We start from the raw sequence: 135,559 nt of genomic DNA, 5'->3' as shown, positions 1-135,559 counted from the left end.
GCAGAGACTGGGATATTTTTAATAAATGGGATAAAAAAATCGGTACATTTACGAAAGAAAAAAAATATCGGTTCGAAGTTCACTGGGTCAGCTAACATACTGAAGTCATTTTAAGTTACCACCGGATTAAATTTCAAACTAAATTAATAAATTTAAAAATAATTAATAAAAATAAAATATTTTTACTAAAATTTATATAAAAAAATGTAAAACAATCTGATAATTTTGAAATTATTGGCAAATTTATTATCTTCGTTATTTATTTGCTTACATTAAATACAAAAAATAAATGTACCTTGTACTTACAGCCAGTAATAGAAGTACTGAGAACCTCATCTTTGAATAACCTCTTCGTAAACTGTTTTGATAGAAACTGACTGACTATTTGAGGAAAAATTCATTACTTCGTTCGTTTTTATATCAAAAATTTAAAACAATGTAAATATGAATGTTATGCAAACTTTAATGTTTTAGGATTCCGTAGTAAGTGCTATTAAGCTACGTCTGCTTAATCAAGTTTATCTTCTGTAACAACCTGCTTGGTAAATGGATACTGCAGCTTATGGAAGCCTGCAAGACTCGTGCGTTGCCTACCCTGTCCTCGACTCTGTCCACGAGCTCTCTACCTTGCACAGGAACATGACACTACTTGAAAGCAGTTAATTTAATGAATGATTAATGAATTAGTTGTTATTTAACTGTGATCTTCTGTAAGCTTGAGGTAATGCTCCTTTTTTTGGTATCGCAGGGGAACTCATTTACGGGTGATATCCAGGACGCCCGGGTAGGCAGTCCTAGACCGTATGTCGGCTTCAGCACTTAGGGGTGAAATACCGACCCCGATGACACCGTGTCAAGCAGAACCGGGTTCCCACCTCGGCCCGACACGGGCACAGGGGCATTACTGGAGGCGCATTAAGTAGCGCCTCCTACGCATCTCCGTTCGGCGCCTGTGGAGGGAGGCCTCGTCGAGCATCGCGGTGATGACGCTCGGCAGTTACAAGCCTCCAGACCCCCATCTAACACCAGCCAGGCTATCTCCTTGGCTCGGCATATGGCCTACTGCAAGATCTTCCTTTTTTCAACGTAGATCCTGCGCAGCCTGTCGTCTCTGTCCACGTCCTGGGGGCGTCTCCGCCTGCTCCGAGTATATTGCCTCCTGGCCCCGTTGCAGGCAACCCGGTGACCGGCTATCTCAGCCGACCACCAGTAGAGCGCCCGTCACAGGGGTGGACGCTTCGTGAGTGGCATGGCCCCTCTGCAGACAGCAGTGAATGCGTCGCAGAGCCGGTTAGCCGCCTCATTCACCCCGAAATCCGATAGCGACGGGAGACTCCAGCGACTTCCTCTACCAGTTCTCGGATAGCTTGGAGAGTGCCCAGCGCGGAAACTGGCTACGCCCCCTAGACGACGTTGACGATGACGACGACGCCGGGCGGACGGGAGCTGGAGACACCTCGAACCTTATGTATCGATGGTCCGAGAGAGTCTCCACCTCCGTCTCCACCTTCCACCTCTCCACTCTGCGTGCGATGGCCGGCGTGGCGAACGTGACGTCAACCACACAACCCCCGACCAACGCACGCACGTCTGGACTGCCCCTACATTGAGTAGGGACAGTCCGGCAGCAAGCATCCACTCCTCCACCTTCCTCGCGTAAGGTTCGTAACCGGGTACTCCCAAGCCGTGGACTTGGCGTTGAGGTCGCCGGCTACGAACACATGAAGGGGAGCTAGCTGCCCCAAGATCGGCCCCAGAACGTCGAGAAACCTTTCCATGGCCGCGAGGTCACGGTTCGGGGAGAAATAGACTCCGGCGAAAGCCACCCCTACCCGAACCGCTGCCACATACCCATGGCCCCTCGCCTTGACAACGAGGGGGGGTCCTGCTCCAGGCCTTACCAAGATCGCCACAAAGCCTTCGGTGTCTCCCGCCCATTGTGGGCAAAGAGGCACGGCATATGGCTCGGCGACGATCCCATCGTCAACACACCACTCTGCCGTGGACTGCAGGAAAATAAATAAATAATCACTACATAGTATAAAACAAAATCGCTTTCTCTATCCCTATGTCCCTATGTCACTATGTATGCTTAAATCTTTAAAATTACGCAACGGATTTTGATGCGGTTTTTTTTCATAGATAGAGTGATTGAAGAGAAAGGTTTATATGTATAATCATATCCATTAAATAGTCGAGAAATACTGTTATTTTTGAGGTTTCTAATGTGATGTCGTAAATAATTACATTTTTTCTGCATACATTGCAAACGCAGCCTGAACCCTACGAGATTTATCAAAATAATGTACTAAGTATTGTACACATTGAAAAGGTCTACAGAAAACTCCGCTATGGTATATGTCTATCTCTTATGAATATTTCACAATAACATTTTTTTGTCATTTACTTTTTACGACAAATGGCTAATTTTCAAAGCGATTTTAACCAATACAGCATTAGTCTTTATCTAATTAAATACCCTAAATACAATGTTGATTTAATATAGATCTATATGGCTCTTTGCAGCATATGATTTAAATGAATATTTTCGAAGATATTACAGATTTAAAAATTGCGGGACGTAGCGTTTGCGGCGGGTCCGTCCGGCCGGGCCGGCGGGAGCGTGCCTACAAATAGCGCGTCGGAGGACGCGGCTGTCCCTGTAGCACTTTGAATTTAGCAGCGATCGGACGCGTTTATTTTATGCATTCAGTAATGAATAAATCAAAACTACTGGATCGATTTTAATCATTTTTTCAGTGAATGACATAGGCTATATATTTTATACCCGTGCGAAGCCGGAGCGGTTGTTGGTTGGGTCAGCTTGTCTTAGCTTATCTATAAAATTCTTATGTCAAAATATTAGTTACAATACTCCTTCGAAACGGATGAACCGAATTTTATGACATTTTGTGTGCATATCGGGTAGGTCTGAGAATGGGCCTACATTTATTTTTAATACCCCTAAGTTATAAGGGGCGGGCGATATAATAAAATATAATATGGCAAAACAATGTTTGCGGGGTCAGCTAATTTTTATATCAAACTAGCTGTACCCTGCGCGCGTTACTACGCTTTTTTTTGGTCGTACCAACTCAGAAACCCTTGTGGCAACAAACGTTTAGCGAATATCGTTGCCTATAGATGCCTGACTGACCCTAACCCAATCCCCACCAGAAGCCCTGGTCACCTTACTCACACAGGAACACAACACTCATTGAGAGCAGTATTATTTATCTGTGACCTTTTGTAAGGTCGAGGTACTTCCCCAACCGGGCTGCTCCAGATTTTGAGCAGGATATTTACTGTCCCTACCTCAGTTAGTTCAACATGAAGAAAGAGGCCTATACAACAACAGCGAAATATTTTAGGCTAAATCAACAAAATAAGTCTAGCTGACTGGGAACTAAGCAAGTTAAAAGAAAAAAAAAAGAAAAAACGAGTGTGCTTTAGACCACACGACTAAAGTAAAACTTCTGCACAGTAGGCCTGCACTATGTCTTAGATATACGAGACGTAGCTGGCTATGAGAAAAAGAGAGAAAGAAAATGTGTACTCGCGCCTCTGTCTCTTGTTCCGTTCGCTTCGCTCGATCACAATTTTCGTAACGCTCTCGTTACTCATTCACCAGCTTACTTCCCAAATCCAAGCGTGCGTAAAGAATTTTTACTTCAAAAGGTCGTATCTGCTACTTTCATTAAGGCGAGTACACCGCACCACTTAATGTACCTTTGGTCGGGAGGACAAGTGTTGTTTCCTGATCACCAGCTATCTACGAACGGCGTACCAAATTTCATTACAAACTATAGAGTGTAGTAATATTTATTTATTTTTATTTATTTATCTATACTGTGAAGTACAATAGGCAGATTTATGGCAATTTACCCATTTCTTCTAGACAACCTAAGTAAAGGAAGGTTAAATTTATTATTAGCTCGGAACAGGGTAGGTAGTTACACAAAAGTTATGTTTAACAATCAAGTCATACCGAGACCGGTATCGGTCGATGGTACCCTTCTCGAAATTGTTCAGGATTATATTTACCTAGGCCATACTATCCAACTAGGCCGCAACAACTTCGAGGAGGAGGTTGACAGGAGGTTTCGGTAGGGCTGAGCGGCGTTTGGCAGGCTTCGTCGAGTCTTCATTTCGAAGATTCCGCAATGCTTGAAGACAAAAGTCTTCGAGCATTGCGTCTTATCTGTGTTAACACACGGAGCCGCGACGTGGACACTGCCGAAGGGACTGGTCCACAAATTGAAAGTCGAGCAACGTTCAATGGAACGGGCTATGCTTGGGGTTTCTCTCATAGATAGGGTTAGGAATGAGACTATCCGTGAGAGAACGAAAGTAACTGACATAGCCCACAGAATTAGCAAGTTCAAGTGGCAGTGGGCTGGTCATCTGTGTCACAGAACCGATGGCCGTTGGAGTAGACGGGTCCTGGAGTGGAGACCGCGTCTTCGCAAACGCAGTTTGGGACGTCCTCCGGCCCGTTGGACCGACGATCTACGTAAGATTGCCGGTGTAGGCTGGATGAGGATTGCGGAAAACCGGGATGTCTGGCGCGAAATTGGGGAGGCCTATGTCCAGCAGTGGACTGACATAGGCTGAAGTGATGAGGGTAGGTAGTGCTGTTATAAAATAAATTATTACTACCACTCATACTTGTACAAAATACATCTATACAAATAAATAAAATTGGAGTGTCTGTTTGTAATATTAAAATAACCTCTTTTTACTAAATGCATATGATGTATACACGATAGATATGCCAAAATAACATTTTTATAATTTTTTGTCTGTCTGCCTGTTTGTTCCAGCTAATCTCTGAAACAGCTGAACCGCTTTTGATGGCACTTTCACTGGCAGATAGCTGATTTGATAAGAAGTAACTTAGGCTACTTTTATTTTAGAAATTTATATATTTTATAAGTCTGTGAACTGAACAATAATTTTTTTTTAATTCCACGCGGACGAAGTCACGGGCACAGCTAGTTTGTAATAATATTAGGGGTGTTTTTATTTTTACGTATTCAAGGTGATAAAGAAGTATAAACAGCCATTGAAACTATTTGCACAAAGTCTAACATCTTTCAGTGGAAATGTACTAACAATTGAACAAATAAAAGTCAGGTCATATGCAGTCGTCTGGCAACCTTGTAAAATACAAGGTAGTTAAATAAAAAATTCGTTAGCTTTCTTTGTGGTCTTAGCGTAATGTTTGCATCTTTTCTTTATATTTAGGTCAATATTTGTGAAAATTATTAAATGGAGTATTTTTTCTTAACCGAATGAAAAAAGAAATTCTCAATTCGACTGTATTTTTTTATTTGTAGGTATTTTGATGATACTTTTTTTTTTATTCGATAGCTGGTGCATTTGTTGTGGTCCTATTTAAATTTGATACAGATCTGACGAGAAGTTTTTGATTTATTTAAAAATATTGACCACTTAATTTTTTTTTTAAATTTGTAACGTGACGATTCGAATGTGCTTTTTGAATTCTATTTGAATAAAGTTATTTTTGATTTAGCGGACTAAATTTTTTAATTGTTTTATTTTAAAATATTTACAATTCACAACTTAAGAACTAAATATTTACAGATAGTTACGCTACAAATCATATCCGCGTGGAATGGTACCAAGAATGCTGGCAGCATTTCCCCGTTGAATCGCTATGCCGATTCTCTGGGCAAAAAATGGGGTGGAAGATTTGAATTTTGGAACGAAGTTCCTTACAGCAGGCTTGACATTTGGCTGGGCGACCAAACTGAAAAAATGTGATACTAAAACTGTAAGAAAAATATATAACGGAAGTGACGTAATATCAGTCACTCGACTGTTATGACGTTTGTAAAACTAAAATGTTACTAGTAAACTTTTTTTAAAAAAATTTGTGTAATTTTATACTGTCAACAAAAATAAATAAAGACATGTTTTTTATTTCACTTAATAGTTTGAATTATAATAATAATTATCATTATTTTGTTTGATTTATTTTATTTTACGGTATTTGTTATTTTCTAAAATACTAAATTTCCTAAATACTTTTATGTACTTAATTAAAAACCAATCAACAAAATTAAAAAAAAAATCAAGAACTAGAAAATATATATAAAATTCAACATCCAATTTTTTTCAAATCGTGTTGCTTCTATACTATCCGAAGGAACTTCGTTCCTACCTGGTGTCCCATGGTACCACATAATTTTAGTCTAAGCTTTGTTTTTTAATTTTTTGACTTTGATTTTGATTAGGTACGTATATTAATTTTGAAATGGTACGTACAGGAAGTGCTAAGCACACAGACCTATAAACTACCTACGTGCATTATCATAAACCTATTTACAGGGACGGTAACGATGAAAAAAGTCGTATATATATATATATACTTAGCTAGTAGAATAAAATGCTCTGTGCCTCCTGTGATGAAATGATGTATAAGTCGAATTATTATCTATACAAAAATTGGAGTGTCTGTTTGTAATATTAAAATAACCGCTTTTTACTAAATCCATGTATACACGGTACATATACCGAAATGACATTTTTTACAATTTTTTGTCTGTCTGTTTGTTCCGGCTAATCTCTGAAATGGCTACACTGATTTTTACGGGACTTTCACTGGCAGATAGCTGATGTTAAGGAGTAATTCAGGTTACTTTTATTTTAGAAATATTTTTATTTTGTAACTCGGCGAGTTTAACGATATTTTTTTTAATTCCACGCGGACGAAGTCGCGGGCACAGCTAGTAATACATATAACCGTTTGGTGGTCTTAACAAGGATTTTAACAGAAAAAAAATTTCAAATATTTTTGCCAATTTACGATATGATATCTACTAAAATTACAGATCTTTTTTACAAAGTGATATAACTGTGTTGAAGAAATCGTAAATACAGATACTTTTCAAGTTGTACCCGTTTGTCGACGCGCCGGCGAAACAGCCACAGCACTGGTGTTGGCTGTCGCGCCTGTGGTGGCTGGCGGTATCTGTATTGGCATTGGTATTTGTTTGTGCAGTCCTTGTGGATATCCCCACCGTACCTCGGAGAGCACGTTAAACTGTCGGACCCGGTTGTTATCATGTACACCTGATAGCAAACGTCCTTACTCATATTAGGGATGTATCCGTCAACCCGCATTGGAGCAGAGCGGTGGACTAAGCTCTAATCTTTTTCTTACATGGGGAAAGAGACTTATGCCCAGCAATGGGATATTACAGACTGAAGCGTCATTAATCAATCATTTGAAGTAGTGTATTTAATTGGACATTTAATTTTCAGTACATGTTTCGTGAATACTGATGTATCTAGAGTTAAATCCCTTTGAGCCTATAACTGAAATTTTGGTCAGTTATGTGAATAAGCGAACAAAAAAAAAGTCTGAAGGGTCAATCTCTATCTTTAGTTTAAGGAACTTTGTTCTAGGATTCCAGAGCTTAAAACAAAGACAAGTTGTGGGTATAAAGTAATTTAAACTGTACAAGTATCATTTATTACAAAATTAAAGCAATTTATAATTGTGGAAAAGGTCAAATGTTTTTTTTTTTTCGGGAAATTACTTGTAAAATTAAATATTCACCAATAAATTAAAATGTTTATTGAAAGAGAGTGTTTAGTCCACAAAAGGAGAGACTCCAGAAACTTTGAACTTAGCCCACTTAGTATCCGACTAGAAAAGAGGAGACGCGGGTTCGAACCCCGCTGGAGCGGTCAGTTTTTGATATGATATTCAAAAATGTTTAGAATTCCTAATGTGTGGGTAACACAAAAATAAAATCGTACATATTAAAAATAGCATGGTGTCGTCTCCTGTCAAAGATTTTCATTGTAATATGAAACTTTGAATAGTTACGGGTCTCTGTAAAGAACTCACTGTAGACGGCGCCACGGTTCGCTTAAACCGAAAATAAAAATCATCATATCAAAGATTTCGCTCTAGCGGGTACATCGTTTCATAGTTCAATTGACTAGAGCGCTGACACGGTCAGTCGGAGAAGCGGGTTCGAACCCCGCTGGAGCGGTCAATTTCTGATATGATATTCAAAAATGTTTAGAATTCCTAATGTGTGGGTAACACAAAAATAAAATCGTACATAATAAAAATAGCATGGTGTCGTCTCCTGTCAAAGATTTTCATTGTTATATGAAACTTTGAATAGTTACGGGTCAGCCCGACTGGGGTAGTACCTCGACCTTATAGAAGATCACAGCTAAATGATACTGTTTTCAAGCAGTGTTGTGTTCCTTTTGGTGAGTAAGTTAACCAGAGCGTTTGCGATGCTTTTGATGTTCCAGTCTATAAGCTACGGTAATCGCTTACCATCATATGAGCCGTTCATTTGTTTGCCGACAAAAAAAAACTTATTTCACGAACAAGAATTTACTGAAATCTTGTCTCCTGTAAAATAATGATTTTCGACTTGTGTCACTTGTCACAGAAGCCACAGAATAAATAAAAACGTCTCCTGCGCTTTGCTGCTTCGCTTCAAGGTCACAATGCCATACAGTAACTCGAAAATAATTAAAGCATTTTAAACTCTAATATTAAAAACTATAACGACTATTTCTTATAAATAGTATTTGTCATTCAATTAAAAGTTTAATAAAATATTAAAAAGGTAAAATAAAAGATGTGTAAATACTGAACGTGTCATTGTTTGTGCAGCTTTCGCGATGTATTTTTTTTGTTTCAGATATATAAACAGTAATTAGGAATTCAATTTCATTTGCAGAGGAACAACGCGAAGAAGCGATCCAAAAAAAAAAACCCACCATGAAGTTCTTTATGATTGCATCGTTGACTCTATTGGTAAGAAGTTTTTATATTTTCTTTTTTTTATGTTTATGCCATTTCCTGCCTCGTAGGACCACTATATGGAACCAGCCACTATCTACGGTGGTATTTGCGAACCGATACGACTTAGGGACCGTCAAAAAAAGAGCATACTCTTATTCGTAAGGCTGGCAACGCGCCCGCTAATCCTCTGATGTAGCGGGTACCTATGGATGTTGGATGGATTGATGGTACGGACTTACCACCAGGTGACCCAAGTGTCCGTTTGCCCCCTTCTATAAAAAAAATCCTTTTTTATACCACTAGGAAGGCGAACAATGATTCGCTTGGTGGTAAGCGCAACCACAGGGACATAAAATTACTTGGTAGCAGTATCGTTTGGCTGTGATCTTCTGACAAGTTAAGGTACTTCTCCAGCTGTCAATTTTTAAGCAAGGTACTTCCTACTGTGCTGTTTCTGGGAGTCGACAGGACATACTGCACATATTGGTAAAAATAGTCTGATCAAGTTATCAGTTGTAGACAAGCAATCAAATATATTCATTCTACACCGCGAGGGAGTTGTTTTATGAGAAAAGTCGCAGCAGATATAAATATTGCTTAAAATCTGGAACAGCTTGATTGGTAGAGAACTTCAACCTTTCCAAATATCACATCTAAATAATACTTCTCTCAATTAGTATCGTGTTCCTTTAGTGCATAAGGTAACAAGAGCTCCTGGGAATGTGCTGTGTCTGCTATATAATCATTTATTGTCATTGATTGTTTCTATTTTTTTTGGGATCTGTGGATAAACTTGTAGCTGCTGCCATAGCGCCATCTTTCTTTTTCGCTTCTCGGTTACGTGAGACTCGTCCTCTAACGTACTGTGAAGTGTCGACGGCTGGATGTAGGGTCAGCAACGCGCATTCATATGCTTTTGGTGTTGCGGCGGTCGATAACTACTATAACCGCTAACCATCAGGCGCTAACCAACAGTACAATTGTTTGCTTAGTAGTATAAAATTAAATCCAGACAGTTGAACTAAATAGGTACATATTTGTTGACGAACTGTACGTCTTATATATTTATTAATGTCAAAGTTTTTAACTTCTTTTAGTTGTCTTTCTAGCAAGGAGAATAATGCGTTTTACTTGACGCTTTTTTCGTCGACCTACGTTGTATTATACCACATAACTTTTTACTGGATGTACCGATTTTGATAATTCTTTTTTGTTGAAAATTAGATATCCCTAGTTTGGTACCATGATAAAGAAATCGGGATTTGATGATGGAATCCTAGAGAAATCGAGGAAAACTCTCAAAAATCTGCAATAACTTTTTACTGGGTGTACCGATTTTGATAACTTTTAATTTAATCGAAAGCTGATATTTATCATGTGGTCACACTTTAATTTTATCGAGATCTGATAACTACTTTTTGAGTAATCTTTAATAACGCGCAGTTTACTTGACTATTTTTTCGTCCATCTACGTTGTATTACTTGTCGATGTAATTAAAGTCGGTTTTTTTTCGCTTGCAAGAAAATACCATTATTGTTAATTAATTAATTACTAAAATTATTTATACAACGGCTTTAATTTGGAAACAACGTCAACATGATTAGCGGTCGGTAAATATTTGCTCAATTTCAAATCAACTCACGTATTAATACTTTTTTTTTTAAATTTTTTAAAGTGCTAATTATGTTATACTAATAAACGAGCAATTCTTGTATATATATATATATATAATCTGAATCTCGGAAACGGCTCCAACGATTTTCATGAAATTTAGTATACAGGGGATTACGGGGGAGATAAATAAATCTAGCTAGGATTCATTTTTAGAAAATGTCGTTTTATCCCTGTTTTTAGGCAATGAAAAAATGGCTACAATATCGTTAGAATAAGAAGGTAAATTTCACATCTGTCAATAAAGTTGTAATAGCTCAGGGGAAATCGGCCGATCGCGCTCGGCCGAAAAGATCATGGTTCGAATCCTCACGTATTCCAGATCGATTATCGATTTTTTTTTCTTTTTTTTTTCTAAAAAAAAATAAAATTATTCATATTTTATCAATATGTAATTCGTATTTAAATATGATTTTCAAAAAACACGATTTACTAAAAATACCGAGCTAAGCTCGGTCACCCAGGTCCTTATACTTATATAGTGCAAATTATTCGCACGGGTATAGCGAATGTATGATATCATAATAAATCTGTAGTTCACATATTACATGTATAATTGGTCTAATAAAGTGTATTCAAGTAGTATATTATTGGTATCACCATCAACATTATAAACAAGGACAAGTTGTAAGAAAAATTTTAGAATTCAGAAACGAATCCCAAGTTTTCATTTATTCATTTTTATTATTTTCGCAGGTCGTAATGGCTGTTGACTCCACGGGTAAGTTATCTTTAATTTGTACCATATAACTTAAAATACTATAGAATGTTTTATGGTTTTAATTTGAAGTTAGATTGTTTTATCAGAATGAGCTGTAGCTAGAGAAGGGTAACTTAACCTTAGAGAATATCGCAGCCCAATACCACTTCTCTTAAGTGGTTCTCTTAAGTTGTATTGCTATGGTGAGTAAGGTAGCCAGAGCTTCTGGAAATACCAGGTGTAAGGTAGGCAACGCGCTTACGATGCTTCTGGTGTGCACGCGTCTATAAGCTACGGTAATCACTTATTATGGGGTGGACCGTACGCTTGTTTGATATAAAAATACCCTTTTTTAATTGCATTTCATCACTTCAGCCTATCACAGTCCACTGTTGGACATAGAAATTCACAAGTTCGCGCCAAAAATGGCGTAAACTCATGTGTGTTGCCCATAGTTACCACGCTGGGCAGGCGGGTTGGTGACCGCAGGGCTGGCTTTGTCGCACCGAAGCCGCTGCTGCCTGTCTTTGGCCTGTGTGTTTCAAAACCAGCATGTACATGGTTATCCCGCCATCTTAAGGCTTTTTAAGTTCCAAGGTGGTAGTAGAACTGTGTTACCCTTAGTCACCTCTTACGACACCCACGGGAAGAGAGGGGGTGGCTATATTCTTCACTGCCGGAACCACACAGCAATATTATGCATTACTTTACAGTAAAAGATCAAATCTTTGTTATTATGCATTCTATGAATCATCTCTCAGATTTTATTTTTAACTATTTTGTGTATTAATTAATAACAAATTTTGCTTACAGATTACGAATCTGAAGAATCCAAGGGACTTGGCGGAGGTCTGGGCTTATCTGTGGCTGAGAGTGATTCTGAAACATTTGGGCATAGTCGTGCTAAAAAAACTGGAGGCGGTGGTTCTGGCGCCGGGGCTGGTAGTGGCTCTGGGGGTGCTGGAGGCGGTGGTGCTGGCGCGGGGGCTGGCAGTGGTTCTGGAGGTGCTGGAGGCGGTGGTGCTGGAGCAGGTGCTGGCAGTGGTTCTGGGGGTGCTGGAGGCGGTGGTGCTGGCGCGGGGGCTGGCAGTGGTTCTGGGGCTGCTGGAGGCGGTGGTTCTGGCGCCGGAGCTGGTAGTGGCTCTGGGGGTGCTGGAGGCGGTGGTGCTGGCGCGGGGGCTGGCAGTGGTTCTGGGGGTGCTGGGGGCGGTGGTGCTGGCGCGGGGGCTGGCAGTGGTTCTGGGGGTGCTAGAGGCGATGGTGCTGGAGCAGGCCCTTGCAGTGGCTCTTGTTAACTGTTTAATTAAATCTTTGATTTATTAATAAACATTTCCATTTACTTATCTTGACTTTTATTTCGTTTTTGCATTTAAACAAGAAAAAAAGTAAATAAATTTGCGAATTACCTATGAATTCAAAAACGTGCTTTTTATGGCATTCTTCTTCTTTTTCCTCGTTCCCTCAATGATGAGGATCGCGACCACGAATCATATGTCTCTATTGAAGGCGATCGTATGCAGTACGTGTTGCACGGTTTTATGGCATAGTCAGGAACAATGTAGCTTTCTTTTATTAGGTGGAAACCCACTAAAATTTCTGGAAGGTAATTTCCAAGTCAGACTGCCCTAGATTTTTAACAAAATTCTTACTGCTGTGCTCTACGATTGCTTTTAGATAAGGAAGTTAAACGTTTTAGGTACCTCTATTTTTGTATGTTCGCTGCATTTTCATCAATTAACTAAACTTTAAAGATAGTCTAGCTTAAGAAATTCCAGGAATGGTTCTAATTCTACCGAATCAGGATATGACCATTTATGACAAATTATAGAAAAATTATGCAATTGTTTGATAATCTCTTTATTTAAAACTATATTACACAGAAATACCATGGTGCCGTGCGTAGGTAAAATATAAATTTAAAAAAAAAACCTTCGAAAATTAAGTTAAAAGTTTTGGATTTGTTTGAATTAAATATACGATATTATAACAATAATACAGGTTTAATAAAATAGGTTTAATGATAGGTATCTAATATATAAAATTCTCGTGTCACAGTTTTCGTTGCCATACTCCTCCGAAACGGCTTGACCGATTTTGATGAAATTTTTTGTGCTTATCCGGTATCTATGAGAATCGGCCAAAATCTATTTTTCATCCCCCTAAATGTTAGGGGTAGTCCACCCCTAAATTTTTTTTTTTATTTTTTAGACAAAATTTTTAATTTCTATTTTTTTATGATACAACATTAAAAAATACATACAACCCAAAATTTTCAACCCTCTACCATCAACCCCTATTTTTAAATAGCGTTTAGCAGCAAGACAACGTTTGCCGGGTCAGCTAGTATTTTATAAATATTATCATTGAAGAAATGTATCTAATGACCATGTTACAAAAGTAGTAAAACGGTTACTGCTTTACCTAGTAGCTAACCTAATCTGCACGGCATTGTAGATTCATGGTAATTATCTGATGATAAGGTGAGGATATTCGGCAGAACTCCTCAATAGCTGTTAATAGGTCAAAAGTAATGCAGTATACATAGTTGCCGGTAGCTGTTCCTGTGTAAATATCTCTTCGAAATACTTCACAAGGTGTTTAATATATACGTGTATATGATAACAACCGGTACAGCCAGCTCAACGTGCTGTCCGAGGCACTTGTATAAACTATAAAGACAATTAACAAAAAAAAAACCGACTTCAAAAAGGAAACTAAAAAGTGAAAAATAAATTTACTTATTACAAAGTAATTCGTATTTTGATTTAGTTAATCAGAAATGATTAAATAAATATTTTATAATTTTGAAGTCGGTGCCAAGTAAAACAATAACTACTCTAGTATCTACTCATAAGTTGTATTCAGTTTTCTTTCATAATTTGTTTCATTGACTATTAGGTTGAATACTATTATTATTCTGTTATTGTTTTGACATATCTAATAATATTTTTTGTACTTGTTTGTTGTGTGTGTGTGTGTTGTTTGTGTTTGTTATTGTAGCCGGGTTGTTGTAGTATTTACTTGGCACCAACTTCAAAATTATAAAATATTTATTTAATCATTTCTGATTAACTAAATCAAAATACGAATTACTTTGTACTAAGTAAATTTATTTTTCACTTTTTAGTTTCCTTTTTGAAGTCGGTTTTTTTTTGTTAAAAATTATTTTATATTACAATTTTTAGTGATGGGTAGACCTAACAAGGACGCTTTTTCTCTTATGTCGGGGGTTCGGAAACATATACAATACACAAGCACAAACACCCAGATCATGATAAACATCTATATGGCCAATACAAATGTCTGTCGTGCGCGGGGATTGAACCCACTAACGCCAGCGCAACAGCCGGTGCTGTGACCGCTGCGCTAACGCGTGGACATACTATGAGTAAAGTTCGCTATCAGGTGTACGTAATAACAACCGGGACTGACAGCCTAGCGTGTTCTCTGAGGCTAGGTTGGGAGAACCACAAGGATTAACAACTAGACCGAAAATAAATATTTGTATAAACATAAATATCCACTCCGAGCGGGAATAGAACCCGCGACCGTCGGTGTGTAGGCGCCGCCGACACGGCACATGCACCATTATATCAAAGCGGTCGTCAAACAGCAAAAGGTAACTGCTGTAAATTGTTGAGAAATTCCCTCGAGTGTTTATGGGCTCCATCATCAAACCTGGTCCTGTGACACAGATGATTACACAGCAGGTAATTGCTGTAAATCGTTGAAAAGTTCCCTCGATTATCTTTCGTCTCCATCATCAGACTGTAATGGCACTTGTAACTCATATAGGTGCAAAGTTCTCATCAATAGCAACGAATTAAGTTCAAACACCAGGTAATCGCTATAAGTCGTTGAAGAGTCCCCTCGACTATCTTTCGTCTCCATCTACAGAGTGAAATGGCACTTATAACTCATACATATGCAAAGTTCTCATCAACAGAAACGAATTAAGTTCAAACAGCAGGTAATTGCTATAAATCGTTAAAGAGTTCCCTCGACTATCTTTTGTCTCCATCATCAAACTGTAATGGCACTTATAACTCATACAGGTGCAAAGTTCTCATCAATAGAAACGAATTAAGTTCAAAAACCAGGTAATTGCTATAAATTGTTGAAGAGTTCCCTCGACTAGCTTTCTTCTCCATCATCAGATCAACTCCAGACCTTTATTAAATAGTAGTGCTTTATAGCACTTAATGAAAACATGATTAAATTTACTAGTCACCCTTACGATTTTTGAAAGTTTCCCTCGATTTCTCTGGGATCCCATCATCAGATCCTGGTTTCCTTACCATGGTACCAAACTAGGGATATCTCCTTTCTAACAAAAAAAGAATTATCAAAATCGGTTCATAAACGAAGAAGTTATCTCTGAACATACATAAAATATATATATATATATATATATATATATATATATATATATATATACTAGCTGACCCGGCGAACTTCGTATCGCCTAACAGTGACTTTTAAGTATTATCACAAATCTTTTGTATGGCAGTATAGAAAAGTGTTGTTTTTAGACTTTTTCAAGAGATTTAAATTTTTTTTTTTTTTTTAGAATTATTCTCTCCGTAAGAACCATCCTCGTACTTCAAGGAATATTTAAAAAAAAATAATTAGCGAAATCGGTCCAACCGTTCTCGAGTTTTGCGCTTAGCAACACATGTTCGACTCATTTTTATATTATAGATATACGGTCGAATTGAGTAACCTCCTCCTTTTTTTGAAGTCGGTTAAAAAGGACATGGGTTCATAAGCCTGTGGATGTATATCACTTGTAAAAAAAAAAAATTGTATAAGGTGTTTAATATATACGTGTATATGATAACAACCGGTACAGTCAGCTCAACGTGCTATCCGAGGCACGTGTATAAACTATAAAGACAAAAATCGTACTGCCAGTGTTTAGGTGCCGCAGATGCAGCACACGTACCATCACACCAGAGCGGTCGTTACTAATCTTAGTAATTGTAATTTGTCAAGCGGTTTATTCATAAATATTTACCAAAATAAGATTTTTTTTTTGTAATTCTTATTTGTATGTCTTTGTTCATGAATTATAACTTTTTTTTCTATTTTAAATAAAAATAAAAATCGTGTGATCAATTCTGTAGGGACGTTATTTGTTGCTGCAATAAACTGGCAGGCGTTACAAAAATATTACAATATAACGGTAAAATGATAATGATTCAGTGATTTTATTGGTTTGTAATTAAAATTAAAGATGTGAAGACGGTATTTAAATTTCAACGATTTTATTTTCCCTTTATAGAATTACATAATTGTGTATAAATTTTAAAACTACACACAAATCTTGATTCCGACATAAGTATATATTATACTAGCTTCTGCAGGCTACCTAACACTAAAAGAATTTTTCAAATCGGACCAGTAGTTTCTGAGATTAGCGCATTCAAACAAACAAATAAACAAACAAACTCTTCAGCTTTATAATATTAGTATAGATTTTTCGTCATATTATATTTTAATTGTTTTTTTTTACAAAAATTTAAATTGTTATTTTTAGAATGCTATCTTGTTTGCGTATACATTTGTATGTGAATAAAAAATAGTGAATTACGCAGAAAAGAAAAAATAAAAAACAGTGTAATGTGGTTAGCGGTTATTTAACCCTAGAAAGATAATCATATTATAACTATAGTAAAAGATAATCAGACATATGTTAGTTAGTTACGGTGTTTTATTAATCCTATGTAATTTTTATCATGCGTTATTGGTTTAAATGATTGTTTATATAATAATAAATGAAATGAAACGATAATGTAGGAAAATTAAAGTTTAATTGAAAAATTACAAACAAAAATCGTAAACTTCTTTACAAATCAACAAAAAATTTGGTTAATTTCTAAAGGAACATTTAAAATCTCTTTCAGTCTTTATGTTCGCATCTTTGGCACTTTTTCGCTTACACTAACTTACAAAATACCTATTACAAAAATAAGTTTTTAATTTTTTTATAAAACACACTCACGGTACACGTCATTTTTATGTTCTCCACACACGGGTTTTTCGCTCTTTGCGCATGATAATTTTGACATTCTGCGGAGTTTTGATGGACAGTAGGAACAATATCCCTTTTTTTTCAGGCAGCTCTTCTTGCTGAATCAGACCACTGTTCGCATTCGCATTTGGCAACTTTTTCAAAGTTAGCGTCTCCTTTTTTCCATCCATGGTGACGTGAGATCTGTGCTTAGTTTTTTCATATTTTTTTACAGTGTTCGAACAATAAATTAAATAGAAATTTACAAATATTGCAAATGCCATAAAGTACAGCCTTTGGCCACCTGTTCGTCTTTCTGGAGCATGACATTGTCGAACATATTTGGTCGAATTTGTCGACACCTCCCTTTGTCTGGTTATAAAATATACGGCAACCTGAAGGGGAGCCGGGTCGATAGCAGACTCTGAATGATCTTCAGCAAAGCAGTTGAGTATATTATCTACAGATTCGTCGATTAATTCGTCTTCAGTTATTGATTGGTAATCTCAGATTATACATACTCTTTTGATGTCAACTCTGATCTGTTTGGTTTTAAATGTATTATATTTAAATTACTTTAAATTTGGAATGTTATTTTTATTTGTTTAGATTGAATTGTGTCATATTTTATGATTCTGTGAAAATCGCTTTAAGAAGTTACATGTTTAGTTATCTGACTTTTGTATTTTTATATAAATTTTATAATGGTTACGTTTAATAAAAAAAATAAAAAAATTCAAAATGTTTAAGTTAAAATAAATAGTTTACTAATCAGTCTTCTTTTGGTTTCAAAGTGTCCTTTTGGTTTCAAAGTGATCCCATTAGCCTCATCTACCATTCAAGAGGTTATGGGCCTATAAATATTTATATTTTTGGTGTTTTTCCAATTTTTTGAGCAAAAGTGACAGCTGCGAAGAAATTTACAAAGATGGACAAGCCCATCAAACCATCGTTGTCAAAAGATTCTAATTACCATAGCTGGAAACAAAAGAATACTTTGAAAATAATTGCTCCGGGTTTTGAAAATATTTTAAAAAACAAAAAACTTGTGATTGCAATAAAAATAAAACTTTAAATTTTTTCTGCTCTTTTTGTAAGAGACCTGGCCATACTACGGATAGATGTTTTAAAAGAAATAATAGAAGCAGTAATAATCATAAACCAAATAATGTGAGTATAGACGCTGTTTTAGATTCTGGTGCTACATCACATATGTTTAAAGATAGTTCACTTTTATACAATTTGAAATCTTTAAATACACCTATAGCTTGCGCTGATAATATGATGATTAATGCAGAAGCAACTGGTAGTTGTATTACTGACACCTGTACTTTAGAAGGAGTGCTACATGTGCCTAAGATTGCTAAAAATATTATTTCGGTTAGCAGCTTAACAGACAGAGATTTTAAAATAATTTTCTATACAAATGTAGCAGTAGTAAAGAAAGAAGAGTGAAAAGTACTAGTAGCGCATAGAAACAATAACTTCTAAATGCAATTTTTCCAACTGCCTCGGCGTTGCTGGTTGAAAGTGAAAGTATTTGGCATAGACGGTTAGCTCATTTGAGCAATGTTAGAGAAACAGCAAATTGTAGGTTTAAACCTGTCTAGTTCCGACTTCGTATCAAAGTCCTGCGAAGTTTGTCATCAAGCTAAATTATGTAGGCTTCCTTTCAAAACTGTACGGCATTTAGCTAATAGACCACTAGAAATTATTCATACTGATATTTGTGGTCCAATTGACTGTCAGACATGGGATGGTAGGAAATATTTCGTTACGTTTCTCGATGATTTTACTCACTCCGCAAGGGTCTATCTATTACGAAATAAATCAGAAACAATAGGTTGCATTTTAAACTTTACTCGTTGGGCTGAAAGACATTTTAATCAAAAAATTGAATAACTACGGTGTGATAACGGAGGTGAATACTGCAGTATATTGGGTATTTTCCCTACTTTTAACCCCAGAGTTTTTTCGGGGCTCAACCGATTTTATTGGACACATTATTTTGTAATGTGCACGTGATGCGCTTTCATTTGAGACCCCACTAGATTATATTTGCAGACATTCGGTTATTCTTCCCCACTTTCAGCCCCCACAACTTTTAAACGACTCAACTGATTTATCGCTATCATATATTATATTCGCTATTATTATTATATATTATATATATCTCGCCCGTAACTCACCTAACATACAAAAAAAACTAAATTGAAATCGCTTCATCCGTTCGCGAGCTACGGAGCCACAGACAGACAGACAGACGGACATACAGACACGTGAAATTTATAACAACCCCCTTTTTGCGTCGCGGGTTAGTTAAAAAAAACATTTTTGAATAAAAAAAATACATTTTACAAAATAAATTTATTTAAATAAATACCAAAACATCTATAATTTACTTAATACAAAGCAATAAATAATGGATATTAAGCAATTTAATGAAAGGACAAAATTAATAAAAAATAGTTTATTTTTTATACTTATAAATTTGAAATAAGAATTTATATTTAGTTTCCATGTTTGTTACGTAATGGCACCATAAATCTTTTGCAAGTTAAACATCTTAATAAGTCTTTCACAATCATTTCGCAAGGGCAATGTTATGTGTATCGCTATCACTATTGTAAGATAATTTCGTGCAGAACTCGAATTTAGTTTGTTATTGAATAGATTTTGATGGTACAGCAGCTAAACATCGAAATAGCAATAACTTATTTAGTGAGGTTACTTTTTGTCCAGTTTGCAGTCATCAGATTTTTTGACAACGGGTTTTTTGTCGTCACATTTTTCTGGCTTGACGTCTTTTAGCTTGTCTGGTGTAGGCTGGTGCCCAGGCTTACAATTGTCAGGATTGGGGTGTTTAGTTTTGTAGTGTTCAAGTTTGCAATCCTCGGGCTTAGGGTTCACAGGTTTTGTGCCACAATCATCTTTTTTTTCAAATTCTTTTTAAAGAAATTTGGGTCTGCAACAGAATTACAAATTTTTATTGTGAGATTATTTAGCAAAATATGATTTGTTTTTATAATCTTTATATTCGTTGATTTTCAACAACTTTGAACCCCTACCCTTCGCTGGGGATATGCGCGATATCTACTAAGGTTAGACTACCCCTCTCTGTTATACCCAAAAATCACGTGTATTGGTTGGTATGAACTGTATTTAAAACTTCACGATGTTTTTCACAATTAAATTAAAAAATAATAATCGCAATAAAAACGTTTAAACAAACATAAAGGTGGCAGAGCGATTGAAAAGCGAATACACGTGAATGCAATAAGTAATTCATGTGGTCCTTTGTTAATTTCAATCAACTTAGTACCGGATCAACTACGATTATTTGACCTTCTTAAAAAAATATACTTACTTGCGTGAGCTAGTGAGGACATCACGACAATACCCTGAAACATAAATATTTATTAAAGTTATTTACTCATTTTTAACCGACTTGGAAAAAAGGAGAAGGTTCTCAATTCGACTGTATTTTTTTAATGTATGTTACCTCAAAACTTTTAACTGGGTGGACCGATTTCGATTAGTTTTTTTTAATCGAAAGGTGGTGCGTGTCATGTGATCCTATTTAAATTTGTTCGAGATCTGTAATCTGACAAGTACTTTTTGAGCTATATCTAACAATGCGTCGAGCACAGCGAGTCTAAGTATATATTAACGCGAGAAGCATTTTCTTTAAGTAGAGGGGGCAAACGGACATTTGGCTCACCTGGTGGTAAGTAAAAACAAAATCCACAGAGCTACATCAGAGGATTAGCAGGTGCGTTGCCGGCCTTTCAGATAGGATTATGCTCTTTTTTTGAAGGTCCCTATGGTTCCATAAAGTGGTCGTGCGTGGCAGGAAATAGCGCAAAAATCGAGCTGTCGTAGAGCTCCGGACATCGCGGTGATGTGGGTATAATAACATGGTGAGGCATAATCTTTGGACTCCTTTTTACCAAAATTGCGCGGATGGAGGAGTATGAAATTTCGCACATTTATAGTTAATAAATATAGGAGAAAGGAAGGCTAATATTTAAATTATGCCTATAAAATACATTAATTCGATAAAAAAAACATTATACACACTACCATGAATTTGACACACGCAAGCATATATACTCTTTTGTTTATAGTTAAAGTCTGTGGTTAAATTATGGTCGAAATTTCGGCCACTGAGCTACCACTAGTAAAAATAAATCCTCCAAATATATGTACGCGCATAACTTGCGAAGGACTGCAGAGACTGGGATATTTTTAATAAATGGGATAAAAAAATCGGTACATTTACGAAAGAAAAAAAATATCGGTTCGAAGTTCTCTGGGTCAGCTAACATACTGAAGTCATTTTAAGTTACCACCGGATTAAATTTCAAACTAAATTAATAAATTTAAAAATAATTAATAAAAATAAAATATTTTTACTAAAATTTATATAAAAAAATGTAAAACAATCTGATAATTTTGAAATTATTGGCAAATTTATTATCTTCGTTATTTATTTGCTTACATTAAATACAAAAAATAAATGTACCTTGTACTTACAGCCAGTAATAGAAGTACTGAGAACCTCATCTTTGAATAACCTCTTCGTAAACTGTTTTGATAGAAACTGACTGACTGTTTGAGGAAAAATTCATTACTTCGTTCGTTTTTATATCAAAAATTTAAAACAATGTACGAGTAAATATGAATGTTATGCAAACTTTAATGTTTTAGGATTCCGTAGTAAGTGCTATTAAGCTACGTCTGCTTAATCAAGTTTATCTTCTGTAACAACCTGCGTGGTAAATGGATACTGCAGCTTATGGAAGCCTGCAAGACTCGTGCGTTGCCTACCCTGTCCTCGACTCTGTCCACGAGCTCTCTACCTTGCACAGGAACATGACACTACTTGAAAGCAGTTAATTTAATGAATGATTAATGAATTAGTTGTTATTTAACTGTGATCTTCTGTAAGCTTGAGGTAATGCTCCTTTTTTTGGTATCGCAGGGGAACTCATTTACGGGTGATATCCAGGACGCCCGGGTAGGCGGTTCTAGGCCGTATGTCGGCTTCAGCACTTGGGGGTGAAATACCGACCCCGATGACACTGTGTCAAGCAGAACCGGGTTCCCACCTCGGCCCGACTCGGGCACAGGGGCATTACTGGAGGCGCATTAAGTAGCGCCTCCTACGCATCTCCGTTCGGCGCCTGTGGAGGGAGGCCTCGTCGAGCATCGCGGTGATGACGCTCGGCAGTTACAAGCCTCCAGACCCCCAACTAACACCAGCCAGGCTATCTCCTTGGCTCGGCATATGGCCTACTGCAAGATCTTCCTTTTTTCAACGTAGATCCTGCGCAGCCTGTCGTCTCTGTCCACGTCCTGGGGGCGTCTCCGCCTGCTCCGAGTATATTGCCTCCTGGCCCCGTTGCAGGCAACCCGGTGACCGGCTATCTCAGCCGACCACCAGTAGAGCGCCCGTCACAGGGGTGGACGCTTCGTGAGTGGCATGGCCCCTCTGCAGACAGCAGTGAATGCGTCGCAGAGCCGGTTAGCCGCCTCATTCACCTCAAAATCCGACAGCGACGGGAGACTCCAGCGACTTCCTCTGCCAGTTCTCGGATAGCTTGGAGAGTGCCCAGCGCGGAAACTGGCTACGTCCCCTAGACGACGTTGACGACGACGACGACGCCGGGCGGACGGGAGCTGGAGACACCTCGAACCTTATGTATCGATGGTCCGAGAGAGTCTCCACCTCCGTCTCCACCTTCCACCTCTCCACTCTGCGTGCGATGGCCGGCGTGGCGAACGTGACGTCAACCACACAACCCCCGACCAACGCACGCACGTCTGGACTGCCCCTACATTGAGTAGGGACAGTCCGACAGCAAGCATCCACTCCTCCACCTTCCTCGCGTTTAGGTTCGTAACCGGGTACTCCCAAGCCGTGGACTTGGCGTTGAGGTCGCCGGCTACGAACACATGAAGGGGAGCTAGCTGCCCCAAGATCGGCCCCAGAACGTCGAGTAACCTTTCCATGGCCGGGAGGTCACGTTTCGGGGAGAAATAGACTCCGGCGAAAGCCACCCCTACCCGAACCGCTGCCACATACCCATGGCCCCTCGCCTTGACGACGAGGGGGGGGTCCTGCTCCAGGCCTTACCAAGATCGCCACAAAGCCCTCGGTGTCTCCCGCCCATTGTGGGCAAAGAGGCACGGCATATGGCTCGGCGACGATCCCGTCGTCAACACACCACTCTGCCGTGGACTGCAGGAAAATAAATAAATAATCACTACATAGTGTAAAACAAAGTCGCTTTCTGTATCCCTATGTCCCTACGTCACTATGTATGCTTAAATCTTTAAAACTACGCAACGGATTTTGATGCGGTTTTTTTTCATAGATAGAGTGACTGAAGAGAAAGGTTTATATGTATAATCATATCCATTAAATAGTCGAGAAATACTGTTATTTTTGAGGTTTCTAATGTGATGTCGTAAATAATTACATTTTTTCTGCATACATTGCAAACGCAGCCTGAACCCTACGAGATTTATCAAAATAATGTACTAAGTATTGTACACATTGAAAAGGTCTACAGAAAACTCCGCTATGGTATATGTCTATCTCTTATGAATATTTCACAATAACATTTTTTTGTCATTTACTTTTTACGACAAATGGCTAATTTTCAAAGCGATTTTAACCAATACAGCATTAATCTTTATCTAATTAAATACCCTAAATGCAATGTTGATTTAATATAGATTTATATATTTCAAAACATGATCATCAGATTCATATTTGGTTTAAGAAAGTACGATCATATCTCAGATTATCGAGCACAGCTTAACTGGCTTAAAATAAGAGAACGCCGCAACTTACATCTTCTATCTTTTCTCTACTCTATCCTTTTCCATCCCACTACTCCCCCATACCTAAAAAAATGTTTTACTTTTCTTGGCTCGGACGTGCCCAGTACGTTAGGCCTTCGTTCTCAGGGTGACAACAGACTTAAACATCCTATATCGCACAGTCTATGTTACAGCAAATCTTTTTGTGTTAAGGCCGTAAAACTGTGGAATGCCCTCCCGCGAGACATTCGCCAAGCAGAGTCGATTGATATTTTTAAACGACGTGTTAAAAAACATTTTCTATCTACATATCGTTAATAACATTTGTTTATATGATATTTATATATTACTATTTGTAAATAATTATTGTTACTGTATATTTTATGTATCTAATTTTTTTTTTTTATGCATATTACTATTTAGATATATGTATGCCTCAATGTAATTATGTATGTGTATTTTATATGTATGTATGTATGTATGTATGTATTTATGTGTGTATATATGTGTTTCATACATTATATACTAAAATATTTACTTATTTATATGTTTTTTTTTTTTTCTTTTTTAATAATTATGTAAGTTTATCATATCGTAGTTTTTATCTATTTATAATTGATCCTTACTCCTTAATTTGCACACCTTAACCGCTGCTACTGTATCGTGTCCTGTACCCAAAGGTTATCTGGAAGAAATCGCTATTTAGCGATAAGATCGCCTTTGTACATCTTCTATTGTATCTTTCTTTATATGTGTGTCTGTATTTCGGTGTACATTAAGAATAAATAAATAAAATAAAAAATAAATTATATGGCTCTTTGCAGCATATGATTTAAATGAATATTTTCGAAGATATTACAGATTTAAAAATTGCGGGACGTAGCGTTTGCGGCGGGTCCGTCCGGCCGGGCCGGCGGGAGCGTGCCTACAAATAGCGCGTCGGAGGACGCGGCTGTCCCTGTAGCACTTTGAATTTAGCAGCGATCGGACGCGTTTATTTTATGCATTCAGTAATGAATAAATCAAAACTACTGGATCGATTTTAATCATTTTTTCAGTGAATGACATAGGCTATATATTTTATACCCGTGCGAAGCCGGAGCGGTTGTTGGTTGGGTCAGCTTGTCTTAGCTTATCTATAAAATTCTTATGTCAAAATATTAGTTACAATACTCCTTCGAAACGGATGAACCGAATTTTATGACATTTTGTGTGCATATCGGGTAGGTCTGAGAATGGGCCTACATTTATTTTTAATACCCCTAAGTTATAATGGGCGGGCGATATAATAAAATATAATATGGCAAAACAATGTTTGCGGGGTCAGCTAATTTTTATATCAAACTAGCTGTACCCTGCGCGCGTTACTACGCTTTTTTTTGGTCGTACCAACTCAGAAACCCTTGTGGCAACAAACGTTTAGCGAATATCGTTGCCTATAGATGCCTGATTGACCCTAACCCAATCCCCACCAGAAGCCCTGGTCACCTTACTCACACAGGAACACAACACTCATTGAGAGCAGTATTATTTATCTGTGACCTTTTGTAAGGTCGAGGTACTTCCCCAACCGGGCTGCTCCAGATTTTGAGCAGGATATTTACTGTCCCTACCTCAGTTAGTTCAACATGAAGAAAGAGGCCTATACAACAACAGCGAAATATTTTAGGCTAAATCAACAAAATAAGTCTAGCTGACTGGGAACTAAGCAAGTTAAAAGAAAAAAAAAAGATAAAACGAGTGTGCTTTAGACCACACGACTAAAGTAAAACTTCTGCACAGTAGGCCTGCACTATGTCTTAGATATACGAGACGTAGCTGGCTATGAGAAAAAGAGGGAAAGAAAATGTGTACTCGCGCCTCTGTCTCTTGTTCCGTTCGCTTCGCTCGATCACAATTTTCGTAACGCTCTCGTTACTCATTCACCAGCTTACTTCCCAAGTCCAAGCGTGCGTAAAGAATTTTTACTTCAAAAGGTCGTATCTGCTACTTTCATTAAGGCGAGTACACCGCACCACTTAATGTACCTAATTAATTTGGTCGGGAGGACAAGTGTTGTTTCCTGATCACCAGCTATCTACGAACGGCGTACCAAATTTCATTACAAACTATAGAGTGTAGTAATATTTATTTATTTTTATTTATTTATCTATACTGTGAAGTACAATAGGCAGATTTATGGCAATTTAGCCATTTCTTCTAGACAACCTAAGTAAAGGAAGGTTAAAATTATTATTAGCTCGGAAAAGGGTAGGTAGTTAGACAAAAATTATGTTTAACAATCAAGTCATACCGAGACCGGTGTCGGTCGATGGTATTACGTACGGTATTATATTTACCTAGGCCATACTATCCAACTAGGCCGCAACAACTTCAAGGTGGGAGGCTGACAGGAGGTTCCAGTAGGGCTGAGCGGCGTTTGGCAGGCTTCCTCGAGTATTCACTTCGAAGATTCCGCAATGCTTGAAGATAAAAGTCTTCGAGCATTGCGTCTTATCTATGTTAACATACGGAGCCGCGACGTGGACACTGACGAAGGGCCAGTCTTCACAAATTGAAAGTCGAGCAACGTGCAATGTAACGGGCTTTGCTTGGGGTTTCTCTCATAGATAGGGTTAGGAATGAGACTATCCGTGAGAGAACGAAAGTAACTGACATAGCCCACAGAATTAGCAAGTTCAAGTGGCAGTGGGCTGGTCATCTGTGTCACAGAACCGATGGCCGTTGGAGTAGACGGGTCCTGGAGTGGAGACCGCGTCTTCGCAAACGCAGTTTGGGACGTCCTCCGGCCCGTTGGACCGACGATCTACGTAAGATTGCCGGTATAGGCTGGATGAGGATTGCGGAAAACCGGGATGTCTGGCGCGAAATTAGGGAGGCCTATGTCCAGCAGTGGACTGACATAGGCTGAAGTGATGAGGGTAGGTAGTGCTGTTATAAAATAAATTATTACTACTACTCATACTTGTACAAAATACATCTATACAAATAAATAAAATTGGAGTGTCTGTTTGTAATATTAAAATAACCTCTTTTTACTAAATGCATATGATGTATACACGATAGATATGCCAAAATAACATTTTTATAATTTTTTGTCTGTCTGCCTGTTTGTTCCAGCTAATCTCTGAAACAGCTGAACCGCTTTTGATGGCACTTTCGCTGGCAGATAGCTGATTTGATAAGAAGTAACTTAGGCTACTTTTATTTTAGAAATTTATATATTTTATAACTCTGTGAACTGAACAATAATTTTTTTTTTTAATTTCACGCGGACGAAGTCACGGGCACAGCTAGTTTGTAATAATATTAGGGGTGTTTTTATTTTTACGTATTCAAGGTGATAAAGAAGTATAAACAGCCATTGAAACTATTTGCACAAAGTCTAACATCTTTCAGTGGAAATGTACTAACAATTGAACAAATAAAAGTCAGATCATATGAAGTCGTCTGGCAACCTTGTAAAATACAAGGTAGTTAAATAAAAAATTCGTTAGCTTTCTTTGTGGTCTTAGCGTAATGTTTGCAACTTTTCTTTATATTTAGGTCAATATTTGTGAAAATTATTAAGTGGAGTATTTTTTCTTAACCGAATGAAAAAAGAAATTCTCAATTCGACTGTATTTTTTTATTTGTAGGTATTTTGATGATACTTTTTTTTTATTCGATAGCTGGTGCATTTCCTGTGGTTCTATTTAAATTTGATACAGATCTAACGAGAAGTTTTCGATTTATTTAAAAATATTGACCACTTAATTTTTTTTTTTTAATTTGTAACATGACGATTCGAAGGTGCTTTTTGAATTCTATTTGAATAAAGTTATTTTTGATTTAGCGGACTAAATTTTTTAATTGTTTTATTTTAAAATATTTACAATTCACAACTTAAGAACTAAATATTTACAGGTAGTTACGCTACAAATCATATCCGCGTGGAATGGTACCAAGAATGCTGGCAGCATTTCCCCGTTGAATCGCTATGCCGATTCTCTGGGCAAAAAATGGGGTGGAAGATTTGAATTTTGGAACGAAGTTCCTTACAGCAGGCTTGACATTTGGCTGGGCGACCAAACTGAAAAAATGTGATACTAAAACCGTAAGAAAAATATATAACGGAAGTGACGTAATATCAGTCACTCGACTGTTATGACGTTTGTAAAACTAAAATGTTACTAGTAAACTTTTTTTAAAAAATTTTGTGTAATTTTATACTGTCAACAAAAATAAATAAAGACATGTTTTTTATTTCACTTAATAGTTTGAATTATAATAATAATTATCATTATTTTGTTTGATTTATTTTATTTTACGGTATTTGTTATTTTCTAAAATACTAAATTTCCTAAATACTTTTATGTACTTAATTAAAAACCAATCAACAAAATTAAAAAAAAATCAAGAACTAGAAAATATATATAAAATTCAACATCCATTTTTTTTCAAATCGTGTTGCTTCTATACTATCCGAAGGAACTTCGTTCCTACCTGGTGTCCCATGGTACCACATAATTTTAGTCTAAGCTTTGTTTTTTAATTTTTTGACATTGATTTTGATTAGATACGTATATTAATTTTTAAATGGTACGTACAGGAAGTTCTAAGCACACAGACCTATAAACTACCTACGTGTATTATCATAAACCTATTTACAGGGACGGTAACGATGAAAAAAGTCGTATATATATATATATATATATATATATATATATATATATATACTAGCTGTGCCCGCGGCTTCGCCCGCGTTGAAATTAGTGTGTCACAAAGTTTTCCCGGCAAACTTCCAGTGAAACTCTCGTCAAAATCGGCTTAGCCGTTCCGTAAACCTTCTTCTTGCCAATGGTGGATCCCTCTCTCCAATGGTGAAACCGCATGAAAATCTGTTCAGTAGGTTTTGAGCGAATCGATCACATACACTTTTGGGGACTTTGTTTTATAATACACTAACTGTTGCCCGCGACTACGTCCGCGTGGTTATGAAGATATACATTACTATTAACATGTTTAACGCAAATTATTTTTTTATTTTACTCACTTGAAATGCTTCTCAAACTAACTAATATAAACTAACCCCAAAAAGGGGTTGATTTCTAAAGATATATTATTTGGACACTTTTTCACCATCTATCTATAGAGCTTACATTTTAAATTTCAAGTCTCTTACGTCAAAAACATGGGACTCTCATACAAACTTCCAACCCCCATTTTACCCCCTTAGGGGTTGAGTTTCGTAAAATCCGTTCTTAGCGGATGTCTACTTCCTATAAGGAGCCTACCTGCCAAATTTCAAGTTTGTAGGTGTTATAGTTTCGGAGATTTCGTGATGAATGACCTTTCGCGTTTATATATATTATAGATATATATACTTAGCTAATAGAATAAAATGCTCTGTGCCTCCTGTGATGAAATGATGTATAAGTCGAATTATCTGTACAAAAATTGGAGTGTCTGTTTGTAATATTAAAATAACCGTTTTTTACTAAATGCATAGGGATGTATACACGGTACATATACCGAAATGACATTTTTTACAATTTTCGTCTATCTGTCTGTTTGTTCCTGCTAATCTCTGAAATGGCTACACTGATTTTTACGGGACTTTCACTGGCAGATAGCTGGTGTAATATTTATTTTAGAAATATTTTTATTTTGTAACTCTGCGAGTTGAACGATATTTTTTTTTAATTCCACGCGGACGAAGTCGCGGGCACAGCTAGTAATACATATAACCGTTTGGTGGTTTTAACAAGGGTTTTAACAGAAAAAAATAACAAATATTTTTTTCCAATTTACGATATGATATCTACTAAGCTTACAGATTTTTTTACAAAGTGATATAACAAAAAAATTCTACTCGCGTAGTAATGAGGTAGGGCACAGCAGGAAATTTCCTGCTCAAAATACGGAGCAGCCCGACTGGGATAGTACCTCGACCTTACAGAAGATCACAGCAAAATAATACTGTTTTCAAGCAGTGTTGTGTTCCTGTTGGTGAGTAAGTTGACCAGAGCGTTTGCGATGCTTTTGGTGTTCCAGTCTATAAGCTACGGTAATCGCTTACCATCGGATGAGCGGTTCATTTGTTTTACACACACTCAAATTGTTACAGACACTCAAATTTATTGAAATCTTGTCTCCTGTAAAAGGATGATTTTCGACTTGTGTCACTTGTCACAGAAGCCAAAGATTAAATAAAAACGTTTCCGGCGTTTTGCTGCTTCGCTTCAAGGTCATAATGCCATACAGTAATTCGAAAATAATTAAAGCATTTTAAACTCTAATATTAAAAACTATAACGACTATTTCTTATAAATAGTATTTGTCATTCAATTAAAAGTTTAATAAAATATTAAAAAGGTAAAATAAAAGATGTGTAAATACTGAACGTGTCATTGTTTGTGCAGCTTTCGCGATGTATTTTTTTTGTTTCAGATATATAAACAGTAATTAGGAATTCAATTTCATTTGCAGAGGAACAACACGAGGAAGCGATCCAAAAAAAACCCACCATGAAGTTCTTTATGATTGCATCGTTGACTCTATTGGTAAGAAGTTTTTATATTTTCTTTTTTTTATGTTTATGCCATTTCCTGCCTCGTATGACCACTATATGGAACCAGCCGCTATCTACGGTGGTATTTGCGAACCGATACGACTTAGGGACCGTCAAAAAAAGAGCATACTCTTATTCGTAAGGCTGGCAACGCGCCCGCTAATCCTCTGATGTAGCGGGTACCTATGGATGTTGGATGGATTGATGGTACGGACTTACCACCAGGTGACCCAAGTGTCCGTTTGCCCCCTTCTATAAAAAAAATCCTTTTTTATACCACTAGGAAGGCGAACAATGATTCGCTTGGTGGTAAGCGCAACCACAGGGACATAAAATTACTTGGTAGCAGTATCGTTTGCTGTGATCTTCTGACAAGTTAAGGTACTTCTACAGCTGTCAATTTTTAAGCAAAGTACTTCCTACTGTGCTGTTTCGGGAGTCGACAGGACATACTGCACATATTGGTGAAAATAGTCTGATCAAGTTATCAGTTGTAGACAAGCAATCAAAAATATTTATTCTACACCGCGAGGGAGTTGTTTTATGAGAAAAGTCGCAGCAGATATAAATATTGCTTAAAATCTGGAAGAGCTTGACTGGTAGACTACTTCAACCTTTCCAAATATCACATCTAAATAATACTTCTCTCAATTAGTATCGTGTTCCTTTAGTGAATAAGGTAACAAGAGCTCCTGGGAATGTGCTGTGTCCGCTATATAATCATTTATTGTCATTGATTGTCTCTATTTATTTTGGGATCTGTGGATAAACTTGTGGCTGCTGCCATAGCGCCATCTTTCTTTTTCGCTCCTCGGTTACGTGAGACTCGTCCTCTAACGTACTGTGAAGTGTCGACGGCTGGATGTAGGGTCAGCAACGCGCATTCATATACTTTTGGTGTTGCGGCGGTCGATAACTACTATAACCGCTAACCATCAGGCAAACAGTACAATTGTTTGCTTAGTAGTATAAAATTAAATCCAGACAGTTGAACTAAATAGGTACATATTTGTTGACGAACTGTACGTCTTATATATTTATTAATGTCAAAGTTTTTAACTTCTTTTAGTTGTCTTTCTAGCAAGGAGAATAATGCGTTTTACTTGACGCTTTTTTCGTCGACCTACGTTGTATTATACCACATAACTTTTTACTGGATGTACCGATTTTGATAATTCTTTTTTGTTGAAAATTAGATATCCCTAGTTTGGTACCATGATAAAGAAATCGGGATTTGATGATGGAATCCTAGAGAAATCGAGGAAAACTCTCAAAAATCTGCAATAACTTTTTACTGGGTGTACCGATTTTGATAACTTTTAATTTAATCGAAAGCTGATATTTATCATGTGGTCACACTTTAATTTTATCGAGATCTGATAACTACTTTTTGAGTAATCTTTAATAACGCGCAGTTTACTTGACTATTTTTTCGTCCATCTACGTTGTATTACTTGTCGATGTAATTGAAGTCGGTTTTTTTTCGCTTGCAAGAAAATACAATTATTGTTAATTAATTAATTACTAAAATTATTTATACAACGGCTTTAATTTGGAAACAACGTCAACATGATTAGCGGTCGGTAAATATTTGCTCAATTTCAAATCAACTCACGTATTAATACTTTTTTTTTTTAATTTTTTAAAGTGCTAATTATTATACTTATATAGTGCAAATTATTCGCACGGGTATAGCGAATGTATGATATCATAATAAATCTGTAGTTCACATATTACATGTATAATTGGTCTAATAAAGTATATTCAAGTAGTATATTATTGGTATCACCATCAACATTATAAACAAGGACAAGTTGTAAGAAAAATTTTAGAATTCAGAAACGAATCCCAAGTTTTCATTTATTCATTTTTATTATTTTCGCAGGTCGTAATGGCTGTTGACTCCACGGGTAAGTTATCTTTAATTTGTACCATATAATTTAAAATACTATAGAATGTTTTATGGTTTTAATTTGAAGTTAGATTGTTTTATCAGAATGAGCTGTAGCTAGAGAAGGGTAACTTAACCTTAGAGAATATCGCAGCCCAATACCACTTCTCTTAAGTGGTTCTCTTAAGTTGTATTGCTATGATGAGTAAGGTAGCCAGAGCTTCTGGAAATACCAGGTGTAAGGTAGGCAACGCGCTTACGATGCTTCTGGTGTGCACGCGTCTATAAGCTACGGTAATCACTTATTATGGGGTGGACCGTACGCTTGTTTGATATAAAAATACCCTTTTTTAATTGCATTTCATCACTTCAGCCTATCACAGTCCACTGTTGGACATAGAAATTCACAAGTTCGCGCCAAAAATGGCGTAAACTCATGTGTGTTGCCCATAGTTACCACGCTGGGCAGGCGGGTTGGTGACCGCAGGGCTGGCTTTGTCGCACCGAAGCCGCTGCTGCCTGTCTTTGGCCTGTGTGTTTCAAAACCAGCATGTACATGGTTATCCCGCCATCTTAAGGCTTTTTAAGTTCCAAGGTGGTAGTAGAACTGTGTTACCCTTAGTCACCTCTTACGACACCCACGGGAAGAGAGGGGGTGGCTATATTCTTCACTGCCGGAACCACACAGCAATATTATGCATTACTTTACAGTAAAAGATCAAATCTTTGTTATTATGCATTCTATGAATCATCTCTCAGATTTTATTTTTAACTATTTTGTGTATTAATTAATAACAAATTTTGCTTACAGATTACGAATCTGAAGAATCCAAGGGACTTGGCGGAGGTCTGGGCTTATCTGTGGCTGAGAGTGATTCTGAAACATTTGGGCATAGTCGTGCTAAAAAAACTGGAGGCGGTGGTTCTGGCGCCGGGGCTGGTAGTGGCTCTGGGGGTGCTGGAGGCGGTGGTGCTGGCGCGGGGGCTGGCAGTGGTTCTGGAGGTGCTGGAGGCGGTGGTGCTGGAGCAGGTGCTGGCAGTGGTTCTGGGGGTGCTGGAGGCGGTGGTGCTGGCGCAGGGGCTGGCAGTGGTTCTGGGGCTGCTGGAGGCGGTGGTTCTGGCGCCGGAGCTGGTAGTGGCTCTGGGGGTGCTGGAGGCGGTGGTGCTGGCGCGGGGGCTGGCAGTGGTTCTGGGGGTGCTGGAGGCAGTGGTGCTGGCGCGGGGGCTGGCAGTGGTTCTGGGGGTGCTAGAGGCGATGGTGCTGGAGCAGGCCCTTGCAGTGGCTCTTGTTAACTGTTTAATTAAATCTTTGATTTATTAATAAACATTTCCATTTACTTATCTTGACTTTTATTTCGTTTTTGCATTTAAACAAGAAAAAAAGTAAATAAATTTGCGAATTACCTATGAATTCAAAAACGTGCTTTTTATGGCATTCTTCTTCTTTTTCCTCGTTCCCTCAATGATGAGGATCGCGACCACGAATCATATGTCTCTATTGAAGGCGATCGTAAGCAACATGTGTTGCACGGTTTTATGGCATAGTCAGGAACAATGTAGCTTTCTTTTATTAGGTGGAAACCCACTAAAATTTCTGGAAGGTAATTTCCAAGTCAGACTGCCCTAGATTTTTAACAAAATTCTTACTGCTGTGCTCTACGATTGCTTTTAGATAAGGAAGTTAAACGTTTTAGGTACCTCTATTTTTGTATGTTCGCTGCATTTTCATCAATTAACTAAACTTTAAAGATAGTCTAGCTTAAGAAATTCCAGGAATGGTTCTAATTCTACCGAATCAGGATATGACCATTTATGACAAATTATAGAAAAATTATGCAATTGTTTGATAATCTCTTTATTTAAAACTATATTACACAGAAATACCATGGTGCCGTGCGTAGGTAAAATATAAATTTAAAAAAAAAACCTTCGAAAATTAAGTTAAAAGTTTTGGATTTGTTTGAATTAAATATACGATATTATAACAATAATACAGGTTTAATAAAATAGGTTTAATGATAGGTATCTAATATATAAAATTCTCGTGTCACAGTTTTCGTTGCCATACTCCTCCGAAACGGCTTGACCGATTTTGATGAAATTTTTTGTGCTTATCCGGTATCTATGAGAATCGGCCAAAATCTATTTTTCATCCCCCTAAATGTTAGGGGTAGTCCACCCCTAAATTTTTTTTTTTATTTTTTAGACAAAATTTTTAATTTCTATTTTTTTATGATACAACATTAAAAAATACATACAACCCAAAATTTTCAACCCTCTACCATCAACCCCTATTTTTAAATAGCGTTTAGCAGCAAGACAACGTTTGCCGGGTCAGCTAGTATTTTATAAATATTATCATTGAAGAAATGTATCTAATGACCATGTTACAAAAGTAGTAAAACGGTTACTGCTTTACCTAGTACCTAACCTAATCTGCACGGCAGTGTAGATTCATGGTAATTATCTGATGATAAGGTGAGGATATTCGGCAGAACTCCTCAATAGCTGATAATAGGTCAAAAGTAATACAGTATACATAGTTGCCGGTAGCTATTGTATAAGGTGTAGCTTAGCTTAGCTAGATATAAGTATTTTGATTTAGTTAATCAGAAATGATTAAATAAATATTTTATAATTTTGAAATCGGTGCCAAGTAAAACACTATTAGATTGAATACTGTTATTATTCTATTATTGTTTTGACATATCTAATAATATTTTTTGTACTTGTTTGTTGTGTGTGTGTTGTTTGTATTTGTTATTGTTGCCAGGTTGTTGTAGTATTTACTTGGCACCAACTTCAAAATTATAAAATATTTATTTAATCATTTCTGATTAACTAAATCAAAATACGAATTACTTTGTACTAAGTAAATTTATTTTTCACTTTTTAGTTTCCTTTTTGAAGTCGGTTTTTTTTTTGTTAAAAATTATTTTATTTTACAATTTTTAGTGATGGGTAGACCTAACAAGGACGCTTTTTCTCTTATGTCGGGGGTTCGGAAACATATACAATACACAAGCACAAACACCCAGATCATGACAAACATCTATATGGCCAATACAAATGTCTGTCGTGCGCGGGGATTGAACCCACTAACGCCAGCGCAACAGCCGGTGCTGTGACCGCTGCGCTAACGCGTCGACATACTATGAGTAAAGTTCGCTATCAGGTGTACGTAATAACAACCGGGACTGACAGCCTAGCGTGTTCTCTGAGGCTAGGTTGGGAGAACAACAAGGATTAACAACTAGACCGAAAATAAATATTTGTATAAACATAAATATCCACTCCGAGCGGGAATAGAACCCGCGACCGTCGGTGTGTAGGCGCCGCCGACACGGCACATGCACCATTATATCAAAGCGGTCGTCAAACAGCAAAAGGTAACTGCTGTAAATTGTTGAGAAATTCCCTCGAGTGTTTATGGGCTCCATCATCAAACCTGGTCCTGTGACACAGATGATTACACAGCAGGTAATTGCTATAAATCGTTGAAAAGTTCCCTCGATTATCTTTCGTCTCCATCATCAGACTGTAATGGCACTTGTAACTCATATAGGTGCAAAGTTCTCATCAATAGCAACGAATTAAGTTCAAACACCAGGTAATCGCTATAAGTCGTTGAAGAGTCCCCTCGACTATCTTTCGTCTCCATCTACAGAGTGAAATGGCACTTATAACTCATACATATGCAAAGTTCTCATCAACAGAAACGAATTAAGTTCAAACAGCAGGTAATTGCTATAAATCGTTAAAGAGTTCCCTCGACTATCTTTTGTCTCCATCATCAAACTGTAATGGCACTTATAACTCATACAGGTGCAAAGTTCTCATCAATAGAAACGAATTAAGTTCAAAAACCAGGTAATTGCTATAAATTGTTGAAGAGTTCCCTCGACTAGCTTTCTTCTCCATCATCAGATCGACTCCAGACCTTTATTAAATAGTAGTGCTTTATAGCACTTAATGAAAACATGATTAAATTTACTAGTCACCCTTACGATTTTTGAAAGTTTCCCTCGATTTCTCTGGGATCCCATCATCAGATCCTGGTTTCCTTACCATGGTACCAAACTAGGGATATCTCCTTTCTAACAAAAAAAGAATTATCAAAATCGGTTCATAAACGAAGAAGTTATCTCTGAACATACATAAAAAAAAATATATATATATATATATATATATATATATATATATATATACTAGCTGACCCGGCGAACTTCGTATCGCCTAACAGTGACTTTTAAGTATTATCACAAATCTTTTGTATGGCAGTATAGAAAAGTGTTGTTTTTAGACTTTTTCAGGAGATTTAAATTTTTTTTTTTTTTTTAGAATTATTCTCTCCGTAAGAACCATCCTCGTACTTCAAGGAATATTTAAAAAAAAATAATTAGCGAAATCGGTCCAACCGTTCTCGAGTTTTGCGCTTAGCAACACATGTTCGACTCATTTTTATATTATAGATATACGGTCGAATTGAGTAACCTCCTCCTTTTTTTGAAGTCGGTTAAAAAGGACATGGGTTCATAAGCCTGTGGATGTATATCACTTGTAAAAAAAAAAATTGTATAAGGTGTTTAATATATACGTGTATATGATAACAACCGGTACAGTCAGCTCAACGTGCTATCCGAGGCACGTGTATAAACTATAAAGACAAAAATCGTACTGCCAGTGTTTAGGTGCCGCAGATGCAGCACACGTACCATCACACCAGAGCGGTCGTTACTAATCTTAGTAATTGTAATTTGTCAAGCGGTTTATTCATAAATATTTACCAAAATAAGATTTTTTTTTTGTAATTCTTATTTGTATGTCTTTGTTCATGAATTATAACTTTTTTTTTCTATTTTAAATAAAAATAAAAATCGTGTGATCAATTCTGTAGGGACGTTATTTGTTGCTGCAATAAACTGGCAGGCGTTACAAAAATATTACAATATAACGGTAAAATGATAATGATTCAGTGATTTTATTGGTTTGTAATTAAAATTAAAGATGTGAAGACGGTATTTAAATTTCAACGATTTTATTTTCCCTTTATAGAATTACATAATTGTGTATAAATTTTAAAACTACACACAAATCTTGATTCCGACATAAGTATATATTATACTAGCTTCTGCAGGCTACCTAACACTAAAAGAATTTTTCAAATCGGACCAGTAGTTTCTGAGATTAGCGCATTCAAACAAACAAATAAACAAACAAACTCTTCAGCTTTATAATATTAGTATAGATTTTTCGTCATATTATATTTTAATTGTTTTTTTTTACAAAAATTTAAATTGTTATTTTTAGAATGCTATCTTGTTTGCGTATACATTTGTATGTGAATAAAAAATAGTGAATTACGCAGAAAAGAAAAAATAAAAAACAGTGTAATGTGGTTAGCGGTTATTTAACCCTAGAAAGATAATCATATTATAACTATAGTAAAAGATAATCAGACATATGTTAGTTAGTTACGGTGTTTTATTAATCCTATGTAATTTTTATCATGCGTTATTGGTTTAAATGATTGTTTATATAATAATAAATGAAATGAAACGATAATGTAGGAAAATTAAAGTTTAATTGAAAAATTACAAACAAAAATCGTAAACTTCTTTACAAATCAACAAAAAATTTGGTTAATTTCTAAAGGAACATTTAAAATCTCTTTCAGTCTTTATGTTCGCATCTTTGGCACTTTTTCGCTTACACTAACTTACAAAATACCTATTACAAAAATAAGTTTTTAATTTTTTTATAAAACACACTCACGGTACACGTCATTTTTATGTTCTCCACACACGGGTTTTTCGCTCTTTGCGCATGATAATTTTGACATTCTGCGGAGTTTTGATGGACAGTAGGAACAATATCCCTTTTTTTTCAGGCAGCTCTTCTTGCTGAATCAGACCACTGTTCGCATTCGCATTTGGCAACTTTTTCAAAGTTAGCGTCTCCTTTTTTCCATCCATGGTGACGTGAGATCTGTGCTTAGTTTTTTCATATTTTTTTACAGTGTTCGAACAATAAATTAAATAGAAATTTACAAATATTGCAAATGCCATAAAGTACAGCCTTTGGCCACCTGTTCGTCTTTCTGGAGCATGACATTGTCGAACATATTTGGTCGAATTTGTCGACACCTCCCTTTGTCTGGTTATAAAATATACGGCAACCTGAAGGGGAGCCGGGTCGATAGCAGACTCTGAATGATCTTCAGCAAAGCAGTTGAGTATATTATCTACAGATTCGTCGATTAATTCGTCTTCAGTTATTGATTGGTAATCTCAGATTATACATACTCTTTTGATGTCAACTCTGATCTGTTTGGTTTTAAATGTATTATATTTAAATTACTTTAAATTTGGAATGTTATTTTTATTTGTTTAGATTGAATTGTGTCATATTTTATGATTCTGTGAAAATCGCTTTAAGAAGTTACATGTTTAGTTATCTGACTTTTGTATTTTTATATAAATTTTATAATGGTTACGTTTAATAAAAAAAATAAAAAAATTCAAAATGTTTAAGTTAAAATAAATAGTTTACTAATCAGTCTTCTTTTGGTTTCAAAGTGTCCTTTTGGTTTCAAAGTGATCCCATTAGCCTCATCTACCATTCAAGAGGTTATGGGCCTATAAATATTTATATTTTTGGTGTTTTTCCAATTTTTTGAGCAAAAGTGACAGCTGCGAAGAAATTTACAAAGATGGACAAGCCCATCAAACCATCGTTGTCAAAAGATTCTAATTACCATAGCTGGAAACAAAAGAATACTTTGAAAATAATTGCTCCGGGTTTTGAAAATATTTTAAAAAACAAAAAACTTGTGATTGCAATAAAAATAAAACTTTAAATTTTTTCTGCTCTTTTTGTAAGAGACCTGGCCATACTACGGATAGATGTTTTAAAAGAAATAATAGAAGCAGTAATAATCATAAACCAAATAATGTGAGTATAGACGCTGTTTTAGATTCTGGTGCTACATCACATATGTTTAAAGATAGTTCACTTTTATACAATTTGAAATCTTTAAATACACCTATAGCTTGCGCTGATAATATGATGATTAATGCAGAAGCAACTGGTAGTTGTATTACTGACACCTGTACTTTAGAAGGAGTGCTACATGTGCCTAAGATTGCTAAAAATATTATTTCGGTTAGCAGCTTAACAGACAGAGATTTTAAAATAATTTTCTATACAAATGTAGCAGTAGTAAAGAAAGAAGAGTGAAAAGTACTAGTAGCGCATAGAAACAATAACTTCTAAATGCAATTTTTCCAACTGCCTCGGCGTTGCTGGTTGAAAGTGAAAGTATTTGGCATAGACGGTTAGCTCATTTGAGCAATGTTAGAGAAACAGCAAATTGTAGGTTTAAACCTGTCTAGTTCCGACTTCGTATCAAAGTCCTGCGAAGTTTGTCATCAAGCTAAATTATGTAGGCTTCCTTTCAAAACTGTACGGCATTTAGCTAATAGACCACTAGAAATTATTCATACTGATATTTGTGGTCCAATTGACTGTCAGACATGGGATGGTAGGAAATATTTCGTTACGTTTCTCGATGATTTTACTCACTCCGCAAGGGTCTATCTATTACGAAATAAATCAGAAACAATAGGTTGCATTTTAAACTTTACTCGTTGGGCTGAAAGACATTTTAATCAAAAAATTGAATAACTACGGTGTGATAACGGAGGTGAATACTGCAGTATATTGGGTATTTTCCCTACTTTTAACCCCAGAGTTTTTTCGGGGCTCAACCGATTTTATTGGACACATTATTTTGTAATGTGCACGTGATGCGCTTTCATTTGAGACCCCACTAGATTATATTTGCAGACATTCGGTTATTCTTCCCCACTTTCAGCCCCCACAACTTTTAAACGACTCAACTGATTTATCGCTATCATATATTATATTCGCTATTATTATTATATATTATATATATCTCGCCCGTAACTCACCTAACATACAAAAAAAACTAAATTGAAATCGCTTCATCCGTTCGCGAGCTACGGAGCCACAGACAGACAGACAGACGGACATACAGACACGTGAAATTTATAACAACCCCCTTTTTGCGTCGCGGGTTAGTTAAAAAAAACATTTTTGAATAAAAAAAATACATTTTACAAAATAAATTTATTTAAATAAATACCAAAACATCTATAATTTACTTAATACAAAGCAATAAATAATGGATATTAAGCAATTTAATGAAAGGACAAAATTAATAAAAAATAGTTTATTTTTTATACTTATAAATTTGAAATAAGAATTTATATTTAGTTTCCATGTTTGTTACGTAATGGCACCATAAATCTTTTGCAAGTTAAACATCTTAATAAGTCTTTCACAATCATTTCGCAAGGGCAATGTTATGTGTATCGCTATCACTATTGTAAGATAATTTCGTGCAGAACTCGAATTTAGTTTGTTATTGAATAGATTTTGATGGTACAGCAGCTAAACATCGAAATAGCAATAACTTATTTAGTGAGGTTACTTTTTGTCCAGTTTGCAGTCATCAGATTTTTTGACAACGGGTTTTTTGTCGTCACATTTTTCTGGCTTGACGTCTTTTAGCTTGTCTGGTGTAGGCTGGTGCCCAGGCTTACAATTGTCAGGATTGGGGTGTTTAGTTTTGTAGTGTTCAAGTTTGCAATCCTCGGGCTTAGGGTTCACAGGTTTTGTGCCACAATCATCTTTTTTTTCAAATTCTTTTTAAAGAAATTTGGGTCTGCAACAGAATTACAAATTTTTATTGTGAGATTATTTAGCAAAATATGATTTGTTTTTATAATCTTTATATTCGTTGATTTTCAACAACTTTGAACCCCTACCCTTCGCTGGGGATATGCGCGATATCTACTAAGGTTAGACTACCCCTCTCTGTTATACCCAAAAATCACGTGTATTGGTTGGTATGAACTGTATTTAAAACTTCACGATGTTTTTCACAATTAAATTAAAAAATAATAATCGCAATAAAAACGTTTAAACAAACATAAAGGTGGCAGAGCGATTGAAAAGCGAATACACGTGAATGCAATAAGTAATTCATGTGGTCCTTTGTTAATTTCAATCAACTTAGTACCGGATCAACTACGATTATTTGACCTTCTTAAAAAAATATACTTACTTGCGTGAGCTAGTGAGGACATCACGACAATACCCTGAAACATAAATATTTATTAAAGTTATTTACTCATTTTTAACCGACTTGGAAAAAAGGAGAAGGTTCTCAATTCGACTGTATTTTTTTAATGTATGTTACCTCAAAACTTTTAACTGGGTGGACCGATTTCGATTAGTTTTTTTTAATCGAAAGGTGGTGCGTGTCATGTGATCCTATTTAAATTTGTTCGAGATCTGTAATCTGACAAGTACTTTTTGAGCTATATCTAACAATGCGTCGAGCACAGCGAGTCTAAGTATATATTAACGCGAGAAGCATTTTCTTTAAGTAGAGGGGGCAAACGGACATTTGGCTCACCTGGTGGTAAGTAAAAACAAAATCCACAGAGCTACATCAGAGGATTAGCAGGTGCGTTGCCGGCCTTTCAGATAGGATTATGCTCTTTTTTTGAAGGTCCCTATGGTTCCATAAAGTGGTCGTGCGTGGCAGGAAATAGCGCAAAAATCGAGCTGTCGTAGAGCTCCGGACATCGCGGTGATGTGGGTATAATAACATGGTGAGGCATAATCTTTGGACTCCTTTTTACCAAAATTGCGCGGATGGAGGAGTATGAAATTTCGCACATTTATAGTTAATAAATATAGGAGAAAGGAAGGCTAATATTTAAATTATGCCTATAAAATACATTAATTCGATAAAAAAAACATTATACACACTACCATGAATTTGACACACGCAAGCATATATACTCTTTTGTTTATAGTTAAAGTCTGTGGTTAAATTATGGTCGAAATTTCGGCCACTGAGCTACCACTAGTAAAAATAAATCCTCCAAATATATGTACGCGCATAACTTGCGAAGGACTGCAGAGACTGGGATATTTTTAATAAATGGGATAAAAAAATCGGTACATTTACGAAAGAAAAAAAATATCGGTTCGAAGTTCTCTGGGTCAGCTAACATACTGAAGTCATTTTAAGTTACCACCGGATTAAATTTCAAACTAAATTAATAAATTTAAAAATAATTAATAAAAATAAAATATTTTTACTAAAATTTATATAAAAAAATGTAAAACAATCTGATAATTTTGAAATTATTGGCAAATTTATTATCTTCGTTATTTATTTGCTTACATTAAATACAAAAAATAAATGTACCTTGTACTTACAGCCAGTAATAGAAGTACTGAGAACCTCATCTTTGAATAACCTCTTCGTAAACTGTTTTGATAGAAACTGACTGACTGTTTGAGGAAAAATTCATTACTTCGTTCGTTTTTATATCAAAAATTTAAAACAATGTACGAGTAAATATGAATGTTATGCAAACTTTAATGTTTTAGGATTCCGTAGTAAGTGCTATTAAGCTACGTCTGCTTAATCAAGTTTATCTTCTGTAACAACCTGCGTGGTAAATGGATACTGCAGCTTATGGAAGCCTGCAAGACTCGTGCGTTGCCTACCCTGTCCTCGACTCTGTCCACGAGCTCTCTACCTTGCACAGGAACATGACACTACTTGAAAGCAGTTAATTTAATGAATGATTAATGAATTAGTTGTTATTTAACTGTGATCTTCTGTAAGCTTGAGGTAATGCTCCTTTTTTTGGTATCGCAGGGGAACTCATTTACGGGTGATATCCAGGACGCCCGGGTAGGCGGTTCTAGGCCGTATGTCGGCTTCAGCACTTGGGGGTGAAATACCGACCCCGATGACACTGTGTCAAGCAGAACCGGGTTCCCACCTCGGCCCGACTCGGGCACAGGGGCATTACTGGAGGCGCATTAAGTAGCGCCTCCTACGCATCTCCGTTCGGCGCCTGTGGAGGGAGGCCTCGTCGAGCATCGCGGTGATGACGCTCGGCAGTTACAAGCCTCCAGACCCCCAACTAACACCAGCCAGGCTATCTCCTTGGCTCGGCATATGGCCTACTGCAAGATCTTCCTTTTTTCAACGTAGATCCTGCGCAGCCTGTCGTCTCTGTCCACGTCCTGGGGGCGTCTCCGCCTGCTCCGAGTATATTGCCTCCTGGCCCCGTTGCAGGCAACCCGGTGACCGGCTATCTCAGCCGACCACCAGTAGAGCGCCCGTCACAGGGGTGGACGCTTCGTGAGTGGCATGGCCCCTCTGCAGACAGCAGTGAATGCGTCGCAGAGCCGGTTAGCCGCCTCATTCACCTCAAAATCCGACAGCGACGGGAGACTCCAGCGACTTCCTCTGCCAGTTCTCGGATAGCTTGGAGAGTGCCCAGCGCGGAAACTGGCTACGTCCCCTAGACGACGTTGACGACGACGACGACGCCGGGCGGACGGGAGCTGGAGACACCTCGAACCTTATGTATCGATGGTCCGAGAGAGTCTCCACCTCCGTCTCCACCTTCCACCTCTCCACTCTGCGTGCGATGGCCGGCGTGGCGAACGTGACGTCAACCACACAACCCCCGACCAACGCACGCACGTCTGGACTGCCCCTACATTGAGTAGGGACAGTCCGACAGCAAGCATCCACTCCTCCACCTTCCTCGCGTTTAGGTTCGTAACCGGGTACTCCCAAGCCGTGGACTTGGCGTTGAGGTCGCCGGCTACGAACACATGAAGGGGAGCTAGCTGCCCCAAGATCGGCCCCAGAACGTCGAGTAACCTTTCCATGGCCGGGAGGTCACGTTTCGGGGAGAAATAGACTCCGGCGAAAGCCACCCCTACCCGAACCGCTGCCACATACCCATGGCCCCTCGCCTTGACGACGAGGGGGGGGTCCTGCTCCAGGCCTTACCAAGATCGCCACAAAGCCCTCGGTGTCTCCCGCCCATTGTGGGCAAAGAGGCACGGCATATGGCTCGGCGACGATCCCGTCGTCAACACACCACTCTGCCGTGGACTGCAGGAAAATAAATAAATAATCACTACATAGTGTAAAACAAAGTCGCTTTCTGTATCCCTATGTCCCTACGTCACTATGTATGCTTAAATCTTTAAAACTACGCAACGGATTTTGATGCGGTTTTTTTTCATAGATAGAGTGACTGAAGAGAAAGGTTTATATGTATAATCATATCCATTAAATAGTCGAGAAATACTGTTATTTTTGAGGTTTCTAATGTGATGTCGTAAATAATTACATTTTTTCTGCATACATTGCAAACGCAGCCTGAACCCTACGAGATTTATCAAAATAATGTACTAAGTATTGTACACATTGAAAAGGTCTACAGAAAACTCCGCTATGGTATATGTCTATCTCTTATGAATATTTCACAATAACATTTTTTTGTCATTTACTTTTTACGACAAATGGCTAATTTTCAAAGCGATTTTAACCAATACAGCATTAATCTTTATCTAATTAAATACCCTAAATGCAATGTTGATTTAATATAGATTTATATATTTCAAAACATGATCATCAGATTCATATTTGGTTTAAGAAAGTACGATCATATCTCAGATTATCGAGCACAGCTTAACTGGCTTAAAATAAGAGAACGCCGCAACTTACATCTTCTATCTTTTCTCTACTCTATCCTTTTCCATCCCACTACTCCCCCATACCTAAAAAAATGTTTTACTTTTCTTGGCTCGGACGTGCCCAGTACGTTAGGCCTTCGTTCTCAGGGTGACAACAGACTTAAACATCCTATATCGCACAGTCTATGTTACAGCAAATCTTTTTGTGTTAAGGCCGTAAAACTGTGGAATGCCCTCCCGCGAGACATTCGCCAAGCAGAGTCGATTGATATTTTTAAACGACGTGTTAAAAAACATTTTCTATCTACATATCGTTAATAACATTTGTTTATATGATATTTATATATTACTATTTGTAAATAATTATTGTTACTGTATATTTTATGTATCTAATTTTTTTTTTTTATGCATATTACTATTTAGATATATGTATGCCTCAATGTAATTATGTATGTGTATTTTATATGTATGTATGTATGTATGTATGTATTTATGTGTGTATATATGTGTTTCATACATTATATACTAAAATATTTACTTATTTATATGTTTTTTTTTTTTTCTTTTTTAATAATTATGTAAGTTTATCATATCGTAGTTTTTATCTATTTATAATTGATCCTTACTCCTTAATTTGCACACCTTAACCGCTGCTACTGTATCGTGTCCTGTACCCAAAGGTTATCTGGAAGAAATCGCTATTTAGCGATAAGATCGCCTTTGTACATCTTCTATTGTATCTTTCTTTATATGTGTGTCTGTATTTCGGTGTACATTAAGAATAAATAAATAAAATAAAAAATAAATTATATGGCTCTTTGCAGCATATGATTTAAATGAATATTTTCGAAGATATTACAGATTTAAAAATTGCGGGACGTAGCGTTTGCGGCGGGTCCGTCCGGCCGGGCCGGCGGGAGCGTGCCTACAAATAGCGCGTCGGAGGACGCGGCTGTCCCTGTAGCACTTTGAATTTAGCAGCGATCGGACGCGTTTATTTTATGCATTCAGTAATGAATAAATCAAAACTACTGGATCGATTTTAATCATTTTTTCAGTGAATGACATAGGCTATATATTTTATACCCGTGCGAAGCCGGAGCGGTTGTTGGTTGGGTCAGCTTGTCTTAGCTTATCTATAAAATTCTTATGTCAAAATATTAGTTACAATACTCCTTCGAAACGGATGAACCGAATTTTATGACATTTTGTGTGCATATCGGGTAGGTCTGAGAATGGGCCTACATTTATTTTTAATACCCCTAAGTTATAATGGGCGGGCGATATAATAAAATATAATATGGCAAAACAATGTTTGCGGGGTCAGCTAATTTTTATATCAAACTAGCTGTACCCTGCGCGCGTTACTACGCTTTTTTTTGGTCGTACCAACTCAGAAACCCTTGTGGCAACAAACGTTTAGCGAATATCGTTGCCTATAGATGCCTGATTGACCCTAACCCAATCCCCACCAGAAGCCCTGGTCACCTTACTCACACAGGAACACAACACTCATTGAGAGCAGTATTATTTATCTGTGACCTTTTGTAAGGTCGAGGTACTTCCCCAACCGGGCTGCTCCAGATTTTGAGCAGGATATTTACTGTCCCTACCTCAGTTAGTTCAACATGAAGAAAGAGGCCTATACAACAACAGCGAAATATTTTAGGCTAAATCAACAAAATAAGTCTAGCTGACTGGGAACTAAGCAAGTTAAAAGAAAAAAAAAAGATAAAACGAGTGTGCTTTAGACCACACGACTAAAGTAAAACTTCTGCACAGTAGGCCTGCACTATGTCTTAGATATACGAGACGTAGCTGGCTATGAGAAAAAGAGGGAAAGAAAATGTGTACTCGCGCCTCTGTCTCTTGTTCCGTTCGCTTCGCTCGATCACAATTTTCGTAACGCTCTCGTTACTCATTCACCAGCTTACTTCCCAAGTCCAAGCGTGCGTAAAGAATTTTTACTTCAAAAGGTCGTATCTGCTACTTTCATTAAGGCGAGTACACCGCACCACTTAATGTACCTAATTAATTTGGTCGGGAGGACAAGTGTTGTTTCCTGATCACCAGCTATCTACGAACGGCGTACCAAATTTCATTACAAACTATAGAGTGTAGTAATATTTATTTATTTTTATTTATTTATCTATACTGTGAAGTACAATAGGCAGATTTATGGCAATTTAGCCATTTCTTCTAGACAACCTAAGTAAAGGAAGGTTAAAATTATTATTAGCTCGGAAAAGGGTAGGTAGTTAGACAAAAATTATGTTTAACAATCAAGTCATACCGAGACCGGTGTCGGTCGATGGTATTACGTACGGTATTATATTTACCTAGGCCATACTATCCAACTAGGCCGCAACAACTTCAAGGTGGGAGGCTGACAGGAGGTTCCAGTAGGGCTGAGCGGCGTTTGGCAGGCTTCCTCGAGTATTCACTTCGAAGATTCCGCAATGCTTGAAGATAAAAGTCTTCGAGCATTGCGTCTTATCTATGTTAACATACGGAGCCGCGACGTGGACACTGACGAAGGGCCAGTCTTCACAAATTGAAAGTCGAGCAACGTGCAATGTAACGGGCTTTGCTTGGGGTTTCTCTCATAGATAGGGTTAGGAATGAGACTATCCGTGAGAGAACGAAAGTAACTGACATAGCCCACAGAATTAGCAAGTTCAAGTGGCAGTGGGCTGGTCATCTGTGTCACAGAACCGATGGCCGTTGGAGTAGACGGGTCCTGGAGTGGAGACCGCGTCTTCGCAAACGCAGTTTGGGACGTCCTCCGGCCCGTTGGACCGACGATCTACGTAAGATTGCCGGTATAGGCTGGATGAGGATTGCGGAAAACCGGGATGTCTGGCGCGAAATTAGGGAGGCCTATGTCCAGCAGTGGACTGACATAGGCTGAAGTGATGAGGGTAGGTAGTGCTGTTATAAAATAAATTATTACTACTACTCATACTTGTACAAAATACATCTATACAAATAAATAAAATTGGAGTGTCTGTTTGTAATATTAAAATAACCTCTTTTTACTAAATGCATATGATGTATACACGATAGATATGCCAAAATAACATTTTTATAATTTTTTGTCTGTCTGCCTGTTTGTTCCAGCTAATCTCTGAAACAGCTGAACCGCTTTTGATGGCACTTTCGCTGGCAGATAGCTGATTTGATAAGAAGTAACTTAGGCTACTTTTATTTTAGAAATTTATATATTTTATAACTCTGTGAACTGAACAATAATTTTTTTTTTTAATTTCACGCGGACGAAGTCACGGGCACAGCTAGTTTGTAATAATATTAGGGGTGTTTTTATTTTTACGTATTCAAGGTGATAAAGAAGTATAAACAGCCATTGAAACTATTTGCACAAAGTCTAACATCTTTCAGTGGAAATGTACTAACAATTGAACAAATAAAAGTCAGATCATATGAAGTCGTCTGGCAACCTTGTAAAATACAAGGTAGTTAAATAAAAAATTCGTTAGCTTTCTTTGTGGTCTTAGCGTAATGTTTGCAACTTTTCTTTATATTTAGGTCAATATTTGTGAAAATTATTAAGTGGAGTATTTTTTCTTAACCGAATGAAAAAAGAAATTCTCAATTCGACTGTATTTTTTTATTTGTAGGTATTTTGATGATACTTTTTTTTTATTCGATAGCTGGTGCATTTCCTGTGGTTCTATTTAAATTTGATACAGATCTAACGAGAAGTTTTCGATTTATTTAAAAATATTGACCACTTAATTTTTTTTTTTTAATTTGTAACATGACGATTCGAAGGTGCTTTTTGAATTCTATTTGAATAAAGTTATTTTTGATTTAGCGGACTAAATTTTTTAATTGTTTTATTTTAAAATATTTACAATTCACAACTTAAGAACTAAATATTTACAGGTAGTTACGCTACAAATCATATCCGCGTGGAATGGTACCAAGAATGCTGGCAGCATTTCCCCGTTGAATCGCTATGCCGATTCTCTGGGCAAAAAATGGGGTGGAAGATTTGAATTTTGGAACGAAGTTCCTTACAGCAGGCTTGACATTTGGCTGGGCGACCAAACTGAAAAAATGTGATACTAAAACCGTAAGAAAAATATATAACGGAAGTGACGTAATATCAGTCACTCGACTGTTATGACGTTTGTAAAACTAAAATGTTACTAGTAAACTTTTTTTAAAAAATTTTGTGTAATTTTATACTGTCAACAAAAATAAATAAAGACATGTTTTTTATTTCACTTAATAGTTTGAATTATAATAATAATTATCATTATTTTGTTTGATTTATTTTATTTTACGGTATTTGTTATTTTCTAAAATACTAAATTTCCTAAATACTTTTATGTACTTAATTAAAAACCAATCAACAAAATTAAAAAAAAATCAAGAACTAGAAAATATATATAAAATTCAACATCCATTTTTTTTCAAATCGTGTTGCTTCTATACTATCCGAAGGAACTTCGTTCCTACCTGGTGTCCCATGGTACCACATAATTTTAGTCTAAGCTTTGTTTTTTAATTTTTTGACATTGATTTTGATTAGATACGTATATTAATTTTTAAATGGTACGTACAGGAAGTTCTAAGCACACAGACCTATAAACTACCTACGTGTATTATCATAAACCTATTTACAGGGACGGTAACGATGAAAAAAGTCGTATATATATATATATATATATATATATATATATATATATATATATACTAGCTGTGCCCGCGGCTTCGCCCGCGTTGAAATTAGTGTGTCACAAAGTTTTCCCGGCAAACTTCCAGTGAAACTCTCGTCAAAATCGGCTTAGCCGTTCCGTAAACCTTCTTCTTGCCAATGGTGGATCCCTCTCTCCAATGGTGAAACCGCATGAAAATCTGTTCAGTAGGTTTTGAGCGAATCGATCACATACACTTTTGGGGACTTTGTTTTATAATACACTAACTGTTGCCCGCGACTACGTCCGCGTGGTTATGAAGATATACATTACTATTAACATGTTTAACGCAAATTATTTTTTTATTTTACTCACTTGAAATGCTTCTCAAACTAACTAATATAAACTAACCCCAAAAAGGGGTTGATTTCTAAAGATATATTATTTGGACACTTTTTCACCATCTATCTATAGAGCTTACATTTTAAATTTCAAGTCTCTTACGTCAAAAACATGGGACTCTCATACAAACTTCCAACCCCCATTTTACCCCCTTAGGGGTTGAGTTTCGTAAAATCCGTTCTTAGCGGATGTCTACTTCCTATAAGGAGCCTACCTGCCAAATTTCAAGTTTGTAGGTGTTATAGTTTCGGAGATTTCGTGATGAATGACCTTTCGCGTTTATATATATTATAGATATATATACTTAGCTAATAGAATAAAATGCTCTGTGCCTCCTGTGATGAAATGATGTATAAGTCGAATTATCTGTACAAAAATTGGAGTGTCTGTTTGTAATATTAAAATAACCGTTTTTTACTAAATGCATAGGGATGTATACACGGTACATATACCGAAATGACATTTTTTACAATTTTCGTCTATCTGTCTGTTTGTTCCTGCTAATCTCTGAAATGGCTACACTGATTTTTACGGGACTTTCACTGGCAGATAGCTGGTGTAATATTTATTTTAGAAATATTTTTATTTTGTAACTCTGCGAGTTGAACGATATTTTTTTTTAATTCCACGCGGACGAAGTCGCGGGCACAGCTAGTAATACATATAACCGTTTGGTGGTTTTAACAAGGGTTTTAACAGAAAAAAATAACAAATATTTTTTTCCAATTTACGATATGATATCTACTAAGCTTACAGATTTTTTTACAAAGTGATATAACAAAAAAATTCTACTCGCGTAGTAATGAGGTAGGGCACAGCAGGAAATTTCCTGCTCAAAATACGGAGCAGCCCGACTGGGATAGTACCTCGACCTTACAGAAGATCACAGCAAAATAATACTGTTTTCAAGCAGTGTTGTGTTCCTGTTGGTGAGTAAGTTGACCAGAGCGTTTGCGATGCTTTTGGTGTTCCAGTCTATAAGCTACGGTAATCGCTTACCATCGGATGAGCGGTTCATTTGTTTTACACACACTCAAATTGTTACAGACACTCAAATTTATTGAAATCTTGTCTCCTGTAAAAGGATGATTTTCGACTTGTGTCACTTGTCACAGAAGCCAAAGATTAAATAAAAACGTTTCCGGCGTTTTGCTGCTTCGCTTCAAGGTCATAATGCCATACAGTAATTCGAAAATAATTAAAGCATTTTAAACTCTAATATTAAAAACTATAACGACTATTTCTTATAAATAGTATTTGTCATTCAATTAAAAGTTTAATAAAATATTAAAAAGGTAAAATAAAAGATGTGTAAATACTGAACGTGTCATTGTTTGTGCAGCTTTCGCGATGTATTTTTTTTGTTTCAGATATATAAACAGTAATTAGGAATTCAATTTCATTTGCAGAGGAACAACACGAGGAAGCGATCCAAAAAAAACCCACCATGAAGTTCTTTATGATTGCATCGTTGACTCTATTGGTAAGAAGTTTTTATATTTTCTTTTTTTTATGTTTATGCCATTTCCTGCCTCGTATGACCACTATATGGAACCAGCCGCTATCTACGGTGGTATTTGCGAACCGATACGACTTAGGGACCGTCAAAAAAAGAGCATACTCTTATTCGTAAGGCTGGCAACGCGCCCGCTAATCCTCTGATGTAGCGGGTACCTATGGATGTTGGATGGATTGATGGTACGGACTTACCACCAGGTGACCCAAGTGTCCGTTTGCCCCCTTCTATAAAAAAAATCCTTTTTTATACCACTAGGAAGGCGAACAATGATTCGCTTGGTGGTAAGCGCAACCACAGGGACATAAAATTACTTGGTAGCAGTATCGTTTGGCTGTGATCTTCTGACAAGTTAAGGTACTTCTCCAGCTGTCAATTTTTAAGCAAGGTACTTCCTACTGTGCTGTTTCTGGGAGTCGACAGGACATACTGCACATATTGGTAAAAATAGTCTGATCAAGTTATCAGTTGTAGACAAGCAATCAAATATATTCATTCTACACCGCGAGGGAGTTGTTTTATGAGAAAAGTCGCAGCAGATATAAATATTGCTTAAAATCTGGAACAGCTTGATTGGTAGAGAACTTCAACCTTTCCAAATATCACATCTAAATAATACTTCTCTCAATTAGTATCGTGTTCCTTTAGTGCATAAGGTAACAAGAGCTCCTGGGAATGTGCTGTGTCTGCTATATAATCATTTATTGTCATTGATTGTTTCTATTTTTTTTGGGATCTGTGGATAAACTTGTAGCTGCTGCCATAGCGCCATCTTTCTTTTTCGCTTCTCGGTTACGTGAGACTCGTCCTCTAACGTACTGTGAAGTGTCGACGGCTGGATGTAGGGTCAGCAACGCGCATTCATATGCTTTTGGTGTTGCGGCGGTCGATAACTACTATAACCGCTAACCATCAGGCGCTAACCAACAGTACAATTGTTTGCTTAGTAGTATAAAATTAAATCCAGACAGTTGAACTAAATAGGTACATATTTGTTGACGAACTGTACGTCTTATATATTTATTAATGTCAAAGTTTTTAACTTCTTTTAGTTGTCTTTCTAGCAAGGAGAATAATGCGTTTTACTTGACGCTTTTTTCGTCGACCTACGTTGTATTATACCACATAACTTTTTACTGGATGTACCGATTTTGATAATTCTTTTTTGTTGAAAATTAGATATCCCTAGTTTGGTACCATGATAAAGAAATCGGGATTTGATGATGGAATCCTAGAGAAATCGAGGAAAACTCTCAAAAATCTGCAATAACTTTTTACTGGGTGTACCGATTTTGATAACTTTTAATTTAATCGAAAGCTGATATTTATCATGTGGTCACACTGTATTTGTTATTGTTGCCAGGTTGTTGTAGTATTTACTTGGCACCAACTTCAAAATTATAAAATATTTATTTAATCATTTCTGATTAACTAAATCAAAATACGAATTACTTTGTACTAAGTAAATTTATTTTTCACTTTTTAGTTTCCTTTTTGAAGTCGGTTTTTTTTTTGTTAAAAATTATTTTATTTTACAATTTTTAGTGATGGGTAGACCTAACAAGGACGCTTTTTCTCTTATGTCGGGGGTTCGGAAACATATACAATACACAAGCACAAACACCCAGATCATGACAAACATCTATATGGCCAATACAAATGTCTGTCGTGCGCGGGGATTGAACCCACTAACGCCAGCGCAACAGCCGGTGCTGTGACCGCTGCGCTAACGCGTCGACATACTATGAGTAAAGTTCGCTATCAGGTGTACGTAATAACAACCGGGACTGACAGCCTAGCGTGTTCTCTGAGGCTAGGTTGGGAGAACAACAAGGATTAACAACTAGACCGAAAATAAATATTTGTATAAACATAAATATCCACTCCGAGCGGGAATAGAACCCGCGACCGTCGGTGTGTAGGCGCCGCCGACACGGCACATGCACCATTATATCAAAGCGGTCGTCAAACAGCAAAAGGTAACTGCTGTAAATTGTTGAGAAATTCCCTCGAGTGTTTATGGGCTCCATCATCAAACCTGGTCCTGTGACACAGATGATTACACAGCAGGTAATTGCTGTAAATCGTTGAAAAGTTCCCTCGATTATCTTTCGTCTCCATCATCAGACTGTAATGGCACTTGTAACTCATATAGGTGCAAAGTTCTCATCAATAGCAACGAATTAAGTTCAAACACCAGGTAATCGCTATAAGTCGTTGAAGAGTCCCCTCGACTATCTTTCGTCTCCATCTACAGAGTGAAATGGCACTTATAACTCATACATATGCAAAGTTCTCATCAACAGAAACGAATTAAGTTCAAACAGCAGGTAATTGCTATAAATCGTTAAAGAGTTCCCTCGACTATCTTTTGTCTCCATCATCAAACTGTAATGGCACTTATAACTCATACAGGTGCAAAGTTCTCATCAATAGAAACGAATTAAGTTCAAAAACCAGGTAATTGCTATAAATTGTTGAAGAGTTCCCTCGACTAGCTTTCTTCTCCATCATCAGATCGACTCCAGACCTTTATTAAATAGTAGTGCTTTATAGCACTTAATGAAAACATGATTAAATTTACTAGTCACCCTTACGATTTTTGAAAGTTTCCCTCGATTTCTCTGGGATCCCATCATCAGATCCTGGTTTCCTTACCATGGTACCAAACTAGGGATATCTCCTTTCTAACAAAAAAAGAATTATCAAAATCGGTTCATAAACGAAGAAGTTATCTCTGAACATACATAAAAAATATATATATATATATATATATATATATATATATATATATATACTAGCTGACCCGGCGAACTTCGTATCGCCTAACAGTGACTTTTAAGTATTATCACAAATCTTTTGTATGGCAGTATAGAAAAGTGTTGTTTTTAGACTTTTTCAGGAGATTTAAATTTTTTTTTTTTTTTTAGAATTATTCTCTCCGTAAGAACCATCCTCGTACTTCAAGGAATATTTAAAAAAAAATAATTAGCGAAATCGGTCCAACCGTTCTCGAGTTTTGCGCTTAGCAACACATGTTCGACTCATTTTTATATTATAGATATACGGTCGAATTGAGTAACCTCCTCCTTTTTTTGAAGTCGGTTAAAAAGGACATGGGTTCATAAGCCTGTGGATGTATATCACTTGTAAAAAAAAAAATTGTATAAGGTGTTTAATATATACGTGTATATGATAACAACCGGTACAGTCAGCTCAACGTGCTATCCGAGGCACGTGTATAAACTATAAAGACAAAAATCGTACTGCCAGTGTTTAGGTGCCGCAGATGCAGCACACGTACCATCACACCAGAGCGGTCGTTACTAATCTTAGTAATTGTAATTTGTCAAGCGGTTTATTCATAAATATTTACCAAAATAAGATTTTTTTTTTGTAATTCTTATTTGTATGTCTTTGTTCATGAATTATAACTTTTTTTTTCTATTTTAAATAAAAATAAAAATCGTGTGATCAATTCTGTAGGGACGTTATTTGTTGCTGCAATAAACTGGCAGGCGTTACAAAAATATTACAATATAACGGTAAAATGATAATGATTCAGTGATTTTATTGGTTTGTAATTAAAATTAAAGATGTGAAGACGGTATTTAAATTTCAACGATTTTATTTTCCCTTTATAGAATTACATAATTGTGTATAAATTTTAAAACTACACACAAATCTTGATTCCGACATAAGTATATATTATACTAGCTTCTGCAGGCTACCTAACACTAAAAGAATTTTTCAAATCGGACCAGTAGTTTCTGAGATTAGCGCATTCAAACAAACAAATAAACAAACAAACTCTTCAGCTTTATAATATTAGTATAGATTTTTCGTCATATTATATTTTAATTGTTTTTTTTTACAAAAATTTAAATTGTTATTTTTAGAATGCTATCTTGTTTGCGTATACATTTGTATGTGAATAAAAAATAGTGAATTACGCAGAAAAGAAAAAATAAAAAACAGTGTAATGTGGTTAGCGGTTATTTAACCCTAGAAAGATAATCATATTATAACTATAGTAAAAGATAATCAGACATATGTTAGTTAGTTACGGTGTTTTATTAATCCTATGTAATTTTTATCATGCGTTATTGGTTTAAATGATTGTTTATATAATAATAAATGAAATGAAACGATAATGTAGGAAAATTAAAGTTTAATTGAAAAATTACAAACAAAAATCGTAAACTTCTTTACAAATCAACAAAAAATTTGCTTAATTTCTAAAGGAACATTTAAAATCTCTTTCAGTCTTTATGTTCGCATCTTTGGCACTTTTTCGCTTACACTAACTTACAAAATACCTATTACAAAAATAAGTTTTTAATTTTTTTATAAAACACACTCACGGTACACGTCATTTTTATGTTCTCCACACACGGGTTTTTCGCTCTTTGCGCATGATAATTTTGACATTCTGCGGAGTTTTGATGGACAGTAGGAACAATATCCCTTTTTTTTCAGGCAGCTCTTCTTGCTGAATCAGACCACTGTTCGCATTCGCATTTGGCAACTTTTTCAAAGTTAGCGTCTCCTTTTTTCCATCCATGGTGACGTGAGATCTGTGCTTAGTTTTTTCATATTTTTTTACAGTGTTCGAACAATAAATTAAATAGAAATTTACAAATATTGCAAATGCCATAAAGTACAGCCTTTGGCCACCTGTTCGTCTTTCTGGAGCATGACATTGTCGAACATATTTGGTCGAATTTGTCGACACCTCCCTTTGTCTGGTTATAAAATATACGGCAACCTGAAGGGGAGCCGGGTCGATAGCAGACTCTGAATGATCTTCAGCAAAGCAGTTGAGTATATTATCTACAGATTCGTCGATTAATTCGTCTTCAGTTATTGATTGGTAATCTCAGATTATACATACTCTTTTGATGTCAACTCTGATCTGTTTGGTTTTAAATGTATTATATTTAAATTACTTTAAATTTGGAATGTTATTTTTATTTGTTTAGATTGAATTGTGTCATATTTTATGATTCTGTGAAAATCGCTTTAAGAAGTTACATGTTTAGTTATCTGACTTTTGTATTTGTATATAAATTTTGTAATGGTTACGTTTAATAAAAAAAATAAAAAAATTCAAAATGTTTAAGTTAAAATAAATAGTTTACTAATCAGTCTTCTTTTGGTTTCAAAGTGTCCTTTTGGTTTCAAAGTGATCCCATTAGCCTCATCTACCATTCAAGAGGTTATGGGCCTATAAATATTTATATTTTTGGTGTTTTTCCAATTTTTTGAGCAAAAGTGACAGCTGCGAAGAAATTTACAAAGATGGACAAGCCCATCAAACCATCGTTGTCAAAAGATTCTAATTACCATAGCTGGAAACAAAAGAATACTTTGAAAATAATTGCTCCGGGTTTTGAAAATATTTTAAAAAACAAAAAACTTGTGATTGCAATAAAAATAAAACTTTAAATTTTTTCTGCTCTTTTTGTAAGAGACCTGGCCATACTACGGATAGATGTTTTAAAAGAAATAATAGAAGCAGTAATAATCATAAACCAAATAATGTGAGTATAGACGCTGTTTTAGATTCTGGTGCTACATCACATATGTTTAAAGATAGTTCACTTTTATACAATTTGAAATCTTTAAATACACCTATAGCTTGCGCTGATAATATGATGATTAATGCAGAAGCAACTGGTAGTTGTATTACTGACACCTGTACTTTAGAAGGATTGCTACATGTGCCTAAGATTGCTAAAAATATTATTTCGGTTAGCAGCTTAACAGACAGAGATTTTAAAATAATTTTCTATACAAATGTAGCAGTAGTAAAGAAAGAAGAGTGAAAAGTACTAGTAGCGCATAGAAACAATAACTTCTAAATGCAATTTTTCCAACTGCCTCGGCGTTGCTGGTTGAAAGTGAAAGTATTTGGCATAGACGGTTAGCTCATTTGAGCAATGTTAGAGAAACAGCAAATTGTAGGTTTAAACCTGTCTAGTTCCGACTTCGTATCAAAGTCCTGCGAAGTTTGTCATCAAGCTAAATTATGTAGGCTTCCTTTCAAAACTGTACGGCATTTAGCTAATAGACCACTAGAAATTATTCATACTGATATTTGTGGTCCAATTGACTGTCAGACATGGGATGGTAGGAAATATTTCGTTACGTTTCTCGATGATTTTACTCACTCCGCAAGGGTCTATCTATTACGAAATAAATCAGAAACAATAGGTTGCATTTTAAACTTTACTCGTTGGGCTGAAAGACATTTTAATCAAAAAATTGAATAACTACGGTGTGATAACGGAGGTGAATACTGCAGTATATTGGGTATTTTCCCTACTTTTAACCCCAGAGTTTTTTCGGGGCTCAACCGATTTTATTGGACACATTATTTTGTAATGTGCACGTGATGCGCTTTCATTTGAGACCCCACTAGATTATATTTGCAGACATTCGGTTATTCTTCCCCACTTTCAGCCCCCACAACTTTTAAACGACTCAACTGATTTATCGCTATCATATATTATATTCGCTATTATTATTATATATTATATATATCTCGCCCGTAACTCACCTAACATACAAAAAAAACTAAATTGAAATCGCTTCATCCGTTCGCTACGGAGCCACAGACAGACAGACAGACGGACATACAGACACGTGAAATTTATAACAACCCCCTTTTTGCGTCGCGGGTTAGTTAAAAAGAACATTTTTGAATAAAAAAAATACATTTTACAAAATAAATTTATTTAAATAAATACCAAAACATCTATAATTTACTTAATACAAAGCAATAAATAATGGATATTAAGCAATTTAATGAAAGGACAAAATTAATAAAAAATAGTTTATTTTTTATACTTATAAATTTGAAATAAGAATTTATATTTAGTTTCCATGTTTGTTACGTAATGGCACCATAAATCTTTTGCAAGTTAAACATGTTAATAAGTCTTTCACAATTATTTTGCGAGGGCAATGTTATTTGTATCGCTATCACTATTGTAAGATAATTTCGTGTAGAACTCGAATTTTGTTTGTTATTGAATAGATTTTGATGGTACAGCATCTAAACATCGAAATAGCAATAACTTATTTAGTGAGGTTACTTTTTGTCCAGTTTGCAGTCATCAGATTTTTTGACAACGGGTTTTTAGTCGTCGCATTTTTCTGGCTTGACGTCTTTTAGCTTGTCTGGTGTAGGCTGGTTATCCCCAGGCTTACAATTGTCAGGATTGGGGGGTTTAGGTTTGTGGTGTTCAAGTTTGCAATCCTCGGGCTTAGGGTTCACAGGTTTTGTGCCACAATCGTCTTTTTTCAAATTCTTTTTAAAGAAATTTGGGTCTGCAACAGAATTACAAATTTTTATTGTGAGATTATTTTGCAAAGTATGATTTGCTTTTATAATATTTATATTTGTAGATTTTCAACAACTTTGAACCCCTACCCATATTACATAAATATACCTTAGTATATATCGCGCATATCCCCAGCGAAGGCTGGGGAAGGCTGGAATCAACTTAGTACCGGATCAACTACGATTATTTGACCTTCTTAAAAAAATATACTTACTTGCGTGAGCTAGTGAGGACATCACGACCATACCCTGAAACATACGTATTTATTAAAGTTATTTACTCATTTTTAACCGACTTGGAAAAAGGAGAAGGTTCTCAATTCGACCGTATTTTTAACCGACTTCCAAAAAAGGAGGAGGTTCTCAATTCGACTGTATTTTTTTTTTTTTTTTTTTTAATGTATGTTACATCAGAACTTTTGACTGGGTAGACCGATTTCGACAAATTTTATTTTAATCGAAAGGTGGTGTGTGCCAATTGGTCCCATTTAAATTTATTTGAGATCTAATAACTACTTTTCGAGTTATATCTAATAATGCGTTTTTACTTGACGCTTTTTTCGTCGACCTACGTTGTATTATACCGCATAACTTTCTACTGGATGTACCGATTTTGATAATTCTTTTTTTGTTCGAAAGGGGATATCCTTAGTTTGGTACCGTGATAAGAAAACCAGGATCTGATGATGGGATCCCAGAGAAATCGAGGGAAACTCCCGAAAATCCATAATAACTTTTTACTGGGTGTACCGATTTTGATTATTTTTAATTTAATGAAAAGCTGATGTTCATCATATGGTCACATTTAAATTTTATCGAGATCTGATAACTACTTTTTGAGTAATCTTTGATAACGCGTAGTTACTTGACTATTATTTCGTCGATTTACGTTGTATTACTTGTCGATGTAATTGAAGTCGGTTTTTTTTCGTTTGTCTGCAAACACAATTATTTTAATGTATGTTACCTCAAAACTTTTAACTGGGTGGACCGATTTCGATTAGTTTTTTTTTAATCGAAAGGTGGTGCGTGTCATGTGATCCTATTTAAATTTGTTCAAGATCTGACAAGTACTTTTTGAGCTATATCTAAAATGCGTCGAGCACAGCTAGTCTAAGTATATATTAATGCGAGAAGCATTTTTTTTAAGAAGAGGGGGCAAACGGACATTTGACTCACCTGGTGGTAAGTAAAAACAAAATCCACAGACACCCGCTACATCAGAGGATTAGCAGGTGCGTTGCCGGCCTTTCAGATAGGATTATGCTCTGTTTTCGAAGGTCCCTATGGTTCCATAAAGTGGTCGTGCGTGGCAGGAAATGGCGCAAAAATCGAGCTGTCGTAGAGCTCCGGACATCGAGGTGATGTGGGTATTAACATGGTGAGGCATAATCTTTGGACTCCTTTTTAGCAAAATTGCGCGGATGGAGGAGCATGAAATTTCGCACATTTATAGTTAATAAATATAGGAGTGCAGAAGGCTAATATATATTTAAATTGTGCGTAAAAAAAACATTTGATTGATAAAAAAACATTACACACACTACCACGTATTTGACACACACAAGCATATATACTCTTGTGTTTATTGTTAAAATCTGTGTTTAAATTACGGTCGAAATTTCGGCCACTGAGTGACCACTAGTAAAAATAAATCCTCCAAATGTGTGTACGCGCATAACTTGCGAACGGCTGCAGAGACTGGGATATTTCTTTTTTTTTAATTTGTTGTTATAAGAATAAGGTTTGCATAACAAAAAAATAAAAAATAAAAAAGTCGATACATTTACGAAAGAAAAAAAATATCGGTTCGAAGTTCGCTGGGTCAGCTAACATACTGAAGTCATTTTTAGTTACCACCTGATTAAATTTCAAAGTAAATAATTAAATTTAAAAATAATTATTAAAAATAAAATATTTTTAATAAAATTTGTATAAAAAAATGTAAAACAATCTGAACATTTTGGAAATATTGACAAATTTATTATCTTCGTTATTTATTTGCTTACATTAAATAATAATTGTGTTTGCTCACAAACGAAAAAAAAACCGACTTCAATTACATCGACGAGTAATACAACGGAGATCGACGAAAAAATAGTCAAGTAACTACGCGTTATCAAAGATTACTCAAAAAATAGTTATCAGATCTCAATAAAATTTATATGTGACCACATGACAACATCAGCTTTTGATTAAATTAAAAATTATTAAAATCGGTACACCCAGTAAAAAGTTATTGCGGATTTTCAAGAGTTTCCTTCGATTTCTCTGGGATCCTATCATCAGATCCTGGTTTTTTTATCATGGTACTAAACTAGGGATATCTCCTTTCTAACAAAAAAGATGTATCAAAATCGGTACATCCAGTAGAAAGTTATGCGGTATAATACAACGTAGGTCGACGAAAAAAGCGTCAAGTAAAAACGCATTATTAGATATAACTCGAAAAGTAGTTGTTAGATCTCAAATAAATTTAAATGGGACCAATTGGCACACACCACCTTTCGATTAAAACAAAATTTGTCGAAATCGGTCTATCCGGTCAAAAGTTCTGATGTAACATACATAAAAAAAAATACAGTCGAATTGAGAACCTCCTCCTTTTTTGGAAGTCGGTTAAAAAAAAGAAATGTACCTTGTACTTACAGCCAGTAATAGAAGTACTGAGAACCTCATCTTTGAATAACCTCTTCGTAAACTGTTTTGATAGAAACTGACTGACTGTTTGAGGAAAAATTCATTACTTCGTTCGTTTTAATATCAAAAATTTAAAACAATGTAAATATGAATGTTATGCAAACTTTAAATTTTTAGGATTCCGTAGTAAGTGCTATTAAGCTACGTCTGCTTAATCAAGTTTATCTTTTGTAACAACCTGCGTGGTAAATGGATACTGCAGCTTATGGAAGCCTGCAAGACTCGTGCGTTACCCTGTCCTCGACTCTGTCCACGAGCTCTCTACCTTGCACAGGAACATGACACTACTTGAAAGCAGTTAATTTAAGGAATGATTAATGAATTAGTTGTTATTTAACTGTGATCTTCTGTAAGCTTGAGGTAATATTGCTGCTCCTTTTTTTGGTATCGCAGGGGAACTCATTTACGGGTGATATCCAGGACGCCCGGGTAGACAGTCCTAGACCGTATGTCGGCTTCAGCACTTGGGGGTGAAATACCGACCAGACCTCTTCGGGAGCCTTCAGTCGCTTTAATTGGAGGGTCCCAGATCTGCAGGCAATAGGATCCCTCCAGCGAAAGGCTAGCCTCGGCAAAAAGGCCAGACTTCTCCTCCATGGGGACTGTCCGGCTCACTTCTGAAAAACCCCGACGACGCCGTGTCTAGCAGAACCGGGTTCCCATCACGGCCCGACACGGGCACAGGGGCATTACTGGAGGCGTATTAAGTAGCGCCTCCTACGCATCTCCGTTCGTCGCCTGTGGAGGGAGGCCTCGTCGAGCATCGTGGTGATGACGCTCGGCAGTTACAAGCCTCCAGACCCCCAACTAACACCTGCCAGGCTATCTCCTTGGCTCGGCATATGGCCTACTGCAAGATCTTCCTTTTTTCATCGTAGATCCTGCGCAGCCTGTCGTCTCTGTCCACGTTCTGGGGGCGTCTCCGCCTGCTCCGAGTATATTGCCTCCTGGGCCCGTTGCAGGTAACCCGGTGACCGGCTATCTCAGCCGACTACCAGTAGAGCGCCCGTCGCAGGGGTGGACTCTTGGTGAGTGGCATGGCCCCTCTGCAGACAGCAGTGAATGCGTCGCAGAGCCGGTTAGCCGCCTCATTCACCCCAAAATCCGACAGCGACGGGAGACTCCAGCGCTTCCTCTGCCAGTTTTCGGATAGCTTGGAGAGTGCCCAGCGCGGAAACTGGCTACGCCCCCTAGATGACGTTGACGACGACGACGACGCCGGGTGGACGGGAGCTGGAGACACCTCGAACCTTATGTATCGATGGTCCGAGAGAGTCTCCACCTCCGTCTCCACCTTCCACCCCTCCACTCAGCGTGCGATGGCCGGCGTGGCGAACGTGACGTCAACCACGGAACCCCCGACCAACGCACGCACGTCTGGACTGCCCCTACATTGAGTGGGGACAGTCCGGCAGCAAGCGCCCACTCCTCCACCTTCCTCGCGTTTAGGTTCGTAACCGGGTACTCCCAAGCCGTGGACTTGGCGTTGAGGTCGCCGGCTACGAACACATGAAGGGGAGCTAGCTGCCCCAAGATCGGCCCCAGAACGTCGAGAAACCTTTCCATGGCCGCGAGGTCACGGTTCGGGGAGAAATAGACTCCGGCGAAAGCCACCCCTACCCGAACCGCTGCCACATACCCATGGCCCCTCGCCTTGACGACGAGGGGGGGTCCTGCTCCAGGCCTTACCACGATCGCCACAAAGCCCTCGGTGTCTCCCGCCCATTGTGGGCAAAGAGGCACGGCATATGGCTCGGCGACGATCCCGTCGTCAACACACCACTCTGCCGTGGACTGCAGGAAAATAAATAAATAATCACTACATAGTATAAAACAAAGTCGCTTTCTCTGTCCCTATGTATGCTTAAATCTTTAAAACTACGCAACGGATTTTGATGCGGTTTTTTTTAATAGATAGAGTGATTAAAGAGGAAGGTTTATATGTATAATCACATCCATTAAATAGTCGAGGGATACTATTATTTTTGAGGTTTCTAATGTGATGTCGTAAATAATTACATTTTTCCGCATACATTGCAAACGCAGCCTGAACCCTACGGCATTTATCAAAATAATGTATTAATAAGTATTTTGCACATTGAAAAGGTCTACAGAAAACTCCGCTATGGTATTTGTCTATCTCTTATGAATATCCCACAATAACATTTTTTTTTGTCATTTACTTTTTATGACAAATAATGGCTTATTTCAAAGCGATTTTAACCAATACAGCCATAATATTTATCTAATTAAATACCTTAAATACATTTTTGATTTAATATATGTAGATCTATATGGCCTTTTACAGCATATGATTTAAATGAATATTTTCGAAGATATTACAGATTTAAAAATTGCGGTACGTAGCGTTTGCGGCGGTTCCGGCCGGCTTTTACTCTAAAGTAAACGCGTGCGGGCCCCGGGCAGTAATGAATAAATCAAAACTACTGGATCGATTTTAATCATTTTGTCAGTGAATGACATAGGCTATAATTATATTTTATACCCGTGCGAAGCCGGAGCGGGTCTCTAGTAATAAATAAATAAATATCTACACAACTTGGTGGTAGGTTGGTTGGGTCAGCTTGTCTTAGCTTATCTATAAAATTCGTATATCAAAATATTAGTAACAATACTCCTTCGAAACGGATGAACCGAATTTTATGACATTTTGTGTGCATATCGGGTAGGTCTGAGAATGGGCCTACATTTATTTTTCATACCCCTAAGTTATAAGGGGGGGGGAGATAAAATAAAATATAATATGGCAAAACAATGTTTGCGGGGTCAGCTAATTTTTGTATCAAACTAGCTGTAGCATAGCGCGCGTTGCTACGCTTTTTTTTATGTCGTACCAATTCAGAAACCTTTGTGGCAACAAACGTTTAGCGAATATCGTTGCCTATACATGCCTGACTGACCCTAGCCCAATCCCCACCAGAAGCCCTGGTCACCTAACTCACACAGGAACACAACACTCATTGAGAGCAGTATTATTTAGCTGTGACCTTTTGTAAGGTCGAAATGCATATGATGTATACACGATAGATATGCCAAAATAACATTTTCATAATTTTTTGCCTGACTGCCTGTTTGTTCCGGCTAATCTCTGAAACAGCTGAACCGATTTTGACGGCACTTTCACTGGCAGATAACTGATTTGATAAGAAGTAACTTAGGCTACTTTTATTTTAGAAATTTACATATTTTATAACTCTCTGAACTGAACAATAAAAAAAAATTTAAATTTCACGCGGGCGAAGTCACGGGCACAGCTAGTTTGTAATAATATTAGGAGTGTTTTTATTTTCTACGTATTCAAGGTGATAAAGAAGTATAAACAGCCATTGAAACTATTTGCACAAAGTCAAACATCTTTCAGTGGAAATGTATTATCAATTGAACAAATAAAAGTCAGGTCATATGCAGTCGTCTGGCAACATTGTAAAATGCAAGGTAGTTAAATAAAAAATTCGTTAGCTTTCTTGATGGTCTTAACGTAATGTTTGCAACTTTTCTTTATATTTAGGTAAATATTTTTGAAAATTATTAAATGGAGTATTTTTTCTTAAAAGACTGAAAAAAAGAAGTTCTCAATTCGACTCTATTTTTTTATGTCGAAGGTGCTTTTGAAGTCTATTTGAATAACGCTATTTTTGATTTAGCGGACTAAATTTTTTAATTATTATATTTTATAATATTTACAATACACAACTTAAGAACTAAATATTTACAGATAGTTACGCTACAAATCATATCCGCGTGGAATGGTACCAAGAATGCTGGCAGCATTTCCCCGTTGAATCGCTATGCCATTCTCTGGGCAAAAAATGCAGTGGAAGATTGAATTTTGGAACGAAATTTCTTACGGCAGGCTTGACATACATTAAATTTCCTAAATACTTTTAGGTACTTAATTGTAAGCCAATCAAAAAAAAATTAAAAAAAAATCAAGAAGTAGAAAATATATATAAAATTCAACATTCATTTTTTTTCAAATTGTGTTGCTTCTATACTATCCGAACGAACTTCGTTCCTACCCGGTGTCCCATGACACCACATAATTTTAGTCTAAGCTTTGTTTTTTAATTTTTTGATTTTGATTTGATTAAGTACGTATATTAATTTTTTTAACCGACTTCAAAAAAAGGAGGAGGTTACTCAATTCGACCGTATATATATATATTTATGTATGTTCGGAGATAACTTCTTCGTTTATGAACCGATTTTGATAATTCTTTTTTTTGTTAGAAAGGAGATATCCCTAGTTTGGTACCATGATAAGGAAACCAGGATCTGATGATGGGATCCCAGAGAAATTGAGGGAAACTTTCAAAAATCGTAAGGGTGACTTGTAAATTTAATCATGTTTTCATTAAGTACTATAAAGCACTACTATTTAATAAAGGTCTGGAGTTGATCTGATGATGGAGAAGAAAGATAGTCGAGGGAACTCTTCAACAATTTATAGCAATTACCTGCTTTTTGAACTTAACACTTTCACGCGAACAAGTCAATATTGTAGCTCTATGCGATATTGCACATCATTTTTTCATATAAATTCGAGCGGCGTCTAATGACGTTGTGCAAATAGCTGATGATATTAGTATTTAAATATATTGCGCTGACGTTCCCAGACGTCGTCAATCGTCAAGTCGTAATCAGCATCCGATCCAAATTCTCCATCGTCAACAAAAGGGTCTGTGGGGTGATTTCTCGTGATAACGAAAGTTCTAAGATTTTCAAAGAAGATTCCTTTTTTAGTTCATTTTACATATCTAAAACAAACAAAAAATACTAAATATGTATTTTGAACATATTTAGAATGATTAAAATAAAGTAAAATAAATTATTATAATGTATATAATGTAGTAAGATAGTAAAAATACTGACATTTTACGACAATATTCTACGCGAACACAATCGGCGCACGCACTACCCCGCGAGGCGCACAAGTCGAGTGAAGTAATAAAACTTCTTAGGCGAAACGACGTATAGTGACGTTGTGCGCTAAAAAGTAGGTAATGTATCAGGACTGAATGCCATCAAAGAAGGCAAAATTAAATCGGTGCGGCGTAGCACTACAATTTTTAGAATTTAATATGTTGTGGCACAGCAACCAAACTTTTAAACATTAGTATGGCCAGGCACCGAACCATTACGTTGTGCTCAATAAATCGGGGTTTTGCTGAACGTTATAGTACGTTGTGCCATATCATATCTACCAATATATGACGTACATATACGTTGTTCGCATGAAAGTGTTAATTCGTTTCTATTGATGAGAACTTTGCACCTGTATGAGTTATAAGTGCCATTACAGAAAGAAGAAATCGTAAATACAGATATTTTTCAAGTTGTACCCATTTGTCGACGCGCCGGCAAAACAGCCACAGCACTGGTGTTGGCTGTCGCGCTGGTGGTGACGGCTGGCGGTATTGGCGAAACAGATATTTCCCGTGTTCTGGGTGTTTGTGCAGTCCTTGTGGATCTCCCCACCGTACCTCGGAGAGCACGTTAAACTGTCGGACCCGGTTGTAATCATATACACCTGATAGCAAACGTCGTTACTCATAGTAGGGAATGTATCCGCCAACCCGCATTGGAGCAGAGTGGTGGACTAAGCTCCGATCTTTTTCTTAGATGGGGAAAGAGACCTATGCCCAGCAATGGGATATTACAGACTGAAGCGTCATTAATCAATCATTTGAAGTAGTGTATTTAATTGGACATTTAATTTTCAGTACATGTTTCGTGAATACTGATGTATCTAGAGTTAAATCCCTTTGAGCTTATAACTGAAATTTTGGTCAGTTATGTGAATAAGCGAACAAAAAAAAGTCTGAAGGGTCAATCTCTATCTTTAGTTTAAGGAACTTTGTTCTAGGATTCCAGTGCTTAAAACAAAGACAAGTTGTGGGTATAAAGTAATTTAAACTGTACAAGTATCATTTATTACAAAATTCAAGCAATTTATAATTGTGGAAAAGGTCAAATGTTTTTTCTTTTTTCGGGAAATTACTTTTAAAATTACATATTCACCAATAAATTAAAATGTATACTGAAAGAGAGTATTTAGTCCACAAAAGGAGAGACTCCAGAAACTTTGAACCTAGCCCACTTGGTATAGTAGTGAGGTAGGGTACAGCAGGAAATTTCCTGGTTAAAATACGGGGCAGCCCGACTGGGGTAGTACCTCGACCTTACAAAATAATACTGTTTTCAAGCAGTGTTGTGTTCCTGTTGGTGAGTAAGTTGACCAGAGCGTTTGATGCTTTTGGTGTTCCAGTCTATAAGCTATGGTAATCGCTTACCATCGTATGAGCGGTTCATTTGTTTGCCGACGAAAAAAAACTTAGTTCACGAACAAAAATTAATTGAAATCTTGATTTTCGACTTGTGTCACTTGTCACAGAAGCCACCGAATAAATAAAAACGTCTCATGCACTTTGCTGCTTCGCTTCAAAGTCACAATGCCATTCAGTAACTTGAAAATAATTAAAGCATTTTAAACTCTAATATTAAAAACTATAACGACTATTTCTTATAAATAATATTTGTCATTCAATTAAAAGTTTAATAAAATATAAAAAAAATAAAAAAGGTAAAATAAAAGGTGTGTAAATACTGAATGTGTCATTGTTTGTGCAGCTTTCGCGATGCATTTGTTTATTTCACATATATAAACAGTTATTGGGGATTCAATTTCATTCGCAGAGGAACAACGCAAGGAAGCGATCCAAAAAAAAACCACCATGAAGTTCTTTATGATTGCATCGTTGACTCTATTGGTAAGAAGTTTTTATATATATATATATATATATATATATATATATATATATATATATATATTTTTATGCTTACGCCATTTCCTGCCTCGCATGACCACTATATGGAACCAGCCGCTATCTACGGTGGTATTTGCGAACCGATACGACTTAGGGACCGTCAAAAAAAGAGCATACTCTTATTCGTAAGACTGGCAACGCGCCCGCTAAGCCTCTGATGTAGCGGGTGCCGGGTGGATGTTGTTTTCACTTACTACCAGGTGACCCAAGTGACAAAGGCATAGCGCCATCTTTCTTTTTCGCTCCTCGGTTACGTGAGACTCGTCCTCTAACGTACTGTGAAGTGTCGACGGCTGGATGTAGGGTCAGCAACGCGCATTCATATGCTTTTGGTGTTGCGGCGATCGATAACTACTATAACCGCTAACCATCAGGCGAACAGTACAATTGTTTGCTTGGTAAGTAGTATAAAATTAAATCCAGACAGTTGAACTAAGTACATGTTTGTTGACGAACTGACGAATTTAATTTTTATCGAGATCTGATAACTACTTTTTGAGTAATCTTTGATAACGCGTAGTTGCTTGACTATTTTTTCGTCCATCTACGTTGCATTACTTGTCGATGTAATTGAAGTCGGTTTTTTTTTCGTTTTCAAGCAAATACAATTATTGTGAATTAATTAATTACTAAAATTATTTATACGACGGCTTTAATTTGGAAACAACGTCAACATGATTGACGGTCGGTAAATATTTGCTCCATTTCAAATCAACTCACGTATTTATATTTTGTTTTTTAATTTTTTAAAGTGCTAATTAATATACTTATGTAGTGCAAATTATTCGCACGGGTATAGCACGGGTATGATATTATAATAAATCTGTAGTTTACACATTACATGTATAATTGGTCTAATAAAGTGTATTTAAGTAGTAGATTATTGGTATCACACAAACAAGGACAAGTTGGAAGAGAAATTGTAGAATTCAGAAACCAATCTAAAGTTTTCATTTATTCATTTTTTTTTTATTTTCACAGGTCGTGATGGCTGTTGACTCAACGGGTAAGTTATCATTAATTTGTTTCATATAACTTAAAATATATAGAATGTTTTATGGTTTTAATTTGCAGTTAGATTTTTTTATCAGAATGAGCAGTAGCTAGAGGAGGGTAGCTTAACCTTAGAGACTATCGCAGTCCAATACCACTTCTCTTAAGTAGTATTGTGTTGCTATGGTGAGTAAGGTAGCCAGAGCTCCTGGAAATACCGGGTGTAAGGTAGGCAAGGCGCTTGCGATGCTTCTGGCGTGCACGCGTCTATAAGCTACGGTAATCGCTTATTATGGGATGGACCGTACGCTTGTTTGATATAAAAAAATACCCTTTTTAAATTGCATTTCATCACTCTAGCCTATCGCAGTCGACTGTTGGACATAGGCATCCACAAGTTCGCGCCAAAAATGGCGTAAACTCATGTGTGTTGCCCATAATTACCATGCTGGGCAGGCGGGTTGGTGACTGCAGGGCTGGCTTTGTCGCACCGAAGACGCTGCTGCCTGTCTTTGGCCTGTGTGTTTCAAAACCAGCAGTTAGGTGGTTATCCCGCCATCTTAAGGCTTTTTAAGTTCCAAGGTGGTATTAGCACTGTGTTATCCCTTAGTCGCCTCTTACGACACCGACGGGAAGAGAGGGGGTGGCTATGTTCTTTACTGCTACACAGCAATATTATGCATTATGTTACAATTAAAGATCAAGTCTTTGTAATTATGTATGAATCTTCAGATTTTATTTTTGACTATTTTGTGTATTTATTAATAACAAATTTTGCTTACAGATTACGAATCTCAAAAATCCGGCGGCTTTGGCTTAGGTCTGGGCTTTGGTGCGGCTCAGAGTGAATCTGAAAAGTATGGGCACGGCAATGATGGTGCTAAAAATAATGGATGCGGTGGTGCTGGTGGTGGTTCTGGCGCGGGGGCCGGCAGTGGGGCTGGTAGTGGCTCTGGGGCTGCTGGAGGCGGTGGTTCTGGCGCGGGGGCTGGCAGTGGGGCTGGTAGTGGCTCTGGGGCTGCTGGAGGCGGTGGTTCTGGCGCGGGGGCTGGCAGTGGTTCTGGCGCTGGCAGTGGTTCTGGCGCTGGCAGTGGTTCTGGCGCTGGCAGTGGTTCTGGCGCTGGCAGTGGTTCTGGGGCTGGCAGTGGTTCTGGCGCTGGCAGTGGTTCTGGGGCTGGCAGTGGTTCTGGGGCTGGCAGTGGTTCTGGGGCTGCTGGAGGCGGTGGTTCTGGCGCGGGGGCTGGCAGTGGTTCTGGGGCTGCTGGAGGCGGTGGTTCTGGCGCCGGGGCTGGTAGTGGGGCTGGAGCAGGTTCTGGCAGTGGCTCTTGTTAACTGTTTAATTAAATCTTTGATTTATTAATAAACATTTCCATTTACTTATCTTGACTTTTTTTTCGTTTTGTCCAATTTGTCTATGCATATAAACAAAACAAAAAAAATTTGCGTATTATCTATGCATTTAAAAACGTTATTTTTGTGGCATTCTTTTTCTTTTTCCTCGTTCCCTCTATGATGAGGATCGCGACCACGAATCATATTTCTCCATTGAAGGCGATCGTAAGCGGCATGTATTGCACGGTTTTATGGCATAGTCAGGAACAATGTAGCTCTCTTTTAATAAATAGATACCTACTAAAACTTCTATTTTTGCAAGGTAATTTCCAAGTCAGACTGTCCTAGATTTTAAACAAAATTCTTACTGCTGTGCCCTACGATTGCTTTTAGATAAGGAAGTTAAACGTTTTAGGTACCTCTATTTTTGTATGTTCACTGCATTTTCATCAATTAACTTAAACTTCAAAGATAGTCTAGCTTACGAAATTCCAGGAATGGTTCTAATTCTACCGAATCAGGATATGACCATTTATGACAAATTATAGAAAAATTATGCAATTGTTTTATAATTTCTTTATCAAAAACTGTATAACATAGAAATACCATGGTGCCGTGCATAGGTAAAATATAAATAAAAAAAAAACCTTAGAAAATTAAGTTAAAAGTTTTGGATTTGTTTGAATTAAATATACGATATTATAACAATAATACAGGTTTAATAAAATAGGTTTAATGATAGGTATCTAATATATAAAATTCTCGTGTCACAGTTTTCGTTGCCATACTCCTCCGAAACGGCTTGACCGATTTTGATGAAATTTTTTGTGCTTATCCGGTATCTATGAGAATCGGCCAACATCTATTTTTCATCCCCCTAAATGTTAGAGGTAGTCCACCCCTAAATTTTTTTTTTTTATTTTTTAGACAAAATTTTTAATTTCTATTTTTGTATGATACAGCATTAAAAAATACATACAACCCTAAATTTTTAACCCTCTACCATCAACCCCTATTTTTAAATAGCGTTTAGCGGCAAGACAACGTTTGCCGGGTCAGCTAGTATTTTATAAATGTTATCATTAAAGAAATGTATCTAATGACCATGTTACAAAAGTAGTAAAACGGTTACTGCTTTACCTAGTACCTAACCTTATCTGCACGGCAGTGTAGATTCATGGTAATTATCTGATGACAAGGTGAGGATATTCGCCAGAACTCTTCAATAGCTGATAATAGGTCAAAAGTAATACAATATAGTTGCCGGTAGCTATTGTATAAGGTGTAGCTTAGCTTAGCTAGATATAAGTATAGTATTATAAGGAAATAATAATAATACAAAAAAAAACAACAAAAAAAAACAAATTGTACCATACATTAGATTAAGAACCGGTCGGTGGACTCACGTCTCTTTTGGAGACATTAAAAAATAATAATTAAAAAAAAAAACAAAAAACCCGCCTGCGTGAAGAACAACTAATAGAAAATTAACTGAAAAAGCTGGAACAAGATAAAAATTCAATACGCACACAAAGTCAGCGAAATAAATAGAAACAATATCAAACATTTTGTGCTGTACATTTAAAATATATTAATACGGTAGTCCTTCGAAACTTTATGCAACGTCGTACATAACATGCAGTCGGAGACATGCACAAAGAGAGAATGATTTGACTTATCCTTCAATTTCATATACTATCCTGTTTGCGTATACATTTGTATATGAATAAAAAAAAAGAATTACGCAGAAACGAAAAAACAAAAAAACAGTGTAATCGTTAGCGGTTTTTCTTTTTAATGTAAGTAATATAACATTAATTTTACATTATCGTTTTATAATTACAAAAATATTTGACAAACTCATTTTAATAAAAAAAAGGTATTTTCACGCCAAATCATCCATCAAAACAAATAAATAAAATCACATTAGAATCTGTCATTAGGATAATCAAATTTCGCCATTATCTGCAAACGCCACACGTGTTGTAATTTGATAATCTGTTATCTACATTTAGTCACAAATAACAGAGTGCCAACATTCAAATAAAATTTCGATCCGAAAATTATATTAGGTATTTAAGATTTATTTTATATTTCGACAACTTTTTACCTTTAAATGGTGCCAAAGTAGTTACCTCATAATAATTCGCAAATGTTACCGGTATAATTTTTTTAATGTGTACTTTCTTAATTTATATTTACACTGTCTAACAAGATGAACATTAACACATTTTTTAATATCGATTTTTTTATGTTTTTTTGTACAATAATCTAATCCCGATAATAGCGAACAATACAAAAATAATTATACAATGTAGTCGAGTAGATTTTTAAAATACTGTTATATTTGCCTCTTTTACATTTGTTTTTAATACATTTGCAACTATAATAGTCCCTAATTCGATAAACCCTAGAGAGCAATAAAGACGCGGTAACTTTTAGGGATAGAAAAATAAATATAAAGCAATTATAACGCCCTTTATTGACCTCCCCTTTGTCATTCTAAAATACGTGATTTTATTTCAAAAATAGAATAGTTTTTAATTAACTGATATATTAACTTTCTTAAATTTTATTAAGTCGTGTGTATTTAGAAACAAATGAATGTCAAAAAACATTTTATGTATAACTTCCATTATTTGTGAACTTCATGTCATATATTTGTAAAAAACAATATCTAAATCAATACATATAATAAAAAATGTAACAGTTCGCTGGCTGTACATTTAATATATATGAGAAAAAATATTATTGCGACCTTTATCAACGCAAATAGCACCCAAAACAATGATTGTCAGAATTTTTGTCTGTTTGTCTGTGCGTTTGTGCACGCTAATCTCAGAAACGGCTTTCCGATTTAGATGTGGTTTTCACTAATATATTGTGGCAAGCTTAGCTTAACATTTAGTGTTTGTTTCATGTCAATCGATTCCTAAATAAAAAAGGTATGCCAATTTAAAGAATCACGTAGAACATGTAGTCACTATTCCACGCAGACGAAGTCGCGAGCACAGTTAGTATCATAATAAATAAAGTGTACTTCAGTTGTGAAAAAGGAAAATCCATAAAAAACTTATTTTTCGTTACCTTCATACGAAACTGGTCCTTAATCTTAAAGCTAACTAAAAACTTAAACCCTTCTTTCAATAACCCAACTTTCAATAAATTTGATTGAAAAAATATTTGAAAGAATATAAATAAAATCTTGTGAAGCGGCTGAAAAAACTAAAGCATACAAAGACAGGGTCTAGGCTCCGAATATGATTTTGTCCCATTCGGTATCAAGACCCTTCCGTGGGGTCCTAGCGCTATAAGACTTTTTAAGGAAATAGCAAAAAGGTTATTCGACGTCACAGGAGACTGAAAAGCTGGCAGCTACTTCGGACAAAGAATTATTACTCTAGCTTTTCAAAGGGGGAACGCTGCCAGTGTCTTCGGAACCTTGCCTAAAGGAACTCCTTTTATTAATATTTTTTAGTTTATATATATATATATATATATATATATATACTTACTTACTTTAGTTATTATATATATACTTAAGGTTTTTTAGTTTAATGTAATATATCTTATTATAACTAGGATTGTTTTAAATGTAATAGCATATATATTTGTATCTGTCTTTTAATGGTGTGCAATTTTGATTCCTAAATTATATTTGAAAGATTATAAATATTTCTGAAAGCTGTTTCTGATTCCGCAAATAATAATTATATTTATTTAATTGTCATTATTACTTTATTATCAAATTATTTGATCTATTTACGCCCCACATAATGATATAATCTAGTAATGCACAGCGCCCTTTCGCCATTTTATCATAATTATTAAATTATGATTTGACACTCGCTGTCAAAATATTAAAAAAATTATATTAATGCACAGGGCACATGCTAGGGGTTTGAACTATATTTAGGACCTATCCTGCGAAAAAGTTACGAATAAACAGGAGCTAGATTAGGTCATTGTGAATTTCAATGTGATAAGGTATTTTTAAGGTATTTTTAATGGCTATGCTTGGAGTTTCTCTCAATGATTTTAAAAATGAGACTATCCGCGAGAGAACGAAAGTAACCGACGTAGCCCACAGGATTAGCAAGTTGAAGTGGCAGTGGGCTGGTCATCTGTGTCGCAGGACCGATGGCCGTTGGAGTAGACGGGTTCTGAAGTGGAGACCGCGTCTTGGCAAACGTAGTGTGGGACGTTCTCCGACCCGTTGGACCGACGATCTACGTAAGATTGCAGGTGTAGGCTGGATGACGATTGCGGAAAACCGGAATGTCTGACGCGAACTAGGGGAGGCCCATGTCCAGCAGTGGACTGCAATAGGTTGAGCTGACCCACTGACTGAAGGTATTTTTAAAATGTTACAAAAACTACATTTTTTGAGTAATTTTCCTAATTATGTACAGAACTACAGATAAAAACCGCTAAATTGACACGTAACCGTGTTGAGATTTTACTGTGCACTAGCTGTGTGAATTTAACAAAAAAGTTTTATTTAGTTTGCAGAGATAAAATAAATAAATTTCTAAAATTAAAAGTAGCTCAAACTCCTCTTATATCATCTGCCAGTGAAAGTCCCGTCAAAATCGGTCATGCCGTTTCAGTAGAGTTGAGTTGTAACGTCGGCTTATGTTGTTTATATGCCGCATAACTTTTCACTAGGTAAACCGATTTTGATCATTCTAATTTTAATCGAAAGCTAATGCTTGTTTTGTACCATTTTAATTTAAATTGGATCGAGATAAGTAGTTCTTGAGTGATATTTGATAACGCTTATTTACTTGACTAATTTTTCGTGTACCTACGTTGTATTACTTATCGATGTAATTGAAGTCAGTTTTTGTATTCATTTGCAAGCAAACACAATTACATATTTTAATATTGTGTACAAAGAGATTGTGTATTACCTCGAAACTTTTTCCTGGATGTACCGATTTTAATGATTTCTTTTTTTTTTTTTCATCGAAAGCTGGTGTTAATCATATTGTGATCTGATTAAAAATTTACTGTGGTTTGACAAGTACTTTATAAAATTTATCTCTAATAATATGTATTTAAATGTTCATTTCTCCGACTCGAATCGACAATTAAAAAATTAAAATCTGATATTGTTTGCGTTTTTTCTTGGTTGCTCTATCGAACTCTTAGTAGGTAATACCCAATACAATGACAAATGACTAAGTAAGGTACTGCTTACTTTATTTTCCATAAACACCAAAACATGTGCTGTGTGGCTACGGCACTAAAGAATTTAGCCACCCCCTCTCTTCCCGTGGGTGTCGTAAGAGGCGACTAAGGGATAACAAGGTTCCACAACCACCTTGGAACTTAATAAGCCGACCGATGGCGGGATAACCATCCGACTGCTGGCTTTGAAATACACAGGCCGGAGACGGGCAGCAGCGTCTTCGGTACGACAAAGCCAGTACTGCGGTCACCAACCCGCCTGCCCAGCGTGGTGACTATGGGCAAAACACATGAGTTCACGTTATTTTTGGCGTAAACTTGTGGAGGCCTATGTCCAGCAGTGGACTGTATAGGCTGTAATGATGATGATGACCAAAACATATTTTAAATTAGAATATAGAAAATCAGAAATAAATTTACAATCGAATCAAATATAAATCTTATTACTCTAACTCCTTCTCTGTTAAAGCTGTCCAACTTTGGAACTCTCTTCCTCTTCCTATTAGACAAGCTCAATCTCTCTTCTCCTTCAAAAAATACCTTAAACTACATTATTCGTCACTAAGCACGTCATGATCGCCTATATCGTCTTTGTATGATATAATATATATTTACTATTTGTATATATATATATATATATATATATATATATATATATATATATATATGTGTGTGTGTATTTTATATATGTAAGTGTTATGTATGTTTATTATTGTTATATATTGTCTATTAGTACTTTGTTCGAGTATTCTAATTCGCACACCAATCGTTTGTTTACCTCCTAACTGCAGTTTCTATTTCGTGTCCTATACCCAAAGGTTGTCTGGAAGAGATCGCTCTTTCAGCGATAAGACCGCCTTTGTACATCTTTCATTTTATGTTTTTTTACTCTGTTGTTTCTTTTAATGGTGTACAATAAAGAGTATTATTATTATTATTATTATTATAAATACAAAAAAATGAACAAACATTATATGCTCAGTGTAACTTTCTGATGCGCTGAAGCTCTCCGCTTGACTAGAGTTTTGATTTGTTGAGTTTTGTAGAGTTGAGTTTTCAGAAAAGCTATTCCGAATTGACGATTCTATTTGAGTTAATTCTTTGCACCCTCTTTTGTTTGCGCCTGCCGAGGTTCCAGTACTAACTCCACTGCTACTGGAGTAGGACTCATCCTAATAGATACCGGCGTTGCTGTAGAGCTAAAGTCTGTGTAGCTGTTTGACATTGCACCTTCCTTGTTTGTGAAAGCGAAGCTCCAGTGCTACCTCCATTGTTGCTACTGGAGCTATATATGTAGCATAATATAATAGAATACTTTTGTAAAAATTTTTTTGAATATCATATAAAAAATTGACCGCTCCAGCGGGGTTCGAACCCGCGTTTCCGACTGACCGTGTCGGCGCTCTAGCCAATTAAGCTATGGAACGATGTACCCACTAGATCGAAATTTTTGATATGATGATTTTTATATTCGGTTTAAGCAAAACGTTTAGCGATACTTTTGTAAACCAACATTATTCAGAGTTCAATAAATCAATAACAGATCGAATTAACCTAAACTTAAAATTAACTTAAGATTTTAAATTAACCTAGAATTTGTCCTGGAGTGGAGACCGCGTTTGGCAAACGCAGCGTTGGACGTCCTCCGGTCCGCTGGACCGATGATCTACGAAGATTGCCGGTGCAGGCTAGATGAGGTGGAGGCTAGATGTTTGACGTGAACTTGAAGGCCTATGTCCAGCAGAGGACTACTATAGATTGAAGCGAAGCCTAAATAGCCTAATCTAAGACTAAAAAAGGGAATTATTTCGTAATATAAATATTGATCCTATTTTTAAACAATTCAAATAATTTTCATTTGGCAAATGATTATCTGTAAACATCAAAGGTAAATGTATCGCTTTCGAAATTGAGCTATAAAACAAATTACCCTGATATTTTTATAGACGCTGTGGCGACCATGACTTTCAGCTTACAGGACAAAATAAAAAAAAGCGAAGAGAATTTACTGTTGCGGAAATATAAGCGTATAAAATTTGCAAGATATATATATATATATATATATATCTTGCAAATGTTATATATATATATATAACATAAACATAAAACTTTTTTACGTAAGCTTGACTTGGGTAATAAGCTGGTGAATGCGTGACGAGAGTATTACGTAAAGTGTGATCGGGCGGGGCCAACGGAAGTTAAGAGGGAGATATAAGTTAATGAAAATGATGAGAGTAAATTTTTACGATGCGCGCGCACACCGTCACAAAAAAACCGACACCTTGAAGTTAGCGAGCCAATGAAGTATAACTTCTTACGTATCCACATACATACACATACACTTTTTTTTGATAAATTTGCATAAAAATAATACACATATAAATATAAATATTACACCCACACTTAGTCGGGAATCGAAACCTGCAGAGTAGAAAGTAGGGGGACCACTACAAACTGCGCCAACGGTATGATAAAAAAAAGTTCTCTATATTAATATCGACATTATGGTAGCCCTACACAGCACACGTTCAAAAAACACATGGCCCAACCAGCAACGGAAACTGCTGATAAACTGACGAACAACCTGCGCCGTCTCAAAATAGATCGCTTCATAAAAAACCATTACACGGAATAACTATTTAATACAAAAAACAAAATCTCATATTAAAACCATTAAATACACAAACTATACTTGCCTTTATTTGTGTTTTAAAATTATAGCAGTGGTAGCTGAGTGTTCGAAATTCGAAGATAATTAATTTGAATTATAAGATTGAACAAAAGAGTACCTATATGTGCATGAGTTTGTGGAATGGTTTTTTTTTTAAATTGATTCAATCTATTTTTATGCATAATTAAATAAAATATTAGCATTCTGCACCCCTTCTCCATATAAACTTTATATAAGTGTGCAAAATTTCATACTCCATGTCCGCGAAATTTTCGTAAAAAGGGTACAAAGTTTTTGCTTCCCATATTAATATATAGATGAAATAGAGTTGATCCTGCACATTAGGTACGAATAGACTTTTCCAGGAGGAGGTAGAAGGCGCCATTAAGGCCCGTTTCACCCCAATGAATACCTAAACTGATGAAAAATACATGGTTTACTTTTATCTGTTGAATACCATCGTACGTCATATCTGACGTACGTCAGATAGCTTTAGCACTTTAACGATTAGTATTGCTTTTATAGCCTATTATTATAAATTTATAGGCTATAAAGTAGCCCGAATGGGTCTAAACTAACCTAATCTGAACATTGCAGAAGATCAAGGCTAAATAATACTGCTTTCAACTATTGGATTATTTCTGTTTGACTAAGGAGGCCAGAACCTTAAGGAAGGTTCGGGAATAGGGTCGGCAACGCGCTTGCGATGCTTCTGATGCTTCAGGCATCTATAGGTCAAGGTTTCTGCTTAATTTATGGCGGTTACATGCTTTTAAATGTCATCCCTTGTTTTACTAAACTACTGCTGCTATGTGGCTGTCATTATGTATATATCTTTTATCTTATAAATGGTATGTAGCGTATGTGGTTTAGCGTAATACCTCTCGCTTGTATCTACTACATATACAGGGTCTCCGGTAATTAATGAATAAGGTGCTTGTGGAAGGGCACAGGACCAACCCAGAAAAAAAATCTATCTGCAACGGTCTAGGATTTCTAGCCACAACTATTTCTTTTTTTCAAATACTTAAAAATGAAAAATAGTGTAGTCGAATTTTTTCTGATAAAGTTTGACCACCTGTGGTATAAAAAAACGTAAGACCTAAGTGGCCCATAGTTAAAAAACATGCCTACTTCATGAAGTTATTAAATGGTATTTTACTCAATTTTTTTTATTGTCAAATACCGAGTTATTGCTACCTGTGTTTCTTTAGCAACTTTTTCAACTGAGGTAGGGCACAGCAGGAATTTCCTGCTCAAAATATGGAGCAGCCCGACTGAGGTAGTACCTCGACCTTACAGAAGACCACAGCTAAATAATACTGTTTTCAAGCAGTATTGTGTTCCTGTTGGTGAGTAAGGTGACCAGAGCTCCTGGGGGGATTGGGGATTGGGTCGGCAACGCGCTTGCGATGCTTCTGGTGTTGCAGGCGTCTATAAGCTACGGTAATCGCTTACCATCAGGTGAGCCGTACGCTTGTTTGCCGACCTAGTGACATAAAAAAAAGCCCTATTTTTCTTATAACCAAAACAAATCATAAAATAAGAACTATTTAGTATATTAGTTATTATATAAACTTTCCTCTGGGATCACTGTATTTACTAAAGAAAATCGCATAAAAATCCGTTGCGTAGTTTTAAAGATCTAAGCATACAGACAGCGGAAAGCGACGTTGTTTTATACTATGTAATGATGATAGATTATTTTAAATTTATAGTTATTTAAGGCAGCATTAAAACAACATTTTTTTACGCACATTATCTCGTTCACTAGTAAAGGTTCTAGGCCATAAAATGCCATTCTGTGACTCGGAAGAAAGATAATTATGTAGGTTTACAAATAATAGTTGTATTTGCTTGCCAACGAAAAGAAATCGACTTCAATTACATCGACAAGTAACAATACGGGTTATCAAAAATTACTCAAAAATTATTCATTAGATTTCGATCAAATTTAAATGGAACTACAAAACAAGCACCAGCTTCCGATTACAACAAGAATCACTAAAATCGGTACACCAAGTGAAAAGTTATGCGGTAAAATACAACGTAGGTCGACGCAAAAATAGTCTACTAAATAAGTATTATTTATTAGAGAGATTGGATATAACTCGAAAAGTATTTGTCAGATCTCATTTAAATTTAAATAGAACCTTATGACAAGCACGACCTCTTTCAATTAAAACAAGGTGACTTATTTATAAAAAATAATATCGAATTGAGAACGTCCTCCTCTTTTGGAAGCTGTATCAGTTGTTTTTTTTTTTAAGTTTTCTAATACTTTGTAGAAGATTCTTAAAGAACAACACAATACAATAAATTAAAATAAAATAAATTCTTCTTTTAAGGGTGTATTAGTAGGAGATCGTAACTAAAGACGACATTCACCCATCTGTTTATTGGTTTGGCAGGAATTCTTCAGACAACACGCTTGCGTTTTATGTATAATATACTCAAATTGATATAAAATTATTCTTACTCGATTGTATTTTTTATGTTTGTAGCATTATGAACACGAAAATTAATAACAAAGCTACAACTTCAAGTTTCCGACTGCGCAAAGTAATTCTCCTTTCTGGGTTATGGTATTCGCATGTATAATAAAATCCCGCAAATAATTGTCTCAACAAAAATTTATAGTTTTTATTAAAATGAATTTAGTAGATAAAGCGTTTTATTCGGTACAGGATTACATAGTTGATAGCGATGTGTGGACTTAGTGACGCTGTATTTCATGCAAGTTATTACTAATTTTGTACTAAAACACAGTTTATATATTATTTTTCAAAAGACTAATAGTGGAGTTTCTTGCCAATTCTTCTCTGCAGAATCTACATTCCGAATCGCTGGTCGCTTTACTTTTACAAAAATTATTATTTTTGTAAAAGTAAAGCGACCAGCGTGTATTTTTATATTATTATTATTTATTTATAAAGTTTTAATTTGTAAAATGACGATTCGAAAGTACTCTTGGAGCCTATTTGAATAAAGATTTTTTTTTAATTTTTTTTTTCTTTACTTTTAAATGGGTGTATCGATTTTGACGATTTTTGAAATCGAAAGCTGTTACTCGTCATGTGGTCTCATTTAATTGATCAAGATCTGACGTAGGTACTTTGTTAATTATACCACATGACTTTTTACCGGGTGTACCGATTGTGATGATTCTTTTTAATCGAGATCAAAGGAGTACTTGGACTGTTATATCAATAACCTACATCGCATTACTTGTCGATGTAATTAAAGTCGGTTTTTTTTTTGTTTGCGAGCAAATAATTATTTTTATCGATTTTATAAAAACGTTTGACATTTCTCAAGACTTATCATCTGTCAGGTCAGCAGGTAGGTAATAAAAACAACAAATCTCTATTTACATGATTTATTAAACCTTTGGCACAGAATATTATAGCTATAGTTAAATATAAATTAAAATATATTATCTATATAAATAAAAATGAATGTTGCTAAGCGCATAACGCGAGAATGGCTCGATCGATTCGGCTAATTTAGTTTTTTTGTATGTTTCTTACGGCCCACGGTTGGTTATAATACTAAAAAAATATTTAATTTTTTTTAATTTTTACTATTAACTTTTGACAGAACGAAGTCTGTCCGGGCAGCTAGTTCTAAATAAAAGAATCCACCAACCCTTAATGCAGCAGCGTGGTTGTTACCTACATGGAGAAAGAGGCCTATGTCCAGCCGTGGGATGTTACAGACTGAATCGTAGTCGTATCGAGTTACTTCAGACTTGGCTCCGGCCTTTTGATATATCAGAACGAAACTTACAAATTCAGACTAGGCTGTATAGATTATAGTCCTTTGCCTTTCCCTATTGGGGATAAATTTTAAAACAACGTAGTCGTATCGTGTTCAAAATAAAATATGGCAGCATTATGATTTGTCAAAAATATACATTTGTATAAATACAATTAATATTTGTAGATTTAGAGAAAAATATAACGTAAAATTTTATATATATATATATATATATATATATATATTGTTCTTTATAAATAAAATAATTTAGTTTAATTTTATCGGGAAGTAATTTTCAAAACTGGTCATCACAAAATTTTATTTAAAAAAATGTATCAGCTTCTACTAAGGATCGGAATCAATGTAATTAATTGCAAACCAAGTCTATTATATTGTGTAATACTTAAACATAACTTTAATTTTGTCCCTAGGTGGAGTGCCTTTATTATTATGAATACCTATTAAGTAATCTTCTTAGTCACAGATATTTATATAAATTATTTTAAAATTGATAAATTAATTTCAACTATAAACATATTCAAACAAATAATACAATTTATGTTTGTAGGTTTTGCTCGCTTTTCAGTTCCAAAGCCCAGACGTGTTGAGGCCATCCAGTGCGTCCTTTACCTTTTTTTTCTGAGTTCTGTAAAAAAAAATAAAGTCAATAATGTATTTTTTTTAAGTTAATTCTAAAAAAACGGCCAATTTTTAAAAAAAAGGTTTAAAAAAACTATATAAAATATTCGCAAATATGAATATAAAAGTTGTAGTTAATCCATTGAGGTGAAACAGGTCCTATTTATTCTACCTTCGGCTATTAAAATATATTCGTAGTTTATTTGCATTTCCTGCTCAAAATATGGAGCAGCCCGTCTAGGGTAGTACGTCGACCTTACAGAAGTTCTAAATAAAACTATTTTCAAGCAGTGTTATGTTCCTGTTGGTGAGTAAGGTGACCAGAGCTCCGGAGGAATAGGGGATAGGGTCGGCAACGCACTTGCGATGCTTCTGGTGTTGCAGACGTCTATAAGCTCCGGTAATCGCTTACCATCAGGTAAGCCGTCGCTTGTTTGCCGACCTAGTTATATAAAAAAATCTTTATCCACAACCGACAAAACATATCAACTTAACATATCAATTACAAATAAAAAACTCGTACACAGCTAAAAACAATTAAAAGAGGAACAGACTACAAATCTCACATATCAATAACAGATTATATATATCAATTGCACACAAAAAATTTAACCGCATACAGATAAAAACAAAATGTTACAAGTTTTTTTTAACAACGCTCAATTGCAAACAGATGAGCCGAAACGTAAAAAAAAACAAAAAACAAAAAAACCACTGTTTGCTACGTTTTGAGGGTTCCCTGTTGTTCATAATTAATATAAGTTCGTTATTTTAGTAATTTTACATTAAATATATATAATATAAATAAACAAATTTATATTATTTATTTATAACCTCCCTCCTAAATCTCTCTTTTCAGTGGGGGATGAGGAACTTTACACCCTGTTCTCCAAACTGGTGACCCCGACGTTATTCTTCATACCCTCAAAGTATCATAAGGTACAAAGGGCGTTTATACGATCATATAAAACTAAAATTAATTATTATTTCATTAAAAAATATATTTTTAAATTTAACAAATATTTAAAATAAAATAAAAACGGCATTAATATAAAATGTGTAGACAGAGAACCCTAAACAGTAGGAAACCCCAGTCGTAACTTTTTTTTACAATCTGTTCCTTAATCAGTTGTTTGTGATTTTCTTGTGATATTGTATTAAAAATAGAAGCAGCTTAGACACAAGATATGTTAACATCTGAACTTAAACTACTGGTTCTATTAGACTTATTGTTTTATATGTCTTTATTTTTATACAATTATGTCAGCAACGGCTATCGTAGGTATTAATAATAGCATGGTGTCGTCTCCTGTCAAAGATTTTCATTGTAATATGAAACTTTGAATAGTTACGGGTCTCTGTAAAGAACTCACTATAGACGGCGCCACGGTTCGCTTAAACCGAAAATAAAAAATCATCATATCAAGAATTTCGCTCTAGCTGGTACATCGTTCCATAGCTTAATTGGCTAGAGCGCTGACACGGTCAGTCGGAGACACGGGTTCGAATCCCGCTGGAGCGGTCAATTTTTGATATGATATTCAAAAAATTGCACTTTTGTTGTTAAAAAGTTATGTACATATGTAAATATATTTGAATTATTTAATACATAATAGTAAAATAACATTACATTAAACTAAAAAAAACCTTAAGTTATATATATGTATTATTTCTATGTATATTTATCAAAAAAATTTTGTGTGTACTTATGTGCGCACGTAACAAGTTATACTTCATTGGCTAGCTAGCTAATTTCAGGGTGTCAGTTCTTCGTGACGGTGTGCGCACGCATCGTAAAAATTTACCCTCATCAATTTTCCCTAACGCGCTAAAAGAAATAAAAGATCAAAAAATATTTAGCTATAGCAATCGGCCGTTACCTGTAACAAGCATTAAGTTGCTCGACATAGGAACAGACGACCGTGTGCGTATGTATGTTATATAATAAACTACCGTAACATGACTCATTAGCACGTGTATTTTGTAAGCAATTTCGTGTTTAAACAAAAAAAAAAAAAAAAATAGCTATAATATTGTTAAATCGTTAGTATCGCTTCGGTGTTAAAACGTAAAGAAAACCAGATGCGAAGGCGGGAAGACGTTAAAATGTTTGTTTACATTGAAGATACAAGCAATCAGGTAAAAAAAATGACCTAGTTATATGTAACGTAAATAAAGGTTTCTCTTTTTAACCGACTTCCAAAAAAGGAGGAGGTTCTCAATTCGACTGTATTTTTTTTTTATGTATGTTACTACAGAACTTTTGACTAGGTGGAGCGATTTCGACAAATTTTCTTTTGATCGAAAGGTGGTGTGTATCATTTGGTCCCATTTAAATTTATTTGAGATCTAACAACTACTTTTCGAGTTATATCTACGAACAAATAGAACGAAAAAATAGTCAATTTGTCGAAATCGGTCCACGCGGTCAAAAGTTCTGATGTAACATACATAAAAAAAAGTCGAATTGAGAACCTCCCCCTTTTTTGGAAGTCGGTTAAAAAAAGTATGTGACGATAAATACCGTTCATTTTAATGGTTAACCAGTATATATATTCATTTATCAACCGGAAAACTAGATAGAAAATTTTCGACAATAATAATCCACGTAAATGAATTAGTAGATATATATAGACATAATTCGATATAATTTTATCTTGCAACGAACCAGACGCCGGCTTCGCTGCTAATTTGATATCGGAAAAACAGATGGCCCTATAAAACAGAAATATACGGGGAAAGTTACTTAGGTATTAAATACTAGATTCCCGCTGCGGCTTCGCTTGGATCACACGATTTTGATCTTCCGTTTTCATCCTCTACAATATAGCCTATGCCACTCAATGATAACTTAGAATTGTTGTGAAAGGTTTTTTACAATCGATCCATCTGTTCTTGAATTTATCCAATACTTATTATAAGCTAGTTAAATGCGTCCTTATTATAATTATTATCAGAGAAGTATAAACTGCCGATACGATTAGTAAGCAACAATTTACGTTTTGATTTCAAAGTTTTATTGTTTCAAATAATTATAATTTACGATGACGCGTTGGTGCAACGGTCACAGCACTGATTTGTGGCTGTTGCGCTGGCGGTTGCGACAAACATTTGTATTGGCAATACAGTAATTGCCAAGGTCTGGGTGTTAGTGCAATCCTTGTGGGTCTCCCCACCGTGCCTCGGAGAGCACGTTAAGCCGTCGGTCCCTGTTGTTATCGTGTACACCTGATAGCGATCGTTACTCATAGTAGGGAATATATCCGCTAACCCGCATGGAACAGCGTGGTGGATTAAGCTCTGATCCTTCTCCTACATGGGGAAAGAGGCCTATGCCCAGTAGTGGGATATTACAGACTGAAGCGTTATTTTGATATAATTATGTACCGTGTGTCCATTATGTATTTATTGTAGTAAAAAGTGAGCCATTTTTTTAATAATATTTGATAATGCGTATTTACTTGACAATTTTTTCGTGTACCTACATTTTATTACTTGTCGATGTAATTGAAGATGGTTTTTTTATTGGCGAACAAACATAATTCTATTAAGTCGAGTGCACAGATTACACTTGTGCCACAGATAAGCCATTACCAATTCGAAATCAATGTTAACCATTTGTACTGTATTATATATAGATAATTTCGTCTGTTCATCTGTTCGCTGGCGCCTGCTGCACTCGAGCACATTCCCTTGTGAAACATATCTCAAGTGGTTCCTTCGAACAGGGATATTTAGAAATGGTATATATTTGTTTTATTCTATCGTATTACATACAAATTAGATGATTGCATATTTATACTAATAATATAAATCACAGGAATTATCGTGCATTTGTATTATATCAGCGAGTGTTGTATATTTATAAATTCATCTGAAACTTTCAGCAGGGCGGCTATAAATGTATAAAACAACAGGGACATGTCACGAATATTGTTAATCTGTGTCAATGACATATTTAATAAATATTTCAATGCGTAAATATCTATATTAGTAATACGATAAATATTTAATTCATTCGTTTGATTGAGAAATTCAATTAAAAACAAAAGCGTCCAAGTGCGAGTCGGAATCGCGCACCGAGGGTTCCGTACCATTGACTAGATAAACTATTTAGACAAAAAAAAATCTTTTTAAATTTTATTATTCATACAATTAAGTATTTTATGAATATTTCAAGTAGGTACTTACCTGTTACCATTTATTGATATCGAGTAAAAATAGGCAAAAAATGGCGTTTTTTGTATGGGAACCCCCTTAAATATTTTTTTATTTTTTTTTTAGTATTTGTTATTATAGCGGCTACAGAAATACATAATTTGTGAAGTTAGCTAGACAACGAAGAAGTTAACAACGTGAAGTTAGCTGGCCAATGAAGTATATCACACACACACATACATACACCTTTTTTTCTGCATTGGATATTACCAAATGTTGTAACATACTTATTTTGAATACTTATTTTGAATATACATTTTTTTTTAATTTTTTAGTATTATTCAGTATTATAACTATGTATCTTAGCTTCTAACTCACCTGAGAACTGTGATCAGCGTTTCTCCTCCTTGGGGGTGTGTGGTGCAGCTCAGCTCTGAACCCCCCCGCTGGTTCCCCATCCGTCTCCAGGACTTTCAGGAGGTAGGAGATGTAGGAGGTCGCGAGACGGAGTGTTTTGATCTGATGACAAAAGTAACCATTGATTGATAGCTTGTAACATCCCACTGGTAGTCTGTGGTTTGTGGTCCTTAGGCATAATTTTACTCAAGGAAGACTTCTGATTAATAATGATTGTAGGCTATAAAATATCACGCTAGGTGTTATAGGCTATTATTTGAAGATTCTATCAGATTTATAATGATTGTAGGCTATAAAATATCACGCTAGGTGTTATAGGCTATTATTTGAAGATTCTATCAGATTTGGTTAAAATCAAAATCAAAATCAAAAACAGCTTTATTCAAATAGGCTCCAAGAGCACTTTTGAATCATCATTTTACAAATTAAAACTTTATAAATTATTATTTTTGTAAAGCTACCACCGATTCGGAATGTAGATTCCGCAGAGAAGAATCGGCAAGAAACTCCGCAGTTACTCTTTTGAAAAATAATATATAAACTGTGTTTTAGTACAAAATTAGTAACACGTTGCATAAAGTACAGCGTCACTAAATCCACACATCTTTATCAACTATGTAATCCTGCACCGAGTAATACGCTTTATCTATTAATTTTTTTTAATAAAACTTTAAATTTATGTTGAGACAATTCCAAAATTGTTTGTGGGATTTATGGAATATGGATCCTGCGCCGAATAATACGCTTATTCTACTAAATTCATTTTAATAAAAACTATAAATTTTTGTTGAGACAATTGTTCCTGGGATTTTATTATACATGCGAATACCATAACCCAGAAAGGAGAAATACTTTGCGCGGTCGGAAACTTGGAGTTACAATTTCGTTAGTCCTTAAGGTTGCGGGACTATAACATCCCTAGCCTAAGTTTCACAAATGTCTCCGAGGTAAATAAATGGTGCCTTTTGGCCCTGTAACTTCTTGGGAACGAATGTATTATTTAATAAATCTTTGATTATATAATATTTTAAGACGCCGCGTTGGCGCAACGGTTACAGCCATGGATTGTGCCTGTTGCGCTGGCGGTTACGGGTTCGATCCCCGCTTATGACAAACATTGAGACAAGCGGCAACACAGAGCTAAGCGGCTAATCGGTAATGTCAGTTTGTTGAAATCTCTTCACACTCTGGCTCACCGAAGAAAGGTTGCCAGTCTAACGGTCTTTTACAGGTTGTACTTTGGGGAGTGTGCCCTGGAGCTACACGAGCTCATACCCCCATCTCCTTTCTTCCATCGGACTTACAGACGTACCGCGGGCTTTCATCCCTACCTGATTGATATACCTTTCATACGTACAAAGCGCTTCGAATCATCTTTTTTAATGCGCACAGCCAAGGAATGGAATTCCCTGCCGGCGTCTGTATTTCCGAGTTCATACAACCCGAACATGTTTAAAGCACGAGTGAACAGGCTTCTTCTGGGCGAACTCGCTCCATCTTCGACCTCGTCTGCGCTCTAGAGCTAGACTGAGGTCAAGAGTAAGCCCATAACATAATTTAAAAAAAAAAAACATTTGTATTGGCCATACAGGTGTTTGTCGTGGTCTGGGTGTTTGTGCAGTCCTTGTGGGTCTCCTCACCGTGCCTCGGAGAGCACGTTAAGCCATCGGTCTCGGTTGTTATCATGTACACATGATAGCGATCGTTAGTTATAGTAGAGAATATATCTGTCAACCCGCATTGGGGCAGCGTGGTGGATTAAGCTCTGATCCTTCTCCTACATGGGGAAAGAGGCCTATGTCCAGTAGTGGGATATTACAGGCTGAAGCGTATATATAATATTTTATACGAGCTGGAGCGGAAAACTTCATACCACAATATTTTTTTGTCTATAGGTATATAATTTTTATTATTTTTTGACGCGATAACGTCTTATATATTATGAACAAAGGCTGCACGCACGAAAAAGTGTCACGTTCCGCCTAAGCCTGAGCGTGCAAGCGAGAGCGCGGAACAAGCGATAGAGAGGCACGATCCGCCCAAGCGTTGGCTTGTGACACATTTATCTCTTCTCGCGTGACGTCAGAGCTAACAGTCCGAAATAAGTCAGTGATAATAATTCAATTCAATTCACAAAAGTATACAATTTTTCATCGATGTTTCTTTTCTGACGTTATCACGTAAAACTATCGTCCGTAAACCGACTTTACAGACAACCAATTTTTTATTTTTTATTTTTTTATTTTATTTATTTTTAAGACTTGGATTCCAACAAGGACATAGGCTACCTTTTGTCCCAAAAAATATATACACACAGACCTCCAGTGACTTGGCTATGAATACAGGATCAAAGATCTAATTCAAACGTAAACTATCGAATGAATTAATCAAATCTCGAAATGTACTGGACCAATCGGCATATTTTTACTTTTTAAGTTTGTTAGAATTTTGTAGATAGTTCTTAAGGAATGAATAAGTGTGTGTGTCAGCTCCGACGCACGGCTGGAGTTTACTCCTTCAGATCGACTGACTAAATAGGCACAAAAAGGCTTACTAGTATAAGAAAAAGATTAATACCATATCAAATGGTAAATAAACGAATCAAATAATCCAATAGCGTTCCGATAGATGGCGTTGACAAAAACGTAACGAGGTCATTCGTTCAGTAGATTTTACTCCTCATTTTTTTTTCATACGGGCTTATATTATGAAAATCGATTGTTAAAAATAGAAAAAACTGCGCAAAAAATGAAATATTCAGAAAATTTTTGAAACTTGTTTCATCTTTAAGCGTTTGATAGTTCGAATGAAAGAATGCTTGTCAAGTTAGCTAGTATCTAAATATCATCTATACATATAATAAAATGGTAGGAAAATCAAAAATGTACATTGAATATTTTTTTTAAAGAATACTTGGGGTGTGATCTACAATTGATACCGAAGCCAAAAATATAGTTTTTAGAATTTTTGTCTGTTTGTCTGTATGTCTGTATGTATGTCCGGGATAAACTCAAAAAGTACTGCATGGATTTACTTCAAATTTGGCACGAATATTATTAAGAAGTCGGGTCAACATATAAGCTACATATTATCACGCTATCACCTACGGGGAACGAGCAGTGAACCTTTATTTCTTCAACGCATTCTGTAACAACGTGTAATCTAACGACGCATATTTGAATGTTGTTGTTATTATGTTAATAACCATGTCATAAGCTAGCTTCACACTATATAAATAAAGACATTCTGTAGTATATTTAGTATCAGCATTGCACCCGTGCGACGCCGGGGCGGGTCGCTAGTATATATTAATACGCTAAAGTTTGCCTCCCTTTTTAGAAAAAAAAACCTCACAATTACTCCACATAAATTTATATATCATTTTATAGAGCTAATTGCTTGCTCTACCGGCATCCATAACTAAAAATTTTATTATTGCTTTTGTTTTTGTAAAATAATTAATTATTAAAATTATGACGATTCTAATTTTGAAACAACGTCAACATGATTGACAGTCGGTAAATTTTTTATTTATTTAGCGCAAATTATTCGCACGGGTATTGCTAATTTTACTTAATAAGTCATTCAATTTACTTTATTTTTGTTATTTTTATACTCAACAAATTTCTTTCTATCTTTCTAATTTTTTGTTAATAATGGCAACAAACCTTCGTCATCTTAGTGTCGGGTAGGACGCTTGGTATACGATCTCTGAGCTTAGAGAATGCGGTATTGATGCTCTGCGATCTCGGTCGCACCATCTGACAATCGTATAAGTTAGAGTGAGATAAATACATTAACTTTACATTCTACTTCAAATTTTAGAATCAATTGGGATAATGATAATAAAAGTTGAGTATTGAATCGTTTAATCTGTACTCATAATTGCCAAAATGGTTCTAAATGTTAAGAATCAGTTAATCATCATTATTAAAAAAAAGTTGTGAATTGCCTTAAAATAGGCTTAAAAGTGTACATAAAATTAGTATTCGCGCGTTATATAAAAAAAACTGTCCTTCGTTTTTGATTTTGTTTTTTTTTATCTGAGAGTCCTAACAGTCAAGACAAAAAAAAAAAACAATTTTGTTTTTTTTTGTTTGGAAGACATTCCACACGTTTACGATCAAATAATACGTAGCTTAATATCATGAAATTTGAACATCACTGATATAGGTTTTTTTTTTACTTAAAATGGATATCCACGGGCTCTCGGGCATCTTTTATTATTATAAATCATTATTATAAATATTATAATAATGCTTATCCTACAGACGATTTGACCTAGCCTAGTAGTAATTGTGTTCGCTCGCAAACGAAAAACAAAAAGATTTCAATTGAGTTCTATAAGTAATACAATATAGGGAGTTGAAAACAGAATTGTCAAAATCGGTTGGTACGCGCAACGCCACGGTTGTATGCGTTAGCGATCCCGTGGCGTCTCATAACGACAATGGCACAGCACCGCTGGCTTTTAGTGGGTAGTCCGGCGATTCTGACTGCGCATATTCGCCTCTTATCATTTATATGTATATTTTTCTATATAAAAATTTCATTATAAATGAAAGTTGAATAAATAAACAATATTATATATTTCGCCTGGCCGCATCTAGAACATTTGAAGATCTATGTATTTGTTTGTGTTTCGTCGCTTGCTGTATTTGTTGCTTTTTTTTTACTACATAGTGACCGGTCTTACCATTGATGTAATGCGTTTCTACCCCACTTTTTAACCGACTTCCAAAAAAGGAGGAGGTTCTCAATTCGACTGTATTTTTTTTTTATGTATGTTACATCAGAACTTTTGACTGGGTGGAGCGATTTCGACAAATTTTCTTTTAATCGGAAGGTGGTGTGTGCCAATTGGTCCCATTTAAATTTATTTGAGATCTAACAACTACTTTTCGAGTTATATCTAATAATGCATTTTTACTTGACGCTTTTTTCGTCGACCGACGTTGTATTATACCGCATAACTTTCTACTAGATGTACCGATTTTGATAATTCTTTGATTTTTTGTTGGAAAGAAGATATCCCTAGTTTGGTACCATGATAAGGAAACCAGGATCTGATGATGGGATCCCAGAGAAATCGAGGGAAACTTTCGAAAATCCACAATAACTTTTTACTGGGTTACCGATTTTGATAATTTTTGATTTAATTGAAAGCTGATGTTTATCGTGTGGTCACATATAAATTTTATCGAGATCTGATAACTACTTTTTGAGTAATCTTTGATAACGCGTAGTTACTTGACTATTTTTTCGTCGATCTACGTTGTATTACTCGTCGATGTAATTGAAGTCGGTTTTTTTTTTCGTTTGCGAGCAAACACAATTATTGCTTTTTGTGACGATATTGTATAATGAACTATTGTTTATTACCGACACGCTCGGCTAGTAATTATTGTAAACTTATTGATATTTAAAAATGTATTCTTTCCAATGTATTTCTCATATAAGTGAATTGTTAATTCTTATAATAAATATCTTTGACCTGATATTATTTAATTGATCTTATTTAAATTGAACATTTGTTCAAACAAAACTGCAATATAATGAAAAAAAAACACATTCAAGCCAAAGGTGCCTTTCAAGAGAGAGATAAGGTCAAAGAAACGACGCCATTTAATTTTATTTCAACATTTTATGAAATAAATGTAGATAATTGTATTTGCTCCCAAACGAAAAAAAAATTACATCGACAATTAAAACAACGTACATATACGAAATAGTTAGTCGAGTAAGTACGGGTATTCAAAGATTACTCAAAAAGTAGTCATTAGATATCGATCTTTAAATGGGACCACACGACAAGCATCAGATTTCGATTAAAATAAAAGTTCTGAGGTGATAAATAAATAAAAAATACAGTCGAATTGAGAATCTTCCTCCTTTATTGAAGTCGATTAAAAATTTAACGCGTTCTATATAGTTATCTAAAATTTTTGAAATTTCATTATTTAATTTAATTAAAATTGGATTCATTTAATATAAAAAAAAAAATGAATATTCTTTAGACCACACGACTGAAGTAAAACTTCTTTACCCATCAGCCCCACAATTGGGCCTCTTTCCTCATGTAGGAGAAGGATCAGAGCTTAATCCACCACGCTGCTCCAATGCGGGTTGCGGGTTGGCATAAAACTTTTTTAGCTCCATCTAACTTATATCTCCTTCTCAATTTCTGTTCGCCTTGCCCAATCACACGAACTGGACTTTTGTATGAAACCAAATGGAGCAGAAATTACGCGACTGACAATTCCCAAAATTACGCTCATTTGACCTCACCGTAACTCTCCTGTATGATATTTTATATTTGTCCTGTTTGATATTTTACAGTCTGTAACATATTATCGTAGACGTCTCATCAAAATCATAAGGATTTTCAAATAGGCTGATGTATTTCAAGAATATGAGTTGGAACTATCGTCTTATTAATTAGGTAGACAAACAAAACACAATGAAAATTTTCTAAATCCAAGACTTCAAAGGGAGGTAGGCTTCAAAGGGACCATTGAATCGTTAATTTACAAATTAATAATTGTTAATGTGTTATCACCGATGCGGAATGTAGATTCTACAGAAAAGAATTACCGCAAGAGTAGTTATTCTTTTTCATTTTATGAAATATTTTATATTCTTTCAGTATATCTTTCATAGATCGATTATATTTTACATAAAGCTACCACCAATTCGGAATGTTGATTCCACTCGGAAGAATCGACAAGAAACTACACAGTTACTAACATGGGCCCACAAAGGGCCAGATCGTATTTGCGGGATGGAACAACAACCGTCAGCGCAACAGCCATAAACCAGTGCTGTGACAATTGCGTGGTCAAAAATATTAGTTCAAACATAATTTTACATTTATTATTTCATTTTATTTTTTACTAGATGACCCGGTGAACTTCGTATCACCTACAAATATTTATGAAAAATATGTACAAAATTTGATACAAATTTTTTATCTATATTCAAAACAGTTTTATACACTTTATTGGTAAAAAAGTTGGTGAAAAAGTTTTTTTTTTTTTTTTATGTCACTAGGTCGGCAAACAAGCGTACGGCTCACCTGATGGTAAGCGATTACCGTAGCTTATAGACGCCTGCAACACCAGAAGCATCGCAAGCGCGTTGCCGACCTAATCCCCAATCCCTCCCAGGAGCTCTGGTCACCTTACTCACCAACAGGAACACAATACTGCTTGAAAACAGTATTATTTTGCTGTGATCTTCTGTAAGGTCGAGGTACTACCCCAATCGGGCTGCTCCATATTTTGAGCAGGAAATTCCTGCTGTGCCCTACCTCAGTTAAAAAAAGTTTCAAAAAAAGAAAAAAAAATCAAGACTATTATTAAAATCTATCATCATTATTATCGTAAACCAACTGTCAATTTTTAACCTATAAATATTTGTCAACCAAGTGACAATTTTTTTATCTCTAAAAATAAAGAAAAGACAAAAATTTCCTCACAGTTTTGTTTTGGAAAACTAAATTGTCATTTTTAGTAATTTCCGTTACTAATTATTTATGTTTCTCACTGTTTAAGCCTTCCCTGAACTTCCACAAATATTCCAAAATCAAAATTATCCAGCCAAATCGGTCCAGTAATTCTCGAGTTTTAGCGAGACAAACGAAAAGTAATTGATTTTTTTAGACGGGTTTTATTAGCTTTACCTGTATATTTGTATGTTTGAAACCGACTCTCTAGAACTTAATTTTGATCCACTTCAAAAGTTCAGATTTCATTTAAACTTAGTAGACTTGTCGAGGATTATTATATAATATGAACTTGATTACATAATTTTATTTAGAAACTTTTATTCACAATTACACGCTAATCCTATCGTAACCAGGGTCGGATTTAGAGTCCTAGAATTCTCGAGGCAACAAAAGAGTGGAGACCCCGTGGCCACAAATTATTTTCCAAATATAATGGACAATTTTTTTAAAAGATAAAATGCGAAAATAAATATGAAAGGAAAAGTTTTTTACTAGTTTTACCAGGCTGAATTTAAATTTATTTTCCGGAGTCTCGATTAAGTGTCCCCAATTTCTTGGAGGCCCCGGGGCTGTAGCCCCAGTTGTCTTCGCCTAAGTCCGGCCCTAATCGTTCAAACTACGTATACAATAAAATTAGTCTTACTAGTCTTTTAATTTGTAAGATAACGATTCGAAGATGCTTTTGAAGCCTATTTGAATTAAATAATTATTTTTATATTTACCTTTGACAGTTTCGTGTCCGGAGGAACGTTGGGTATACACTCCCGTAAGTCGGTAAAGGCGGTGTTAATACTTTGTGTCCGTCGCCGCTCCTTCTTGTTCGCTGTTGTCCGCCGTTTGACGACTCTGACGAAAGATGGCGGCGGTCTGTCGTAACGAGGTATAGTCTGCATGTCACAATCGATACCTACGAGAAAACGGACAATAATTAATAATAAGAATACACTTTATTGTACACCAAAAACAGAAATGATACATATCAAAGAAAGAAAAAATATTGACAATATATTCATTAGGTACAAAGGGCGGCCTTATTGCTAAAAAGCGATCTCTTCCAGGCAACCTTAGGGCAAAGGAAATGGTCTAGCGTCTGCATAGGTGTACAAGTCACAACAAATTTATTATAAATATTCAAATAATTAAACATATATATACATACATACATTCATTATATTCTGGATTACATTATATTTAACTGAGGTAGGGCACAGCAGGAATTTCCTGTTCAAAATATGGAGCAGCCCGACTGGGGTAGTACCTCGACCTTACAGAAGATCACAGCAAAATAATACTGTTTTCAAGCAGTATTGTGTTCCTGTTGGTGAGTAAGGTGACCGGAGCTCCTAGGGGGATTGGGGATTGGGTCGGCAACGCGCTTGCGATGCTTCTGGTGTTGCAGGCGTCTATAAGCTACGGTAATCGCTTACCATCAGGTGAGCCGTACGCTTGTTTGCCGACCTAGTGACATAAAAAAAAAAAAAAAATTACAATCTGGATTATGTTTGATTGTAAAACCTAAAGAACGTAGCCAGTATAATCAGTAAATTAATATTCATTATTCGTACACTTACGCCGTACACGTACACCGCGTTGGCGCAACGGTTACACCCATGGATTGTACCTGTTGCGCTGGCGGTTGCGGGTTCGATCCCCGCACATGACAAACATTTGCATTGGCCATACAGGTGTTTGCCGTGATCTGGGTGTTTGTGCAGTCTTTGTGGGTCTCCCCACCGTGCCTCGAAGAGCACATTAAGCCGGCGGTCCCGGTTGTTATCATGTACACCGGATAGCGATCGTTACTCATAGTAGGGAATATATCCGCCAACCCGCAGTGGAGCAGCGTGGTGGATTAAACTCTGATCCTTCTCTTACATGGGGAAAGAGGCCTATGCCCAGTAGTGGGATATAATACAAATAAAATATTTAATATATATATTCCATGTTATATTATGAATGCAAGAGAAAAATAAAAGAGTGGCTGACACCAATTAGTTATGTAGAAACAGATTACAGATAATGTTTTTAATAATAGATAAAGAAATAATTGTGTTTGCTCGCAAACGGAAAAAAAACCGACTTCAATTACATCGTCGAGTAATAACAACGTAGATCGACGAAAAAATAGTCAAGTAACTACGCGTTATCAAAGATTACTCAAAAAGTAGTTATCAGATCTCGATAAAATTTAAATGTGACCACATGATGAACATCAGCTTTTGATTAAATTAAGAATTATCAAAATCGAAACACCCAGTAAAAAGTTATTGCGGATTTTCGAATGTTTCCCTCGATTTCTCTGGGATTCCATCATCAAATCCTGGTTTCCTTATCGTGGTACTAAACTAGGGATATCTTCTTTCCAATAAAAAAAGAATTATCAAAATCGGTATATCCAGTAAAAAGTTATTGCGAATTTTCAAGAGTTTCCCTCGATTTCTCTGGGATCCCATCATCATATCCTGGTTTCCTTATCATGGTACTAAACTTGAGATATCTTCTTTCCACCAAAAAAAGAATTATCAAAATCGATACATCCAGTAGAAAGTTATGCGGTATAATACAACGTAGGTCGACAAAAAAAGCGTCAAGTAAAAACGCATTATTAGATATAACTCGAAAAGTAGTTGTTAGGTCTCAAATAAATTTAAATGGGACCAATTGACACACACCACCTTTCGATTAAAAAAAAAATTGTCGAAATCGGTCCACACGGTCAAAAGTTGAGATGTAACATACATAAAAAAAAATACAGTCGAATTGAGAACCTCCTCCTTTTTTGGAAGTCGGTTAAAACCGTTCCTGTTCATTTGTTGTAATCGCAAATCGCTTAACATCGGGCGAGCCGTACGCTTATTTGCCGACCTAGTTATATATAAAAAAACATCAAAACTATGAGATAAAAAGAACACACAGATAAATCGAAATATATTTTTTTAAATGTCAATAATTAGGAAATGAATAATAAGGTAACAAGATTAACAAACATGACGTCTGCTACACGTAAAAAAAAATATATTACAAAATTTAATTATTTGAACAATATACAAATGCGATTCATAATTTCGCATCGCTATACAGGTCTTCGGTAGTATAGTGGTCAGTATCCCCGCCTGTCACGCGGGAGACCGGGGTTCGATTCCCCGCCGGAGAGATTATTTTTTTGTTTTCAATATACATTTTGTTATGCTGCCGCTGGGCGGATACAGAATTATACAAGAAAATTGTATCATAAATAAAAAGTTTGATAGCGAGCGATCTGGGCAAGAGTAAGCTAGTTATACACTAAAAGTAAATTAATGTATTGTTTTCTAACTTTACACGATTTTCACTCATTATAATGAAACAACTTTTTCGGACTTTATCGCGGTTTATTAAGTTATTTAGATGTAACGAATAACATATAAAAAAAAAAAAAGTGAATTTCTACCTACATTAACAAAGATTTTTTTTATAAATTTTAAATTAAACGAATATTTGAAACAACTGTAGGTATTAACAAGAAGTGTCATCTAAGTACTACAGTTGTAAAATAATTAATTTGAACTTGAGTGAATTAATAAAAAATATTTTAACAAGAAATAATTTTAAATAACTGCTTTACTAACTGAGATAGAGTACAGCAGGAAATATTCTGCCCAGAATCTGGAGCAGCTCGCCTAGGAAAGTACCTCGACCTTACAGAAGATCACAGCTAAATGATACTGCTTTTAAGCGTTGTGTTCCTGTGTGAGTAAGGTGACCAGAGCTCATGGGATTGGGGGTAGGGTCAGCAAAGCGCTTGCGATGCTTCTGGTATTACAGATGTCTATAAGCTACGGTAATTGCTCACCATCAGGTGAGCTGGTTGCCGATGTAGTTGTATAAAAATAAGAATCGTAAAATAAAAAATGTGTGGGTTCAGCTTCGACACACGATTGGAGTGAGGTTTACTCTTCAAGAACAATTACCCTATTTAATGTTTCAAAAACAGAGTGTGTGCTTAAGACCGCACAGCATAAGTGAAACTTAATTGTGAATAAACACAGCGATACAACAGGGAAGAGCAGCTAACTGTATATTTCTCGCTCGGGTACACTCGGCGGTCCCGAGTTCACCCGATCGAGCCTTTCATCTCAGAGCGTGACGGATCAGCTTAACTTACTACCTACGAAAGTATGTGTGTGTGGTGCGACAAAAGAAGTTTTCACTTCAATATATTTATCTCTTCTCGAAAGAGCATCACTCTCCGGGCAGGTCAGATATTCACACCCCATATTTTTTCCTACTACTGGCCTTATATCGTTTTTTACGGAAAAAACTCTAGAAAAAAACTAATGTTACAATTCGGTCCCTCAGTTCAGCCTATCGCAGTCCACTGCTAGACATAGTCCTCACCAAGTTTGCGCCAGACATTCCGATTTTCTGCAATCCTCATCCAGCCTACACCGGCAATCTTATTTAGATCGGTGGGACCAGTGTTACAATTACCTGAGTTATTTTGTCCGTAGTTGTGGTGTATCATATTATTGTGGTATAAGTCGTAGGGTTCGTTGCTCGCCAGCTGCATTTCTTCGTAGCCTGCGAAAAAAATTAAACTTTATCTAAAATTCATCAGAAATTTGCATTTATTTTTATTTATTTATTTATTCTTAATGTACACCAAAATACAGACACATATAAAGAAAGATACAATACAAGATGTACAAAGGCGATCTTATCGCTAAATAGCGATTTCTTCCAGATAACCTTTGGGTACTGGACACGATACAGTAGCAGCGGTTAGAAGTGTGCACAAATTAAGGAGGAAAATCAATAATAAATAGATAAAAACTACGATATGATAGACTTACATAATTATTAAAGAAATAAAAACATATAAATAATTTCATTCTTTCTTCAAGCTAAACATTCTTATGATGAGCTAGTGAACTTGGCGAATTTCGCACTGTTTTTAAGAATAATTCGATTCTTTTCAATTTATTTAATACAAATATTTTCCTGAAAGTGACGAATACAAAAAAAACGACTGTTCTTTAAACCACACGACTGAAGTAAAACTTCTTATAGACCTGCACTGTGTCTTAGATATACGAAACGTAACTGGCTATGAGAGAACGAGAGAAAGATAATGTCTGCTCGCACCTCTCTCTCTTGCTCTGTTGGGAACCCCCGTTTTCGTAAAGCTCTCGTCACGCATTCACCAGCTCACTTCCCACGACAAGCGTGCGGGAAGAAGTTTTAGTTCAAAATATATAACTAATTTCGTGTAGTCGTACAAAGGTACAAAGGTGTGACGCCGCGTTGGCGCAACGGTTACAGCCATGGATTGTATCTGTTGCGCTGGCACATGACAATCATTTGTATTGGCCATACAGGTGTTTGCCGTGGTCTGGCTGTTTGTGCAGTCCTTGTGGGTCTCCCCACCGTGCCTCGGAGAGCACGTTAAGCCGTTACTCATAGTAGGGAATATATTCGCCAACCCGCATTGGAGCAGCGTGGTGGATTAAGCTCTGATCCTTCTCCTACATGGGAAAAGAGGCCCAGCAGTGGGATATTACAGGCTGAAGCGGTATAAAGGTAAAAAAAATTCCTACCTAAAAATTTCACGCGGTTGGTCTTAAGCCTGTTTTACTGTTTGTGTGATAGATTTTTAATTTTTCGTGTTTCAAAAAATTCATGTACATAAAGTCAATCTGGGTTTTAATGCGCTCTAATTAGAGTAATAATATCTTTATAATTTAGCTTGTAAAAATTATAAAATAATTAAAATAATTTCTGATTGTATTGCAAATAAAAAAAACCGTGTGATGTCGTGGGATACCAGATAGGAACGAAGTTCCTTATTAATTTCAAGTTCTATTCGAGGTATAAAGAAAATAATTATTCGGGTATACATTTTTTATTTTAATTTTTTTATCGATAAAAATCAAAAAAACTACTTAACAAAATTTTCTTAACACCTTTATTACAGTAAATTTATAAAAATATATAATAATTATCGAATGGTATAATAATAATTCGCTTAAGCCTGTAATATCCCAGACCACGGCAAACACCTGTATGGCCAATACAAATGTTTGTCATGTGCGGGGATCGAACTCGCAACCGCCAATTATAATAATAATAGCAAACTGCAATAATAGTAACAGTCATCACGTAGACTATACATTAGACACTGTATGGCCATCATACATAAAAATCTTACGTTTTTTAACGTACAGACGTTTCTAGTCGGCTAGAGTACTCCACCGCAACGTCCCATAAGGAACTTCATTCCATAAAATATACGTACTCTACATATACAGTTTCTCTATTGACTCTTTGAAACAACCATCTGACATACAATACAATAATATTATCAGTAGCTTAAGTTCTGAGTGCCTAGTGCGAGTTTTATTTAATCCGTCTCGCAATAACGGGCGTAAATTTTAACTTCATTTTGTATGGGAAATTCGGCATTTCAACCTAGTTCTCACGTTTGCCGCTAGATGACTCTGTATCGATTTTATCGTATACTATTCCTTATCGTCTAGGCTGCACTGTTTAAATTCCCATGCAAAATAATTTTCACGTATAAACGCGTTTCGCACTAGGCACTCTGTTGTAAACCTATCCTCGTTACTAAACTCCCGCCTCTATGTGACTGATGTCTTGTATATATCTTGTAAATAGTATGTAGTGTGTGTGGTTTAATTTAATACTCCTTATTTATTTACCTTTAGTAACTCTTACCATAATTCCTGCTAATGTAGTTACTGCTGTCATGATACATGTCCTGGGCATCGAACTCGTGCCCTTCACTACTCGCCGGCCAGTACACGCCGCCGTCCATTGGACTACCTGTTCGAAACAAACAATAGATAATAATTGTAGTTGTTCTTAAACAGAAAACGACTTCAATTTACAAACTAAGACTCGAGTACGAGTAACGACGTTACATCTCGATTAAATTTAAATGGTAACACGCGACAAGCTTCATCTCTTGAATTTAAAAAATATATCAAAATAACAAAAATAAGGTACGGCCGATTAAAGAGCCTTCTCATTTTTTCGAAGTTGGTTAAGACAAAAGCCACTTTTTTTATGTCACTAGGTCGGCAATCCAGCGTACGGCTCACCTGCAACACCAGAAGCATCGCAAGCGCGTTGCCGACCCAATCCCCAATCCCCCCAGGAGCTCTGGTCACCTTACTCACCAACAGGAACACAATACTGCTTGAAAACAGTATTATTTTGCTGTGACACTTTAACAATCGCTATTTTCATTTTTGAAGTTATACTTCTTTTGGAGCCTTAGTGAAAAATGAAGTAAATACCTATTTACGATAGGTACGCGCGCACACCGTCACAAAAACCGACACCCTGAAGTTAGCTAGTGTCAACGAAGAAGTTAGCAACGTGGAGTTAGCTAGCCAATGAAGTATAACTTCTTACGTACATAAGGACACACACACTTTTTTATTTTCAGTAGATTTTTGACGTGACAACGTCTAATAAATCGATGGACGCCGGCGGCATGCACGAAAAAGGATGACTCATTGATGCAGCGCAAGCTGCATCTATCTCTCTTCCACTCGATTGGCCTATGCGTCCGAGGAGATGTTTTGACGTTTTCACGTTAAGCTACGTATACCACCTTTACATCATCTTCATCATCATCATCACCTTAACAGACAACAATTTTTTTTACAAAAATATTTAAATCTCTTACAATATCTTGTCCTCTAAAATCGTTGTTCACAAGATTAAATTTCGTGCAGTATTCGAGATGAAATTTTACGAGATAACTAGATTAGATATCTCAATTTTGTGTTGTTTTAAGTACTATTTTACATAAAGTACCTAATTAATTCTAATTCATAAAATTATCAAAAAAAAAATCTTAAGGATATATGAAAGAGTAGAAAATAAAATTAACAAAACTTACATAAAATTAAAAAATAAAAATTATTTGGTGTCATGGGACACCGAGTAGGAACGAAGTTCCTTCGGATAGTATAGAAGCAACACAATTTAAAAAAAAAAATGTTGAATTTTACATATATTTTCTATTCCTTAATTTTTTTTTTTAAATTTTGTTGATTGGTTTTTAATTAAGTACATAAAAGTATTAAGGAAATTTAGTATTTTAGAAAGTAACAAATACCGTAAAATAAAATAAATCAAACGAAATAATAATAATTCAAACTATGAAGTGAAATAAAAAAACATATGTATTTTATTTATTTTTGTCGACAGTATAAAATTACACAAATAATTTAAAAAAAAGTTTAATAGTAATATTTTAGTTTTACAAACGTCATATTATACAGTCGTGTGACTGATATTACGTCACTTCCGTTATATATTTTTCTTACGGTTTTAGTATCACATTTTTTTCAGTTCGGTCGCCCAGCCAAATGTCAAGCCTGCCGTAAGGAACTTCGTTCCAAAAAAACTAAATATTGCAATATTCAATGCTCCCTGATATCCAATAACATGTTCGAAATAAAACCATCTTGACTAAAACGACAGAATAGCTAACCTTGGTGTGACGGTGGACAGTAAAATGGCGGCTCGTATCTGTCAAAGCCTTCGTCAGAAGGTGACGTGCTTCCGTAGCTTGACATTTGACCTGTAACAATTTGAATAAATAAATACATATTTTTACCACATACATACGGCCGTCTGTTCCTAAATTACGCTTATTAGTACCTACTAGTGGTCGCCCAATGGTCGAAATTTGACCATAACTAATTAAAATTATAATTCATTTAGGCGTATTAAAAACAGATGTTGATAACACCGATTTTGACGAAACTTTCACTAGCAGATAGCTGATGTAGTAAGGAGTAACTTATGCTACATTTATTTTAAAAATTTATTTATTTTATAACTCTGCGAACTGAAAAATAACTTTTTTGTTAAATTCCACGTGGACGAAGCCGCGGGCATAGTTAGTTATGAAGAAATACAAAATAAATATACCGGTAGAAACTGAAACTAAACACTACTTACAAACTACTTACTTATTATTAGATAATGTATCAAGTGAATTGAAGCTCGTTTCAAAAGCTCAAGTGGTGTAATCGAGTAATCTGAAATAGACGAGCTTTCAACTTCAAGTATAACATTAGTTTCTATCCTTTCAAGGGCTGTGTACTTGAAAGTTTTTTTACCATTACAGTTAGGTGCATACCGTTTATTTTTCTGTAAAAGATCACGGTTATTATTATCTAACCTGTATCAAAGTGGAAGTAATAATTGTGTTTGGTCGCAAATGAAAAAACCGACTTCAATTACATCGACCAGTAATACAACGTAGGGACACGGAAAAATAGTCAAGTAAATACGTATTTACTATTAGGGATAGCTTAAAAGATCTTCTACATACATTCCAGCGACTAAAATATAATAATTATTTATATCGAAATAAAATATAGGCTATATTAAGTTGGATCAAACTGCACACGGTGTGAATTTGACACACAAAGATTAAAATCAACAAAGTAGTTTAGCGCACAAACAACGTAACGTCATAACGTTTAATTTATAGAATCATATAAGCTATAGATATCCAGACCAGGGAAGCGGGGACTCAACTGGGGTAGTACCTCGACATTACAGAAGATCACAGCTAATTAATACTGCTATAGGTGACCAAAGCTCCTATGGGGGTTGGGTTTAGCGTCGGCAACACACTTGCAATGTTTCTTGTGTTGCAGACGTCTATAAGCTACGGTAATCGCTTACCATCAGGTGAGCCGTACGCTTGTTTGCCGACCTATATGTATTAAAAAAATATATATTAATTTTCCATTATAAAAAATGTAAATATATTTATAACACGTATATACGTCAAAATTTAATACAAAATATTATTAAATATTCACATAAAATTATTACGGTTTATATGTGTGTAACGCAATGTAAACATTTTTATCAAAATGTGGCCAACACGTGTAGGGTTTAGGGATCCGTCATTAATTCATGTTAAGAGCTATCTGACATATAACGCTATCAAACAGATAAAAGTTTAAATACATTAATTTGATTTTTTACTGACTTCTAAAAAAGGAGGAGGCTCTCAATTCGATTGTATTTTTCTTCGATGTATTTTCAGAACTTTCAACTGGGTGGATTTATTTCAATGATTTTTTTTAATCGAAAGGAGGCGCATGTCATTTGAATATAATTGAGATCTGACAAGTGCCTACTTTTCGAGTTATATCTAATAATGGGTATTTTGTTGACTATTTTTTCGTCGTCCTACGTTGTATTATACCGCATAACTTTTCACTGGCTGTTGATAATTCTTTTTTTCATTGAAACCTGATGCTTGTCATGTGGTCTCATTTAAATTTGATCGACATCTGATGACTAGCTTTTGAGTAATCTTTGATAACGAGTAATTACTTGACTATTTTTTCGTGTATCTACATTGTATTACTTGTCGATGTAACTGAAGTCAGTTTTTTTTTCGTTTTCGAGTCAATAAAATTTATTTTATTTCAATCATTAATATTAATATCTTTTAAACGAACAAACGGACGATGGAGTTTGTATAGATATTGTGTTGGTGGTGTGATTGTTTTGGAACTCGGTACGTCCCTAGATAGCTGGAGATACAGAGTAACGTAGGATGCTTTCAATATAAACGTGCCAACAGGATCGGTAATAACGCGGGTAAAATCACGATGTTTATCTCATTGTTTAACCACTAGCTCTATATCGACGGGTGCAAAGTAAAAAGAGTTATATACAAAACAACTACTTTTCAGGAGAGCGCATAATAGGAAAAAGTGCTCCCATTTTGACAATTTCAAACCAAATTTGTTGAAATTTTCATCACTGCTATATTTTTTAGAAAGACAAACAATTGTATATTTCATTTCTTCTAATTATCTTTTATTTACGAGATATTGCAGTTGTCTGCCTCTACATTGTGCTTAAAAATATGACAACTGAATTAACTACCGCTTGGTCGTTTCTACATAGGAATTAAAAAATCTGAATTTAATAAGGTATGTTTCATATATTTCTGTATTTATAAAAAGTATGACTTTTCCGATTCCAAAAATTTCCAAAAACGTCTTTCCATGTCTATTGTGATGTATTCAAGTTGTTTACTATTATGATAACACTTTCAAATAAACCTTAACCTCGTAAGTCCCCACGTACTTGTACAAGTACAAATTAACGATAACAGTTCAGACCTGAGATTTGTACTACATAGATGGAGTAACTGCCTATTGTACTTACCTAAGTACAAATGAGGGATTGCTCATTTACCGGGTAGTTTTTTTACATCGCCATCACTGCTACTGTTATTATAATTCTTTACTCTGTAGTCAATTCCGTCATGTTAGACAGGTTACGTCTACTGTCAGTGTTAGTGTCACTTTTTAGCAAGATGACCATGCGGTCGGCTCGTCGGCTAACACGAGGTAAGATTGTCTGTTTATATCAATTAAATCATTTGTTTTTTCTATTGTTTTTGAAATGAAATAATGCTTTTAAATTATGAATATTGTAAAACAAGCAATATTTGTAAGAAAACTATATATTTAGAGTGGTTCCTGATCAGTCAAAATAATTTGTACTTGACATGGTACGTTAGGCGTTTGTTACATAAATAACTGTTTATAATTTGTACTTGAGGTGGTACATTCGGTCTATATAACTACTGTTTTTTTTTTCGTATTTGTAGCTTTCGACGAAATACAAATAGCAGAACTTCTTAATAATTCGGAGTTCGAAGACTCGGATGATGAAGATGTGCCTGACCTGACCTCCCTGACCTAACCTAAACCTGTCCTCGGAATCTGAAGGTGGAGAAATAGAAATCGCTGTAAGTGGAGGTGGATCTACTCATCGTACTCAAAGTGCTCGTGACCAACGAGTTGGACATGGCCGTGGCAGAAGTACAAGTACAAGGGCACGACATACCGGGTAGATTGCCTGTACCATCAAAAATGCGACGCTTATATGGCAATATCCACTTACCGGAACATCTAGACAAACAACAACGAGGCCATCTCTCTGGGTGTGACAAAAGGAGTTTATTTAAATGCTCTGACTGTAATGTAGCTATTCGCCTGAATTCAACAAGAAATTGTTGCAGGGCCTTTCATCAACAAGAGAATTAATAATAAGCAGTAAAAACGATAACTTGTCGACTTTAGTTTATAAAAATATTGATCTCGTATACTTGACTGTGATTTTGAAATAAGATGTCAATTAAACTAGCACTTACGTGCTAGTTTAATTGACATCTTATTTCAAAGATTATGGAATTGGAAGATTGTTATGTCCTCTATCCTATTTCGATAATTAAGAACAGTGATACTGTTATCCTCTGGTTTATAAAAGTAAATTATGCTAATATTGTCTTTGAGGGAGTATTTTATAAATGTTTCTAGAAGAAAAATATTGTTTATGTTGTAATAAAATAAAATATATACTAATAAGTGATTTTTAGAACAAAAATAATATTTAATTTTGATACGAAATAAAACCTTTTAACTTTTTTATATTATTTTATTATACCCCTTTACACCCGACTTGATACGATAGTGAGACTTGATTTCCAAAAATTCTGGCGCGTACGCAAATTGATTTTTCGAGACGCAACCGGCCTCGATAGATCGTGAGACTATCCTTTTCTTAGAAAAAACTCGCGCGGGCTTCTTGTGATCATATTTGAACCTGTTAATCGTCCGTGACCACAGTAAAGGATGGTTGCCTTTATTGGCGCGCGAACTCACCCAGGTAAGTAATTTATTTTCTATCAAATTATTCCAATTTTTATAGTTTTGTTTGTGTGATTTACTTAAATAAGTGTTGTTTTATACCTACATGTATCTAATTTGAACCTAGCACGCTTATTTAGGCATATATTGTGACTCAAAATCAAAGACGCACGATCGTGTAGGTTAGGTGTTATGTGCTAAATGAATATTCATAATTTTTTTGTACCTTAACAGGATTTTCCTGTATTTATGATCGTTTGACAAAGGTTTTATCTTAATTTTTAGGAATACCCCTAAGGGATGACCAAGTAGCGCAAATATTAGCAAATGGAAATGATTCGGAAATTGAGGAATTTGCCGATGATGAGGATGATATTATGGCGGGAGTCTAAGACCATCTAGAAGAGAGTGGATCTGGTTCTGGCGATGAGTCCTCTTAAGTGGATGAGGCACCACCACTTATACCAACAATACCCAGAAGCAAGGGATCCTCTAGAGGCAAATCATGTAGAAAAATATATAGATGACTGGCTAGTGCAAGAGATAGAGGGCAGATTACGAGAAGAAGACAGGCTAGAGGAAGAGGACAGGCTAAAGGAAGAAGAGAGGCAGGTGAGAGAGTGTGTGTAGAAACTGTCTACATATACAGATAAAGCTCACGATTACACTCCGCTTATGATAAATCAATTTCGCTCTCCGATTGATTATTTCCGTGACTACTTTGATGATTCATTCCTGGAAGAAGTTGCTAGGTGCACGAATCTATCTATACCATTTGCGCAAATCCTGCATCGAATTCAAAACTACCACACTGGAAATAGTGAAACTCTTTGTTCTTCAACTAATCATGGGCTGTATTTCCTATCCAAAACTATCTATGTACTGGAAAACTGGAATTAAACTGGCATTGGTCAGCGACACCAAGACCAGAGACAGGTTTCTAACTCTACGTAATGCACTTCACGCTGTCGACAGCCACACGCCAACAGAAGTTGAAAAAGGCAATGCTCTGTGGAAGGTACAACCCACCCTAAAAAAGGTCAAAGAAACGTGTAACCGATTGGAGAGCCCCCAGCTACTACTTAATAGATAAGCAAATGATACCTTTTACTGGACGATGCAAACTTCGCCAAGTAGTAAAAAATAAACCAAGTACAGTATTGTTGAAAAACTATGTTTTAACAACCAGTTTTTATAAGTTTTATACCAAAAAATATTAATAACCTAAGTAAGGAAGAAATATTTTAGTTGTCTAATAAGATTGTTGAATGTTTTGTCAAAAACGTTATAACAAATGTATAAAAATTACTCATTATTAATATCGTCAATAAATGATTGTAAAGACTGTTCAATTAATTTAATTTTCATTTAGATAATATTAAAATATATCCAAAAACTAGACAAAACTCACATCTCGAGCTATCTCCTAAGCCCCACGCTCGTGAGGGTAAGTTTCCAGGAAACCAGAGACATCAGGATTTTTTTAAATATTTTTTACATAATACTTAGACGCCCATGAAATAGTCATGTGAATTTCAAAAATAGCTGAGTAAATTATTTTCTTCGGTTGTAAAGGGATACTGTGTTAAAACCTAATGTACTCCCAAAAGTACAAAATATTTTTATTTATTGCCTTTTTAAGAAGGTGCTATACATCACAAACATACCGTAAAAAATACACACAACGAACCCTCACTTCAAAAATTGCCTAAAATCGACATAATTTTGTCTCGGTCTGAAGCATTATTCTTAGTTTGTACTTGGTATAGTACAGCCGGCAGATATGACTACTAGTGTTAATAAAACACAGGACTTACGAGGTTAAGACGTAAAAAGCCAAAACAATAAGCATTGTTGCCGGCCGGCGGAGCACATGCCATCTGACTGATGACACAATAGGAATGAACGTGCGCCCCCCGTGCGGACTGCGTAAAAGCGGCCAGGCGGTAGTTGAAGGCATGTACGTCGTGTAATTTTACAAAACAGCAGTAGTTGTCTTCTTTTACTTGACAAAAGTACAAGAAATGAGGCGATATTTGTATTTTTTATTTTGCTATGTTGTAAAATATAAAGTTTAGTTAGTTAGTTACTGCAATAAAAAAAATCTCAAAATTGTAGTTAACTTTTTTTTTACTTTGCACCGACAAACTTTGTTCTGTAAAAAGTTCCGCCTTCCGTGGGCCTTAAGGAAGATAAAAAAAAAAAAATAAGCCGAATTGGTCGAACCATTCTCGAGTTATGCGCTTAGCAACATTCATTTTTATTTATATAGATGCATGTATTTTGACGTTAATAATTATGTAATGTTAAATTTATTGGAGTTCCTTACAAAAAAGTCGTTTTTGTTTAGTTCGTAATAAATATGTTTTTTTAACATTTAAATTGTACGGAACCATTCAGGTTTGCTATTGGTAACTTTTTATATATGTATGTCGATATTAGCGGATCCGTTTGGATAAATTATGTCTCACATAATAAAGCCTAAATCAAGAAACGCCCTATGGAAAAAATCTTATAATTATCAACATAGACAAATGCAGATCAGATTCTCATACCGAGCTATGATAGGCTATGAGATTTATGAGAATTTATTCCATTTGTCCTTATTTTATGAGGTTAAAGCTATGTATTCATTAGCAACATTTGCCGTGTAAACACATGACGCTCAACATGCATCTACATGTCGAGCGACGACGCGGAACTTTCTTAGAAATAGCATAGAACATTTAAATTTTTTCAATAAAAATATACATAATTTCCAATAATAAACATTTTAAGAACAGTTCAAGCATTTTTAATCTTAAAAAATCTTCTAAATCGAGGTGGTAGTTCTACCAATTTTGCATTTTACATTCTACCAACTTCTACTAACATTTGGCACACAATCTACTAATTTACTAAAATTCGGGTTGGCAATACTACCTGAACACATCATAAAGGAATTAATGGGGCATTATTACGTTTTTCACGTTCACAAAATGTCTTCACCTTTAACAGCATCATTCTTTTACCACTTTTCAAAGTTTTGGTCATTATTTTAGTCAAAAATCAAATGAAAATAAACAAGAATTGCGGGAGTGTCTTTTCGTGCCAATGAATTTTACAGACAGTGGAGCCAATAGAACGCCATAGGAACTATTCGTTATAATGCATTCTAGATACATCTGCACGAAAAAAACATGGTGGAACATAGTTCGTGCGGTCAGGTTTTTCATGTCAAAATATTTCACTAATTATTGATTGTTATTAAATCTTTAAATGGAAACAAACTACATAATCCTAATATTTGTTTGATCTTCTATTGATATTTATTGATATATTCATTACTTTCTGTAAATTTTTTGGTTAATTGGTTAGTTTTAATTTCAGAACAATCGTTGGCTTTGTTTATTACGTTTATAATTTTTTTTTTTTTCGTTGTTAAATATGTATTATTTTTATTATTATAAATATATTTTATATAAATTTATTATTATTTTCGATATTAAAAATTTTAATCACTTATAAGCGTTATAAAAAAAACTTACTTTTTTGATATAAAACCACAGAATCACAAAACGTCTTCACATATTACACTTATTAAAAAAAACAATTGTCACTTCGAAACGTCACACTTATCGGAAAAATTATAATAAAGTTTTTTTTTTCATAAAAAAAACAATTAGATTTTTTTTTAGTAAACGCTAAATCAAATGCGGACTAAGACACGACTTATTCCAGCCAACACGATGACAGAACATACACTGACGTACTTCCCTACACTCCTGTAGGAAAACACGCCTCTACTAGGCGGAGCTTATTTTGATAAAGATAACCGAAGATACATACATTGTGTGAGAAAAAGAGATAGAAAATCTTTATTATGTGTATGATATATTTATATATGAAAACATATTATAGAAATATAATGTAATAGACATTTATTGCATTCTATTTATTTATTTTTAAATCGAATTATTTTTTTTCTTTATTGTTTACGTAACTGAGATTTTTTTTTAAATTTAGCTTCAAATATAAACTTAAGGTTTACCTTTTTAGAAACAATTGTTTTCCTTAAAACTTTATCCCAAAAATGTTTCTTCATTTGTTTTAATCACTATTAATTCTTATTAAATTAATTCGCATAATTATTAAATAAAAATAAAATAAAAATAATGTTTTTTTTAGATATCATTAATTAACTATAATAATTAATCACTCACTGCTAAAAATCTTTCATCGTAATCCAACTCGAATTTAGCCTTCATCCTTTTCATAAATAGAAAGTGACAAATTGACAATGAGTACATACCCACACTACCATGACCACGCCTCTGCGCGCCATAATCGGAAACGTCCAAATCACCTTTTGAATACGCCTTAGTACTTCATAAGGAAAATTTGAAAGAAAATTTAAGTTATAAAATTTCTAAGGGTTTATTTATTTATTTATTAGGGATATCAACAGAAACGACAATAATACAAAGAGAAATAATTTATTAACAGATTAAAAAGTATAAGTATCTGCACAATACTACATCATATTCATCATCATCATCATTTCAGCCTATCACATTCCACCGCTGGACATAGGCCTCCACAAGTTCACGCCAAAAATAACGTGAACTCATGTGTTTTGCCCATAGTCACCACGCTGGGCAGGCGGGTTGGCGACCGCGGGGCTTGCTTTTTCGCACCGAAGATGCTGCTGCCCGTCTTCGGCCAGTGTATTTCAAAGCTAGCAGTTGGATGACAATCCCGCCATCGATCGGCTTTTTAAGTTCGAAGGTGGTGGTGGAACTGTTTTATCCCTTAGTCGCCTTTTACGACACCCACGTACTACGTACCACCACCATAGCCACGGCGTGATCATATTATAAAAATTTAAAAAATGGTAGTTATAGAGACTGCCAATAGAAGGTCGACGAATGGACGAGATGTGTCGGTGACGCGAATGGACGAGATTTCACCCATCCAAAAAGCGTCTAACACGCTCAGTACATGGCCCCTGCACGTGACGTCATGAGCATGTCACAGACGCGACATATAAGATTTTCCCCTACCAAAAAATGTCCAAGTGACATAAGAAGTTTTCGCTTTAAAAATTGAAATAAAACCTCCAGTCTGGTTTTGAGCCAGTGATCTATCTCTCAGCTTTATTATTAAACTAGGACACTCAGCTGGTAAACAAGTACGTCAACCGTACAGAAGATCACAGCTAAATAAAATTGCTCTCATGAGTCACTGTTAGTAAGGTAGAGAGCTTCTGGACAAGGTATTAGGCGATACATCTGGTGTTGCAGGCGTCTATAGACTACTATAATATTACCATCAGGTGTTTCCAGACCCCCGATACAGAATAAAATCCTAGTGGAGCCGTTAAGTGGGAAGCGTTTATTATTATTATCTAGATAGCCTTTCTAATGTAACAATAAATATTAAAATCTTTGTAACATCTGAGTCATCTAGTTACACATCGTTTTTATTTCTTACTTTTATAGATATAAATATATATTTTCCGAGGGGAAAGGAAATCGTCAAATTATAAGATAGGAGGAAATGATTCCTATTGGTTGTTTCGTTGACCAATCGGAGCAAAATGAAAATCCACCTGTCATTTATAGCTTCTACTATGAGATCTCATTTTATTCTCCGCCTAATTATCATGACATACTCATTTGTATTTTATCCGATTTTTTTTAATGTACTTGTAACAAGGAAGCTGTGGTAATTTATCGCTTTTCTTTATTCTTAAATAAAGTTCTACAAAGTATTAAAAAAATTATAAAAATTCAGTTGGAATTTATTCTACCGCTCACGAGTTAGGCGCTTAGCAACTTATTATATAGATAATTAAAAAAAAGTTTAAATGATATCTTTGTTACTATTATACAAAAATTTTAATGTAGGTATAATGAACTAGATATTTTTAATTTTGAACAGCTTAAATATCAATTTTCACTTTCATAAATCCAGAAGTTGGTAATATTCCATACAAACTAGGTATAGCTTCATACAAAATCAATCACTCACTCATTTCAGCCTATTGCAGTCCACTACTGGACATAGACCTCCCCAAGTTCGCGCCAGACATACCGGTTTTCCACAATCCTCATCCTACCTACACCGGCAATCTTACGTAGATCGTCGGTCCAACGAGTCGAAGGACGTCCCACACTGCGTTTACCAAGACGCGGTCTCCACTCCAGGACCCGTCTTGCGACACAGATGGCCAGCCCACTGCCACTTCAACTTGCTAATTCTGTGGGCTACGTCGGTTACTTTCGTTCTCTCGCGGATAGTCTTATTTCTAATCCTATCTTTGAGAAAGACCCCAAGCATAGCCCGTTCCATTGTCGTTCCGTTATCGCTCTTTCAGCGATAAGACCGCCTTTGTACATCTTTCATTTTATGTTTTTTTTCTCTGTTGTTTCTTTTAATGGTGTACAATAAAGAGTATTATTAAGCTTGTGGACCAGTCCCTTCGTCCGTGTCCACGTCTCGACTCCGTATGTTAACACAGGCAGAACGCATTGCTCGAAGACTTGTCTCCAAGCACAGGCTTGGCGAAGCCTGCCAAACGCCGCCCAGCCCAACCGTATCTCTAATAAAATTATATAGTAGTAGTATAGTATTTCTAATAAAATTATTTTCCGGAAAATTGACTGAAATACAACTTTCTATTCAAATAAACGAAAAGAAATGCCTCAAAGTCGTTCATAAAATTTTAAATAACCAAAAAGAAGAAAATTATCAACTAAAAAGATACACTAAATCTCAGTACAATGATTTAACCATCAGTACAGTACTATGAACAAGTTTATTTTAAGGGAGGCAGGCTAAATACCTGTTCCTGTGGGTCTCCCCACCGTGTCTCAGAAAGCACGTAAAGCTTACCTGACACCTCTGCTGAAAATTCCAAATTAAAAACGATGATTTGTATGGGAAATTATTGTAAACTATTGTGTGTTTGAAACAGGGATTCCAAAATTTTCGTACAATTTTTATCTGGGCTATTTGGATTCCAGATAGATCTATCTGTCTTGTCGCGAAATTCCAATGCAGATAAACAAGCTAATTAAAAACTTAATTCATTTTCAAACCAAGAAAATACGAGTAGCATTATTACAATGTAAAGTTTCGTAAACTGGTTATTATGATAAAGTAACTTTTTATTCGTGAGGAATATTTTGCCATGCCTTAAAACAATTGTCACAAATCACTTTCCATTGTGACACACCAACCAGAAATAGAAATATTTATTAAATGTAGAGCCGGCTTTTTGTTCGGTTTTACTACGAAAACTACTAAACCGATCAGAATAATACTTGTACCATAAGATGCAGCACGTTTCTGAGGTTTTAATAGTATATGGTATGTTGGTGTACAAGGGCGTCGCCAAGGGGGGGCAGGGAGGGGCAGCTGTCCCCCCTAGAGATTCTAAAAAAGTTGCCAAATATAATGCAACCAAAGTCCTAAGTCTTTGAGTTGATTTGCTTGAAGTTCAAGCCTTGAACAATCATTTCCGTACGTCGAAACTCGAATGAATTCACCAATTCCACTCCTAAAATTCCGTACGCTCAACTACGCTCTGCCTGCTCTACTCTATCAAAGAAAATTATGTTTTAATTAACCTAATATAAACAAACAACGACCACTATAATATTAAAATCTGGTAATTTAAAAAAAAATACGCTGTACGCTGTACACTTATTCAAATTCAAACTCCTTTTTATTATTCTATTTTTCTAATAAAGGTTATTATAACTTATTTACAAATTTTTTATTGCATAGTCAAGAGCTCGTGCTCGTGTAGCTTTACACATTGGACTCTGTACTGTCACAGAATATATATGTATATAGTACTAAGATACTGTTGTTATTACAATCGCTGTAGATGTAAGGCTCGTAGTACAAGTGAAAAGCTTCATGGGCTGTCGACTTTACCTATAATTCATACCTACTTTTCTCATTCATAGAGAATGAGAAAAGTATGAATTGTAGTAGGTAAAGTCAACTTGCCCCCCCCCCTCCCCTGCGCCATCGGCTGGCGACGCCCTTGTTGGTGTATACCTATCGTGTAGATTAGTTAATGACTGGAGTTTAATCAACTGTCTAAATAGGCACAAAAACAAAAAAGGCTTACTAGTCTAAGAAATTATTCATAGTTTTAGAAGACGAATAACGAATCAAATAACGCCATCTATCGATGGATGGCGTTATTAAAAAACGTCCCCTATATCATAAAACCTTATAAGGTTCCGATAGATGGCGTTACGAGATCATTCGTTCAGTAGATTATAGTCCTCATATTTTTTTCATACCATTTCATGCCTTTATGAATATCGATCCATAAGGAGTCAAATCTAAAATATCACCTACAAGACATACAATAAGGATTACTGTAGCTTAGTTGTCTGTTGGTCAGTTTTTGATAAAGAAAATTGGTAAGAATCTCTATAATATTCACAGCAACCTTTCGCAGTCCACTACTGGACATAGGCCTCCACAGGTTCACGCCAAAAATGGCGTGAACTCATGTGTGTTGCCCATAGTCACCACGCTGGGCAGGCGGGTTGGTGACCGCAGGACTGGCTTTGTCGCACCGAAGACGTTGCTGCCTGTCTGTGTAGTGGTGGTATTAGTATAGATGAAATAGTAAAAAACTAAATGACATACATCCTAGTTTTCACTTAACTATTTAACATAGGTAGTTCCTTTGAATACCTAGTAAAAAAACTTTTAAAGTTTAAGGCTCGTTTGAAAAGTATAACCATCGCTATTTGTGTGATCGATGAATTTTCAAAAAACAAAGAAATGGCAGAACGATGTTTTATAGACTCATCTTATTTGACATATTTTTGATATGAGGGTATTAATATAAAAATGAAACAATAGTACAATTAGAAAATTATTTCATTTAATAAAATTTCAATTCGCAAAACTCCACCGGCGCGTGTTGTAAACTGCCCAAATACGAGCGGCGCCGCGTGGCGAAGTACATTCATAACTGAAAAAGAAAAAAACGATATACATTAAATTACTTAAATTTAAATTGTGGTCGGGCACAGCACGAAATATCCTGCTCAAAATCCAGAGTGCCACATATTTACAGAAGATCACAGCTACATAATACTGTTTTCAACTAGTGTTCCTCCTGTGTCAGTAAGATTAATATAAGAGAGATAAGAGATTTATTTATTTTTAATTTATTTAAATTCTTTCATCATTATCATTACAGCCTATACAGTCCACTGCTGGACATAGGCCTCCACAAGTTTACGCCAAAAATAACGTGAACTCATGTGTTTTGCCCATAGTCACCACGCTGGGCAGGCGGGTTGGTGACCGCAGTACTGACTTTGTCGCACCGAAGACGCTGCTGCCTGTCTTCGGCCTGTGTATTTCAAAGCCAGCAGTTGGATGGTTATCCCGCCATCGGTCGGCTTCTTAAGTTCCAAGGTGGTTGTGTTGTTATCCCTTGTATTTAAATTCTTTACTGTACAATAAATACAATAATACAAGTGTGCACAAAAGGCGAGCTTAACGCTAATGCATTTTCTACCAGCCAACCTTGGTATGTGCCAGAAAGTATAGTGTATATTGTAAACCAGTAAAATAAAAAAAAATTGAAAGAGATTCTGGGAAGGGTTTATTTATTTATTTTATTTATTTATTAGGATTACCAACAGAAATAACAACAGTAAAACAATAAGAAATATTATACATAATATATCAAATAAGTTTAATTGTGTTAGGAGGGTTTTGGTTTTGACGCCTACGGGATACGGTCACCACAGACCGTACGCTAATTTCGTAGTAAAAAAAAATACACAAATTCTTTTAAAGTACACCAAGCTTTTTTTAAATTAAAATTTCTTATTATTCTAAAGGCAGTAAAAAAGTCATTTTCAATACAATATAAATATTTTTAGTGAATTAGATTTAGTTTAAACGCAATACAAGAATCATTACATAACTTTAAAATATATTTTAAGATCGAAATTTGATTGAATCCGAGCTAGTAGGTTCCGAAGTTAGCGCTAATGCGTTAACCAATAACCTTTTCATTGTTTAATTATTATATGTATTGATAACATAAGATTGGTTATTTCCTTTTTTTTTGTTATTTTTAGGACGATTTTGTATACAAGACAAATTTGAAAAATTCGATAAATTTAGGAAGAAAAAATTAGTCACTACAAAATTTGGAGGGTAAGTTTGTATTAGATAATTAAATACGCTACGCTTCAGCCTGTAATATCTCACTGCTGGGCATAGGTCTCTTTCACCAAGTAGGAGAAGGATCAGAGCTCAATCAACCACACTGCTCCAATTCAGGTTGGCAGGTATATTCCTAACTATGAGTAACGATCGCTATCAGGTGTACATGATAACAACCGGGAGCGACGGCTTAGAGTGCTCTCCGAGGCACGGTGGAGAGACCCACAAGGATTGCACAAACACCCAGACCACGGCAAACATCTGTATGGCCAATACAAATGTTTGTCATGTGCGGGGATCGACCCCACAACCATCAGCGCAACAGCCACAAACCAGTGCTGTGACCGATGCGCCCATGCGTCGTAATTAAATAAATTGACTTAAAATTATAATAAAAAAACTAACCTCATTCCATAGCAGACGTATCTAAATTAACGTTAACATAACTGGCCCCCATATTTTCTCTATGGCGTGGCGATACCACATGGCGTTTAGCATTTTCCCCATCATCAACATCAGAGTCACAAACCCCACACTTCAACTTGCCAAAATCATAGTACACATACTTATTCCTTGCCAACATATTAACATTATGTTTTAACTCCAAATAGAATCTAAACACATTCTCCGCTGACGGTTTCTCTTTAAAATGCTCAGCGTACACCAAATGGAATAACAACGAACGGATTGAATAGAAGACACTCTTGCAAGGAACACAGGTAAACATAGCACCCTCACTGTGTAAAACATAGTTTCCGCGCATGTAAACGCTTATTATATCACCCTTGTTAGCTTTCACTCTCGTTTCAATCATAGAATTCTGGTGATCAAAGTTACATAGTATATGCATTACAGCTTCGCTCAAATCAGCGAAAGAAACATCACAGATTTCGCATTTGATAACATCGCCGACTATAATCTTGTTCATGTCTAGCAATTTCTGGTCAAATTCAGGATATAAAGCTGATCCGATCAATTTGGAGATTGTCTCAACGTGCAATGTGCTTTCAAAGTGCTCAACTATGGCCGCGAAAGATGGCAGAGCAATATAGGTCGGGCAAATAGCACATACATAGTAATTACCGAAGCTGGCAAAGTATTCCGCTGGACGACAATGGTTCTTGTACAAAAGTGACAGTTTGTGTGGGGCGGCGTTGCGCAGATGCTTCTTTTGACGAATATGATTGAACAGGACCTGCCTAGGTCCTCGTAGAGTCATATCGCAACAGGAGCAGTAGTTCGCGATCTTTCCTGACGGTTTTATAAAGTTCTCAATCACAACATGATCTCTATTATTCAAGGGCTTCCCGACGCTAGCCAAAAATTTTGCCCAGTCTAAGCTCTTTGGTCCCCATTCGTCTGGAAGGGGGCCATCTGGGTTGGTCGTCTTCATCTTACGGTACAGTTTATCTGACAATCTTGCCAGGTGATTCTCATCCAAGATATGCAAGATAACGCTCTCATTTGTCTCAAGCTCTAGTTTACAAAGCGAGCAATACACTCCTTGGTTATCTGACTTATCAGGGTTGGACAGAAACTTCTTTTTAAAATTATTGTTCATTGCTTGTATCTTTTCGATAGTAGGATCTTTGGAGAATGGGATGTGTTCGTCGGACTGTAAGATGCTAACGAGGTTGTACATATGCATGTCACTGAACACGTGGTTCAGGACGCTGTCGTAACGAAATCTGAGCGTGTAATATTCACACGCCATGCAAAAGAACGCAAGTTTCCCTGTACGGTCGTCGATCAACGTCAGTAGCTTGTGATTCATCAGCAAATTGACAATAAGAGCCTCGATAGGCCCATAATAGCGGTATTTCTTTGCTTGGTTTTTTACTGGTTTCTCTGGAGCCTGTTCGCCATCATCGTTGTCGAAATTCTTATTAGCATCAGCCGCGAAATTTTGATTCACGTTGTCCTTAATACTCATAATGATTGGCGCGACAGAGCTCGCCTGAGTGGTGAAATCGATGGTCATCATATCTTGACCGATTTTGTCATACACCGTCTGATAAAACTTGACCGCAGCGTCTATACTCGGCTCGGAGTTATCTGGCAAGTGTCTTATTAAGCACGTTTCCAGCTTACTAAGGAACGTTTTGTCCATCTTCTCCGTTGGTTTCACTAATTGGATAATATGCTCAATATTCTGTCCAGCATTGTCGCCACCCTCCATAGCGGAGAGACGCCTCGACATTTTCGGCAAAATAATTGGTTCAGCGACATCAATGCTCTCTCTTTTCAATTTAGGTAAATGGACATCGAGATTAAAGTGTTTTTGAAGAGATTCCATTAATGGTTCCTCATCGTTTAACTCGATCTCAACCTTGCAGTCCGTGCAAATATGCACTTGCTTTGCATTATCGACAAGCATGTACTCAGTTTTAAGTATTTCTGGCACTTCACTGACAGGCAAGCTGTTAAAACGTTGCCGCTGCAAATTGCTTTTCTTTTCCGTCGTAAATATGTACTCAACTTCGACACCTTCTCGTTTCTTGAGGTATATATTCCGGTGTGTATCATCTAAATTCCTCAAGTAACGCGTTATAACTGGACTTTGCTGGGTTATAGGATGATTGATGACATAGCGGAAATGCTTCGCCAATTTCTTGATATCGTCTAGTTTCCTGAAGGATAGAACTGTGAGTTCTGAAACACCCTCGCAAATATCATCTACGTCCTTTGTTTCAGACATATTCGATGGTATTATGCAAGGTAAATGTATACAAAGTACAAATTATGTATGATTGTAAGACCAATCTCGGTTATACCGAGAATAATGTCACACGCGAAGGTTTTTGCTCCGTCGTGTTACTGCCCGTACGTTATATTTCTTTTTTGATTGTGCGTTTTAATTTTAATTTCGTTTTTGTTGTCCGGAGAGGTTGGTTCGAATTTTTTGTGTTTGAACTGGTTTTGATCTGAAGACTATCACCGCATTTCAAGATCTGTAACAGAATAAAAATCTATATAAATACAAAGAAATCACTTAAATGTATGTACGCATAATTTTCAAACAATTGCACCGCATTAGATGATTCTTTATGTGTTCTTTATTTTCAACTCAAGGTTTGTATAGAAGAAAATAAAAATATTGTTTGCTTGCAAACGAAGAAAAACCCACTTCAATTACATTAACAAGTAATAGACGTAGGTAGGCGAAAAACTAATCAATACGCGTTACCAAAGATTACTTAAAATTTACTCATCAGATCTCGATTACATTTAAATGGGACCACATGACAAGCACCATCTTACGATAAAAAAAAATGATCGAAATCGGTCCACCCAGTAAAAAGTTCCGAGGTTACATTAAAAAAAATAGTTGAATTGATAAACTCCTTCTTTTTTGAAGTCAGTTAAAAAATCGTAAAATACAGTGGTAGGAAGGGAACCTTACAGCCAGTTTCAATTTAACTGATAAACTATCACTTTGGAATTTCCATGTTATAAATAGAACTATCTGACAGATAAATTGGTCCAATGTTGAAAAGGAAAAATCATCACATCATCACATCAGCCTATCGCAGTCCACTGCTGGACATAGGCCTCCACAAGTTCGCGCCAAAAAATGGCTTGAACTCATGTGTATTATCCCTTAGTCGTCTCTTACGACACCCACGGGAAGAGATGGGGTGCCGACATTCTTTTTTTTTATATATCACTAGGTCGGCAAACAAGCATACGGCTCACCTGATGGTAAGAGATTACCGTAGCTTATAGACGCCTGCAACACCAGAAGCATCGCAAGCGTCTTGCCGACCCAATCTCCAATCCCCCCAGAAGCTCTGGTCACCTTAATCACCAACAGGAACACAATACTGGTTGAAAACAGTTTTATTTAGCTGGGGTCTTCCGTAAGGTCGAGGTACTACCCCAGTCAGGCTGCTCCATATTTGAGCAGGAAATTCTTGCTGTGCCCTACCTCAGTCAAACTACTACTATCATACTGGTTCTACCATAACCATACAGAAAAGGAAAAATATATCACTACTTTCTGTTGGATGCCATTATACAATATACAGGATGTTTGGTGGGGTGTTGGACAAACGGTCAGGGGAGTAAGGGGGGGTCATTGCCAATATATCTGGCCACTTAACTTAAGTCATTGCCTTTTTAATTATTTTTTTTCATGCAGCATTTAATCGTTTTTTACAAAATCTCCAGAATTCATCATTCAAACTCACAAAAGACAAAAAAAATGTGTTACGGACCCAAATTATTTTTATTTCTTGTTTTGAATAAATTGCCAACATTTTGAAACCATATTTGTAAGTGTAAAATGAAAAAATACGAAAATATGGGCTTTCAAAATTTTTAAGAGTTGCAAAATTTTACCAAACTGCAAACTTTAAAGTGATATAAAAAACCATACACGATAGGGTTTTAACTGTTTTTTTAAAATATCCTGCATTTATGTCCTTTCCAACAATGTATCATTTGCTATCAAAAAAAAAAAAAATGTTGAGTAGAGATATTTACCAAAACATAACGCACGGTCAAAAATAGCTTACTTAAATAATCATAATTGGTAAGTAAAGTCATGTTTAAGTGCGTATAAACATATTGCGGTTGCGCTCACACATTACGGGGTCACTTCACCTGTGAGTCAATGAATGAAATCAATGAATCATGATTTATGATCTTTTTCGTTAAGATTTAACTCTTTTGTTGAAAATAGGGCTTTGTCTTCGGTCAGGTACCAGTGCTTTGTTTTTAACCGACTTCCAAAAAAGGAGGAGGTTCTCAATTCGATTGTATTTTTTTTTTTTTTTTTTTTTTTTTTTTATATGTTACATCAGAACTTTTGACCGGGTAGACCGATTTCGACAAATTTTGTTTTAATCGAAAGGTGGTGTGTGCCAATTGGTCCCATTTAAATTTATTTGAGATCTAATAACTACTTTTCGAGTTATATCTAATAATGCGTTTTTACTTGACGCTTTTTTCGTCGACCTACGTTGTATTATACCGCATAACTTTCTACTGGATGTACCGATTTTGCTAATTCTTTTTTTGTTAGAAAGAGGATATCCCTAGTTTAGTACCATGATAAGGAAACCAGGATCTGATGATGGGATCCTAAAGAAATCGAGGGAAACTCTCGAAAATCTGTAATAACATTTTACTGGGTGTACCGATTTTGATAATTTTTAATTTAATCGAAAGCTGATGCTTATCATGTGGTCAAATATAAATTTTATCGGGATCTGATAACTACTTTTTGAGTAATCTTTGATAACGCGGAGTTGCTTGACTATTTTTTCGTCTATCTACGTTGTATTACTTGTCGATGTAATTGAAGTCGGTTTTTTTTTCGTTTGCGAGCAAACACAATTATTTGTTTCTTTTGTTAGCTGCCCTGTGCCAGTGCATATCTATTGTTTTTTTTTTTTTTTTCGTGAATAGGTAAACACGTACTGCAAATATCGAAACTGTTTTTTTATTTGTTACAGCGCTAGAAGATAATGATTTTCACCAGCGTGTGCAATATTGCAGATTTATTTTGCACACCGATATTGAAAATGAAAACTTTTTAAAAAGTATCTTATGGACAGACGAGTCTAAATTCACTCGTGAGGGAATACTCAACTTACATAACCTACATCATTGGGCGCGGAAAGGTGAAAATCCTAAATTAAAGAAAAAAAAAACACGCTTCCAAAGAAAGTTCTCGGTAAATGTGTGGGCAGGAGTAATCAGAAATAATGTGATTGGGCCGCATTTCTTACCAGACAATTAAAACGGAGATAATTATTTGGAGTTCCTCCAAAATGATTTACCGGAACTCACCTGTAATTTGCCAATAATAGAAGAAGATAGGCCCATCATTTTCCAAAATGACAGATGTCCTGCCCACTGGCGCCTGACAGTTAGGGAATATTTGAACGAAGTATTTCCTAATTCCTGGATTGGTCGCGACGGTCCTATACCATGGCCTCCACGCTCCCCAGACTAAGGTCTCCAGTCGATTTTTATGTCTGGGGACGTGCGAAGGAACTCGTCTATACGTAAGAAATACAAAGTCGCGGCCATTTGAGAGAGAGGATTATTGATGCATTCGACCTTTAGAAGCAAGAAATGCTGATGGCCACTACGACGACGGAAATAAGAAAAAGATACCGTGCTTGTATTAGAAAATGGTGGCCAACAATTTGAACAACTTTTATAATAAAAGTCTTGTTTTTAATTTTGTTTTGTTTTTATTTATTGTTTATTAATGCCAAACAATGCTAGGAGGTCTGCCTACAAACGTGATACTGGTGCTTGGTCGTCATTAGAGAAAATTAATAATCCCTTGTTTTTTTATTAACTCAATTCAAAAAAACCTTTTTAGTTTTCTTTATTAAATACTCGTGACTTTACTTACCAATTATGATTATTTAAGTAAGCGATTTTTGACCGCGCGTTATGTTTTGGTAAATATCTCTACTCAAAATTTTTTTTTCATAGTAAATGATACATTCTTGGAAAGGACATAAATGCGGGATATTTAAAAAAAAAAAACAGTTAAAACCCTATCGTGTATGGTTTTTTTTTTTATCACTTTAAAGTTTGTAGTTTGGTAAAATTTTGCAACTCTTAAAAAATTTGAAGGCCTATATTTTCGTATTTTTTCATGTTACACTTACAAATATGGTTTCAAAATATTGGCAATTTATTCAAAACAAGAAATAAAAATAATTTGGGTCCGTAACACATTTTTTTTTTTTGTGTTTTATGAGTTTGAATGGTGAATTCTGGAGATTTTGTAAAAAACAATTAAATGCTGCATGAAAAAAAAAGGGCAATGACTTAAGTTAAGTGGCCAGATATATTGGCAATGACCCCCCCTTACCCCCCTGACCGTTTGTCCAACACCCCACCAAACACCCTGTATAACTTTACTAACAATCTGTGAAACAAGCCCATAGTAAGAAAATAACTAAAGGTCTAGAGAAAAACAATCCCTGTGTTCTTTTATAAAGTAATTCCCATGAATCTGGTTCTAACCTTGTCCTAATATGATAGAATACATATATTAAACTACATTCTAGGTTAGAAATTTTTGAAACAAGTTTTGAAAACGTTTCTATTAAATATATAATGCCGCCTTAACCACCATAAATGACAATCACTCTGATATATTGATACGAATGGTTGCCCTAGTGGCTGCACTCATGAGTTTGATTCCCGCTTGGAACAGATATTTGTGTTTATGCAAAAGTCTGTTTCTGTATATAAAAACACATGGGCGTAAAATCGGTCCCGGTCGTTATGTTAGACATTTGATCATTCCAATCATTACTCATGGTAGTTACATAGTCCACTAACCAAGGAGCGACATGGTCGGTCAAGCTATGGCATTTTTTATATGGATTAGAGACCATTGTTCTGGGGTGGGATATGTTTACAGCCTAATTTAGTTTAGTTCAAAATTACAAAGGTCTAATTATACATTGACGACGCGTTGGCGCAACGGTCACAACATTGGATTATAGCTGTTACGCTGGCGGTTGCGGGTTCGATCCCCGCAAATGACAAACATTTGTGTTGGAGATAAAGATGTTTGCTGTGGTCTGGGTGTTTGTGCAGTCCTTGTAGGTCTCCCTACCGTGCTTTGGAGAGCACGTTAAGCCGTCGGTTCAGGTTGTTATCATGTACACCTGATAGCGATTGTTACTGATAGTAGGAAATATATGCCAACCCACATTAGAGCAGCCTGGTGGATTGAGAACTGACCCTTCTCCTACTTGGGGCAAGAGGCCTATGCCCAGCAGTGGGAAATTACAGACAAGCGAAATAAACATAAAATTGTCAAAGATGATACATATATAAACACCACGTTAGTGTGAATACTACACTACTGGCTTATGGCAGTTGCTGTTTCAATCCCCGCATGGCATACATTTTTATTAGCCTTACAGATGTTTGCGGTGCTCTGGGCATATGTGCTCGTGTATTGTGATTCCACATCCCGACACAAGAGCAAGCCCTAGTGATGGCCGTTGAGTGTGAGGTGTCTATTTATGTATTGATTTATATTGAATTATTTGTTAATTATCTTCTTTCATGAGAAATGAAATATTATCTTGCTAGCATCTGAGTAATTTTGATGGAAAGTTTCGATATTGGAATGACCACATTTAAAATTACTTTTCACACATAGAAAAAGAAAAATAAATTGTTTATAATAAATGTCTAATATCCCTATAGTATATATAAAATTTTTGTGTCACAGTGTTAGTTACCAAAATCCTCTGAAAAGGCTAGACCGATTTTTATGAAATTTTGTGTGCATATCGGGTAGGTCTGAAAATCGGCCAACATCTATTTTTCATACCCCTAAGTTATAAGGGGGGTAGGGAGTTTAGGGGGGTTAATAACATATATGGCAAAACAGTTTTCGGAACAAAATTCTTCTGAAAACCACTTAACCGATCATCATGAAACTTTGTAAACATATTCTTGGAACAATTAACATAGAATACTTTTTATTAATAAAAAATTGAATGCGAGCAAAGCCGGAGTTAAAAGCTAGTATCAATTCAACTGTTTATAAATAAAATTATATTGTTGATTTATTTATAACACTTTTATCAATAACATTAATTATGAATACTGAAATTTTCTTCATCATAATAGCATTGTAAATTTAAGAAAATTTATAAACATACCCACACCATAGCACGTTTCTAATAATTAAATTTGAGACAAACTTCTTAGCATTCCATGGATTCACCATGAGGGTGCCGGGTCCATGTGGCAAGAGAAACTCAGAGCAGTTATTATAAAAATTAATATAAAACGTAGAACAATTCGTATTTAAAGTTAACCTATAATTAAAATTACACAATTATTAATCTATAGTTAGAATTTTCAACTGTATCATAAAATAAATTAGACATTTTTATTTATTTATTACCATAAATATACTAACATTACAGGTTTGTTACCTAATGTAAAATAATATATAATAATATACCTAACCTTCGCAAATAATATAGATAACTCGTCTTGTAAACAAGAGTAAACGAAACGTCATACATAATCAGTTTCTCATATATACATAATTACTTAGCTCTGCCTTCTGGTTCCGATTTGAAAAATTAATATTGAGTTATATTAATCAAAATATTACTGACAAAACTTTATTTATACGTAATTTAGTGATAAATATAAACGTTATTATGTATAGAAATCAAGACAAGCACTTGTTCATCTTAGTTCTATACGATATAGGTTAGAATGATAGTGCATTAATTTTATTTTATATAATATTATATATTATATATGTAAATAATTGTCTTATTATGCGTAATAATTACCTGTTAATCTTGAATTTGTGCATGGCAGCGTAGACCGCCTATAAAGTTTGTACGGGCATTTGGTGACAGTCTTGAGGTGACATGATAGGATAATAGGATTTATTGGAAATACGAGACAAGGAGTGATCATAGACAAATTTTACAGTTTATTAATATCATATATTCGAAAAAAAAACGTTTTTTATGTACAAATATAATACGAATCTACTTTAAAATATAAGACAGTAATAAATAGATGCTTTACATAAATTTCATTTGTAAGATTAAACTTAAATCAGTCAAAAAATATACTAATAATAATTATAAACGAAAATCAAGTTTTGTACATAGTACGTAAAGTATTCAAAACTAATGTTGTGTTATAATTATATTCATCAATCATTAATAGGACAATTAAGTAAGTAAATACAAATTTGCATATAAGAAATTAACCTTGAAAAGTAAATATTTATTCAAGTTTTAAGCAAGGTTATTTTAATAAAAACATGTTCTTATCGCCTTTAATAGTTCAATAAAATAATTACGTGAAAATAAGTATATAATATATATATTGTAATAATTATTATATGTGGACATACTGATGATTTTTTTATATGTTTATTAATTATTGTAAATGATAATTAAATGATAAAGTTATGAATTTTTAAATTCATCTTTCTTCATTTTTGTTTATATAACTGTCACGCCTTATCTGTTGCCTATGTTTTTTTGAACTGTCAAGTGAAATCAGAAATTGAAAAAATATGTTATTCAATTCTTAAAATGATGTATCTATCCATAATTAAATAGTTACAAAACAATCTGTCTATAAACATTTAAAAAGTGTCAGTATTATTGAAGAAAATCATGGACGCAATGGATGATAACATTGATTTAGACAATGATAATATCTGCGGTGTTTGTTACGCCGAATTTCTCGATGTCGATGACTTAAAACTACACATAAAGCAATATCATTTAAATGAGACGAATAAAAGTAGATTCTGTAAGTTTTGCTCGAAGATTTTTAGTGATATATGGTCATTTGTGATACATTTTCGAAACTGCCATCTTATTACAATTCGAATCTGTAAATACTGCACGAGAGTGTTTAACGACGATAAAACTTTATCAAAACACGAAAAGAAGCACAAAAGATCGTTATATTATCCGAAAATATCGTGTTCTCAATGTAGGAAAGTTTTTAAAGATAATAAAGAAGTGGAAGATCATGAATATGAAAGACACAGAGATAGGGATGATGGTATGCTTTTACAGTACTGTTACCCAGAACTTTCGGCGGCTATAAATTTTAACGCACGGAAATTCTTTCAAAGCTTAGAAGAGCATTTTATGTATAGCTGCGTTGTTTGTGATCTGTCTACTATCGATGTGAATGAGTACGTCAATCACCTCCAAAAAAAGAAATGTCAGTCATATTCCTGTAACGTATGCTGTAATACGTACCCGTGGAAGTCGAGGCTGGAGAATCACTGCAAAACCCATCAAATGCCCAAATACACCATTTTGTCTGGTAGCAAAAAATGTCCTAAATGTGACCAATACTTCCAACTTTCAAAAATTAAGACACATTCAAAGGAGTGTAAAAGCATGAAATGCATTCCATGTGATATGCTGTTTGATTCGGTCGATAACTTTGCGATTCACGTCAGTACCCACTGCCAACGCAATCCGGTACAGTTTGAAAACTGCAAGTACTGCCGTCGTCCATTCATTGCACCGACCCAGCTTAAGAAACATATTAAACGAGCGCACACACATAATATACATCTATATAAATATTGTTGTATATATTGTGATATACTTTTCAGGCATCCAAAACAGTTATTCGGACATTTTTTTACGAAACATAGAGATATTAATCCTTATACATGCAAAATTTGTAATACAGGATTTAGGATTAGGAAGAATTTCACGTTACACATAAAGTTAGACCACAAAAGTGTGGGTTTTGTCGAGTTTGATAGTAATTATCATGTGTTTTTCAACGATAAGAAATCTGAAAAACCATTTCAACCGAAAAATCCTTATTTAGCTGATTTATCAGATAAAAATTCTAATAAACGAATTAAAGAAACTGTGGTCAAGAAAGAACTTTCTTCTGATGATAATATTTACAAAGGCACATCATCTTATAAAGAAAATACAGATCAAACATCTGGAGCAAATGAAACACAAAATCAAGAAAATACAATAAATATAATTGTTAAGGAAGATAAAACTGAAAATTTTAATGAAACTACTAATGAGAAAACAACACCTCAAACAGACACTAAAACCTCTGAAAATACAGATGCAACACTCAAAGACCAAGAAACCCAACCAAAAGGTAACAAGGATTTAGAAAAACAAACAGCACAAAAATCAGATCCGAAGACAACTAAAGATGAGGTACATAAATTAATAGAAGTTGACGAACAAACACCAGCTAAAAATGTAGAAGTGGGTATAAATTGTAATTCAGATTCTATGCACATCACTGAAGCTGAAGGCGATAATGATAATAGACGCGTTCAAAAACGTAAACATAAAAGTCAAATTGACAAACCTAGGAAGAGATCTAAAATTAAATCGCAAAGCGATTGTGAATCCTCCGATTCCGATGTACCTTTGTCTAAAATTGTGAATAAGTCTAAAAAAGGTAGACGCTGGAAAGTGACAAAAAGGTATAAGAACACGAAAGATGCTTCTAGCAGTAAGAAAACTAAGTTTATCTGCTTGAAATGTGACCGCAACTGTTACACATACCAAAATTATCACAGGCACATGAACTTACACATGAAGAATGGTAAGAAGGTGTGTGTGAAGTGCTTCGCTAAGTTTAAAACTAAAGAGGAACTCAACAATCACATAAAAACCGAACACTCAAGTTCTAAGCTCACAGAGACCTTAAAGAAGTTATTGGACAAACGCAAGAGTAGTGAAACACAAAAAACCAAATTGCCCGAGAATTTGTTTTCAAAAACGATTCATAAGGTTCAGTTTGAAGCTCCTGCGTCTCAAGCAACTATAAACAAAGTGTTAGAAGATAAATTGTCAGTCAAGAAATTCTTAGAGACGTTCAAACCAGATGCTAATGATGGAACAACTAAAAAGATATCAATATCGAATAGCTTATCAATCCGACCTGTAACGAACGTCAGAACTGAGCCAATAATAAAAATGAATAAATTCAAGCAAGACCTAGAACAACAAATAACGCATCGGCCACAACTACGAATGCCAGTCAAGTTTAAAGAGGAATCTGTACAAGATTATCACGTTTCAGTTAAATTGGTAGAATGCGAATATGTGGCTCCGGCATTAAATTTTGATAATGAAGTCACTGTTTCCGATGATTATGTAGATCACATCGAAACAGATAATATACAAAATAAAGCAGAAGTAATACCGGAAGTCGGTCGCGAGATACTTCTAGGAGAATCGCAAGCGAACAAAACTAAGGTACTGAAAAAGACCATAGACCTAAAAGATTTAATTTCTTATGATAAAGTGAGGATAGGACATTTAGCGCCGCAAGCTCCCTATTACAAAATAGTTAAAATAGAAGAAGTTTTACAAGATAAACAGAAAAAAGTCGAGCCTCCAAAAGATATTAACATAACTCTACCAAATGGTACTAAGCTAGTTAGCGTTAATCCATTAGCACATCTCCTAAGCAAAAAAACCGTTGCAGATATCCCAAAATCAAATACGTATAATAAAAAACCGAATAACAATAAAGATTTTAGAGAAGCGATATTAAAAGCGATGAAAGTTTTGGAAAAAACGCCGCCGAAACGAAAGTCTGTTAAAAAAGGTGCAATTTTTAAATGATTAAAATTTTTTCTTAGAGATAGAGAATCATGTAAATGTATAGAAAAATGTCCTACTGTTGGTCAAAGATCCTTAAGTGAATGGGTCCAGTATTACGTGTTCTGTGCGGTACGATTGGGAGACCTACAAGTATATGAAACCCGATCAATTATTTCTGGTTAAAACCGGTGCACGAATAAATAAATTATGATGCTGAATTTTACTGCAGTTTTGATCGTGGAAATAAACTTCAACTAGAGGAAACATCATTTTCCTATTTGGAAGACGTACTACACGTGTATAAGACTTGGCGAGAATCCCTAGTTTTTTTGAAGCGAAACAAGCCGACTTCATTAAAAGAGGAGGTTCTCAATTCGACTGTATTATTTTTTTATGTATATCTATGTACCTTTTACTGGGGCTTAGGGCGGATCCAGGGGGGTCATGGGTTTATGATCTCTATAGATGTTTTTAAATACAGTACTTACATACATTAATAAAAATCTACTTTTAAGTATCTATTATTATCAAAATTAAATATAACTTCTTAACTTGACTACGACTATGTGACCCCCCTGGCGCCAAAGCTGTATCCGCTCTTGTGGGTGTACAGATTTTGATGATTAATTAATCGAAAGCTGACACTTACGTGGTCCCATTTAAATTAAATCGAAATTTGACAAGTACTTTTTAAGTTATAATAGTGTGTCATAATTTACCGTTGTACTGTCTACCCACGTCGTATTACTTATCTATGTAATTGAAGTCGGTTTTTTTTTTCGTTTGCGAGCAAACGCAATCATTGTTTTGTATTTTTTTTTTTTTTTTTTAATTTGAGTAGCTAATTTTACGGCAAAATGTGTATTTCACATGTATATAGTATAGTTAAATATTTGTGAGCATTAAATTTGACAAAAAATAGTCATGTTTGTTAACAGCACTCTAATATGGATTTATTTAAGTGTAAATAATATGACCTTATAATATGTTAATCTTATTTCGATATAATTAAAATCTAATTATGTTAAATAGTTTTTTCTTTTATAAGCAAAATAAAGTCGACACCCCTCATCTATTACAGTATGATTCAGGGCCTATTTCACAAGTTGTGGATGAAGGATATTCAACAAATAAGTTACGATTACACTTTGACGCCAGGAGGTAGAATGAGCCATTGGGACCTCTTTCGCGTCAATAAAGTATTAGTTATAGATACAATTTTGTGAATAGAAATTTCTCATAAATAGAGTGGAATTCGTTGGTAATAAAAGACAATATATCAAATACTTTTCTGTTGGATATCGTTATCTGTCAAATAGCGTTATCCACAACTATCCACAACGGGTGAAACAGGCCCGAGGTTAAAGAAATATTTGTTTATGGTACTGTACTGTTTTAAGAAATAACATAAGCCGAGCTGTATGAAAAAATATCGATAGTGGAATCGTATGTACGCGCTTTAAGCTGTAGCAAGTTAGGTATGATAGAAAACCAGCATTTACTGCACCGATACGCGATACCGATGTCAGAGCTGACACATTCGTTTTTTACGAGAATATAGATTTGAATTTTATTAGTTTACAATGGATTTTAAACACAATAATCACTGGACATATTAAAAAAAAATTCTTTTACCAATAGAATGCAAGATTGAGTGGCATAGGCTATATTATAACGAAAAAAAAGCAGACAAAACCGTGGTATCCACGAGCGAAGCTGCAGTGATAGAGTACAATTTATTTTAAAAAATAAATTTCGTAAATCATCTTCAATGTAATATATCTTATAACATACAGACACGATCATCTGTTGCTACGGTAAGCAACTTAGGCCCCTTACGCACTAGCGGTTAGCCGCCTAGGCGGTTCGTTTTAGAGCCCAGCCGCCTGAAGCGGTTGCTATAGCGGTTGACCGCTACGGCGGCCAACCGCGATGAAACCGCTTAGGGCGGTTGGAACGCTCGAAAACGTGTTCGCTTTATTAGCGAAGTGGACGCTATCGAAAACAAGATGGCGGCCTGCCGCGAAGCGGGCCGCATCTCTCCACTCAACCGCCGCGGTTGAAAATTCATGGCGGTTAAGTGCCTACAATCAAAGGCGGTTGCATATTAAACTGTAAAAGCGGTGCGCTAGTGCGTTAGGGCCGTTAATGCCTGTGTTATAGGTAACAGACGTTTATACATAGAAATACATATATGAATAAATAAATACAAATATTACACCCCAACGCAGGCGGGAATCGAGTCCGCAACCGGCGGAAGAGAAAGCAGGGCCACTACAAACTGCGCCAACGGCTAGTCTGGTTAGTTTCTTTAATGTGTGCAACAAAGTATTAAGCCAATAAAAGAAAAATATTCAAAAAATATCATTTATTACAATTTATAAATTCAAAACTTACATTATATTATACACATTACTATCATTAAAACTACTACTTATTGAAAAATAATTGAAAAAAAATTATGGATTTTTCACGAAAAAAAAAGAAAAAATGTCAAATACTATTATTAATTACAAAAACAAAGTTATTTATATTTAATTTTAACATCATTTGCACGCAACTATTAACGGCCAGTTTCAATAAACTATCTCTGGAATTTGCAATAGATAGTAGAAGAAAGGAGCACCATCTTATATGAGGATTCAGCTGAAAGTGTCCACTAACAAACCTTAAATTACAGTTCAAAATTCGACCAAAACGGCGCTAACATCACAAACAGTATGATATGACGTGAGCAATTATACAGAACGTAAGTAAGCCGAGTTCGAAAAACATTATAACATATAACATATATAAACTCTACAATAAATTATAATTAAACAACTTTTTCGGATTTTAACGCGATTTATTAAGTTGTTTAGTCCGGGAGGAACTCCCGTGACCGTGGTTGCTGTAAAGGTCCGAGTGATATTCGCGTAAACATTAGAAAAGAATAAGTCTGAGAGATTTTGCAAGTGAATATAAAGTGACAGTTGTGATAAAAATTGTAATTGATCGATTGGTTTAATGGCTTTCAGTTGTGCCAGAGAAGCACGCTTGATTCCACCAATGTCACGTAGAGTGGAGAACACACGTAGGAGATTGATTGATCGGTGCAGTTGAGATAACAGTCTCAATTTAATTTTGAAAACAGGAAAAATAGTTAGAGAGCGAAAGTATTTCTATCCGTATGTACCTACCTCCTTATTGTTTAATTTTTCGCACTATATTTGAAAACTACCCTCGTGCTAGTGTCGTCTCCTATTTAATGACTTTGAACGGACATTTTTTGATATACAAAGATGGTGCTCCCTTGTTCTACACTCATTATACTAACGATAGAACAAAATTGTGTCAAAAATCTACCGTTAGTACGCGAAACCAAAGAGATCGATCACTGAAAACGGCCGTAAATCATTTTAGTATTGAGTAATTTTAAAGTATTAACTTTCAAACTACGCTAAGCCATAGAAGACATTCCTTTATCACTATTTTGATAACATTATTATATAGGTACACGAGATTAATTACAATTTTGCTTAAGATATATCGTTTGATACAAAATTCCACAAATCAAACATACAAAATCACGTTTTGTTCAGTGGTTCGAACGCACGCATACACTTTCACTTAAAACCTAAAATTCAACAATTTTGGTACAAATATCTAAATAGACGTATTAAGACGAAAATATACATACATTTTGGCAAATATTTTCACTAACCTATACCTTATCCGGCCAAATTCTTATTTAGTACATTCAAAATAGCTTAAAACAAAAAATATGATAAAATTTTGTACATTTTTCTAATCATTTTAATACGCCTTTACAATTATTCTTAGGAACAATGAATTATTATATCAATTGAGAACTAGCCTAAGAGCCTGTTTCACCGGTGGTTTACAGGACCGGATTTAAAGGTCGCAGCAACAAGAGTGGAGGCCCCTTGGCTCCAAATTATTTTCCAAATATAAAGGACAAATTTTTTTTTAAAGGTAAAACGAGAAAAAAGTATGAAAGGAAAAGTTGTTTACTAGTATTTACTAGCTTGAATTTGATTTTTTTTCCGAAGTCTCTTTTGTGGACGCCCCGGGGCCGTAGCCCCGGTTGCCCTCTTCTAAATGCGGCCCTGGTGGTTTATAGTTTTCCTGAACATAAGTTACTGACAGGCTTTACCTTTTTCACCTCAATATATTATACCTTTAACATTAAAAGTTGCAAATAGAAATATCTAAAATAAATTTAAATCCAATTGTGTAAAAGAATAATATATCAATCTCTTACCTGTAAGATACCGTTATACGTTAGATAGCTTTAACGGGAACCGGA

The 135,559-nt window shown here is 35.6% G+C and overlaps 6 protein-coding genes, 2 long non-coding RNA genes and 1 other non-coding gene across 9 annotated transcripts; 6 read left to right on the top strand and 3 right to left on the bottom strand.

Annotated features, from left to right (window-relative positions):
* The first annotated feature begins 8,739 nt into the window (after positions 1–8,739).
* Positions 8,740–12,473, top strand: LOC123666087 (glycine-rich cell wall structural protein-like). Its single transcript, XM_045600294.1, has 3 exons — positions 8,740–8,818; positions 11,175–11,199; positions 11,992–12,473. Exons 1-3 carry the CDS (start codon positions 8,783–8,785, stop codon positions 12,471–12,473), a joined length of 543 nt encoding a protein of 180 aa, XP_045456250.1. The 5' UTR covers positions 8,740–8,782.
* Positions 12,474–21,973: 9,500 nt separating this feature from the next.
* On the top strand, positions 21,974–33,759 carry LOC123666086 (glycine-rich cell wall structural protein-like). Its single transcript, XM_045600293.1, has 6 exons — positions 21,974–22,085; positions 22,751–22,977; positions 27,363–27,495; positions 30,494–30,567; positions 32,461–32,485; positions 33,278–33,759. The coding sequence occupies exons 1-6, from the start codon at positions 21,974–21,976 to the stop codon at positions 33,757–33,759; spliced, it is 1,053 nt and encodes a 350-aa protein (XP_045456249.1).
* Positions 33,760–49,402: 15,643 nt separating this feature from the next.
* Positions 49,403–66,452, bottom strand: LOC123666259. The gene is made up of 3 exons (XR_006745193.1): positions 66,203–66,452; positions 56,573–56,578; positions 49,403–49,414 (listed from the first exon to the last, which is right to left on the bottom strand). It is a non-coding gene; the product is annotated as an uncharacterized LOC123666259 (long non-coding RNA).
* Positions 66,453–68,426: 1,974 nt separating this feature from the next.
* LOC123666269 (glycine-rich protein 5-like) lies at positions 68,427–70,932 on the top strand. The gene is made up of 3 exons (XM_045600436.1): positions 68,427–68,502; positions 69,541–69,565; positions 70,337–70,932. The coding sequence occupies exons 1-3, from the start codon at positions 68,467–68,469 to the stop codon at positions 70,882–70,884; spliced, it is 609 nt and encodes a 202-aa protein (XP_045456392.1). The 5' UTR covers positions 68,427–68,466; the 3' UTR covers positions 70,885–70,932.
* A 12,131-nt stretch (positions 70,933–83,063) lies between these two features.
* Positions 83,064–103,819, bottom strand: LOC123666240. Its single transcript, XM_045600419.1, has 7 exons — positions 103,735–103,819; positions 101,943–102,050; positions 99,699–99,788; positions 95,951–96,135; positions 91,390–91,482; positions 87,683–87,823; positions 83,064–83,153 (listed from the first exon to the last, which is right to left on the bottom strand). The coding sequence occupies exons 1-7, from the start codon at positions 103,817–103,819 to the stop codon at positions 83,064–83,066; spliced, it is 792 nt and encodes a 263-aa protein (XP_045456375.1).
* On the top strand, positions 98,311–98,382 carry Trnad-guc. Its single transcript has one exon. It is a non-coding gene; the product is annotated as a tRNA-Asp (tRNA).
* Positions 103,820–106,548: 2,729 nt separating the features above from the next.
* On the top strand, positions 106,549–107,438 carry LOC123666229. The gene is made up of 2 exons (XR_006745183.1): positions 106,549–106,636; positions 106,900–107,438. It is a non-coding gene; the product is annotated as an uncharacterized LOC123666229 (long non-coding RNA).
* Positions 107,439–116,823: 9,385 nt separating this feature from the next.
* LOC123665921 lies at positions 116,824–127,609 on the bottom strand. The gene is made up of 3 exons (XM_045600150.1): positions 127,456–127,609; positions 118,550–121,095; positions 116,824–116,930 (listed from the first exon to the last, which is right to left on the bottom strand). Exon 2 carries the CDS (start codon positions 120,840–120,842, stop codon positions 118,551–118,553), a length of 2,292 nt encoding a protein of 763 aa, XP_045456106.1. The 5' UTR covers positions 120,843–121,095; positions 127,456–127,609; the 3' UTR covers positions 116,824–116,930; position 118,550.
* Positions 127,610–128,310: 701 nt separating this feature from the next.
* Positions 128,311–131,271, top strand: LOC123666085 (zinc finger protein 43-like). Its single transcript, XM_045600292.1, has one exon. It carries the CDS (start codon positions 128,311–128,313, stop codon positions 131,269–131,271), a length of 2,961 nt encoding a protein of 986 aa, XP_045456248.1.
* The last annotated feature ends 4,288 nt before the right edge of the window (positions 131,272–135,559 follow it).

The sequence above is a fragment of the Melitaea cinxia genome, chromosome 25 (assembly GCF_905220565.1).
Source record: "Melitaea cinxia chromosome 25, ilMelCinx1.1, whole genome shotgun sequence".
Classification (NCBI taxonomy): domain Eukaryota; kingdom Metazoa; phylum Arthropoda; class Insecta; order Lepidoptera; family Nymphalidae; genus Melitaea; species Melitaea cinxia.
This window is presented reverse-complemented; position numbering and strand designations above follow the sequence as displayed.

Excerpts from the sequence above, each read along its gene's own strand:
- LOC123666240 (XM_045600419.1), bottom strand. The coding sequence starts at position 103,819 with ATGTCAAGCTACGGAAGCACGTCACCTTCTGACGAAGGCTTTGACAGA. Across the intron at positions 91,483-95,950 it reads CGGACACGAAACTGTCAAAG|ATGGTGCGACCGAGATCGCA; the intron begins GTAAATATAAAA and ends TACGATTGTCAG. Across the intron at positions 87,824-91,389 it reads CCGACACTAAGATGACGAAG|ATCAAAACACTCCGTCTCGC; the intron begins GTTTGTTGCCAT and ends TTTTGTCATCAG.
- LOC123666269 (XM_045600436.1), top strand. The coding sequence starts at position 68,467 with ATGAAGTTCTTTATGATTGCATCGTTGACTCTATTG. Across the intron at positions 68,503-69,540 it reads TTGCATCGTTGACTCTATTG|GTCGTGATGGCTGTTGACTC; the intron begins GTAAGAAGTTTT and ends TTATTTTCACAG. Across the intron at positions 69,566-70,336 it reads GATGGCTGTTGACTCAACGG|ATTACGAATCTCAAAAATCC; the intron begins GTAAGTTATCAT and ends TTTTGCTTACAG.
- LOC123666087 (XM_045600294.1), top strand. The coding sequence starts at position 8,783 with ATGAAGTTCTTTATGATTGCATCGTTGACTCTATTG. Across the intron at positions 8,819-11,174 it reads TTGCATCGTTGACTCTATTG|GTCGTAATGGCTGTTGACTC; the intron begins GTAAGAAGTTTT and ends TTATTTTCGCAG. Across the intron at positions 11,200-11,991 it reads AATGGCTGTTGACTCCACGG|ATTACGAATCTGAAGAATCC; the intron begins GTAAGTTATCTT and ends TTTTGCTTACAG.
- LOC123666085 (XM_045600292.1), top strand. The coding sequence starts at position 128,311 with ATGGATGATAACATTGATTTAGACAATGATAATATCTGCGGTGTTTGT.
- LOC123665921 (XM_045600150.1), bottom strand. The coding sequence starts at position 120,842 with ATGTCTGAAACAAAGGACGTAGATGATATTTGCGAGGGTGTTTCAGAA.
- LOC123666086 (XM_045600293.1), top strand. The coding sequence starts at position 21,974 with ATGGATACTGCAGCTTATGGAAGCCTGCAAGACTCGTGCGTTGCCTAC. Across the intron at positions 22,086-22,750 it reads CATGACACTACTTGAAAGCA|CGACGGGAGACTCCAGCGAC; the intron begins GTTAATTTAATG and ends AAAATCCGACAG. Across the intron at positions 22,978-27,362 it reads CGATGGCCGGCGTGGCGAAC|GTGATAAAGAAGTATAAACA; the intron begins GTGACGTCAACC and ends TACGTATTCAAG.